Below are 144,179 nucleotides of genomic sequence, written 5' to 3' on the forward strand. Positions count from 1 at the left end.
AGGCCACTGAAGATTCTGTCTCCCAAAACAGTGCTCACAATTATCACCATGGCTGGAGACTAGGAAAAATGATTTATAGAGCACCTTTTTTATACTGTGCACTTTCTTGTATTCTTTCATTCATTCTTTCAATAACAAACATTTATGGAACACCTACTATGTGCCAGATACTGTGTTAAAGGGCTAGAGATAAAAAAAAAAAAAAAGGGCTAGAGATAAGAATCATGAGCAAAACAGACACGATCTCTCTACCCTCAAGGAGCATACAAAAGGGTTATGTAGAGCCACGTTAATCAACATAATTACACAAACACATAATTACAAATCATAACCAATGCTAAGAAGGCAATATACTGGAACCTATGCATTCTACTGGGTTGAGGAAAGTCTCCTGAGAAAGTGACAAGGAAGGTGAGATCTGAGGGATGCGCAGGCTTTAGAGAGAGGGGAGAAAGAGCAGCCCAAGAAAACAGAAGAATATCAGCAAAGACTCCAAGGAACAGAGTCTAAAAGCAGCCAGCATTAAAGAAAAAATTATCCTGATACTTGTTGAAACAGCAAGGAAGATTTTATTCAGAACTATTGCCATGAGTGTGACGGCTGGAGCAATAGGGGAGAAAGATCAGGTTCAACTCCAAATTCAAATGGACAAATGGAGATTTGTAGCCAACAAGCAGAGTCAGTGGAAGGAAAATTTCTAAAAGGACACATTGAGGATAGGGGGATTCTTGCTAATATGACTTAACAGGATTCTTGCTAAAGGTAGGCCAAGGAACCTTTACATCAAAGAAAGGGGATGAAGAACAGGATTAGATATCTTGCATGATATTATCCTAAACTGACGCAACAGAATTATTGTTAAAACTGGTCATGCAGGCCCAGCAAGGCTGGGAGGGAGGGCGAGGGCTCAGGGTAGCCTGACTAAAGTTTGTTCAAGTAGATATTTGATCTTTGTCACCAGTTGTCTGGGGCATATCTTAAAATCTACTCAGCCTGCTATAGAGAATGGACTGGAGGGGCCAGAAATGAATGCTGGAAGATCACTTAGAAGACAGCTATTGTCATGGAGAGACAGGACAATGGACAGAACCACAGTGGAGGTGATGGTAGAAGTAGACATAAAAGGATTTGAGGCATTCAGGAGGTAAAACTGACAGGACTTGGGGACAGATTGGTGGTAGAGAGAAAAAGGTATAAATAAATCTTCTGGGGTCTCATTTCATCTTCACTACAATCCTATAGTAAACACAGTATTATTCTCTCAATTTTGTGGATAAGGGATTGGAAACTCACGGTAGATGAGTGATGCTCTCAGGTCCCACAGCTAATAGGTCTGGAGGTAAAGTCACTCTCTTTCCACTATGCTTAGACTGGAGTTGGACAGCCCTTCCTAGTAGACGCTACTCCCTTTCTCGTGCCTCTGAAGCTATGCCTAATGAAAACCTCCAGCACCGTACTTCCCAACATTCCTGTTTGCCAATGCCACAGGCAAATAAATAAAATATTATCACAGAAGCTGGCTGCAGTTTGCATCAGTTGACCTCCACCAGAGAGTACAAATTGATTCTTTTGTTGAGGAAAGTGACTTCCTGGGCTTCTCTGGCAATGAAGAGTGAGGGCCCCCTGGATAGAACTGAGATGAGAAAAGTTTGGGCAACAAGGAATCAAATTGCTCTGCACTGCAAAGCTAGAGAAATTTTGGAGCAGGCCACCACTGTAGCCTCAGTGCCTAACACACAGGAACTCAACATATTTTTGTTTACACTCTGGAAGTGGGGTCCGGCAATCTCTGATTTAACAAGACTTCCAGGTTATTCTGATACACCCTCAAATCTGAGAATCTGCAATCTCTGAAAGCTTTTTATAACACTGCGCATACCATCCCCCGGTCCCCAAATCCTCAGTGAAAAGCTGCTACACACAAAAAGTCTTTACTCAATAGAGCTTTGGGCAACAAAGGACAAAGACCAGCCATCCTAGAGTTTCTGACAATGACCAGCAGCAAAGAAGGTCCAGGTCAAGAGTTGGGGCAAGGTTAGAGAAGTAGGCTGCAGCTCAAATTGACCCAAGAGCAAATATGAGACAATCCCTCAAACATGTAGTAAGCGCTCACTTTTTGCTTCCCATCCCCCCCTTCTTTTTTTGCTAATGAATGAATTTTCATTTGAAGTTATAGCTTTTCCCCTCACACTTAATCCACAGCTCCAGATAGAGCATATAACCCAGATCCAGCCAATCAAAGCAACTCCTCCCCCTGACCACAATAATTGGTTCAGGGATAAACATAAGGTCCAAGTAGAGCCCAGAGAACAGAGTGGGATTTCTCTCAGATTTCTGGAGAGAGGGAGGTGAGTATGGCTGGGTATGAAGCTGGAGCTACTGTGCTTACTGCCAACTGAGGAAGGAAGCATGTCTGAAAACAGAACCAACACAGAAGTAGAGTTGAAAGTTACAGAAAGAGAAACCTGGTCCTAGGAACATTTTTGAGAAGCCAGATCAAGTCTTCTCTGAAGACAGCCTAGTCCTAGATGCTCTCAGTGCGATGATGAGTATCTTTGCTTTGGCCAGCTTAGATGGAGTCTCTGTCCCTTACATCTGGAGGAATCCTGACTGTGACATAAGACAGTGGGTTGAATGATGTTATTTGGAGGAGACCTGGATCAACAAGTCACACAAGTCCACCTCCCCTCAAGACTATAGGCAACCGAGGTCCTGAACTGTGTGTTATTCCTTGTGGTAATGATAATAAGCAGACAAAGGTTATTTTACAAAGAAAAGGAGCATAAAAATAAGCCAAGGTGGCGGAAAGAAAATGGGATGAGAAATGCACAGATTTTGTCCAACTTGGGCCTTCTGGTCACTTTGTTCAGAGCGGACTAGACCCTGCAGGGACCCAGCAGGAGCCATGAAGCAGGAAACGAGGGCATGGTAGCTTCTAGCACCAGCCTACTCCAAAGGGCCACTTACCATGAAATTGCCTAGAAATGATGGTACGGCTGTTACTGAGTCATTATTTCCCTACAAATATTTCTCCCATTCATGAGCAACAAGGACCCATTCAACCCACTGTGTGGTGCCTCAGCTGAAAAAACAGGCCAGGAGAAGGGTGTAACTGGCTCTCATCAGATGGCAACCATAGGGCAGCTCACCTGAGCTGAGACTCTGTCTCCAGCTGTAGCACAGAAATTACTTTCTGCTTAATGTCAGGCCATGTGTAGGGAAGAAGAGGGAATAAAGGGGAAAGAGAAAGAGGACCCACCTTTGGTCCCTGTCAGCTATTCTGGTAAAGCTGCTCTGCCCAGGAGGGGGTCTGGCTCCAGACTCTGGGGAAAGAAGGACCCTGGGACAGAGGGGTGACAGAGGAGGGACAGGAAGAGAGACAGAAAGGGGAGAGGTTGGAAGAGATGGAAAGAGTTAACTTTTAATGAAATAAGTCCATTTACAAAAAAAAAAAAAAAAGTAGCTAACTGAAATCCTTTCCCATCTGTTTGCCTCTATGAAATTTATATTTGGAAATATAAACATAACATCAACTCATCATCTGGTATCCATCTCTCAATAATAGTTTAATAATTCCAAAGGTTAGAATGAAAAGGCAAATTTGAGACTCATTCAAACGGGCCAGGAGTAGTCTTCCAGAGACCTGTGACTAATCCGTGCTTTGGGAAGGAGGGGGCGAGTTAAAAATGACCCCAATCCTTGGGATCTTGGCTGGGTGATTTTGGAATTTCATGGCTTATTTCATCTACTTTCAGGAATTTGTATCTGGGCTAGACTGCTCCCCATCTGCTATCTCTTTTGCCCCTCTCTGAGCTTTGCATCCGTCATCCCGGCCCACCAACCTCAGGGGAGTGTGAGGCTAGGATGCTCCACAGATGATGAGGGAGACAGGACTCAGGGTCCTCTGGGTGCTCTCCCCATCGCCCCTAGCAGGATATTGTAGTGCGATTCCCAGGATGCTGCCCTGTGACACATTCTCCCAGGAACCTGTAGACTTGGGCTTCGGCTTTTTCACTGCTGTCCTATCTCCTGTTTGGAGATCCAGAAAACCAACATGGCCTTAGTTTCCTGGTCCTGGGGAAGGGCCACCAGGCAGCCCCGCGAATGGAAAAGAACAGTGAGTCGCACAGACCCGGGGGCTCCATCCCACTCCCTCCACCTGCGGGGTCCCTGAGACAGTTGGTGCAAAAGAAACCGTGGGATGGGAGTCAGGAGGACATCACTCTTTGACCTTAGTCAAGCTTCTCTGTTTTCCCTTTTCAGTGATCCCTTTCTTAAACTACCTACATCTCATTGACCTCCTGAGTAAAATGGAGATTACAATAACTATTTTAAAGGTTTGTGGTGAGAATTAAAAGAAATAACGCTCCTGCTGTGAAGTCAGTCGGCGCTAAACAATTAGCCGATGCTGTTAGCATCCTTGTTGTTTTAACCTCTGCACTTGCGTCGGTATCTGAAAGCTAGAAGTCCTAGTAATTACCTCTTAGACTGATCACAAGGATTATATGTGTAAAGCATGATATGGGTAGAGATCGCAAGGATTACACACGTAGAGATCACAGGGATTACACACGTAATACAGGTGAAGCACGGGGCACAGGGCCGTAGCAGGTGCGCACTCGATGCTGCGTCGCTTCCCCTTTCCTTCTCAACCTTCCCCTACCCAACCCAGGCCCGGAGTGTTCCTGCTCCCTCACGGCCAAGCTGGCCCCAATATTTAGCATCTGCCCCTGAGGGTGGTCCCCGGACACCCACACCTGCTTGCTGGCTCAGCGCACCTCCGCAAAGGACCCTCCGGTGAGCCGCCTTCCCAGGAGCGGCGGCTGCAGGAGCGGCCTCTGGGCGCTAGAGGGAGGACTCGGCCCGGGAACCAGTGCGCGCCCCGCCCCCAGCCCTCCAGGTGCCCCGCGCCCCCCGCGCCCCCCGCGCCCCCCGCGCCCCCCGCGCTCCTGGGCGCCCCGGGCCCACCCAACCGAGAGGGTCGTCCCAGAGGCTTTCGTGGAGACCGATGGTGGGAGAAACCGCGCGGCTCCTCCTGCCTCGGCTCGGCACCGGCCTACAGAGCGGTCCTTGGCCCCCAGGAGCCCCGAGGGCCGGGGAGGGCACGAGCGACGTGGGGAGCAGCAGCCGCCCTTGCCAGTCACTCCAGCGTCTACATCTAGCCCCCCAGCGTCTCAGCAAGGCCCAGGGCACAGCGGGAAGAGGTCTTATCGAGCCCCAGAGGCTCAGCCGCCCCCCCCCCCCCCACCGTGGTAGCCGAAGGGCTGGGGAGCTGGGGCCCAGAGAGGAGCAGGAGCTTGGGCGAGATCTCCCAGGCACTTGATAACGATACCTCACATCACAGAGGACCCAGGTACTTTCCTCTGGGGCCATCGTCTCTGTTGGATAGTCACACCCCCTCGGTTGTGTTGTCAGGAAGCTATGATTCCATTTTACAAATGGGGAAACGAAGGTTCAGGTAAGTGCCCCCCCCCCCACCTTTTTTTTTTAAGATTTTATTTATTTATTCATGAGAGACACATAGAGAGAGAGGCAGAGACACAGGCAGAGGGAGAAGCAGGCTCCGTGCAGGGGGCCTGATGTGGGACTCAATCCTGGGACTGCAGGATCATGTCCTGAGCCAAAGGCAGACACTCAACCGCTGAGCCATCCAGGCGTCCCAGGTAAGTGCCCTTAGCTCTCCTCTTCCCCGCCAAATTTCCTTGGCCCCTACCAAGCCCGTCCTCTCTTGCTTTCCCTTGTTTTAAAAGAGGTCCAAACTGGGGGGACCTGGGTGGCTCGGCGGTTGAGTGTCTGCCTTCAGCTCAGGTCGTGATCCCAGGGTTTCGGGATCAAGTCCCACATCGGGTTCTCCGCAGGGAGCCTGCTTCTCCCTCTGCCTGTGTCTCTGTGCCTCTCATGAATAAATGAATAAATGAATAACTAAATAACTAACTAACTAAATAAATAAATAAAATCTTTAAAAATAAAAATAGGTCTGAACTATACTCATAACTCCAGGAAGATTGCTCACAGCTCCAAGTGGTCCATAAAGCAAATTTTAAAATATTGGCGGCATCCCCCATATTCCTAACCCATCTATTGTGATGGAGACATGATGGAGCATAGTGATTTTGAAGGTACACTTTGGGGTCAGATCTGAGTAAAGATCCAATGTTTGTCCCTTATGAATTCCAGGACCATGGACTTTCCTTGTGCCTCAGCTTCTTTTTTTTTTTTTTTTTTTTTAATTTTTTATTTATTTGTGATAGTCACAGAGAGAGAGAGAAAGAGGCAGAGACACAGGCAGAGGGAGAAGCAGGCTCCATGCACCGGGAGCCCGACGTGGGACTCGATCCCGGGTCTCCAGGATCGCGCCCTGGGCCAAAGGCAGGCGCCAAACCGCTGCGCCACCCAGGGATCCCTGCCTCAGCTTCTTATCTGTAAAATGGGAATATTCACATCTATGTCCTTCTATAGGTTAAATGAGATGAATTATAAACCAATTTCACAGTGCATGGCATACAATAAAGGCTTGAGAAATATATCTGGTGTATATAATTATCATGTAGTCATGGAACTGAAATGATGTTTAAGAAACAGTTCCTTAGTTTCATGCCATTTACCTGTGAACTTAAATGGAGTTAAGTGGGGAATGTTACTTTGTTTTTGGTTTCTTTTAAGATTGTATTTATTTATTCATGAGAGACACACAGAGAGAGGCAGAGACACAGGCAGAGGGGGAGGGAGAAGTGGGCTCCCCAAGCAGACCCTGATGCGGGACTTGATCTCCAGGACCCTGGGATCAGGCCCTGAGCCAAAGGCAGACGCTCAACCACTGAGCCACCCAGATGCCCTGTGAATGTTACTTTGTGAAATAGGTTTGCATACTGGTTTGAATGGTGTTCCCTCCTTTCCAAAATTCATGTCCACCTGGAATCTCAGCATGTGAACTTGTTTGGAAACAAGGCTTTGGCTGATGTCATGAGTTAAGACAAGGTCATACTAGATTAGGGTGAGCTCTGAATCCAATAGGACTGTTATCCTTACATATCTTTATAGGAAGAGAAGAGGACACAAGACACCTGGGTTAGAGGCCATGAAGACAGAGGCAGAGCCTGGGGTGATGCAGCTACAAGCCAAGGAATGCCAAGGATAGCTAGGAGGGAAGCAAGCAATCAATCCTGCCTCACAGCTCCCTCCCCCAAGGAACTAACCTGTCAACACCTGGATTTCAGACTTCTAAGCTCTAGAATGAAAGAGAGTAAGTTTCTGTTGTTTTAAGCCATCTAGTTTGTGGTAATTTGCGGCAGCCCTAGGAAACTCATATGGTTTGTGGAGGGCGAACTCCAACAGAGCTCTAATTTTTTTTTTTACTTCTAGTCTAGCTCTTCTACTCTACTCCATCATTATCTCCCCAAACCAACAAATAAATGTGTATGGAACACCTGCCTAAGAAATTTACCTATCTGGAGAAAAATGGACACAATCTATAATCTTTACCACTTCTTATGAGGTTGTTGCCTGAAACACAGTAGGCATTTAGTAAGTATTTACTGGTGAGTTGATAAAGTAATAAATATACAAATGTTACACAAATTTAAGACATTATCATTGGAACCAAGATGGCGGCTCCCGTGGATCTGGAGTTGAACAAGGCCTTCACAGAACTTCAAGCCACAGTTATTGACACTCAACAGAAGGTGAAGCTTGCAGACATACAGATTGAACAGCTAAACAGAACGAAAAAGCGCGCACGTCTTACAGATACAGAGATTATGACTTTGGTAGATGAGACTAACATGTATGAAGGTGTAGGAAGAATGTTTATTCTTCAGTCCAAGGAGGTAATTCACAGTCAGCTGTTAGAGAAACAGAAAATAGCAGAAGAAAAAATTAAAGAACTAGAACAGAAAAAATCCTACCTGGAGCGGAGTGTGAAGGAAGCTGAGGACAACATCCGGGAGGTGCTGATGGCACGAAGGGCACAGTAGGAAATCTCCAGCCACCGAAGCTTCCTGCCCCCTCCCATTCCAGGCAAGGGCAGGTGGGGGGCCCATGTGGAGAAACTTCTCTTCTGCCCGGGTGCACTTTTTATTTGGATGATCTCATAACCCTGTGTTTTCTACTTCACCATGATACCCTTTCAGACCCCGTTCTGTATTTTTTATCCTGGCTCTGTCTGCCACCCCTGTCCAGAACACTTTTCTCCCTGGGGGTGAGTTACAAACTCCCAGGAGAGGGAGATGGGAGCCATACAGATAGGGGAGCTCTGCCCAAGCCTATGAACTAGTTATGCTCCTTAGACCAATAAAAGGCATGTGTCCCCCCCACCCCCAAAAAAAGACATTATCATGAGCCCACTTTCTACTGTGTATACCTTTGTACCAGACTCTAAATTTATTTACACATTTTCTGTATTAGACTCACAAAATTTTGGAACTCTCTCACACTGCAGCCTAATGGTCACCCCTGCCTGTTGACTACCTCCAGAGGTGATGAATTAAAAGGAAAGCAATCTGAGCACCCTTAGGACTCTGATTCCTCCCAGACAGGGATGATGTCATCTTTGCTAGGTCCTCCCACACTCACTCAAGAATGGGCAGAGGGAGCCAGGGAGTCAGGGAGAGCTGCCGGTTGCCATAAAGGAAGTAAACCACAGAGCACTGCCCTACCAGTCAGCCTGGGAGTAGAATGGGTGGTGGTGGGCTAATAGCTACAAAGGAAAGGAGGGGGAGAAGGGAGGAGCTGATTCACTAGAACAACTCTTAGGGTGACTCAGAAGCCAGCAGAAAATAGCCTGTTCTCTCACGTCCGTCTCTCTGTCGGGCAATGAGACACTTCCTCATTGCAAATATAGAGGCAGGGCAAAAGGGAGGAGGAGGAAATGGGATTTTTCAAACCTGTGGATCTATTCTAGCATCCCACACTCTGGGTTTTTAACCATTTCAGACATTTTGTTTCAAGTCAAGTCAGTATTCATGAAGCACCTATTATGTGCCTAGCCTTCATCCTGCCTTGCAGATTGTCCAGTCTCCTGAACACAGGGAGTGATGTCTTTCAGTTCTGAATTTCCTATTTCATGACTTCAAAAGCACCTTGGGCTGCTGCAGAGCACTTGAGTACAGCCTTGCTGTCCTTAAATAGGGATGACTCTCTCAGGTCTACAATCAACAGCAGGCAAACATGGGGCCTTTTTCTGGCTCTGATGCTGGTTTTATTCTCATCCAGGCCCAATCTCTGGACCAAGTCCTCCTTGTGAGAGTCAATGTGCAGGAAGCAGAATATGGCACAGGGCAGAACATGGCACAGGTTTAGAGTCATACATCCTTTTTTTTTTTTTTTAAGATTTTATTTATTCATTCATGAGAGACACAGAAAGAGGCAGAGACACAGGCAGAGGGAGAAGCAGGCTCCCTGCAGGGAGCCCAACACGGGACTCCATCCCAAGACCCCAGAATCATGACCCAAGCTGGAGGCAGATGCTCAACGACTGAGCCACCCAGGTGCCCCTAGAGTCATACACCCTTGTTGGAAGTTCTTTCTTTACCATCTACTAGCTCTGTGACCTTATTAGATTTCTTTTCTATCTTCTCATCTGTAAAATGGGCAGGATGATGTCTGTCTTACAGGTTAGATTTATCATGTAATAGTGAAGATTAAATAAGATATCATATGGAAGTACCAGGTACGGTGATGACACGTCTTTCTAGATCAGTGCTGTGCCCCTAACACTACCTTGCTTAGTAAGCATTGTTATGATTCGGGGCAATGCATTAAAAGCAATACATCATTACACATTATATTCAATTGTCCATAAGTACTTAAAATAATGCGGTTATTATTATCTTAAGCAGCTAAATCGATCTGTGAACTGGAGTGCAGTCTCTGGAAAAGGAATCCAGGACCCCTGACCTCAGATGGAGATGCGACGAGGGACGCATCCTCTTGCCTCTCTGGACAGTTTGATCCTGGGAGGGCCTGCCGCTGACAGCAAGCCCTGCATTCCTGCGTTCACGAGAAGGGACAGACCTTCCTTGGATCCTCCGCACTGCCCTTTGCTCCGGCTCCACCGCAAACGCCATTGCGCCATTGCCCCGCGGTGTAATGGGGCCAAGGACACAGAAACATCCCCTCATCGGACACGCATAGCGTGGAAAACCTTGACAGACTAACTTGCAATGATTCGACTTCTCCCCGGAAGGCAGGTCGGACTGGGTTTTGCGCTCCCGGGTGCTGCCCGGGGTCCCCGCGCCACGGGCTCCAGTGCTGGTATTTCTCTCCCAGGCGTGAAGGGGAGAGAGCAGGGGTGGGGGGATGGGGGATGGGGGATGGAGGGATGAGGAGACGGGGGATGGGGGTCGGGGGGTCGGGGGGTGGGGGGAGGCGTCGCCGGGGTGACCCCTTGGCGCCCCCGCTTCTAGCGCCGCACCAAGCGAAAGAGACAGCAGCAGAGCCACGTTACCAGGTTCTCGAACACCGGTTCTTGGGCAGACACCAAAGGGCATTTCACTTCACAACATTTCGGATGAAAGGAAACGTGAATGCGCCCGAAGCCCGCCATTCCTAGGCTTTCCGGGCCGGGACGGGCGGGGCAGGAGCCCTCGCCGCGTCGCCGCCGGGAAGTCGCGGACACCGAGCCGGGAGGGGCGCGAGGCGGGCCGGGGCCGGGGCCGGGGCCGGGGCCGGGCCGAGCCGGGGGAGGGCGCTTCCTCCCGGAAGTGACGGAGCTCGCTCCCGGCCCGGCTCTCCCCAAACAAAAGGGATCCTGCGGCCCCGGGAGGAGCCGGGAGGAGCCGGGAGGAGCCGGGAGGCCCCGCCCCCGGCCGGCGCGGATTGGGCCCGCGGCCGCAGACGCGAGGTGGCGATTGGCTCCGGCGGCTGCCAGCGCGCCCGCCTGGCGGGTGAGGGGCGGGGCCCCGGGCGGCTGTGGATGCGGACGGTGAGGCGGCGGCGGGGAGCGGAGTCCGGGGCGCCGGGGAAAGGTAGGGACAGCCGGGGCCGCGGTCTGGCGGGGGCTGGGAGGCCGGGTCCTCCAGAGAAAAGCGAGGTGGCGCCGCCCGCGTCCTCGCAGCCGCGTCCCGACCGCCGCGTGAGCCCGTCCCCTGAGGGGGCGGGGCCGTCTCCTCCGCCTCCCGGTATTCCCCGAGGAGGCGGCTCCTCAGCCTCCGAGACGGTCCTCGCAGCGACTCCTGGTCCGCCGTCAGCCGCGGCTCCGCGGGAGGCTCTTCCCTCCCGACGCCCCTCGCCGCCGGACCCCGCTTGCCCGAGCCTCAGCCTTGGGGAGGGCGCACAGGTTCCCTTTCTCTAGGCTGCCGCCCCCCCCCCCCGCCCCCACCCCCATTCTCCATCGCGGGCCGCCACACATCCCGCCCTACACTTGTCCCTGCTCGCTTGAGTGGGATCACAGGTAGTTTCACCCGTAAGATAAAATCAGTGTTTTTTCCCAAAAGGAGATGGGCGAGGCAGAAATCAAGACCCGACCTAGACCGCCAGCTCCACAGAAGCCGCGGCCTGCCCTCGCTTCACTTCTTCCCATCCCCCATTCTCGGATACTTAGGTTCCCCCAGCCCCGCCCCCACCTCCACCCCCATCCCCGCCCCCACCCCCACCCCCACCCCCAGCCCCAAGCTCCTCGGAACCTGGGTTCCCCGGGGCGGGGGAGGGGGAGTGGCGGAGGTCGAGAGCTCACCTGCTCCGCGACTGTATTTTAGAGTCTGGAGGAAGGAGGAATAGTCACTCCCCTCTCCTCCTACACCTTTCGTACCTTCCCTTCACTCTCCCAACTTTCAGGGTTTTTTTTGTTGTTGTTGTTTCTGCGTTTCATTTTTCATTTCTAATCCTATTTCTGCGCCGGGAACTTGAAAAACCATCCGTTTACGTTTCACAGATAGGTGGGTGTGTTGGATCTCTGCAGAATTGGCCTTCCGTGGGTAGAATGCAGTGTGTACTGTCTGACCGTCAGCAAATCCTAGGTTTTCAAATACAACAGTGTGGATAAGTAAAGAAAGAGCATTAGATTAGGAGTGAAGGTCTCCCAGTCTAGAGTGGGCTGGTCCGTCGCTCAGGGAGACTGCAGCTAACCTTGAAGATGGAGTTCTGCTGAAACAAAAGGCAGGGAGCGTTTGAAGCAAATTCAGGTTCAGCCGTCTAGGTTTATGATTAATCTGGTCCTGTGGCCTTTGGTTACTCTCTGGCTCCCTTTTTATGTTGGGTTTTTCTCTCCAGGGGAAACTGAAACAGACTTGATGTCGTTGATTGTTCTTACAAGGCCAGTATGGCCTACCAAAATTTAAGGGATGAAAAGTAAGAGCAAGTTTTAAATGTCAGAGATCAGGATAGATAAAAGCAAGGGCAGCTCCGGCTGTTCACTTACCTGTGCTCAGACCAAGAAGTGTCTCTGTACCTTTGTATTGTGCCCATAAAGGCTTTGTCAAGTTGACCTTCATTTCAGCAGGTGCAAAATATTGGTGATTTTGGCCTAATGTTAATAACATTGAGTCGCCAGTAATCACCTATCAGTAGCATTTCTATGTATTAAATTTTGCCATATTTTTTAACATCATTTCATTTGCTTTCAATCTGAAGCCCATCTTACTCTACTGCTATCTATAGCCAAGCTAATAGCAGTGAGATGGAAGGAGTTGGAATCACAGTGAACAGTCTTTTACCTTCGTGATTAGATTTTTCTGAAGGTAGACTTCCTGAAGTTTATTATTTTTGAATAGTTAGCTTCGAAGTTTTCAGAGCCACGCTTAGGACTCACAAATCTGTTCAGTGATTGTTTCCAGATCTCCAATAAAAAAGCACAAAGAAAAAACTGTGTGGTAGGTCTCCCCAGCAAGCACAAAACTTACTGCAATAGGAGGGTAATACATGGGCCCCCAGCAATAGAGGCAGAAAAAACAAAACAAACAAACAAAAAAAACAACTAAAAGCAGAACAGGAAATCCCCAAAAGATATATCTTATTATTATATGAGCAGAAAACAGAAAATAAACTGAGGTACGAGACTAAGGAAACCAAAGCAGTGGTGATTGCCAGAGCCTTAATGAGCAGAGAGGAAAAAGCAAATAATGCTCTTTAATTATTTCGTACAATAAGTAAGACCTGTCTGATACACGTTCGGATCTTGGAAATCTTTCCTCTGACTTTTTCAACAGCTGTTTGGTCATACTACATGAAGAAAAGCATTGAACACAGAACATTTTTATGTATATGCCTAATCTATGTCATTAAGTTATAAATTCGTGGAGAGCAAGTAGTAGTAATTTTTTATGAATCATTGTGTGTTTCCCAATGCCTGGGACATAGTTTGACTTAACAAGTGTTTGTTGAACTTAGTTTGAAGCTGTCACCTTAGGGGAGACTAGAAAGATAAATTACTAATAAGATATGGCACAACTTAGTATAAACACTCCATTTCTTTTTTGCCTTGATTTAACTGTATTTTCCCTATCTGATGTCTTAGGAAAGCATCTTAAATGACTCCAAAATATTGAGTTTCCTATAAGAAAATATCTGATGTTTTTATATATAATTTTGCTGTAATGAAATTTGAAGCGGACTTATTAATGTAATCACTGCTAGTCATTATAGGGTTTTATTTTTCTAAGAACCTGGCCCTGAGTGGCACGAGGTGAATTTAAGAGAGCACACTAGGAACTGATTGCTGGTTTTTAAGAATGGTTTCTGAGTGTTTGATTTTGACAAGTTACTGATCTATCTTGGAATTTTTTTTAAGTGGATTTTTAGTTGATTTTGTGCTTTTCTGAACTAGCACTAAATACATGAATAGAGAGGGACACAGATAGTATCAGACCCCTGAATAGAATCATTCAGACTGATTATGGCGGGCACATTGCACTCAGTCTATAATGGATTTGCGTCTTGACAGAATCAGGTTTGCAGTGCTACCGGTTAATTGGCAGAACAGGACTGGAATTCTTGGCTTTTCTGAGTGTAGCAGAACTGTGTTTCAAGGGGGTTGCCATTGGGGATCCCTGGGTGGCTCAGCAGTTTAGCACCTGCCTTTGGCCCAGGACATAATCCTGGAGTCCCAGGATCCGGTCCCACATCAGGCTCCCTGCATGGAGCCTTCTTCTCCCTCTGCCTGTATCTCTGCCTCTCTCTCTATGTCTATCATGAATAAATAAATAAAATCTTTAAAAAAAAAAGGGGGGGGGGTGTGTTGCCATTGAACTGGTGTTAGTGGCATGATATGCAAAACAGAGATTTATTTCTAGAGGAAATTTGCCCAATTTGTGGTGGTTGACCCTAGGAATGGTTTGTCAGCCTGTTCCTGAAGGCCATTTTTTCCTACTTCCTGCATGTTTGCTGTAATAACTAAAAATCACATCTTCTAAGTTTTAGTTCAAAGCATTTCAGTGAGAAAACAGCTTATTTATTTTGAGGCTATAGAGCATGGGAATTGACAGAAACTCCAAAGGCAAACCTGGGTTTGAATCCCCAGTTCTGCTGCGCTTTTACTGTGTGACCCAGGCAAGGGCAGAGTTTTCTATCTCACCATATCCCATTTTCCTTTGCTGTGACATAGAGATAATTTTTTAAGGTATACATGAACCAATGTATACATAAATCACAGAGCAATGTCCCTGGCAAGTAGGAAGCACACAGTACTGGCAGGTATTATTGCTGTCACTATTTGACTTTGCATGTGAGTTACAGAATTTGGTATTAAATATTCTTTTACTCCTTTAGCATTTTAGCTAAGGTGAAGAATCAGTACATGATTTTAGTTATTGTTTGGTTGGTCTTAAATATTTCCACATATGGCTAAGATTCCTAAGTTGAAGGAAACAAAGCTGTATATGTATGATCTCAGACATCTGATACAGGGATTTTTTTTTTTTAGGAGAGTATACATACGTGTCTGCCTCATAAAGTGTGTGTTTCTTAATTTTGTCATGCAAATTATCTTTCTTAAATGTTTTGGCCCGAGAAAGAGAAAGGCAAAGGATTCAACCATCTGGTGTCTTCCTTGACTTAGTTGCTACACTCCATACTCCGACATCTTAAGTACCTGCATTGTCAGTGTCATGTAAATGGTTTGTGGACACTGGGATGACTGTATAGGGTTATGCCTTCTGTTAGATTTAAGGATTTTCAGTGGTCATTTTGATCAAAAGTGGGTTTTGTCCTTTGAAGACAACTCCCCCAAGAGCCCCCGAAGTAAGCATTGATGGGAACAGATGAGAAGAAGCGATAGACGGGAGTTAAGAGTGAAGGTGAGGGGCGTCGAGGATAGTGTTGTGTGGGTTGAGGAAAAGAGGCATACAAGCAGGCATTGAAGTAAAGAATGCAGTAATACGGTTCCTCCCTTGCCAAGTATTTCCAAACTGTATTTCAGGTCCAAAGCCAGAGTTTCCCATCTAAATGTATCCTTTGCTGCTAAATGAAGCCTTTCTGACTTCTGGAGCCACAAAGAATGTTATCCTTAATTGTTACTGAGGTCAAGAGAAACTAGAAAAGAAAATAGGAGAGCACAGGATGATGGGGTTTACAGACAAAAAAACTTCTGACCCCCAGCCTTAAGAGCATCTGCTTGGGTCCTTGGTACAGGGGAGGCTGCTGGGGCAGGTGAGGCTGGAGAGTGCTGTGGGTCTGCCTTAGCGCAGGACAGAAGAAGGAGTAAAGCACTGAGAAGTGAGCAGGGATGAACTGTTTTAACAAGAGATAAGAACTGTAAGTTACAAAGAAGAAAAGAATGAAGGGTAAGTGACAGGTAAGTTCCAGGAAAAAGAGAGAAGCACTAGCTTTGTTTTAGGGCAGTATGCTGGCAAAGGGGGTGCCCCATCTCTCAGTTGCTGCTAACTAGTCCTTTCTGTTGGAGCATGTGGTACAGGAGTAAAGACAGAACCAATCTGGTTCTTAAGTGACTTGATCGTTGAAGACACAGAAAACCATCAGATCTAGTCCCCTGTATTGTCTCCTTCCAATTGTCTCTTATTAAGTTGGAGGCACAGAAGAAATTTTCTTAAAAGGCTCCACCCCCAAAGACTTCTCTACTTCTGAATCTTTAGCCTTCCCCACACTGACTGACTCTTAACACATTCGTTCTTGGGAGTCTGATGACTTCTCATTCAGCATGTCTCACATTAGTAACCATTTTCCCCCTAAAACCAGTTCCTTTTCTAACATCCCTGTTTCTGTTAATGACGTCATCATTCTAGTCCATCAGTCTAAAAGTTCAGCCGATCTGGGATTACTTCCCCTCTTGCTTCGTGGAACTGAACCAGTGCCAGGTTACTGTGAATTCTGCACAGTCTTCCGTATCTGTCATTTCTCTTCCATCCTGATTGTCACCATCCTCATTCACACATTTTTGCCTCATACCTACGCTGTTAAAGATTTCTGCTAACTACTCTTTCTGCTTCTAATTTCTCTTTAGTCAGATCAGCTCTCTCCTAAAGCTGTGCTTTTGTTGTGATATTCACCTGGTTAAAAGTGTTTAGTGGCTTCTCGTTTCCTAAAAGATAAAGTTCAGTCTTGTTAGCCATAATTCATGGTTTTATACTGTACATTTCTTTCGAACCAGCATCTTTAGAATACCCCCTTTGAACCACACTGCTGGCTGCTAAATTTGTTGTTGTTGTTGTTGTTTTGGGTTTTTTTTTTTTTTTTTTTAGATTTTTATTTATTTATTCATGAGGGACACACAGAGAGAGGCAGAGACACAGGCAGAGAGAGAAGCAGGCTCCCTGCAGGGAGCCTGATGTGGGACTCCATCCCAGGACCCCGGAATCATGCCCTGAGCCGAAGGCAGACGCTCAACCACTGAGCCACCCAGGCATCCCTGGGTGCTAAGTTTAATCAAGTTGAGTGACACAGAGGATTTGTCTAGGAGAGCAAAGTCTTAGAGGACAGATATGTAAACAGAAGGTGATTGGGCAGCCCTGGTGGCTCAGCGGTTTAGCGCCGCCTTCGGCCCAGAGTGTGATCCTGGAGACCTGGGATCAGTCCTGCGCATGGAGCCTGCTTCTGCCTGTGTCTATGCTTCTGTGTGTGTGTGTGTGTGTGTGTGTGTGTGTGTCTGTCTGTCTCATGAATAAATAAATAAAATCTTAAAAAAAAAAAGGTGGTAACTGCTCCAGGGTTATGAATATAGATACATACCCACTGTGCATTTAGCATAATGTAAACAATAACCATGCTATGTTTTAGAAAATCTATTTCTCAGGCATTTAGTTAAAACTGTGCCTTGATTAAAAGATGTAAAAGTTGTGTGGAAGCAAAGGCATGCTTTTTACCCAAGCCCTAAAGTCACAGAAAGCCTAATGTAGGCAGAAGGATGTCCTTTTCTCTTCCCAAGTATGGAGATAGCCATTGGCCTGAACAAATGCTGTGTGTGTCCTTAAGCTGACTTTCCCAGAAACTGGCCAGCTCTTCTCCTTCCTGGAGCAGATCAACCTGCTAAGTCAGAAGGAGTAAACTTGTTTTGATTTCTAAATTAGACATTTGAATGATAGAAACTGGCAACTCATCGGAAAAGGAAAACTCCATTATTCTTCCTGATGAAACCACATATCTGTCTGCTCCAGGGATGAGAACTGACCTGTCACTCGTTTTAATTGTTCGGTATCCTGTTAGAGTAGGTGATGAAGAGATCATCACCTTGATCTCTGTCCTGAGATCAAGCCCCACATTGGGCCCCGAAGTGGGCTCCACATGAGCATGGAGCCTGCTTAAGATTCTCTCTCTCCCTCCTCCCACAACCCCCACCACTTGTGTGCATGTGTAGGAGCACAGTGCACACACACTCTCTTAAAAAAAAAAAAAAAGAGAGAGAGAGAATTTAAAAAGTAAAACCACTATCAGTTATTATATTTGTTGTGGAGTTTTTTGCAGTTCAGGGAGGGTCAGGTTATGGGCATAGCTACAATGCAGATACTTCGACTGTTTTATGGTTCATCCTCCATACTGTACTTTCTATTTCTTCCCAGTTTGGAATCCTGATGGAGTCAATGACTTCCTTCTATGTTGACATTTGAAGGAGTTTTGTATTTCAGGCTGTTCCTAGAATTGTGGCCCATGAATCATTTTACTGGAAAGAAAATCAACCTATATATTATTTTTTTCTTTGTTGTGGCATTTTGCAACGCATGGTGGCATTATTTCAGAAAAACAAAAGTTCAAGGGAATGATGGACAGATAGATGATACAGACAGATACCTATGTCAAGGAAATCATGTTATAATTTCATTTAAACTAAATAAAGTCGTCTGATAAATATACTTAATGGTTCATACTTATGGTATTTTTCTAATGTTAAAAGACATTTTTAAATGAAAAATATTAATATGAAATCTGTTATTCATTTTCATTAACATAGATTCCTGTAGCTTAACTAATGTAGTTCTTCTGGTTTGGTCTTGTCTCAGATGAGAACACTTGAAAGGGTGTAAACAGATATCCAGGTAGACAGACCTGTTTTTAATAGCGTTGTGCTAAATGTCCTCATTTTGGGGAGTGATGTTTCAATGTTTGTTAATGGCATGATGCCACTTCCTTCTTTTCCTCAATACACATATAAATCTTTTTGGCAACAAATGAGAGAGAGAATGAGAGAAACAGACATATACAATAGTGAGAGAAAGAGTCGGACCTTCACACACAGGAAGAGGTACACCAGAGATGCATGAGTCTTAGAACAGAGCTAAACAAAACAAAAATCTGATATCCATCATGGTGTCCCAGAAAGTGGATTAGACTGGATCTTCAAAAGATATATGTTAGACCTAGTTTTACTATTTAACTGCAATCTTCAGGAATTCACTGAACAACCCTGGCCTCAGTTTTCATCTGTAAAATGAAGAGTGCTGAATTAGATTATTTCTGAGGTCCCTTCCAGCTTTGTGAATCACGTTTTAGCTGAGGTTTTTCTTTTCTTTTTTTTTTTTTTTTTTTTAAGATTGTATTTATTTATTCATGAGAGACACACACAGAGAGAGAGGCAGAGACAAGGCAGAGGGAGAAGCAGGCTCCATGCAGGGAGCCAGACGTGGGACTCGATTCTGGGTCTCCAGGATCACGCCCTGGGCTGAAGGCAGCGCTAAACCACTGAGCCACCGGGCTGCCCCCTGAGGCTTTTCTATCACACAGTTCCTAAAGCTGATAAAATAAGAAAATCAGATGTGAATATTGGTTACCAAGTAGCAGTGGGTATTAAGGAAGCTGCTGGAATTACTTAGGTTCAAATCCTCATTTCTGCCACATAATAGATCTGAGATTTTGAGCCAGTTAGCCCCTGTGCCTTACTTTTCCAGTCTGTAAGATGGGGACATGATGGTGGCTGTAGCATCTGTCATCTGAGGATGTTGTGAGGATTGAGTTAATTCATGTCAAATACTTGGAACACCGCCTGGAACACATTAATGTTTATCATTTCTGTTTTGTTTTTATTTAGCTCAATAAATGTTTATCTTTTTTGTTATTACTAGTCCTGCTTGAGTTCTTCTTAGAAAACTATGCTATACAGCTCTGAGGTCCTGGTAATTAACATTGATAGGCTCAATGATATCATTATTTATTTATTTTACTTTTTTCATTATTCATTTCTTTACTAAACATAAATCCGAAAATCTGGTATCCTAGAATCTGCTGTGAAAAGAGTATGTTTGAACAGAATACTGGAAGTATTTTAAATGTTGCCCTTAATTAGCTTCATTACAGAACTGGTTTCTTGTCGCCTACTTCAAAGTCTGTATTGACAGTATTGGGTACATAAGCATCTCGATCCCTTAGCACTGTGGCAATTTCTTTCCAAGTGCATTATTAATACATTTCAGGATCCTGAAATTTATAATCTCTGAAACTGTTTCAAAACCATTCTGTTTTATATAAAATACTATCTATCCTATGGCTCAAAAAACCAAAACTGATAGCAGTAAGACAAAGCAAGGCATTCTGAGAAATGTTAGAGCACTCTCCTGGTAAGGGAAGGCTTAGATCTAGTTGCTCTAATTGTCCTTTTTTTTTTTTTTTTTTTTTTTTTTTTTGCTGTAATAGTCTTTAAAATCAATAAATGGTTAGCATGGTGTATTCGTTTGCTAGGGTTGCCATAATGAGGTACCAACAGACCAGGTAGCTTAAACAACAAAAATTTATTTTCTCACAATCCTGGAGGCTAGAAATCAGCATGTCCGCAGGATTGGTTTCTTCTGAGGCCTCTCTTTCTGTCTCCTAGTTGACCATCTTCCCTCTGTGTCTTCACACTTTCCCTGTGGTATATTTGTGTCCCAATTTTCTCCTCTGTCAAGGATATCAGATTAGATTAGGGCCCACTCTAATAACCACATTTTAACTTAATTACCTCTTTAGAGACCCTGTCTCCAAATGCATCACATTTTGAGGTACTGGGGATCAAGACTTCAATATATGAATGGGGGCAGGTACCCAATTTAGTCGAAACACTTTTTTTTTCCAAAGAGAGAGAGTGCTCACAGGGGTGAGGGGCAGAGGGAGAGGGAGAATGTTAAGCAGGCTCCACACTCAGCAGGGCTTGATCTTACGACCCTGAGATCATAACCTGAGCTGAAATAAAGAGAGCTTAAATGAGTGAGCCACCCAGGCACCTAGTCCAGACACTTAATTATAACACATAGACACATAAGAATCCAAATAGTCTAATAATATCTTTTATTTTCAACTGAAAGATTGATTTAACATATGTAGTAAAGCTTATATTGTTTAGTATTGTAGAATTCAATAAAACATACTTGTTTTTATACCTGGTTTTAGAACATTTGTAAATAATAATAGCAAAAACAGCCCTCTTTAGTACGTGTACAAAAGATCTGCTTTCTTGGTCAGAAAATCATTTTCTGATAGTATTTTGACATGTTTTTCTTCTCTCACCTAACCATAAAGTTCCAAAAGTGGAATATGAAGTATAATTTGGAATGTTGTCACTCTCATACCCCCAAATGCATAAATAACCCTTCTGAAAAACTAGAAGTGCCAGAGGGTGGGGAAACTTTAATCTTTTTGAGATAGTCAAGGTACTGTGTCAAGGCCTTCCACCCCTAGTTAGTAGGTTGCTTTGGATGCATTTTTAAAAATAGCAGTGCAAAAAAAAAAAAAATAGCAGTGCATTTTTGTCCATATTTAGATTTAGTATTTATAAATGTGACATGTTTATTTCATTTTTTAAGTTTCACATATTCTGGGTTTTTAAGGAAGTACATTATCTAGTGGAAAGCTATCAGAAACACCCATTTTGTATGTCAGTGTTAACTCTGAATTTTAAGAATTAGTTGACCTCCTATATTTTGGCTTAGCTGATATGTATGTGAAAATCCTTATATAATTGGAGCAAATTTGCTTTGTATATTATTGCTAATATTAAAATTTTACCAGATGGCCTGAATCCCAGGCAGTTGTAGCCCAAATATAAATTTTTAAGTTTGATGTCTGAGTACATATTAAAGAAGTGATTTTTATCTGGTTTTGCAAGCATGATTTTCTGGGTAAAACAACTGATTAGTTTTTTATACTAGCCAAGTTGACTTCAAAACAAAACAAAACAAATACCAGATCTTTGTAGATTTTTTGAAGTGTTTCTGTGTCCAGAAATATCTAAAACTCATCCAAAAATGTGTTTTCCCTCTTTCATGCCCCATACTACCCACTATTTAGAAATCAAGCCTACAATTCCACATAAAGACACACACACCCAGATACTAGATAGACAAACATCCTACTTGGACTCCACCCTGCCCTGCCCTGCTGCTTACATAGCTATAGAAACGGGTGTTTCTTTTTCTACCAACCAGTCTCTCTGTGGTTAAAAAAAAAAAAAAAAAGGCAACAACGCCTGCTGTCTTGTAGAATTAATTCAGCATTCCAAGGCAAAAGCTTCCTTCCTCAAGAATGAAAAGGAACCACCAGAACCAAAATGAATGGAGTTTGGATATTATCCAGAGAAGGGGAAAAGTCAGAATAAAATGAGCAGAACCCAAGCCACAGCAACATACCTCCATGGCAAAATCAGCACTGCCATTTAGGAGGTTCAGTGGGGGGGGTGAGGGTGCCCTTCTTGATAGCCATAACCCTTATAACTGTTGGCACATAAAAGTTTGTGTAGAAGACACATGCTCCTTACTGTTGGCCCTGATTTGATAAGAAGTAGCATGTGAATAGACCTAATGGTGCGCTGGTCAAACTAATGTTTGAAATCATTTGTTGATAACCTAAAAATAAGTTTCATCCATATCCCATAAATAAGCTGATTTTTCCAGGGTATTAAAATATGTATAATTTATCTTTTTTCTTATATGTATTTATATTTATTTTTAAATTGAGAAAACTTAAAAGCTTAGTATAGCTACAGTTAGCTGTACCGCAGTGTATGATAGTATATCCAGACATCTTGTCCATGAGTGGTTTTTATTTCACATTTACAGACTGTAGCGTTCCTTAAACAGACATGTCTGCCTCTAAACTCTAAGGAAAGTTGCATCTTGGAGACATTCAGATGGAAGGAATGAGCTGAGCATCTGGTTGAAATGATCTTGTCTTTAAAAGTTACTTAATGGATGATGACAGTGACAAGCAACAGCTCATTTAGAAAACAAGTAGAGAATGAGTCTGTAGACAACAATATGGCATGCCAAAAATCTGGCAGTCATATTTCTGACAATGTGGAGTTAGCAACAGCCTTTTTCTGAATATCTTGGGCCACATCATTTATATATTGGGCAAAAATTGGAGTCAAATTTAAGAGTTGGTACCTTAAAGTGGGAGACAAAAATTATATATTTTTTTTTCAAAAATTATATTTCATCAAATAAAATGTAAAGCCTAAAATTTTTTTTTAAAAATTGCTGGATCTGATATATTACTAGAAAACCATAAACACAGAATTTGCATATAATCCAGCACTTAATATTTGGAAAAAAAAGAAAAGAAAATATAGGAGCTGGGATGAGTAATTCGCCTTAAAGACAAAGCCTAGGTGGCGACAGGTTGCTTTGTTTGTTCATTGAGAGGCAAGAGGTAGGGGATAAGTGTGAACCTTAAATTTAGCAGTTTGAAAAGTTCGGTTGTAATTGTGTGATTTTTCCATCTGAACGTATTGTGCATCAGTCATGGTGATTTAAGCAAATAGGTGTTGTCAATTCAGGGAGACAAAGCCATTTTTCTCTTCTATGACATTCTTAAGTTCGCCCTTGAAATGGCAGTGGATCTCTTAAAATGAAAAAGATTTTGAAAGCCATTACCTTCCCTAATTGTAATTGCCAAAAGGAAGTCAGATTAATGGTATTTTCCCTATATTACTCAGATTCCACTTGAAGAAGTGGCTATATTCTTTCTTGTCTGTGTCAACCCACACCTGTCAGGCCTTATCAGCTGTAATGACAGTTGATGACATTCACGGGATTTATCAAATTGTTTATAGTATGGTCACATAGACAATAAATTTCTTATTATTTTGCAGCATCGGACACTTTTCCACCATGCTGATGGCATTTTAAATATATTTGTCAATTTTCCCAAATTTTAACTGAAGAAGACCTTAAGAATTCATACTCGAGGACAAAAGTGTGACTGCCGATTATCAGTATCAGGTCAGTATCCCCATCCCCACCCCCACCTCTACCCCTACTCTCAGGAATATCACTAGCACCCTGAAACATACAGCAGTTTTACTGTCTTTCATTTATATTAAACATATTGCAATGTCTTATATATATTGAAATTGGATTCAAATATAAGGAACAGCAAAGAACTGCTGAATTTTAGTATTTCTAAAGAAGGGTTATGGGAATATGTGAAAACAGACCAATTGGTTTTTCAGTTACACAGCTGAAGCCCTTTTTTTCCCTCCTGTGTCATATGTGTATTGTATTCACTTCATGTAGACACTAAGCTGGATGAATGGGTACATATTAGCAGAATGTCCCAGATATTAAAATTTGTGTGCAGAAGTGATCTACAAATGTAGACAGTGGGACACTATAGTTGCTTTATGCCATTGACAAGGAGTGAAATTTTTTCTTGCCTGAGGCAAGAAGTGACTCTGGAGATTGTTTTCAATTTTTCTCTTTTGTGAGGATGTATAATTATCACCACAGACCCAAGACTTTGATTTAGGTACCGTCTGTTTTAGTTCTTGTATATTCATTTTATTCTTAATTCATTGGATTCCTTAATTAATTCTTGATTTTTACCCTGGAAAGCTTAGAATGGAAACAAGAAGGACTTTAGGAGATTATGTAGTCTGTCTGATTTTACCTGTGAGGAGACTCAGTGTCAGAGCAACTGGGTACTTTTTTCCTCAAGGCCCTATAGCTGCTTAGTGGCAGAGCTCACACTATAATTCTGTACTTCTCACTCCCAGTACTTCTCACTCTGTTTTGCTTTACTCACTTTGCACTGCTTCCTTAAATCCCAGTATTAGGTCTCTAAATAAGGATATTGAAGAAAAAAAGAATATGTATAAACACCATCATTATTACTTTAGTTCTTCTACGTCCAGATGATTTACTCAGTGTAGTTGGGATTCACAGGGTACTTTTACAAGTGCCCATTATTCTGCTTGCCATCATGGGAGGGAAGGGGACAAGGCAGAAAATGATAAGATTCTTCCTCTGCTTTTTAATCTCTGAGAGATTAAAACATGAAACCATCAGGGAGAGAGGGAAGGGTTTCATCTAAGCAAGCAGTGTGATTCAATGGATGATTTAAATCCCTCACTGTTGTTCACTCCAGGATGCTATCACCCCTCTTCATTTGTGTTTCTCAACCACAAAAGGGCAGCTTGAAGGTATTTCTGAGGTCATTGATCTTGGGTGTCCCCCATTTTGGTAATGCCTTTCTTAGAATTCTTTGGAAAATGAGAGAGGATAGCAGTTATTTATAATTAAAGCATTGTTCAGCTTGTATCAGGAACTTGGCAAGATGTTTCACATTTATTAACCCAATCTTTACAGCAGTTCTGTGGTTAGATATCATCATCCCCCTTTCACAGATAAGAAAACTGAGAATCGGAAAACTTGCCCCAGATCACGCAACTGAGAAGATGCAGACCTGGCATCCCTCTGAATACAAAGCTACATGCTCTTTCCAACATACCATCTCAAATTAAGTGTGGCTTTATTAGGTTTGTGGGGTTTTGTTTTTGTTTTTTTAGTTATTTCTAAAATACCCATTGTGAGATGTCTCTATAACCCTGAGGTAAGGATCACTTACTAGCGGCTAAAACTCAGTAGTTCGAAAGTTAACAGAACTGAAGTCAGATGGAACGTATTTTGCCACGTGGCAAAAGATTTGCACAGCATGTTCTGGAACATAATCTAACAACACAGCAAAGTCCGCCTTTCTGCATGCTCTCCTGCAATTAGAGGCAATAGCTCTGGAAGGAATCAATGACTCTTTTGTGTGCCTTCTAAACTTTCATGTGCTCGTAAGAGTGGGGAAGTACTAAAGGGTGTGGGAACTGGTCATGTTATAATTCACTTTAAAGAAAAGTATATGAGAGGGACAATTTGGAAGGAAAGAGTGGGAGAAGGAGGGTAGTATTTGCTCAGCTTTGGAGTGATAAAATGTATCCTACCCACTGGTCAGAAGACCTTTGGAAAATTGTGTAGCAGTCTAACTTCTGTCTAGATGTGGTTTTTGAGAAATCAGTCTTGTGAAAAGGATTGAGTTTGTGCTCTGCAGTTTGCCATTTAATATATTTCAAAAGATGCTGGGATGCCTGGGTGACTCAGTGGTTGAGCATCTGCCATCAGCTCAGGTCGTGATCCCGGGGTCCTGGGATCGAGTCCTGTATCAGGCTCCCCATGGGGAGCCTGCTTCTCCCTCTGCCTATGTCTCTGCCTCTCTCTGCATCTCTCATGAATAAATAAAATCTTTAAAAAAAAAAAAAAAACACTTTTCAAAAGATGTTAAGACTTCATGGAAATGGGAACTTGCTGAATCAGATAAATTCAATTTGCAGTAGTCCAATTAAGTTTAAACAACAGTATATTTTAAGAAATTATTTAAAAGCATATTTGTATGATGGTTGCATTGAAGTCTTATTTTACTGTATGAAATATAAATACCGTGATACGTGTTCTTTTTTTAAAACTGTCTACTTTCACAAAGAATACTTATTATGCAAAAGTAAATGGTTTATTTTATTTTATTTTTTAAAGATTTTATTTATTTATTCATGAGAGACACAGAGAGAGAGAGAGAGAGAGGGAGGCAGAGACACAGGCAGAGGGAGAAGCAGGCTCCATGCAGGGAGCCCTATGTGGGACTTGATCCCAGGTCTCCAGGATCAGGCCCTGGGCTGAAGGCGGCACTAAACCGCTGAGCCACCTGGGCTGCCCCCAAAAGTAGATGGTTTAAAAGAAAAATCTCTCCCATACTGCCACTGGACATTCTCTTTGCCCAAATTTCATTTCAGCCAACTTCCGAGGGATGCCAGAATGTTTTATTTGGTTCTCTAAAACTGGGAAGTGTTTTCATGGTCTCACAACTTTCTGGTAAAATAGTATTCATGGTAACACGATTTTACCTATGCTTCTAGTGAACAAAACTCATGACTAACTCTTTCTGAGACCTCCCAGGATGTTCATAAATATGCCTGGAGGAAAAATGATGGAAAATTGATCTTTGTGAGTGGTGATGAAATCCATAATTAAGGTGAATTTTATTTTCTCTCACTGCTCAGTTTATGATTAACATCAGAAAGCTCTTCTTTTTTCCTACTTAATTATAACCGTTGGCCTTCTGAAAGCGTTTTTTACTGTAATTGTTACTCTTTTCTTGTCTGACTCACTTTATTTTTTCTTTAGTAATATCAAACTCACTCCGTCTACTGGAGATTGTCTGATTGCTATCTGTGTTTTAGGCTTTCAGGATGAATCTGGAAAAACTCAGCAAGCCTGAACTCCTAATGCTGTTTAGTATTCTTGAAGGAGAGCTTGAAGCAAGAGACCTTGTGATAGAGGCTTTAAAGGTATGTTAAAAGAAAAAAAGAGATCATCATATGTTTTGAAAGTCTGTTTCATTGGTTGTAAATTCTTTAACTTGGGTATTTCTATAGCCCTGTTCAATTTAGAGGCCTGGGTATAACAGTGATATTTGCTCTGGCAGCTACCTATGTGGTATGCTGTTAGGGACACTGATAAAGTCTTTCTGACCCCAAAATAGTACCTTTAGTTCCCTTACCTCATGTCTGGACCTTGAACTTCATTCTTTAGCTTAGAGGCCTTAACCATTTTTTAATGCCAACTGCTTCAGAATCCAATGAGCCCTGCTTCCTTAAAAAAAAAAAAAAATGTATGTATATCCATATACTAAAATTCAGGAGATAGTATCAGGGAGATCAGGGACCCCATGAAGACCACCTCTGGATTCCCTAGATCCCAGATGAAGAATTCTTATTTTGTTTTCATATTTGGTATGTGTTAAGACAACAGGGGTGGGGAGGTAGGTATGTGATATATGGAAACTACTTTCCACTTAGTTTTTCTTTGAGCCAAACTGCTCTAAAAGGAGCATGTGGGTGGCTCAGTTGGTAGGGTGTCTGCCTTCAGCTCAGGTCATGATCCAGGGTCCTGGGATCAAGCCCAACATCGGGCTCCCTGCTCAGTGGAGCAGCTCAGGGGTGGGGATGGGGTGTCTGTTTCTCCTTCTGCCCCTCTCCCTGCTCATGTTTTCTCTCTATCTCAAAAAGATAGATAGATAGTGAAAGGGAATATAAGGGAAGGAAGAAGAAATGTGTGGGAAATATCAGAAAGGGAGACAGAACATAAAGACTCCTAACTCTCGGAAACGAACTAGGGGTGGTGGAAGGGGAGGAGGGCGGGGGGTGGGGGTGAATGGGTGACGGGCACTGAGGGGGGCACTTGATGGGATGAGCACTGGGTGTTATTCTGTATGTTGGCAAATTGAACACCAATAAAAAATAAATTTATTATAAAAAAAGATATAGATAGATAGATAGATAGATAGATAGATAAAATCAATCTTTAAAAAAAGAAAAAACCTTTTCTCTTCCTGCCCTGATATAGAGTAAGAGTATAGAGTATTCATTTAGTCATATCTGGATAGTCTTTTCTTGGATTACTCTAAAACTACAATTGTGATAAGAATATAATCTAAACCTATTATTTCTGTATGCTGTATGTAGTGACATGCTGATTTGTTTTTCAAGAATGATTGAAAAAGACTGACATTTCTGTCTAATAAATATGTCTTGATTAGTTTATCACTGAAAACTATTGTTATGTTGTTGTTTTCCCTGGTAGCTTTGTCATGTGTGATAAGTAATTTCCAGTGGTTTCATTCTCCAGGGTGCATGAGGCAATTACATTCTGATTTGGAGGGAGGGGTGGGGACAGCATCTGTCTTATTTTCTTCCTTTCCTGGCTTCTTCAGTCTTGGTTGGCATGGCTTCCCTGGGGATCACATGTTTATGGCTTTGGCACCTGCCTAGTCACATACGTTTAAGCTCATTGCCTGAGTCTTTGCCTACCACATCACCTAATTAGAACTGTATGACTTTGGTCATGTCATTCAATCTGTCTGGAGCAAAGCTTCCTTCTCTGTAATAAGAATAAATGATTAATAACTAGTATTTGTGTCACACTACAGTTTGCCAAGCATTGCAGATGCTGCAACAGTGTAGGATTCATTTTTTCCCCTTTACGTATATATTCTTTCGGTGCTTACCATGTACCCCACATCCAAGGAACAGTCAGTGGTCGCTAATACTGTGAATGGATGACTCTAATGTGCCCTCAGTGGTGTTTTTTAGTGACTCCCCTGCTGACATACATTATATATAAATATTCACTCTGGCTGGTGACTCATTTCTGCCACTTCCACAGGCCTTCCCTGTTTGTCAGCATTGGTGAATTTTCTTCCTCTCCCTGTTCATCCCGGAAACTATTCTATTTCTCATAACCCCATCCCATTGTTACCAGTAGTCCTAACCTGATTTAACCTGATTAAATGGGAGGACACCCTCCCATTTCTTATCCTATATTTATCTGCTCAATGAAGAGAAAAGAAAAAAAAGTATTGGAGGAAGTGTGAGCTCGTTCCTAATCCTCACTCCTATTGCCTGTTTTCTCACTTCTTTCTCTTGGTTTTCATCTGAGAGCCTGGCTCTCCTGTCCATAGGCGTCATCAGCTTAGAACCCGAAGAGTTCTCAGCTGCCTCGGCAAGTACTTTGTTCATGGCGATGACTCCTTTTAAAACCCAGAAAGCATTTTCCAAGAGCAATATTATTATAAATAGCAATCAGATTTTAGAAAACTACAGTGGTTTGGCAACATGTGTTAAATAGACTCAGCTAAGGATCTACCTCTGCTAGCACTGGGACTCCGGGAAGCGGTTCCCCATAAATATTACCGTTGACTTTTACAAAAACGTGTGGGCCTCAACCCCTTCACAATTGAGGTAGGAGATGGGAGGATGGCCACCTCTAATGGAAAAACCAGACCGATCTCATTTTCTCTTTGCTTTTCAGCCTTAGAAACCAAACAAACCTGTAAAGCTTTATGTGTCTATTTTGCTAATCATTATATATCCTCAGCCCCCAGCATCAGGCCTAGCATATAGACATGCAATAAATCTTTGTGGAACAGATGAAGCAATTGTGCCATTGTGATGCGTTGCATTAAAAGACTGCCATAAAATTTCAGTGTGAATGTTGTGAATTATTAAATTTTACAGCTTGTTCTTTTGTGGCTGCAACATACTGCCTTCTGGTTTTAATGTTAACAGATGCGTAGGTGCTTGTTGCATGTGTTTTCCTAAAATACATTTTTTTTCTGCATGAATCTGATTTTATTTATTTTAGGCAGCTTCTGACAAGTTGAAAGAGCAGCTTGAGAAGCAGGAACTATAATTAAGGAAGCATTTGGATGTAAGATATCATTTAGAATTGGGCACAAGTGTTGTGTTTAGTCTGCATACAACTTGGAGGTGATAAAGCTATCTTCTGAGGCTTAAGCTAGATGCAGTTTAGGTAGAAATGAATAGCTTCGCCAGAAGTGAGATGTCTTTAAACAGTCTATTGTTAGATAAAATAAGCAGCAGCTAGGGTCAAAACTGTTTCAGCCCTTTGAGAAAAGCAACTGCCATACCAGATTCTTAAAAGGAAATCTCTTTTTATTTGTAGTTTTTTTATTTGTCTTTGGGTTTCTGTAATATATAAAGATTTTATTGTTAGTATGTCTATAATTCTTGCTTAACAACAAACACCTGTTGGACTTCTCTAATATGGCAGCTTACTAATTTCTTCCATTTAGTATTCTTTCTTAATTCATGCTTAGTGGGTTAAAAAGGTTTTAATAGTTATGATTGTTTTTTCCTTATGTTAAAGTGAAAAAAGCTTATCTTTTTTTCCCTCACTTTCAAAATAGGTTTTTTTTTTCCTGGGCATAAAATCTATTCTTCAACCTTGCAACTTTGAATAAAACCATATGGGTTCACTCTTGCTGCTAGATAAATTGCAGGTCACATTGGCAAGGGTTGGGCTTTTATAGGGATATATTTATTATAAAGGTCCCAGATCCTACATATAGAGCTATAATTATAAAAGAACTTCATTCATTTTCTAAAATTTCTGCAAAGTGCCAGATTGCAACTACACCCTTCTAGAAGAACCCCCACCATAATTACTTTTCTCCCCAAAATATAAAAGCCTCCTCATTCTTCTATTGCAGCCAAGACATGTTTGGCATAGAACCAGGAAAGCCAGTATAAAATAGTGTAATATTCAGCTTTTCTATATTTAAAGTCTGATTGTTACAGAGGCCATTTATACTGTATTTGGTCCTAATTGAACTTTTATATAAAGTGATTTTCTGTTTTACAAGAGATTACGTCAGAGTAAAACATTCTTTGTGAAAGTCTTTCTCTTTGACCAGTTTATTTTCATGAATGAGAACACTATAGGAATCCCTTCCACAGTGAAAACAAATTACATTGCTCATGAACTAACTGTCCCAGGGAGGCTGGGGTGGAGTCACACAGTTCAAAAGAGAGCCTCAGCTCATTAAGTCTAAGCAGATCTAGGAGATGGCTTCCCTGTGAAGTCTGACTACTCCAGAGAAAGGTGGAGGACCCTTAGTGGCCATTTTAAAAAATAAAAAATAAATTTGATTGTTTATAAAAGTTAGATCAAATCGTTTATTTTTGAGTCATCCACATTGGGTATATTATATTTGCAAGTCTTAGATCTGATGTCATATCAGATTTTATTAAGATTTTTAGATTTATATTCATAACCTTTATTATAAAACATGTTTGAGAAAGGAATTAATCAGTGGGCATTTTGGCCATATTTTAATTTTTTTATAGTTGGAAAGGCTAATATTTTTTATTCCTGCTCTCTCTGAGTGAAGTCCATATGTGAAATCCCAGCTTTCCAAAAAAGAGGCATAACGAAAATTGCTAGGCACTCTACAAAACTATCGATTAGAATATTCAATTAAGTGCAGCTGTTAAAAGCATGGAGGTTTCAAATCAAGATTAGAGCAGTGCCATTTAATTGTGTGATCTTCAACCAGTTATTTACCTTGTAAGCTTTATCAGTAAAATGATATAATTATTGTGAGGATTAAATGAAATAGCAAATGCTATTTGAGGTGCTCAGTGCTCATTTACTCTTAGTTATTATTATTAAAACATAAGTTTTACAGCCCATCCATTTTGAATAAAAGCATATTCCATAAAGCAAGACATACTGATAATATGCTATCTTCATAAGAAAGATGAATCTTTAGATTAAATCTTTGTTGTCAATAAGGCTTATACTTTAGCTTGTTTTTCTTAGGGAATTGATGATTTTGAGTTGATCCATCCCTGCCCCCACCACCAAAAGCATGTATTTTGAGACAGCTGACAGGGGTTAAGGGTGTGCTCTGGGGCATGAAACAGATGTTATGTTATATCCCCCTTCCCACCCATAATGCAAACAGGAAATACAGGGACAAAGTGGAAGCCTTTTTAGAATTTATTTTTTTCACATTGATTTCATTGTGTATTTCTCTATTGTTTGATTTGGCATACTGTTATATTTTGTTTTTTTTTAAACAGCTTTATTGAGGTATAATTGACACACAATAAGCTGCATATACTTAATGTGTATAAATTAATGTTTTGTTAGATGTATACCTTCATGCAATATTACTACAATTAAGAAAAGGAACATATCCACCCCTCCCCCATCTTCCTCTTGCCCCTCTGTAATCCTTTTACCTAATAACCTTCCCCACTCACCCAACCCACTAATCCACTAGAGATTAGTTTGCATTTCCTAGAATTTTATATAAGTGGAATCATAAAGAAGGTACATTTTTTTTCTTGGTCTGGTATTTCATTCAAGTATGATTATCTGGAGACTCATCCATGTTGTTATTGTATTGATAGTTCATTCCTTTTATTACTGACTAGTGTTGCGTTTCCAGTTTTGAACTGCTGCAAATAAAACTACATATACAAGGCTTTGCATAGACCTACGCTTTCATTTCTTTTGGATAAATACCTAGGAATGGAATGGCTCTATTACCTGGTGGGTGTATGTTTGTTGTTATTACTTTAAGAAACTGCCAAACTTTTCCAAAGTGGTTATACTACTTTGCATTCCCACCAGCTATATATAAGTGTTCTAGTTGTTCCACATCCTTACCAACACTTGGTATGGCCAGTCTTTTTAATCTTAGCCTTTCTAATAGATGTGTAATATCTCATTGTAGTTTTAATTTGCATTTCCTTATTGACTAATGATGTTAAGCACCTTTTCATGTGCTTCTTCACCATCTGTATTGTTTTCTGATTCAAATTTTTTGACTGTTTTTAAAATTGAATTGTTTTCTCATTTTGGGGTTTTGAGGATTTTTTTTATATATCTACATGCAAGTCCTTTATTAGATCTTGATCTTGCAATTATTTTCTCCCAATTGGTGGCTTGTCATTTCATTCTCTTCACTGCATCTTTTTAAGATTTCATTCATTTATTTGAGAGAGAAAGCATGGGGAGGGGAGGTGGGGGAGAGACGACAGAGGGACAAGCAGACTCCCTAGCGAGCAGGAAGCACAATGAGGGGCTCAATCCCAGGAGTATGAGATCATCACCTGAATCAACGTCAGACACTTAACTGACTGAGCCACCCAGGTACCCCTTAACTGTATCTTGTGAAGAGTAAAAGTTTTTCATTTTGATGAAGTCTAATTTCTCAATGTTTCTTTAATGGATTTTGCTTCTTTGCCTAAACCAAGGTCAGAAAGGTTTTCTCCTGTGTTTTTTTTCTATAATTTTATAGTTTAAGTTTTACACTTAGGTCTATGATACAACTTCACTTAATTGATTTGTTATATAGTACAACGTGTGGATCCAAGTCTTTTTTTTTTCATATGGCTGTCCAATTGTTCTAGCACCATTGGTCAAAAAGACTGACCTTTCTCTGTAGAATGGCCTTGACACCTTTGTCACATCAGTTTTTCATATATTTATGGGTTTATTTCTAGACTCTTTTTTTGTTCCGTCGATCTATCTTGGTGCCAATACCACATTTTCTTTTTTTAAAGACTATTCATGAGAGACACAGAGAGAAAGGCAGAGACATAGGCAGAGAGAGAAGCAGGCTCTGTGCAGGGAGCCTGATGCGGGACTTGATCCCAGGACCCCAGGATCACTACCTGAACCAAAGGCAGATGCTCAACCACTGAGCCACCCAGGTGCCCCACATTTTCTTGATTATAATGTAACCTTATACTAAGTCTTAAAATCAGGTAGTGTTAATTTTCCAACTTGTGGTTTTTCCAAAGTTGCTTTGGTTATTCGTGCTCCTTGGCATAGCCATATGATTCTTAAAATCACCTCATCAATTTCTCTAAAAATCCTATTGGGATTTTGATTGAGATTGCATTGAGTCTATAGATCAATTTGGGGAGAATTGAAATCTAAAAATATTGTCTTTTCTAATCCACGAACATATATTTCTCTCCATTTATTTAGGTCTCTCAGCAGCACTTTATAGTTTTCAGTGTATATAGGCCTTTCCTATCTTTTGTCAGATGTATCACTAAGTATTTACTATTTTTTATATTATAAATGGCATTTTTAAATTTTTTTTAAAGATTTTATTTATTTATTCACAAGGGACACAGAGAGAGAGGCAGAAACACAGGCAGAGGGAGAAGCAGGCTCCATGCAGGAAGCCCGATGTGGGACTCAGTCCCGGGACTCCAAGATCACACCCTGGGCCAAAGGCAGGCGCTCAAACACTAAGCAACCCAGGCTTGTTTTTTAAATGTTAGTTTCTGTTTATTATTCTACAAAAATAAAATTGATTTTATATATTGATTCTTTATTCTGCAACCTTGCTAAACTAACTTAATAGTTCTAATAGCCTTTTTATAAATTCCATTGGATTTTCTACAAGTAATCATGTCTGCAAATAAAGACAGTTTATTCATTTTTTTCTGATTTAAATTTTTTAAAATTTTTCTTGCCTTATTGCAAGAATCTCCAGTACACTGTCAAAAATAATGACGGTATCTTTGTCTTGTTCCTGATCTTAGGGGAGAAACACGCAGTTTTTCGTCATTAAATATGTTGACTGTAATTTTTTAACAAATGTTCTTTATCAAGTTGAGGCAGTTTCCTTCCACTTCTAATTTGCTCAGAGTTTTTATCAGGAGGGACTATTGGATTTTGTCCTGTGGTTTTGCTGTATAAATTGAGAAGATAATTAGTGGGCAGCCCCAGTGGCCCAGCGGTTTAGCGCTGCCTTCAGCCCGAGGTGTAATCCTGGAGATCTGGGATCGAGTCCCCCATCGGGTTCCCTGCATGGAGCCTGCTTCTCCCTCTGCCTGTGTCTCTGCCTCTGTGTGTGTGTGTCTCTCATGAATAAATAAATAAAATATTTTTTTAAAAAACAAAAAAACAACTAATTATCTTTTTTTAAGATTTTATTTATTCATGACAGACACAGAGAGAGAGAGAGAGAGAGATGCAGAGGCACAGGCAGAGGGAGAGGCAGGCTCCATGCAGGAAGCCCAATGCGGAACTCAATTCCCAGGTCTCCAGGATCACGCCCTGGGCTGAAGGCGACGCTAAACTGCTGAGCCACCCGGGCTACCCAAGATAATTAGTTTTTATGTCCTAGCTTTTTGTCTGAAATACTGTTTGAAAAAGAGCTTCCTCCCTTTCTTACTGACCTTCTCTTATTTGTTTTTTTCTTATCTTTATTGATGACTGCAAATTATATAAAGAGTAATTTATAAATTATCTTCTTTGTAATATATGAAGAATTGTCTTTCAATCATCCATATATAAGTACAAGCATACCCTATTTTATTACACTTCACAGATACTGAGTTGTTGTTTTACAAATTGAAATTTTTTAGCAACCCTGCATTAAGAAAGTCTATTGGTATCATTTGTCTTTTTCTTTTTCTTTTTTTTTGTTAATGTTTTTGAATTAGAGTTTGTTTCTTTCTTCCAAATTTTTATTTAAATTCTAGTTAGTTAATATATAATGAAATGTTGGTTTCTGGAATAGAGTTTAGTGATTCATCAATTACATGTAACACCCAATGCTCATCATAACAAGTCTCCTCCTAAATACCCATCATCCATTTAACCCATTTCCCACTCACCTCCCTCCCTCAATCCTCAGTTTGTTCTCTATCATTAAGAGTCTCTTATGATTTGCCTCCCCACCTTCTTTTTTTCTTCCCTTCCCATATGCTCATGTTTTGTTTCCTAAATTCCACATATGAGTGAAATCATGTTATTTCTCTTTCTCTGACTGACTTCTTTAACTTAGCATAATATACTCTACCTCCATCCATGTCATTGCAAATGTCCCGATTTCATTCTTTTTTGATGGCTGAGTAATATTCCTGTGTGTGTGTGTGTGTGTGTGTGTGTGTGTGTGTCACATCTCTATCCATCCATCAGTCAATGGACATTTGGACTCTTTCCATAGTTTCGGTATTGTTGATAATGCTGCTATAAATATCAGAGTGCATATACCCTTCAAATCTGTATTTTTGTATTCTTTGAGTAAATACCAAGTAGTACAACTGCTGGATCATAGAGTAGTTCAATTTTAATTTTTTGAGGAATATCCATACTCTTTTCCAGAGTGGCTGCATCAAATTGCATTCCCAACAGTGTAAAAGGGTTCCCCTTTCTTTGTATCCTCACCAACATCTGTGGTTTCCTCTGTTGTTAATTTTAGCCATTCTGACAGGTGTGAGGTGGTATTTCATTGTGGTTTTGGTTTGTATTTCCTTGATGATGAGTGATGTTGAGCATCTTTTCATATGTCTGTTAGCCATCTGGATATCTTCTTTGGAAAAATGTCTGTTCTTGTCTCCTACCCATTTCTAAACTAGATTATTTGTTTTTTAGGTATTGAGTTTAATAAGTTCTTTGTAGATTTTGGATACTAACCCTTTATCAGATATATCATTTGCAGATATCTTCTCCCATTCCATAGGTTGCCTTTCAGTTTTGTTGATTGTTTCCTTCACTGTACAGAAACTTTATCTTCGTGAAGTCCCAATAGTTCATTTTTGCTTTTGTTTCCCTTGCCTCTGGCAACATTTATTGACCTTCTCTTAGATCAAATAGAGTGATGTGGAGTAGCTTTTTCAGCTTTGCTCTACTGCTTTTAAGAAACTAAAATTCTATAATTTACTTTTTTAAATTCTGCTAAAGAGAGTTCAATAATTATTTTTCCAATGGTAAAACTTAATTGTAAAAATGAGACATCTCAAAAAAAGAAACTACTTCTGCTGCTTTAATGAACTCTCTTTAAAGCAATTTTTATCCTTTGTCTCTATTAGCTTTAATAGTTTACATCTTCTTACTTTTTTAAAGATTTTATTTATTTATTTGGGAGAGAGAGAGAGACAGAATGAGTGGCAGGGAGGGGCAGAGAAAGAATCAGACTCCTGCTGAGCAGGGAACTGGATGCAGGGCTTGATCCCAGGACTCTGAGATGACAACCTGAGCAGAATGCAGAGACATTTAACCGAGTGAGCCACTCAGGTGCCCCTCTATCTTCTTTTTTGTTTTTGATAAATAATTTTATTTATTATTTTGGATAAATAATTGTTCTAAAGAGAAAAAAAACAAACTATTATATTTTTCACCTTCTGATAGAATATTACCTCTTTCCTAGAAGTAACAGAACTAATCTATCTAATTGAAGATTAAAGATTATCTTGTCATGTTAAGTGATTTAAATTGTATTTATTATGTCATATCACTGGGCAGTAAATAGATTTCAAAATATACTGTTTATTATTTCCTAGAAAGCATTTTTTTTTCATTGTTAATTTGGACCACAGGAAGAAACTTTATTTTATTTTATTTTTAAGAAACTTTATTTTAAAGGGGATTTATTTATAGGCAACATCCCTATACTTGAATGCTGTTCCAGAGAGTTATTACAGAATAAGTAGACATAGGATTACTTCTCTATTATGCTTTTGAGTTAAAAATTCAATGTTGGTTTCTTTTATTAAATATACTAATCTCAGGACTCCTATTTATTGAGGAGAGCTGCTATAGTCTAAATAGTTTTATGTAAAAATGTATTTACATAAAAATTTTCTATACGTTACTTCCAATTACCCCCTAAACAGCTCATGATAGCATAGTTATTTTGTTCTAGTTCCAATTAATTCTTTATAAAAAGCAGTCCTTGGCTAATGGCTATATGAATTAGGTAATACATACACATGGTGGACTATTATGTTGCTATTTTATATAGCTATTTTATAAAACATGATGCATATGAAGAAGTTTTAATGGCATGGTAATGTACCTACAGTGTAATGTTAAATTTGCAAAGCAGGTCATAACATTAAATAGATCCTTTAATCTTGATTATAAAAATAACATGTATGCGTGTATATATACACAGGAAAAGGATTCAAACAAATAGATTGAAATTTGTAGTTTTATTTAATTAATTAATTTTTTGAGAGAGAAACAGTGCACACACGTGTACAAGTGAGGAGGGGGCGTGGCAGAGAGAGAGAAATCTTAAGCAGGCTCCATGCCCAGCACAGAGCCAAAGGGGAGGCTCGGTTTTACAACCCTGAGATTATGACCTGAGCTGAATTCAAGAGTCAGATGATTGACTGATTGAACCATCCAGGCACCCTTGAAATTTGTAATTTTGTATTAATAGTGCTTGTCACTGGGTAACAGAATCATAAGCACATTTTAATTTTTTTCTCCAAAACTTCTGAATTATATGTAAAAACTTTAAAATCAGAAACACTTGCTTTTAAATATAATAATCTTATACAATGGCTTCTTATTCAAATTTCTGTTTGTTAACAGTCATGCCCTAAGAAGATAATTTAGTTACATATTACTCTGTAGGAAAAGATATTAGAGCTAATTAGACCTACAGTGAAATTCTTCCCTGTTTATTGTACCTGATATTGTTAATATTCTTCTTTTCCAACCCACCCTAAATAATTCAACTGTCTCTGCCTGGAAAACCAACATAAGTTCACAAGCTACGCAATAAAAAGATCATAGAGCTTAGGGGAAGAAGAAAGAAGGCTATGATAAAGATACTTCCTCTTTATCATACCAGAGTCTAAAGAGGTATCTTTCAAACATTTTTGAAATATATTCCATCATTCTGCCACAACCCAGGACACACATATACACCAATACACATATTACACATATATGTGTATTAAGTAAAACAAAAACTTCACTAAAATATATACTAATTTTATGTTTTACTATAATATTTATACCATACTATACTATTTTTTTCTTTTGTACTTTATTTTTCATTAAATGCCGATTATGATCCTACTAACCTAGTTTCATGATCCACTTTTAGAAATTTATCCTACACATGTTACTTAGACCTATGCGATAAAATTTATGTGTAAGGATATTTATTGCAATATTGGTCATAGCAGCAAAATACTGGAAACAATTTATGTGTCTGTTAGGGTTCTGGTTGAGTAAATTATGGTATGATTACACAATAGAATACTATGCAGCTATTAAAGAGAATGAGAGATAGGTCTTTATGTATAACACTCTATGAGATATAGTAAGTGAAAAAATAAGGTATGGAGCAGTGGGCATAGGGGAAAAAAAAGGAAGAAACAGTATTAAGTTGCAGCTGGTGAAGCCAGAAATACATCTCACAAAACCTCTTCTTTGTTTCCTCTTGGCTTGGTTCCTTTGAGAATGATAGGAGCTCCCAAAAAGTGTTTTGCCCTGAGAAGAGAATGAAATTGCTGAATGGGATGTACCAGTTCACTGGTGGGTACTCTGGCAGAAAAGAGCCAAAAGAAGCAGGAAAAGCTGGTCATATATATGGACTATTTCTAAATTGGGTATTTATAAAAATGAGGACTACATTCTTAAGTGATTGAGTGTCTTTGTTGCATTCAGAAAAACATTGAGCCCCAGAAAAAACAGCTGACTCTTAAGAGTGATTATCTGATATCAACTACTTGCTATACTGCGTTTTATCACATCATTGTTCATGTTAGAAATTATGGCCTTTAGGGGTTTAAGAGTGAAGATTCAAAAAAAAAAAAAACAAATTTCTCACTTAATCGACATCTTCCTGTGGTCTGTTTTTCATATGCCTTTGAGGCAAGAAAGGGGGAATTCAGCTTGTAGAACACTGCCTATTTAGAGAACACACAATACTCTAGCAGCTGGGGAGAGGCTTCCGAGATTATATAGCAGTGGGGGATTTCATTGCATTTATTCAGCCTGAAACTAAAACAAATAAAAAAGGGAAACTGCTTATTCCTGTTATTTTGACTTCCTCTTATTGTGTCTTCCTTACATGTGTGAGCCTTGTGATTTGGGATTAATCAGTTCTTATTTCTGTTTGCTCCCCTTAAAGAGAAGAGAAAGGAAGGCAGAGAGGTTGCTTGCAAAATTAAAGCCCGTGGTCTGTCATTTAGAATTTCAGTTTAGCCAGTTATAGTAATAATTGGAAAGACAGGAGGAAACCTTCTTGTATGTTTGCTGCAAATCTTTATGGCCAGGGAGCATATATCGAATGAAACAGGGAATTTTATTATGTAGAAATTTATTTCCTTAGAAAAGCAGATAAATGTATCTATTCTACCAAACTAATTACATCCATGCACAAGATTGCTCATTGAAGTATTGTTTAATGCAGTATTAGAAAACTATAAACAGCCTAAATGTCCATTAATAAGATATAACAACATCAACTGGTATATCCTTACTATGGCATATTATGTAATTGCTTTTTTTAATGAAAAAAAAGAACAAGCAATTACTGACTCATTAGAAAGATCTCTGACACACGATAAATTAAAAAGTACACATATACACATTTCTGGATATGCTTGGAGAAAATCTTAGAGGATACCCATTATACTAAGAACTCTTGAGGAGGAAAGAGAAATTGAGTTGTGTTTAGAAGGACTTTGGCTTTGTTTATGAAATTAAAACTTTTATTAGAAATATTCATTTATGATGACATTAAGATAAAAATTATATTTTAAGAAATATAGTATGAAGGGCACGTGGGTGGCTCAGTCAGTTAAGCATTTGCCTTCAGCTCAGGTCATGATCCTGGGGTCCAGGGATAGAGCCTCACATTAGGCTCTGTGCTCAGTGGGGAGCCTGCTTCTCCCTCTGCATTTGTCCTTCCCCTCTTCTCTTGCACACGCTCTCTCTCTCTCTCTCTCAAACAAATAAAATCTTTTTTTAAAAAAGAAATAAAATAAAAAAAAAAGAAATATATTATGAACTGGAACATTAAGGAGTTAAGAACAACATTTACTTCCTAACTGTCTTCATTTCTAAATAGTTTATACTCTCACATAAATCTGTATTAATTCTAAAATAGTTAAGGGGGTAGAGACAAGCCTAGCATGCCTAGGGAAAGCATAAGCTTGTTACCACCACATCCTTAATTTTCTCCCAAAAAGAGCAAAGAGTAAATTTCCCAATCTTCTTCAAATTCTGCTTTTGAACAGAAAGGTTCAATATTTAAAGGTAAAGGAATACTAAAGGTTCTTAATTTAAAGCAGATACTTTCACAGGTCATGGACGCAAATTAAATAGAGCTGACAGTGTACGTATGAGGAACTGTGTGACTAAAAGTTCAAGAAATGCTATTATCATAGCAGGAGACCTATAACCCTTCAAAGTATTTTTCCTGGCTTCAGTTTCATATCTGTAGTTCATAATATTCCATTGTTCCCTGCGTTCCCTAACTGATCCCTAACAACAAAAAAGTATTTTCTGCTTCCGAAAGCCAACCCCACCTAGTGAATGCTAAAATATGCATAACTTCAAAAAATTATTTTAATCTAATTCGTGAGCTGTCTGTTCGACAAAAGACTGAATTCACTGGTAGAAAAGAGTATGTGACTGTGTTATTAAAATCAGAAGTTTCTGTTCTTACTGACTGAAAACTTGATCCATAAAACCTTTCACATTACTGTACCAAATAAATTTTTCTAGAATTGAATCATTCTTAATGTAATTTCTTTTTCTTTGTCTGTACTAGATTAGTGATAATATGAAATTTATCAATTCATGTGATGAGCATCACAAATGATAGAAATTTTCATCTCTCTCTTTATGTCTGATATTTCTCTTTTGACTAAATGTAAGCACCATGAGGGATGGATACTTAATCTTATTCAGCACTGCATCCAGATATCTAGAACTTCTAAGTTCTTGCAGAAATATTTGTCATATGAGAGAATAAGTTCAGGCCTTTTAATCTAACTTGAATGTATTCAAGGCCCAAAATAGATTGTCACTTATTAATTCATATTTTTGAGAAGAGAGGCTTAACTGTAGTAATATAGTTTCATAACTTTTACTGTTAATATAATTCCCACTCGGTATATTATTTACATTTCACCCTGAACTAAGAAGGAACCATTTGTTCTTCAGACAGGATATCATGACTTGTGTTTATTTCCATATTTGCAGTAAAGGATACCAAATAATTGGGATATGTACCCTTGTTCACTATGCCTGTGTCTTGATCTAAAAAAAAAAAATGAAAGACCATACTTTAGTTTTCAAATGACATTTTACCTCGGTGCCCTTGCCTGTCGGACTGAGATGTGGTCATCTGTGTTCCCTAACTGATCAGTAGTGGGAGCTTTGTGAACCTTGTTGAAAATAGTATATTATCCTTTTCTAAACAGTACAGTATTGCTTGTATTTCTTTATCTATCTAGATACCTACAAAAATATTGTTGCCCAGACACTTGAGCTAAGAGCCTCCATGGGCATCTCTCTAAATTATACATAGCCTCTCTCTTATCTCTCAGATCTCTCATTTCTCCAGTGGGTTTTTGGTTTTACTTTGGGCTCCCACCACATCTTCCTCATCCCCCCTTTCTCTGGTTGCTCTCCAAACGGATCACTTTTCCCTTTGAAATATTTTATTTTCCCTTTAAAACCTTTCTTCCTTTCTTTCCTGGGACAAATGAAGGTCTTCTCCACATGAGGCCTAGAAGTCATTAAGGAAGAGAGTGCTGAGACAGATGTAGAGGATGGGTGGAGCCAGTGGTGCTGTTCCTTTGGAGATTAAAATGGTCAAGACCTCTCGGGTATCCCATCCTTGGCCTTGGTGACATTTAAAGTTTCCTAAAGGTATTGCCACCCTTTAGAGTAAAAAGGAAGTGCTCTAAGACTGATGAATCACTGATCTCTACCTCTGAAACTTAATAATACATTATAGGCTAATTAATTGAATTTAAATTTTTTTTAAATGTAAAAAAAGAAAAAAAGAGTACAACAAACCGGAATTATCCCAGTGGGATGAATAGACAGAAAATTGATGATCCCATAATTCCCTTGTTTCTTCAACAAAATAAATGTATATATTTTTCATACTGTTAAAAAACAACAAAAGGAAGTGCTCTCATATGTCCAAACAAAAGCTAATCTCTGTTCTTCCCATCCATACATATTCTAATCCATTTGCTATACTTTTATGGTGAGGATAAAGACGGGCTTGGTGAGGATTACTTGGACTTGGTAGGAGCAGGGGTTGACTTGAGTGTGCGTTTCACTGTATATTTACCCAATACTTGACTGTGGTGGTGAATATTGCCAGTTAACATTTAAGAAGTTATCATGAAACGCCCCTGATGCACTTCGAGCCCACTTTTCCCATCTCAGTCTTGGCTGCTTTACTCCACTTCCTCTTCTGTTCTCTAAAGAAGAACAATCCAAAAAATAAATAAATAAATAAAAAATAAAGAAGAACAATCCATCCCTACTTTGGGTCCCCAGTCTTCCTGTCTGGCCGCTGGTCTAACCACATTCCCTCTACACGAGTCCATGTGACAGTAGAGGTTGCCACCTTCCCAGCCTCTGACTTGTGACAAGGGCTTATTGTCGCTTATCATGGCATCACAGATACTCTGTTCTATGAGGTAGGCCCCTGCTCCTGCCTGCCCGGCCTGACTGCTTGCTTTCCCCAAGGTGTGGCTGTCAAACCCCATGAGTCCCCTGTCCCGTTTCTCCTGCTCAGGCTCTATGCTCCCGCCACCCTCCTCAGCCCCCACAAACTCCTTAGTCTCGTTTCCTCACTACATTTCTCCATGTGAACATTGCCCCCTCTTCAGCTGTGCTAATAAGGACCCTCCCCATGACCTGAGCTCTCTGAGCAGCTGGGTTCTTGCCACACTGTCTTGTAGTATCAGACTGTGTGTGTAATTTAAGAGACTCACCTTGAAAAAGGTTCTAGAGTCAAGACTCATCCCATAATCATACACCTCCCTCTGTAGAATCCCCTAACTACAGCGAAAAGACTTGTCACTGAGCTCTTTTAAACAGTTTGCACTGGGAAGTTGTTTCTGCCCAGCTGATATGGGGTGACTGAAGGAGGCTGAGCACACCTCTCTTACAGAAGCTCTTCAAGGTCACAGTTTACATAAAGGATCACATGCAGGTTACCGGCTGTGGTCTGGGTCCCTTAGGCCACACTTCAGAGACATTTTTTGGATGATAGGTCCCCCCTCGACCTCATGGCGTTTCCTGTGATTCATTAAATTATTGATAGTCCCGTTTCTCTGCCAGAACCCGCCCACTTCCAGGGCCCGCCTTTTCCTTCCTATTCCTTCTGCGTGTAAGGTCTGAGTCTTAGAAAGTCCTGATCAAATAAACTGTACTTGGTGTTCCTCTAAATATGAATGATACTGTTTAGAAAACATTTAAACAAACTGAGGCAGTTTGTTTATTTCTGCCGTTAGGCCTTGAACTTGTCTGGCAAATTTTAAGCTCCTTAAGAGCAGGAGACTACATCTTGCTTCGACAAGTCTGTATCCCCGTTTTATTGCCCACATCACTCAGCAGTTGTCCCAGCCAGCAAACAGTAAGTGGTCAATAAAAGCATTCAAAGCATGTGCCCTTGTGAATCAGCTGTGCGTCCAGGAAATTCTCCCAGACTTCTCCAGGGCTGCTTTGGGTTCTCTAACCCTGATAACATGGAGATTCTTTTTTTGTGTGTTGACATTTTTGTATATTTGATGTTAGGCCAAACATCTTGTGGTTTGTAGACATTTATAACATTCATTATTTTAAAATAAAAGAATAATACTGATTACTTATCACTTCTTTTAGAATTTATGTATTTACAATAGCTTAAACTGTTTAAAATCATAGATTCAGGAGTCAGACTAAGTGTGTTCTTCATTCTATTCTAGTGTTTTTCATACTTTTTTGACAGGGACACATAATGAAAAATAGACTATTGTGACTCAGGGGACACACAACACACACACACCCCTATATTCTTAGGTCAGAAGAAAAGGGTCTCAAAACATTACTCACAATATTTAGTGTTCTGCAATGTTTTCTGCTCTATTTCATTTTTAAGCTACTGATGGGGACTTATTAAATTGAAATTAATGCCTACAAAGTTCTGGGCAATACCTGATATGTAGTACTCATTCAGCTAACGTATTTGGTACTTATACATCATTTACAGTTCTTCCACTACTTAACTGGCTTTGTGACCTTGGGAAAGTCCCATGTTAATGTTCAATTTCTTCTATAACATGAAGACACAAGTGATGTCTACCTTTAAACTATGCTGTGAGGATTAGATGAAATGTGAAACACTGAGCACACTGCCTGGCAGGTCATAATCACTACAGTATTAGCAGCTCCTTCAATGTTTTATTGTTATTAAAATTACTTTGTTGAGGGGCATCCGGGTGGCTCAGTCAGTTAAGCATTTACCTTCCACTCATGTCATGATCCCGGGGTCCTGGGATCGCTCCTGCATCAGGAGCTTCTCCCTCTCCCTCTGCCACTCCCCCTGCTTGTGCTCTCTCTCTCCCTCTGCTGCTCCCCCTGCTTGTGCTCTCTCTCTGTGTCAAATAAATAAATAAAATCTTCTAAAAAATTTTTTTGATTACTCTAGTTCGAGCTTCCCATGTTTCTGAAACACTATATATAAAGTATATACTTCATATAACTTCATTTTCCCTTAATTCTGATTATGTATTTTTATATATATATTTTTTTTTTAATTTTTATTTATTTATGATAGTCACAGAGAGAGAGAGAGAGGCAGAGACACAGGCAGAGGGAGAAGCAGGCTCCATGCACCGGGAGCCCGACGTGGGATTCGATCCCGGGTCTCCAGGATCGCGCCCTGGGCCAAAGGCAGGCGCTAAACCGCTGCGCCACCCAGGGATCCCTATTTTTATATTTTTGAACTAGAAGTATAATTTAGGGGACCCCTGGGTGGCGCAGCGGTTTGGCGCCTGCCTTTGGCCCAGGGCGCGATCCTGGAGACCCGGGATCGAATCCCACGTCGGGCTCCCGGTGCATGGAGCCTGCTTCTCCCTCTGCCTGTGTCTCTGCCTCTCTCTCTCTCTGTGACTACCATAAATAAATAAAAATTTTAAAAAAAAAATTTAGAAGTATAATTTAGGTATAGTGAAATGTACAGACCTTAAATATTGATGCCCAGATCAATAAGTTTTGACAAGTGCACATATCCATTTGATGTACATCCTCATCAAGATGTAAACATGCCTATCACACCAAAAAGTCATCTTGTGTGTTGCCCTTCCTGGTGACCTATTCCCCTATATCCAGAGGCAACTGCTGTTATAAATTTTCTACCATAAATTATAGGTAATCATTTTTAGTTTGGGGCTGTTGTGAATAAAGCTGCTTCAGACAATTGTGTATAAGTCTTTTTGTGGATTTATGTTTTCTTTTCTTTTGGATAAATACTTAATTGAAAGAAGGCATTTTTCTAACTTTATGATTGATTTCCAGATTTATTTCCAAAGTAGTTTATACTGTTTATACTCCCACCAGCAGTATAGTGAGGGTTTTAGTTGCTCCAATCCTTTCCAACATTTGACGTTGTCAGTCTTTAATTTTAGCCTTTCGAGTGGCTTTCTAGTCTTGCCTTATTATTGTTTTCTTTCTTTCTTTTTCTTTCTTTCTTTCTTTCTTTCTTTCTTTCTTTCTTTCTTTCTTTTTTTCTCTTTCTTTCTTTCTTTCTTTCTTTCTTTCTTTCTTTTCTTTCTTTTCTTTCTTTCTTTCCTGGGACAAATGAAGGTCTTCTCCACATGAGGCCAAGAAGTCATTAAGGAAGAGAGTGCATCTCTACATCTCTTTGATCACTAATGAGTTGATTACTTTTTCTTTTTTTTTTTTTTTAAATTTTTTTTTTTTAATTTTCATTTATTTATGATAGTCACAGAGAGAGAGAGAGGCAGAGACACAGGCAGAGGGAGAAGCAGGCTCCATGCACCGGGAGCCTGATGTGGGATTCGATCCCGGGTCTCCAGGATCGCGCCCTGGGCCAAAGGCAGGCGCCAAACCGCTGCGCCACCCAGGGATCCCTGATTACTTTTTCATGTGCTTTTTGGCCACTGGTATTTTATCTTTGGGTCTGTGATCCATCCTTGTTTTTTGTGTACGGAATGAGATAAATGTCAACTCTCATTACACAATCACCTGAATGAAAGAGATTAGGATCTAATGTACCATTAAAATTATACTTTAAAATTCTTAATTTATATTCAGAGGAGCATTAACTTGTTCGGTACTTATTGGATCTCTTTGCACATTTTCTTCCCCAGCTCAAAAAATGATTTAGGTAGACCCTAGCCCAGAATGTATGTGTAATTTGTTTCAACCATATACGTAGACCCCTCCCAATAGAACAAAGACAGCAAAACTGAATATGTTTATTTTAATTTCATTGGAAGTCTTCACAAGACTTTGGAATTTGAATGCTGAAGCAGCTACATTAAGCTGTTAACCCATAGTGTTTTTTTTATTATTTTATTTAAATTTTCGTTAACAGACCGTGAACTATTGGTTTTAGGAGTAAAATTCAGTGATTCACAACTTACATGCCATATCCAATGCTCATCACAAGTGCCCTCCTTCATGCTCATCTCCCATCTTGCCCACGCCCTCCCACTTCCCTCCATCAACCCTGTTTGTTCTCTATAGTTAAGAGTCTCTTATGGTTTGTTTCCCTCTCTCCTTTTTTCCACCTTCCCATATGTTCATTTGTTTTGTGTATTAAATTCCACATCTGAGTGACATCACATGGTATTTGTCTTTCTCTGACTTATTTCCCTTAGCATAGTACTCTCTAGCTCCATCCACGTCACTGCAGATGGCAAGATTTAATTCTTTTTGATGGCTGAGTAATATTCTTGTGTGTGTGTGTGTGTGTGTGTGTGTGTGTGTGTACACACCACACCTTTATCTCTTCTGTCAGTGCCACAGGAATCCCTAAAATTTGAAGTTTTGAAATCCAGTCACGTGCCTGAGATAAAAGAGCTTGAACACAGGCAGGTTTAAGGCAGGGACTGGACAGGAGCCAGGGACACAGGAGTGGTGATTGATTGCTCTCCTGTGAGGGCTTCCTGAGTAGTGGAGGCCGTGAACTTTCAGCTGGGGGCCACAGGAGCCATTGTCATCCCACCCCTCAGTGCTCCGTAATAGAGGCCAGAGCTGCTTACACCGAGCCCCACCCTCCCGGGCCCTGCAGGTGCATCTCTACCAGGACAAGTCCACAGGCACCAGCACCACAGGCCCCTCCCCCAGAAGACCTGCACAAATACCTGCCCGGCTCTAAGGCTGCTGATCATGCAGTGCTGCAGCGCTTCAGCTCTACAGGAAATAGGATCTAGCTTCCTTTATACCCATATTCTCATTCTATCAACAAGCAGCCTACCAGCTGCAAGTATCACACTTATAGCTATTTGTCCTAAACTTACCATTTTTAGTCTTCAAAAGAATTTAGTGCACTTTAGTCAAATAAAAATAAATGGTTATCTATCTTTATGTAAATAATTGATTTTATAAACATCCGTGGCTGCAAACTGACTCCAAAAGGAATCTTTGAAGCTCATTCTACTTTAAAGTCAGTTTGCTAAATGTATAGGTTAATATTACCTTAAATGATTTTACTAAATGAATCATAGATTTTATTAACAGTGAAATAAAATATTGACCTTACTAAAAATGGTGAGTTAGGAGAGGCTGAGACATCAGGAAAGAGCTAGAAACTGAACATCTGTTCAATGCTTTGAGCATAAGTAGAAATACAGGACATAGGAAGAAGAAAGTGTATGAGAAGTGCTTTTTCCTTTGCATCATTACAGTCTGGCAAGGAGAAAAAACAGAAAACTGGGAAATGTTTAATCATAATGCAGGAGATAAATACCACTTAATGATATTACAGAAAATGTTACAGAGCAGTTCAGGATTAATCACTAAATAAATACTGTTAAACAGGTTCCCGATATGTTTTTAGTGATGTATTACTTTGGAGTTGTCTGTGGATTGGTGAGAATCTTAAATCTCCAGGAGCAGGTTTAGTCATTGGGTCTAAAATGAAGGAAAACCTAGACTTTAAACTCGGTTGTTGAAAAATTAATTCCTATTTATAGTACTTACTACGTACCAGGTACTTATAAGAACCATGTTATATTTATTACTCATTTAATTTTTACAACAAACCTATAGGTAGATTGTTACCCTCATTTTACAGATGAGAGATCTGAGGTACAGAGAAGTTAAGGGAATTGCTGAGAGTATATAGATAGAAAGTCGTAGAGCCCAGATACAATCCCAGTTCTGGTAGGCTCCAAAGCCAAAAATTATTAAAGAAAATAAATGTATAGAAAAGGCTGAATTTGAGGAAATAGCATTAATGGTTAAGTGGAAAGAAAACTGGATTTTCAATAATATGTGAGAAGTATTTTTTAAATGATGAAAATTTTCATGTCAAAGTTTGTACTATTTTCAAAAATTAAAGTTGAATTCAAATGTGGCTAAATCCTCTCTGATTAATATTGTCAAACATTGAAATTCAGTTTTCTTTGAGCAAGTAAAAGGAACTTCAGAACAGAGGGCACATTTCTTATAATGTTGTTGTCATCTTTATCCAGAATGGTGGTTGCTTTATTTCTAGTTACTCAGGTAGCTACTTATAGTTTATCAGGGACTCCAGAGTATAAATTATTTGAGGATTAGTAGATTCAACTTGTGTGTGAAAAGGACAGCTTTTAACATGCTTTTGGTGCTGCATTAAGTACAACCATCCTGGAATTGTGTTCTCTGGTCTTTCTGGTCTCTGGTATAGAGAGATATTTAGATATTTTTAAGGTACAAAATTTGTATTGCTGATTACTTTTTTTTTAATATGGTGAAAAAATTTATATTTAGATTTATAGGTGGCTGGACTCCGTTAACATGATCCTAATTTTGTTGGCAACATCCAAAACATCATTGTCAGGAGCCAGTCGAACATATGCTTTCTTCTCTCCATCAGGCCTGATCAAGGTGTTGACCTTGGCAACATCAATGTCATAGAGCTTCTTCACAGCCTGTTTGATCTGGTGTTTATTGGCCTTGACATCCACAATGAACACAAGTGTGTTGTGTCTTCTATTTTCTTCATGGCTTACTCGGTAGTCAGGGGGAACTTGATGATGGCATAGTGATCAAGCTTGTTTCTCCTGGAGGCTCTTTCGAGGATATTTGGGCTGCCTTCGGAGACGCAGGGTCTTGGGTCGTCGGAATGTAGGTGACTGACGACGTATGGATCTTTTTTTTGTGACTATGCACGCCTTTCAGCACCGCTTTCTTAGCTTTCAAAGCCTTTGCTTTGGCTTCGGCTTTGGGAGGGGCAGGGGCTTCCTTCTTTGTCTTCCTTGCCATCTTTGTGCCATCTTTCCCTGATTACTTTTTAAAGTAGCACTTCAGAATTGGCAATAAATTGCAGAGATGTATCCTAATCCCTTTGTGGTACCAGTCTGAGTCTTGAAAATAAAACGTGTACTTGAATGCAAACCCCCAGTTAAGTGGGTTTAAAATCTACACTTTTAGATTTGGAACCATTTTTCATATTGGTGATTATCATCCAAAGAATAAAGGGGTTGATTTCCTCTTTTAAGATTGGAAAAAAAAAAAAAGCACAGATAGATAGATACACACATACACATTACTGTAATAGTATACTATTTTACTATACCATATATGTTGTACTGCTTTATGTATTGTTATACTATTTATATATATTATATGTGATATTTGTAAGAGTATAAATAATATTGGGGAAGGGAGAGGAGGTGACTTGTTTCATATTTTTGAAGTTTGTGATAGCAAAGCTGAAAATGTTGGAGAGCGAGCAAAGCAGACTCTGAGGATATTATATAATTTTACTTTAAGCTTTCAGTAGTGGTGGTGTTTCATTCAGTCTGTGACAGGAAAAATGAGTAATAGATGACTACTGTGTTTTGTCTGCTGTAACAATACCCTTTATCAGTGAATCTGTCTAACCAGCCAATTATATTCCCGTTGTCTGAAATTAAAGAACATGATGTTTTCTGACAATGTAGAAATTTCTGTTCAATTAAAATATATGTTGTCGGTAAAGTGAAAATAATGAAATTGCAAGAAATTGATTGATTTTAGCTGTAGTACTGAATTCCTCCCCAAAAAAGTCAAATCCATATCATTTAAAAATTTTTATAAAATAACTGAAATACCATTAAAGTATTAAAACTCAGCCTTGACCGTAGGGACTTGGTCTCTAAATTTTACTTAAGATGTAAACAGTGGTGGCGTATCTAGTCATCCACCTTGTGGTAGCCAGCTGCCAAGACAGCCTCTACTGACATCCCACCCCCACCCCGCAGCTGATAGTCACGCCCTTGTGACCAAGAGAATACATCACAAGTGATGGTATGTCACTTCTGAGATTGTTACAGAAGACATTGGAAGGCCCATCTTAGTGGCAGTCTCTCTCTCTGCCCTCCCCCTTCTCTCGCCCTCCCCTCCCTTTCTTTCTCTCTCTCCCTCTCTCTCTCTCTCTCTTTTTCTCTCTTTCTCTCTCTTCCCGTCACTTGCTCTGTGGGAAGCCAGCATATGCAAGGAACCAAAGCCTGTGCCAACATCCCAGTAAGCTAGGAACTGGATGCACCAGCCTTCGCTGTGTCTTCAGATGACTGCAGCTTTAGCCAACAGCTCCACTGCTACCTCAGGAGACAGAGTCAGAACCACCCTGCTCAACCCCTCCCAGACTCCTGACCATCAGAAACTGTGGGAGATTTAAAAAAAAAAAAAAAAAAAAAAAGGTTTACTGTTTGCACTGTTAAATCTGAGAGTGATTTGTTATGCAGGAATGGATAACCAATACACACCTCCCCTAAAGCTCTTTTCATTCAATTCTTAACATCTATTTTTGGTTGTTGTTATTATTTGTTCTGTTAAACCTGTCATCCCTACAATCCACCCAAGGCATTAAATTGGTTGAAAAAGGGGCAGCCTGAGTGGCTCAGCAGTTTAGTGCCGCCTTCAGCCCAGGGCGTGATCCTGGGGACCTGGGATTGAATCCCATGTCGGGCTCCCTGCGTGGAGCCTGCTTCTCCCTCTGCCTGTGTTTCTGTCTCTCTCTCTCTCTCTCTCTCTCTCTGTGTGTGTGTCATGAATAAATAAATAAAATCTTTAAAAAAAATTGGTTGAAAAATACCATATTCCATCTCCCATTTTCCAATCCAGTGTTTGGTTATAATAAATACAGACTTTGAATTCACTTTTCCCATATCTGGGCCCCCTATTAGAATGTACTTAAAAGAATTGTTTTGTGACAAGGAGCTCTTTTTAGATTATTCCACAGATTCTTTTCATTTATGTGCAAAACCACCAATTTTGTATAACTTGTAATTACTATGCAAGTGATTATGGAATTACTGTGAACTACTTCAGGAGAAAACAGACAGCTTAACAACTGTTCTCAGAGAAGTCTGAGACCTCACCAAAGAAGCTCTTCATCTATTACTGGTAACTCAGTGATACTTAATAATTATACAGTTATACAGGATAATAACAGCATGGGTTTTTAAAAGGCAGGTTTTTAAGGATTAGTTAACTATACTCCAACCTGAGAGACAGCATCTCAGCAGATCTGTCACAGTCATGAATTATACTCCTAGCTCCTGCTCCCCCAATACACTTCCTCTGTGTTGCTCTGAAAGGGAGAAGGCTGTAGAAATACTCAGGTTTCCGTTTCCTTTTCTGCCACCAAAGTCAGGACCAATAATCCTTCCTTTACCATCGCTCATCAGACAGAAATGAGAATCATGAATAAAGCAAGGTGATAAGAAAGGCGGCATTTCAAAATGTTTTTCAGAGAGTCTTTTTTCCTCTTGCCTCATTTGCCTAAGCATTTTAATTTTTTTAAAGATTTTATTTATTTATTCATGAGAGACACAGAGACAGAGAGAGAGGCAGAGACACAGGCAGAGGGAGAATCAGGCTCCATGCAGGGAGCCTCACTTGGGACTCCATCCCAGGTCTCCAGGATCACGCCCTGGGCTAAAGGCGGTGCTAAACCTTGAGCCACCTGGGCTGCCCACTAAGCATTTTTCTGAACCTGGATTTGCCTTTAGGACATTAATAGCTACAAACAAGGACTTTCATTGAATCCTGGATTGTTAATCTCAAGGTTTTACACCTCAACTGAAAGAAACAGATGTTCTTGGCGAAAGGAAAATATTGATGAGTCTGTTATTTGACACTGTTCCTTTTTAAAGTGCAACTAATAACTGTTTTTTTCTGTTTTACTCTTGCCATGATTTTAAAAAAGAATTAAAATAGCCAATTCAGGAATTAGTCTATCTTTCTCCATCCTAAAATGGAATATATAGACTATTTTGAAATTTTACTGAGGATTTTCTTTTTAGTTGGGAGCTAAAAAAAATAGAAGTCTATCTTAGATTTTCAAATTCACATCCCCTTTAATTCACATGCTTACACACACACACACACGTGCATGTGCACACACTTGTAGTAAGGAAGATGGAAGATGGTTATTTTAAGATGGTAACTTGAAGGAACAAAACAGGTTGGGTCTTCATATTTCCAGTATATCGATTTTATCCAAATACCCCAAAAAAGTCATCATTCAAAATGGTTGTAATTAAGGGCCCCTGGCAGGGTCAGTCCGAGGAGCGACTGACTCTTGATCTCCAGGTCATGAGTTCAAGCCCCATGTTGGGTGTAGAAATTAGATGAAAAAAAAAATCTTAAAAAAATTTTTTTTAATGATTGTAGTTAAGCCAAAAGTAAAACCCATGGCTTCTAATGCTGCTTTGAAAACTTGCAAATTGATACCAAGACAAATTTATAGCATAAGGCAAAGTGATTCCTTGGTCTTGAACTTGGACAGTCTAATGAAGGAAGCATCATCACATTTTTAGCACTGAAAGATACTTCTGTGTTAAACCCCATGCTTGCTTTATTGTCTTGAGGGGGGTCATTTTGTTTTCACTGAATTGTGAATTTCCCTTTCTTATCAAATGTGCTCCTCTGTGGATGATGGTGGTAAGAAAACCTAGCTCCGCCCCCCCCCAAAAAAAAAGTAGAAAAGAAAAAGAAAACCTAGCTTCAGATGAAATACTTTTTAAAAAATTGATAAATGACAGTAGTTTTCATAACTAGATTTCATTTGAAAGCTTTAAATTATACAGTACTTGGTTTTTGAGGAAGTTTCTTCAATGCTGTATTAACACTTCATTTTTGTTTTCCTTGTAAAATGTCTCAGGAACCTTTTTAATGTCAGAGCAGTAAAGTGACTGTCAGTGTCTTCACCTGCATATAATATCTGATGCTCACATGAGCTACAACTTCAGGTCCCCCCAAGAAGAGCAGACCGAGTAGGGAAGCCAAAGAATAGCTTTCCACTCCCTTTCTGACCCTTGGCTCCAACTTGGCACCCAGGGCCAAAGCCCTAAAGCAGACTCCAACACCAACTGCATTCCCTGCTCACCCTCTCTCCCATCCCCAAAGCCCACCAGACCCTGATTGGGACAGAAAGGAAGACAGAGAGGAGGAGAAGGGGTGAGATTTGGCAGCAGGCAGAAGGGATCTGGTCTGCACTTCTGGTTGTACGTGCCTCCATCCTCTTGACTCACCAATAACTAAATGCATTTCTGTATTTCAAATCACAGTCGGAGAATATAACACGTTTAGCATCCGTTACTTATCCATATCCACCTTGTTACATCCCTAAATATTTAAACTCATAAAATTATCATGTTTACCATATTTTAGAAATGCAAATGCCATAATACAGAGAGATGCATTCGTAAGCAGAGGCAGGTAAGCATAGTGGCTAAGGACAAAGACTGGAGCCAGGCTGCCTGGGCTTAAATCCTAATTCTGACTACTTGTTAAATGACTAACCTGGAACAGGTTTACTTGGCCACTCTATAATAGTTTTCTCATCTGCAAATTGAAGACGATAGCACTACCTTAATCGGCTTATAAAATTTAAGTAAGATAATGTGAATATAAATGCTTATAACAATGTTTAACACATCGTTAGCTCTGCATAAGTATCTGTCCTCATTAATATTATTATACTGTGCCCCCTCTCTGATGCTGTTTCTATACTGAGCTGGCCCAAAGACCAATCAGAGTTGTAGTCAAGCAGGTTCCACTCATACTGCCACCACCATCCTTGATGTGTAACTGCTAGCAAATCCCCCTCCGCAGTAGGTTTAAAAAGCCAAATGCTTCTTGTTTCCTCTTTCCCAGGCCCAACACAGAGATACTTTCATTGAAGAACGCTATGGAAAATACAACATCAGTGATCCTCTAATGGCTCTGCAGAGAGACTTTGAAATACTGAAGGAGAAGAATGACGGTGAAAAGCAGCCGGTGTGCACAAACCCACTCTCCATTCTTAAGGTGGTAATGAAACAGTGCAAGAACATGCAGGAGCGAATGCTGTCCCAGCTGGCCGCGGCTGAGAGCAGGCACCGAAAAGTAGGTTTGGCCAGTTGACCTGTGCCACAGAAACTCCTATGAAGACTTGTCCGCTGCCAGTTTCCACAGTGATGCAATCAGGAGGTCTCCCGGGTGCCAGAAGCCCCTCATCTTACCTAGGAGCCAAGAGATCAGAAAGAAAACACAAGTTACTCAAAATGTTCGATGTAGGGAGGATGCCAGACACATCACTTAAGACGGCATTCCTTCTTGATGTGACACTCCAAAACACTTGCTCTGTTTTTTCAGCTCTTGATTATCCAGACTTTGGCAACAAACTGGAGTTTGACCAAGCTCTTAGCTGAACGGAGCGTTCCCTATTTGCCTACTTAAGTGATAAATAATGAGATTAATAGGTATTTGGGGAATGCTGCAAGAGAGAGAGAGAAAGAGAGAATTTACCTGGTTATAAACATGCAAGCCAATGGATTATTTTTATATATCTCTAGTTTTGAGATTTGTTGCATTTTACTTCTCAAAAAACCATGAACTGTCTCTAGGATTATTTACCTTAAAGCTGTTCTACCCTATTAGAAAATGTGCATGCATGTGTGTTTTTGGGTCCAGGCCTCGCAGCCCCTAGTTAGGAAGGCAAACCTGTGCTTTCCTCTACCTCACCTCATTGAAATTCTAGTGCTTGTAATTTTATTCCCTGACCTGTCATTTGCCACTCAAATTTGGCCTGTAAAAGATGTTTGGCTAGAAGCTACGTTTTCTAAACTATTGGTTTAGATTCATACCAGCAAGGGAGACATCAATGCATTTTGTAGGAAGCATTTTATTCTGCAAAATTGGCTCAGCAGTTGCAAATTGATTACTTTTATGATTACCTGCATTAGAGAGCCATCTGCTTAAAATGCACCTGACAGATTGCTTCAGCATGTGTCTTGCCCATGTTTTTTTTTACTCTTCCCAGTGTCCAAATGAAAGGCCGGGGTAGAGATTCTTAACTACCAATGCGCCTCAGATGTTCCGTGATCCCCCCCAGAAAATATACAGAATGCCAAAAGTTTACACATTTTTGTAGAATGTGAATTTTTTCCTCTGTCTTTAATTGAATTCTCAAGAGTTTCCAAGACCTGAAGAGTTTAACTTCTATTCTAGAATGAAGTAATCTAAAGACATTTATGCCCAATTTAAAATGTGTCCATAGGTCTGAGTTGCCAAAATTTGGAGGCCTTTTACGTAATCCTCTAAGGAAGGATTCCTTCTAAGGAAGGATTCACAGCAGGCTTGTTTGATAGGCAGGCCTTTCCCCTTCCTACATGAAGCAGCTGAGCTGCACTCAAGTGATGGCTGGCTGTCATGGCCATGAAAGGTGTAGTGTTGGGATGATTTGTGGCTCTTGGTGATTAGGGAGAGGAAGAAATTAAAAATCAAAATTCTGTAATACTATATTTCCATATAAGATTTTTTGAGGGCAACCCCAGTGGCTTAGCGGTTTAACACCGCCTTGTGCCCAGGGCATGATCCTGGAGACCCGGGATCGAGTCCCACATCAGGCTCCCTGCATGGAGCCTGCTTCTCCTTCTGCCTGTTGCTCTCTCTCTCTCTCTCTCTCATAAATAAATAAAAAATCTTTTTAAAAAATCAGATTATTTGAGTGTTAAATATTTTTAAACCAACTGCCAATCTATTTGTATGTGTTTTATTAAAGTAAAACATTGACTTTGTTACAAATCAAATAGTACCTAGAGGCTTATAATTAGGGTGCTTACTGCCCCAGTTTGCCTAAGAACGTCCCGGTTGATGTCGCTGGCCTTGGATCGTCATTAGGAATGCCCCCTTGACTCACAGCAGTGTTGTGGTCAGCACTGAAGATGACATGGTTACCCTGCTTACTATGAAACATAGTTCCCAAGTCCATCTCTCCCCTTTCCTTCTCCTCCATATTCAGAAACAACCACTTTTTTCCTTTGACCATTTATTCTGGTAGCTAAGCCCCATATTTCTAAATGGTATACTATTCCCCCTCCCTGCCTTATCATTCTTGATCCTTGTATTTATACTTGATACTCGATACTTACAATTCTTGACACTTACATTGCTTCCTTTTATTATAGATGCCGGTTACCTTCCACCCTTCCACCTTCCCAACACAGACACACTGCCTTTCCCTCACCCTCATTCTCCTATGTCATAGCTGGCATCCCCAAATCCTGAGCCTGCCACATTCTGTTTCGCCTTATGCCTGGGCAGGGCATGCCGAACATTTTATGTTCAGGAATTGGGTAGAGGGGACACATACCTTCTGGAAGATACAGATTTGGGGCCAGAGCCCTTAGGTTCCATATCTCCTAGGGATCCTGCAGGGCCCTGTGGCTTTCTCCCCCCCATGGCCCTGTGGCTACCACACCTCCTGCCTCTTTCCCTCTTCAGGATGTTATTAACATTTCTTGTCTGCTACGGTCTCTCTGTCTTTATAGGTTTTTAGCTTTTCATTCCATTTCTGTAACTTTAGAGAGTTCTCCAAAAGAAAAGGAGATGATCAACCACCACTAGCCAAAACTTTTTCTATTAAATTGAAAAGTTAGGGTCTGAGGTTTTTATGGTTTTTTTTAGGATTTCATTGAGTAATCTCTACACCCAACATGGGGCTCGAGCTCAACCCTGACATCAAGAGTCGCATGGTCTATTCATTGAGCCAGCCAGGGGCCCCAAGTTAGGTTTTTTTTTTTTTTTAAACTGGAAATGAAGTACACCGAGACATTTTCATTTCCATTAAATGAAAAACATTTCGTGTTTCATGTCCCAGAGACTTTTCTCCCTCCATTCGCGAAAGTTGTTAGTGAAGAGAAGGGCTGAGAAACAGTCATCAGGAGGACAGTGCTCTGCGCTTGAGGTCTGGCCCAAGGGACGTGGGAAGCAGGGGCAGAGGCGGCTGAGAAATCCCTTTCCTCTCAGCAGCTGTAGGTGGGAGTATGTGGGAAATATCCCTCTAAATGTGTACAGTATTCACCTTAATTGGGCTTAATCCTTTGGTGCCAGGATAAGTGGAATAGGGGAGGCAGGTTAATTAAAAGGTCTTGTGAAAAATCTCCACATAAAATCCCAAGTGTTGAGGCTTTTTGTGTGCAGGCTGAGCCTGAGAGTCTCCCCACATCTTAGCTAACTATATACTACATGCTATGACCAACTATGCAGGGCACAGTGATCTGAGCTTGAGGCAGGAGCTCAGCTTTCTGCTCTCCACGGTCCTGTCTTGCTTCATCACTGGCACCCACCCGCTTGTCGGAGTAAACTGCCTGCGGTGGCTACACTCATTAATTCTCGGGAAGCTTCTCAACCTCTGGAGCTCATTAGTTGCTCTCTTCTATTCACTTGCCATTTTGTGCACCCTGAAATAAAGCCTAGGTCTTACGGTTTTCTAGCATGTAGCTCACCTGTCTTTCAGCCTGCTAGACAACATGATCCTTGGTAGCCGTAACCAGGATGGATGCATTGATCTCCAGAACTATCTTAGGTGCTTAGATCGGCGCCTAGTATTTAATTGTGCCGTGTTCTATGTGGGTTTTCTTCATATTTGGATTTTTTTTCCTTTAATTCTTTAAAGGTGATCCTGGACCTTGAGGAGGAAAGGCAGAGACATGCACAGGACACAGCTGAAGGGGATGATGTCACCTACATGCTGGAGAAGGAGCGAGAGCGGCTGACCCAGCAGGTAGTTAAGGCGAAGGGGCTCAAGCACTGTTTGGCTATAATAGCATTTCTCAAAGACTGTTCTCCAGGCTGTAAATTAGTGTTGCTAAAAACAAAGGGCTTTGCAGTCCAATAAATCTGGGAATGACTGGATTAAACAAAATGAAATAGGTTTCTTTCTTTTTTTTTTTTTTCCTAAGATTCTGTTTATTCATGAGATACATAGGGACAGAGAGCCAGAGACAGAGACAGCGGGAGAAGCAGGCTCCTTGCGGGGAGCCTGCTGGGGTACTCGATCCCAGCACCCTGGGATCACACCCTGAGCCAAACAAAGGCAGATGCTCAACCCCTGAGCCACCCGGGTGCCTGGTGAAATAGGTTTCTAATTCATTAGGCCCTTTAGTATAGATAAGCACATCCTGAGTCTCAAGAACATGACAAGGTATTCTGAGTTTAGCAAATCTACAATTTTACAGTCTTTGTTTGATATAGAGCATTCACTGCAGGACTGTCATTCCATAGAACATACTGTGGGAACACCAGCTTCAAACTCTTGAGCATTTTGACTTAGGAATCCCAGTAAGAAATACTGTTTACATCACAACCCAGTATATACATTTGTGCACACACACACACACACACACACAAACACATGCCTGAAACAAAAATCTCGTGAAATCATATATCACCCTTACTGCTTACAATAGCTATTCATTTTTTTAAAACTTTGATCGTAGCTCATGAGATTGGTTTCCTCATCCATTAATGGGTCTCAGAGTTTGAAAAACACTGACTAATAGAGTTCTGTCAACCCTTTCCCTCTTGCATAGGGTTGCTGTGCCTTAAGTAGGGTGGGGAGGATAATTAAAATAGACTGCATTTATGTAAAAAGTACAATTTAAATGCATCTATTTGTTTTAAAGACCAAAAAGAAGGATTACTGAAGCTTCAGAAGTGTTGTCTTCTTACAGGGTACACTTAACAGGATGAGTACTATATCATACACCTGAAACTAACAGAACACCACATTAACTCTACTGGAGTTAAATAAGTGAATAGCTCTGTTTCCATCAGCATTTATCATGAAACCTGGTGCATAGGGCTTGCTGTTACCCATATTGGTTGCTTCGACCCTCTGACCTAAAACACAGACAATGGCCCGTATTCCTGTGGATAGAATATGAGCACTTAGACGTGCCTCCTAAACCATCAGAGAAAGATTGAACCGTAGTGTGTACATTTCTGTGGCAGGTGCTCTGATGCTTCAGGCATATTTGAACTAAGCATGTGGCGTAGGTGGCAATCCATGTGCCCGACAAGCGCTAGCCGGGATGCACTACCTGATAGGAGCTTTGCACCACATCTCTTTGCTTTCTTATCCTAATCAAGCTGTATGGTGGCCTTCTTTTCTAGTTGGAATTTGAGAAGTCCCAAGTGAAAAAGTTTGAAAAAGAGCAGAAGAAGCTGTCCAGCCAGCTGGAAGAGGAGCGCACCCGCCACAAGCAGCTGTCGTCCATGCTGGTGCTCGAGTGCAAGAAAGCCACCAGCAAGGCGGCCGAGGAGGGGCAGAAGGCGGGTGAGCTGAGCCTGAAACTGGAGAAGGAGAAGAGCCGGGTGAGCCAACTAGAGGAAGAGCTGGCAGCTGAGAGGAAACGAGGCTTGCAGACCGAGGCCCAGGTGGAGAAGCAGCTGTCTGAGTTCGACATCGAAAGAGAACAACTTAGAGCAAAACTGAACCGAGAAGAGAACCGGACCAAAACCCTGAAGGAAGAGATGGAAAGTCTGAAGAAGATAATGAAGGACCTGGAGGCTTCTCAACAGCATAGTGGCCCCACGGAGCAAGTGAGGAAACCCGTAACCGTGTCTAAAGGCACCCTGACTGAGCCTCCCGTGCTGGTGTCTGTGTTTTGCCAAACGGAAAGTTCGCAGGCAGAAAGAACCCATGGGAGCAACACAGCCAAGGTGACAGCCACCGGGCTGCCTGGTCCCACCACTCCTCCTTACTCGTATGCAAAAACCAATGGCCACTTTGAGCCAGAGACACAAACTGCCAAGGAGTCGATGATCGGTAGCAGTGTGGAGAGCCAAGTGCCTCCACGAGACAGATCTGTGGGGTTGGCCCAAGAGAAAGCTGTGGAGAATGGTGGGTGTCCTGCGGGAATTGAGACTCCCGTCCCAGCAACCGGTCACCTCCCGTCCAGTGGGGGCTCACTGTCTCCCAGCAGTACCGCCTCCTCCTCCCTCACATCCTCTCCTTGTTCCTCCCCAGTGCTGACTAAGCGCTTGCTGGGGTCCTCAGCCAGCAGCCCCAGCTACCAGTCCTCCTACCAAGTAGGGATCAACCAGCGGTTCCATGCAGCTCGGCACAAATTTCAGTCCCAGGCAGATCAGGACCAACAGGCCAGTGGTCTGCAGAGCCCCCCATCCAGGGACCTGTCTCCCACCCTCCTAGACAACTCTGCTGCCAAGCAGCTGGCCCGCAACACAGTCACTCAGGTGCTCTCCAGATTCACTAGCCAGCAGGGGTCCATCAAGCCCGTCTCCCCCAACAGCTCTCCCTTTGGCACAGACTATCGAAATCTGGCCAACGCTGCCACCCCAAGAGGTGACACCAGCCATTCCCCTACTCCAGGGAAAGTGTCCAGCCCGCTGAGCCCTTTGTCCCCAGGGATCAAGTCCCCCACCATCCCCAGAGCTGAGAGAGGAAACCCTCCACCCATCCCACCCAAAAAACCTGGCCTCACCCCTTCTCCATCCACTACCACTCCACTGACCAAAACTCATTCCCACGCCTCTTCTGTGGCCACCACAGAAGACCTAGCCGTCAGCTGCTCTTCTACTGCCATCGTAGCTAATGGCAAGGACGTGGAGATACTCCTGCCCACCAGCAGCTAGTCCCTAGCGGGAGTCTCCATGGCTGACATTCCACCAGATTTCGTCCAAGAGCTCAGAGTCCAACCGTTGAGTCAGATCATGTTATTTATTTTGATAGGAGCTGAAACCATCTGTATAGTCCATTTAGTGTATTTCGCCTTTCTTTGTATTTTTTTTAAGTAGAAAGTGAGTCATTTGGATTTGTATGCCTCACACCTTTGTACTAAAGCTAGAAGGGCACCTCAAAGATGTCTCAAGCTCAGCAGTCACTGTCTCGTGATGGAGAAAGCTAATTGAGGACAGGCAGTGATTTGCTGTCTAATTTTGGGACTAGAAATCACTCAACGCTCGTTTTGAATTATGCAGAAGTGGTTCATGCAGATTTTTATTCCAGATGAACATGTTTCAAAAGTGCCTGAAATAAGCCTGCAATACAAATATGGTCCTGCAGCAACAATACAAAATGGATCATGTAACTGCAGAAAGCGAGATCCTCCATGAATCCTGAATGTTAAAAACCAACACTGCTTTTAATCCTCTTTTACTGTTTTAATATAAGCTTTGTGTTCAGAAACAAGGCTGCGTCAGTAGGACGGGAATCCTAAAGGTAGGTGTGACCTCACCACAAAGCTGAGCTCTTAGAGCCCTCAAGAATCCCTCCTGAGCAGGAAGCAGTAGGGGTGCTGATTTTCTTGTACTTCTGAAAAATGAAGTCACTCCCCATTTCCCACATCAATTCTTGAATAGAAGGAAATCACATCTCCGTTCAAAAAATCTCTTCAGGCATCTACTGTTGTGTAAGGAACTTCTGATTCCGATTGCTGTTACTTGAATAGGAAATGGTTACTCATTCTGTATAAAAATTTTGCAACAGAATGAGATCTTTATTATGTACTCACAAAGCAATAACTTAAAATTCACTATCTTTGTAATATTATAAGTCAGAATTATACAGGTTTTACCAGATTGCCACACTTCTTGTCTGAGCTGCCAGCACTTGGTGTCTGTATCTGTGGAACCAAATTAACTTTTCCCTAAATGGAAGTATACATATATCTGTATAGATGCACACCCCTTAACGTGTTTCACATACACACACCTAAACACATGAATATTAGTGTGATTATACCTTTGGAGTTTGCAATATAGCATAAAGGTGAGTAGAAATGCACATTAGGATTACCTAACGGAGCAACTAGACGTGGCTGGGACCCCATCTGTCAGAGGAAGGGCGTGGAATTCCGAACAAAGTCAGATCTTCAGGGTCATAAAGGGCCAGAGTCAAACCAACCCCAGCGTCACAGAACTCAACTGGCTGTGTAAATGAGTGAAACCGGTCAATCGGGGGCTATAAGAGCTGGGGTGGGGGAAGCTATAGCTAACTGAAGTGCCCAAGCCCCCCTGTTCGGCTCCAGCTGCTTGTTGCCATGCAGTAGTGCCCAACCAGGGTTACCAGCTCAAGTTTTTGTGAAATCCAAATTTTCATAGAAACGTCCTCACTTTGAAGTATCAAAATAGATCCAAAAACAATTTTAAACTGCTGTTTAAACGCTTCTGCAGCTGGGTTTAGCTCACCAGCTGCCAAACTGCAACCTCTTTCATTCTAGAAACTTCTGTCATTTCCATTATTGTGAGTTTCTGAGGACAAACACCTCCACCCTTTCCAACATATAGGCTGGTACAGCTGACAGAGGCCGCAGGATATAATGACTCTCCCCATCTTCCAAGTAAGACCTTGCAACCCAGCTGAGATGAGGTGGTTCTAGGACTTTTTGTCCTCAGGGATGGCAAGGTCCTGGTATCTTCACATACATTCTCCCTGGCCAACATTACTCAGCAGCCCTGTCCTCCTGCGGTAATTTAAATCTATTTCCTCTTAATCCAGTATGAATCGATGGGAGACAGGCCAGTGATAGAAATCAATGTATAAATCACAATTGGTGTCTCCAGGGCTTACAGTTTGATTAAGGCCGATACATCAAAAATTAAAGTACTACTAATGCCCCAGGGTGTCTATCAAGTGATGAATGGGGCATCTTATAAACTTCCCAAGGCAATCATGCATTAAACCTCATTCCCTCGCACAGCCAAGTGAAGTGATAAAACAGCTAAACTTTGTAAACAGGATGGGGGCTCCAGTCTCAGAGTGTTATTACCTCTCTTGCTTTAAATGGTAATCTTAAAAGTTGCATTGTGCTCTTCCTTTGTTTTGGCATAGATCTATATAGAGAGAGATTCTATAAGGAAGTTTATTTCTTAGGAAGTGCACTGAATAATGTATTTCTTTTACAGTGTAATATGGGGGTGGGGAAATGCAAAAGAAATGTGTATTTTTGCTAGTTGCCTATCTTCTAAGATAAATAAGCACAATATTGCAATGAATCCAATAATCCAGCTAGGTATTATAGATTAGTATTTTAAGTTTGCTGTAGATCGTGTGTGTGCTAAGTAAAAGTTCCACAATCCACAGCTTGGGTCTTAACCCATGTTGTGGAAGCTAGATTGCTAGTCAGCAGATGCTAGTGGATGTGCAGCACAGACCACAGGCACTAACCAGGCATTCTCATTGTGAAGCCAAATGTACCATGCAGAAGTCTTCATCCATTTTTATAGCAGACTGCATTAAAACAAGTTAAATCATACTGTCTGGGCAAAATCTAGTCTTGTTTGTACAAAGTGAAGGATGTTGCACAACCGGGTCTGTTTTGTCAGAGGAGGAGCAGGTGGTGTAGAGGGAGCAGTCGCCTGTGGCTTCCAAAAACCAAGTGAGGTCAGTAACGCATCCATGTTAGGCTCCACAAGGAGCTGGGATATTGGTTTTCTTTAGAACCTTAGAGCTAGAGGAAGCCTTGGCAGTAATCCAACCTGCAATCCTTAAACCCTTGGGGGTTCCAGACCTGAGAATTTAAGAAAAGCTAGACTCTGTCCGCAGAAAAATGGGCATACCAAGAGGCATAATGTGGTCGAGGGCTTCAGAGGATCCAGAAACCCTGCAGCCATCCCTGATTCGTGCTCCCGACTGTAAGGATGCCTGCTCTTGGCCTGCCCTGGCATTTGACAAAATGACCAGTGTGCCCCGTGTCTCCTCATCCAGTGCTCCCGGGCTGCACCGTTAGCCAGGGCAGGCCGCAGGCGGCAGAAGCCCCTGAAGCTCCTGTGACAGCGGGGAGAGTCCCATGTGGTGAGTTGCCATCCTTCAAGCCAATGAATGAGTGTTTCAACTAACACTGGGCGTGTCTGCGTTCCTGTACCAGCCGCTCGGCAGTGCCTCGTTTTCTCAGGGTCCCTTGAGCCTGGCGTGGGGCCTCCCCTCTGCCCTCTGTGCCCAGAGCCTCCCTCCCTCCCACAGACAGCGTCTCCGCCCTCCAACTCTCTTGGATGTGGCCTCTTCTGTACAGCTAGCTGTGGAGAACATTCTTCCAGGCTTTGGTTCATTTTCTGAGTTATTTCTACTGATGTGGGTGTTGCCGAGGCGTATCCATTGGACGGGTGAGCCTGGGTCCTCCCGCTCTGCCTGTCTTCCCCAGAAGTAGCAAGGCCACCTTGTCATTAATTTATAAAGTGCTCTTCTGATGCTTGGTCCTTTAAACAGAACCTCAAATGTCTTGAAACGCTGGCTTCAAAGTAGTATCTGTTCTCAGAATCGGAAGGCCGAAGTAGCCAGTGAGCAGTGTTCCAAAGGAGTTACTTACACCTAATCGCTGTAAAACAGGTTGAGAAAACTCTGGAGATCACCCATCTGCCAGCTGTCAATGGCCAGTTCATTGGTAAAAGCAGAGGAGGGGAAAGGAGACCGAGGTAGTGGTTCTCAAACTTCGCCGTAACCTGGAAGCTTCTAAAATAAGACTCCTGAGGATTGGGCCTTGGGGCTGGCTGCTCAGGTGCTCGGCGGCTCGCATTTTGAGAAACGGTGCCTCATAGCCTTCCCTGCTCTTTCACAAGAACTTGTCCTTTGCCTCTGACCTCAGGAGATAGTTTAAACTCTTGAATCTGGTTGGCCAGACTGTCAATGATACTCCGAGCCAAGAGCACCTACTTGGGTCCAAGCACCCTGTGTACTTGAGGCCCTTGGGGCCCAGAGGTTCACACAGGGCCCTTAGTAAGTGCCACCTGGACTGAAGCCCCCAGTGCTTCCTGCTTTCCACTACCCGTGTTTCCTGGCTTCTCCTGAGGCAGCAGGTAGCCGTGCCCAGGCCCCACCCCGGGGATTCGGACTCCGTAGCCCCAGGTGGGGCTTTAGTAAATACCCAGGCTGATTCTTAGGATAGACGAGGTGTGAACCCTGCAGGACACACACTGCTCCTTCCACTCATCCTAAAAAAACCCACCCCCAGGAGTGAATTTTCAGACCCAACCAGTGCCAGGAGACCTTCATTGGATCAGAGAAGTTGGACAAAAACAGGGATGCTGGGGCAGCTCAGCCATTGTCCGAATCTTGATTTTGGCTTTGGGTCACGATCTCCGGATCTCGAGATCAAGCCCCATGTAGGGTCCCGCCCTGGGCGTGGAGCCTGCTTGAGTTTCTCACCCCTCCCACTGTCCCTTCCCCCCACCAAAAAAGTAACATCTTGTGATTCCCCTCAAGCAGCCAGATGTTTCCTAAGTTTAAGATGAGCCAGAGGGATCCCTGGGTGGCGCAGCGGTTTAGCGCCTGCCTGGCCCAGGGCACAATCCTGGAGACCCGGGATCGAATCCCACGTCGGGCTCCCGGTGCATGGAGCCTGCTTCTCCCTCTGCCTGTGTCTCTGCCTCTCTCTCTCTCTCTCTGTGACTATCATAAAAAAAAAAAAAATTAAAATAAAATAAAAAATAAGATGAGCCAGAAACCAAGGTAGCAATTATGGAAAACCAGTGTAACTGTTCCCTGCCCTCAAGATGCCCACATTCTAGTTGGGAGGAGCAGAACATTGACCCACAAAATCTCAACAGAGGCAAGTAACCAACGGAATTAGGGTTTAGATGCCACGTGCGGTTAGTGAAGGTGACCCTGGCAAGAGCACTGTGGTAGCAAGAGAGTTCTTTGTGGGCAGGAGCCTGTTAACTAGAAAAGGGGCGAAAGTCTCCTCCTCTTTCCAAAGCAGTCTCGACCTGGTAGAAAGTGTTTGCACTATGTGTCGTTGGCTTCCTTAGTCCTAGGACGCGGGCAGGGCACGTGAGTCCCCAGGAGGGCATGCAGTTTCAGGGAGACCGACCAGACACGGTGCGCTGCGCTTTCTGCAGGGCTCCGAGCTGGTGGAAGGAGCTCGCAGGGCCCAGCCCTCCGCAACGTATTCCCCAGGAACTTGTAGGGAAGACCTCGGGAAAGGCAAATAGAGAAAGGACCTTCTGGCAAAAATGCTACATTCCTCCTAAGTGTCCCCTCCTACCCCCACAATCTCCACCAGCAAGAGAGAAAGGAAGATCGAGCTTCGAAGGGAGTCACATGAATCATCCTGGGACACCTGCGAGTGACTTCCTGCTCGGAGGCCTGTGAACACAGCTGCTCTTGTGCTGCCATTAGGCCGGGCGAGCACAGGGCTCTCTCCTGGTGCCACCGTGAATGGTGACCTTGGAGAAATTACTGGGAGGCGTGGCACCAAGGTTGGCCTGCTCCCTGGGGACCCAGGCACCCACTTAATTTGACAAGAGTACAGCAGACTGACGTGGGATACCCAAGTCCCTTCAGAGATGGAGGGTTTAGGGGCGCCTGGAGGGATGTGTCAGGTAAGCGTCTGCCTTCGACTCAGGTCATGATATCAGGGTCCCGGGATGGAGGCCCTGTGTGGTGGGCCGGGTCCCCTGCTCAGGGGGGCACCTGCAGGGCACGTCTGCTTCAGGGTCCCAGGACACAACCCCACAGTGGGCTCCCTGCTCAGTGGGGCGTCTGCTTCTCCCTCTCTTGCCCCTCACCTCCCCCCACCGCATTCCTCCCTCTCTCTCTCATGAATGAATGAATGAATGAATGAAATCTTAGAAAAAGACCTGGCCTGTCCCAGATCAAGAGGACTCTGAAGGGTCATTACCTGCTTCCAAACCCCTGTGGGGCTGAGGCCAGCTCGGCCTTCCCTGCCTTTCACCTCCCTCCGTCCCTTCCTGTGCCGCCGAGGCACCCCTCGCTAAGCCGCTCGCTTCCCGGGCTCCGTCTCCGGCTCCCCTGCCCCTCTGGTCCCGGCCGGTGCAGGAGGAGCGCAGGCCCCCTCCTCTTTGGCTTGGCGCCAGGGAACCTTCCGCGGCTCCTCTAACGCCGCCCCTGGGCCCGGGAGACGCGCGCGCCGCGGCCGCGAGACTCGGGGGCACCGCCGGGGGCCGCCGCCCGCTCCCGCCTCTGCCGCAGGCCCCGGGAGCAGCGACGCCGACGGCCGCGGGCGCCCGCGTGTTAGCTCGTCCGTCCCTGCGAGGCGCGGCCCGGCTGCGGCTGAGCGCCCGGCGCGATCCCCACGCGCAGGCTCCACGGTCTGGGGAAGCGCGAGCGGAAGGGCGAGTCGCCCGCACGCGCCGAGCCCCCGAGTCCCGGCTGGCGGGAGCCTGGAGGGCCCGGGCGGCAGCTCCGGCCCCCGCGGGTCAGCGGGGGTGGGGGGTGGGGGGTGGCGCCTGCTCCGCGGCCTGCACCGCCCCCGCCGCCCCCGCCCCTCCTCTCCCCGAGGTCCGGGCTCCGACCCGGGTCCCCGCGCCGCCCGTGGTCCAAGCCGATCCTCCGCCCCCGCCCCGCCGCAGCCGCGGGAGCCCGTCCTCCGGCCCGCGACGCGGCTTCCCAGCCCGGGGAGGCGGCGGGAGAAGGCAGAGCTGCCGGTCCGGGCCGCCCGCCGCCCGCCGCTGCACCGCCCGCTCCCGCTGCCCCCGGGCCCGGGGCTCCCGCCCGACCCAAAGCGGAGCCTTCCACGGGTGTCCTGCGGGGGGCGGGGCGGGGCGGGGCGGGGCGCCGCGAACAGGCCCCTCCTCTTCCCCAGGGGTTTCCTTCCCCCGCCCCGGGGAGCGCCCCGGGCCGCACGCGAAGCTGCCCTCCGGGGCTCACGCCCGCCCGCCCCCCTCGGAGCTGCGCGGCCCCCGGCTCCCTCCCCGCCGCCTCGTGCGGGCCTCGCTCCCCCCGCACAGCTCCGCTCCCCGCACGCGCCCCCCCCCCCGCCTCCCGGGGGCTGCAAACGCGAGGCGGGACGAGTCAGCCTGGGAAACCCTCAAGCGCACCTCTCGGGCTGCTGTTTGCAGCTGCCGCGGGCCCCGCAGGCCCGGAGCCGGGCACGCGGCCGCCTACTCCCGAGCCTACTGGGAGGCCGCAGCGGGCCGAGCCTCGCGCGCAGGCTGGACCCGACACTGCCGGGACGACGAGGGGCGCAGGTGTGACCTCCCGGGCCGCGCAGGGGCGGACGCGGCAGGTGCCCCCGGGCGGGCGAGGCGGGGGAATCTGCGGGCCGGGGGCACCGGGTGTAAGGGAACCGCGGGGAGGACAGCGCAGCCGGCCTGTGCTGCCGGGGTGTGCGCGCCGCGCGGACGCAGGACCCCGGGGGGCGACAGAGGGGCTCCGAACAGGGGCCGTGCGGTCGTCGGGGGCCGGGGGCGCTGCTCCGCGAGTCGAGGGGCCTCCGCTGGCCCCGGGTCCGCACCCGACGGTGAAGCCCCGGACCCTCCCTCGGAGGGCTTGGCGCGCATCCGCATCCGGCGCGACCACGCGGAGCGGTGCCCGGCCCGCCGCGGGGACCCGGCGCAGGCGGGGTGAGGCCGGCGACCCCCGGGCGGCACGTGGGGAAGGGACGCGGGGCCCCGCGCGGGGCTGGGCCGGAAAGCCGAGGAGCTGGCGCCCCCTGGCGCTTGGGTCGCCGCGGCGGTCCGGGAGGGACGGGGACCGAGTGCGGGCTGCGGGCGCGAGCAGGGCTGCGTCCCTCCGTCCCTCCGTCCCTCCGTCCCTCCGTCCCTCCGTCCCTCGGTCCCGCGCTCAGCCGCCTCGGGAATGGGGAGGCGCAGCCGGACCAGCGAAAGGGATGAGAACAAGGGCAGCCTCCTCGCAGGACGGGGGCGGGGGCGGGGGCCCCAGTGAGCAAAGGCAGGACCTCACACTCGAGGGCGCACGCGCGAGCCCGCCACGCCGGTCGTCCGGTGCAGCTCCGGGAACAGTGAGCCGTGACTCTGTGATAAAAACAGGAGGAGCCCGTGCGACACAACTCATTCCCGGTGGAGTCAGCAATGGCCACACATGTCCCCGCCTTCAAGTAGGCAGAGATGCCCCCAGATGAAGAAGGGGATGAAGGACATTCCATGACGACCTCTGTAACGCACGGAGTTGCCCGCGGGCGTGGTGAAAAGCGGATCCGGAGAAGGAAAGAACAGGAAAGGGGATCGTCTGCCCAGGGAAAGACTCTGGACTCTTACTGGGCGAACCACTGGGATCCTGAACTGAGGCATCATGAGCAGAAACAGTTACACCATGAAGCTGATGGAGTTTAAGCTTCAAGAGCCACGGCTGACATGGCCCCTTCCCAACCCTGAAGAGGCCAAGGAATGTGTTCACGTGGCCGTATGTTTTTATAAGATTTGCAAGAGTAAGACATCTTAACTGCCATCAGTTATGACTGCTGTCTCTCTTCATTCTGACTTCTCCTACATAATACTTTCCCCCATGTCGGGTAACCTTGGAATGGTGGCCACAATCATTTTTGGAATTCCGCTAAAGGGGACTACTTCTGAGTAGAATATACCTATGTGATTTGCAGTCATTTCCATGGATACTTGAGTCTTTGCCAGCCATCCTGGTGTAGGAATGCTCCCATTCATCATTATGCTGCCTCACTTTGCATGACATGAAGGAGAAGTGCCAACAGTTCTATTGCTATTGATATATCCTATAGCACCTAGCACTAGAAGTCAAATGAGAAATGGAGGGCAACAAGGTTTGAAATGAATGGAGTCAGAAGCTGGTCTCTAAAAAATTTATCTAGTTATTGGATATGTAAAATCATAACGGGCAATTAATTTCTCATCAATGTCTAGTCAAAACAAAATTTCTCTGTCAGGAAAATATTCAATAATGCAATGTACACAATTATAAATACACCATGAATATGAAGATGTAATCAAAAAGTAGGGAGTCAAAAGACATGTTTGGATATTTTTTTTTTAAATTATAAAGAGTTCTACTTCCAACCAAGATGGAAAAAACAGGGAGTGGTTTTATTCTCCCCCCTAAAACAACTAAACACTGAGCAAAATATATTTAATAATTTTCAAGACATTGGACTTTAGGCAAAAAAAAAAAAAGGACTGAAATGGGAAATCAACCAAGTGGGTCCTATGATTGTCCCAGCAGTTAGGGGTAATGGAGTCATGGCCTGGCAATCTCCCTAAATTGAGATAAAGCTGTGAGTTGGGAAGGAAGAGTATTGGAGACAAGAGAGCTGCAATAAGAGAAATCTCTAGAGATCTTCAGAGTGCCCCTCCCCAGAATCCTCAACTGAATACTAATCAACATATGCATTCGAGAAAACCACCCAAAAGGATTAGATGGAATATTACTTAGAGCTCTTGTGGGACTAGTAGTTTTCTGTTCTCAGCAGCCAGAATGACAAATCTCACAATTCACAGAACACTGGATAGAGTACCCAAAAGGTTTTTGTTTCTATGGTGAGCCAAAATTAACCCTGGAGTAAGTGCTGCTCTTCTCCCACCTAAAAAAAAAAAAAAAAAAAAAAAATTTAAAAGAGAAGACTCAAGTGCTTGATTCAATAGCACTATACTAAAGCAAAACTCAAAAGGATCAAACTATTTCCAAAAAACTATATCCCAGAACAAAGCTTAAGGATTTGTATAGGAAAACAAAAATATGTGCACCTCAAAGTTAAAATTCAGAATATCTAACATCAGTAAAAAATTGCTAGGTGTGCAAAGAAGCAGAAAAATATGGCACGTGATTAGGAGACAAATCAATCCACTGAAAATTAGCCAAAAATGACACAATGGTAGCATTATTAGACAATGATATATTTTTTTAATTTTTTATTTATTTATGATAGTCACACAGAGAGAGAGAGGCAGAGACACAGGCAGAGGGAGAAGCAGGCTCCATGCACCGGGAGCCCAACGTGGAATTCGATCCCGGGTCTCCAGGATCACGCCCTGGGCCAAAGGCAGGCGCCAAACCGCTGCGCCACCCAGGGATCCCTAGACAATGATATTAAAACAGCTATGTCAACTGCATTCCATATGCTGAAGGAAATAAAAGAAAGAATGAGTTTGTTAAAGATAAGAAAGACATAGAAAAAGTCCAAGTAAAACGTCTAGAGATGAAAACCATGGTATTAACAATAGATTATACATTATAAAATAAATGATTGTTAAACTTGAAAAACAGCAATAAAAACCATCCACAGTGAAACATAGAACATAAAAAGATTCTCAACAATAATAAAATACCAATGAACTTTAAGACAAATTCAAGTGACCTAATATGAGTTTAATTAGAGTGCCTCAAAGAAAATATTTGAGGGATCCCTGGGTGGCGCAGGGGTTTGGCGCCTGCCTTTGGCCCAGGGCGCGATCCTGGAGACCCGGGATCGAGTCCCATATCGGGCTCCCGGTGCATGGAGCCTGCTTCTCCCTCTGCCTATGTCTCTGCCTCTCTCTCTCTCTGTGTGACTATTATAAATAAAAAATTAAAAAAAAAAAAAGAAAATATTTGAAAAAATAATGGACAAATTTTTCCAAATTGATGAAAATGATGAGCCCACAGATAGAAAAATGTCAATGTGCCTTCAGCACAAGAAACATAAAGGAAAGCTCACCAAGGAACATCATGATCAAACTTTTTAAAACTAGTGATAAAGAGAAAAACTTCAAAATAACTGTAGAAAAGAAAACCCATATTATATGTAGATGAACATGAATAAAAATAACAGCAGACTTCTCAATAGTAACAATCTAAGCCTAAAGACAGTGGACCAACAGCTTTAGAGTACTGAGGAAAAAACTGTCAACCTAGAATTCTATCCCTAGTGACAATACCTTTCAAAAGTGAAGGCAAAATAAAGACTTCTTGGACACACACAAGCCAAAAGAGTTCAACGCTGTCAGACTTGTAGTATAAGAAATAATAAAGAGTGCGTAAGGCAAAAAAAAAAAAAAAAAAAAAAAAAAAAAATCTGTATCTATACAAAGGAATGAAAAACACGAAAAATAGTACCTATGTGGGTAAATATAAAAGATTATTTTTCTTATTCTTTAAATGTCTTTAAAAATTCATTGTGGGGGTCACCTGGGTGACTCATTTGGTTGTGTCTACCTTTGGCTCAGGTCATGATCAAGGTCCTGGGATTGAGCCCTTTGGCAGGCTCCATGCTCAGCAAGGAGTCTGTTTGAGGATTTGTCTCCCCATATCCCTCTGCCCACCACCACCAACTTGTGCACTCCCACACACTCTCTCTAAAATAAATAAATAATTTTTTTTAATAAAATAAAATAGAAAAAGTAAGCACAAGAAAGGAAAGTATAAAAATCACAGCAGAAATTAGTGAAATGGAAAATAAAAACAACAGAGAAATATCAATGAAACCCAAAGCTGGTAGAGCACCTGGATGGCTCAGTGGTTGAGCATCTGCTGTTGGCTCAGGTCATGACCCTAGGGTCCTGGGATCGAGTCCTGTATCAGGTTCCCCACAGGGAGCCTGCTTCTCCCTCTGCCTGTGTCTCTGCCTCTCTCTGTGTGTCTCCCATGAATAAATAAATAAAATCTTAAAAAAAAAAAAAGAAACCCAAAGCTGGCTCTTTAAGATCAATATAATTGATAAGAGCCAGAATGATCAGAAATAAAAGAGAAAACACTCAGATGGCAAACCAAAGAAATTGACTTCCCACCAAGGAAACTATTAAGCCTACGTGGTTTTATTGGTGAATCTTACAAACATTTAAAGAAAAAGAAAATGAATTCTACAAAAACCCTTCCAGACTATTGAAGAGGTTGAAACACTACCCAACTAATTCTATAAGACCAAGAAGGAACATGACAAGAAAAGAAAGCTATAAACCAATATCCCTCATGAACAAAGATGCAAAAATCTTTTAAAAAATTATAAGAAACCAAATCTAATAATATATAAAAATACATAATGATCAACTGGAGTTATCTCAGGAATGCAAAATTGCTTTAATATTTGACAGCCAATCAACGTAGGGGCATCTGAGTGGCTCAGTGGTTGAATGTCTGCCTTTGGCTCAGGTTGTGATCTCAGAGTCCTGGGATCGAGTCCCCCATCAGGCTCCCCCCAGGGAGCCTGCTTCTCCCTCTGCCTATGTCTCTGCCTCTCTCTGTGTGTCTCTCATGAATAAATAAATAAAACCTTTAAAAAAAAACACACAGAAAACCCATCAATGTAATGTACCATATTAACAATTCAAAAGGAAAACTATATGATCATTTCCATATTTCCAGGTGATAAAATTCTGGAGACTGGAGAATTAATTCCACAATGAAAGAATTTCTCATCAACATCACTGAAGATTACTTAAAAATTTCAAAGGCTCATGAGGCCTATATTACCATACTATGTTTTCTGGAAGAGTAACTTTCATGAAGTTCACTCTCAAGGAAAAGAATATTTTGGAATGTGGCTATTGTAATTATCCATAGAATACAATGTCTAATGCCATTGGGTTCTTATAATCATGTCCCAGTGTTTGTTTTGAAAAAAATAATAAATTCAGAATTTTTGAGTGAAAAAAAAAAAAGATTCAGGAAAAGCATTTGACAAAATCCAACGTCCATTTCAGGTAAAACAAACAAGCAACAACAACAACAAAAAAAACACTCATTAAACCAGGAATACGGGATCCCTGGGTGGCGCAGTGGTTTGGCGCCTGCCTTTGGCCCAGGGCACGATCCTGGAGACCCGGGATCGAATCCCACATCGGGCTCCTGGTGCATGGAGCCTGCTTCTCCCTCTGCCTGTGTCTCTGCCTCTCTCTCTCTCTCTCTCTGTGACTATCATAAATAAATTTTAAAAATTAAAAAAAAAAAATAAACCAGGAATAGAAGGAACTTCCTCAACCTGATAGTGGACGTCAGGGAGAAATCTACAGCTTACATAAAATTTAACTGAAAGAGTAAATGCTTTCCCCTAAATTAGGAATAAGGTAGTAATACCCATGTTCTATGAACATTAAATTGGAGATACTAGCCAGTACAATAAAACAAGAAAAAGGAACAAAAGATATCCAGATTGGAAAGGGAATTGTAAAACATCCTGTATTTGTAAACCTAATGTTCTAAGTATAAAATCTAATAGATTCTATTCATTCTTTTTTTTCAATTTTAAGTAATCTGTACACCCATTATGGGGCCTAAACTTACATCCCCAAGACCAGGAATCACATGTTCTACCAACTGAGCCAGCCAGGCACCCCTAATGGATTATATTTTTTTAAAAAAGAAAATGATACTAGAACTAATAAGTGAGTTTAGCATGGTTACAGAACAGAAGATATTCTTTATACTAGCAATGGAAATAGAAATTAATAAGCAATACCACTTAAAATAGCATCAAAATGTTAAAATATTTAAGGATAAATTCAACAAAACATGTGCAAGATTTGTACTCTGAGAACTACAAAACATTGCTGAGAGAATCTGAAGAAGACCTAATAAATGGAGAGATATACTGTGTTCATCAATCAGAAGACAATATTGCTAAAGTGTTAATTCTCCCCAAAATGCTCGACAGATTCACAATGCAATCCCAATCAAAATCTCAATAGCCTTTTTTGTACAAGTAGATCATTCTAAATTTTTTTTTAATGTGAAGAGTTTACATAGTCAAAACAACTTTGAATAATAAGAGCAAAAGTGGAAAATGTCACTACCTGATTTAGAGACTTCTTATAAAGCCACAGTAATTAAGACAGTGTGGTACTGGCATGAAAATAAACAGATCAGTGGAACAGAAGACAGTCTAAAAAATAGATCCTCAAATATGCAATCAAGTGATTTTTTTTTTTTTTACAAATGTGTAAAAGCAATTCAGTGAAGCCAAGATAGTCTTTTCAACAAATGGTGCTGGAAAATTGGATATCTGTATGCAAAAACCAAACTTTGACCCATACTTCACACCATATACAAAAATGAGCTCAAGATATATATTGAACACCTAAATGTCAAACCTAAAACTACAAAACATCTAGAAGAAAACAAAAGACAATGTCTTTGTGACCTTTGGTTAGGCTAAGATTTCTTATATGATGCCAAAAGCACTATCCGTACAGAACAAACTGATAAATTGAACTTTATCAAAATGAAAAAGCTTCTGCTCTTTAAAAGACTCTTAAGAGAATGGAAAGAGGACAGCCCAGGTGGCTCAGTGGTTTAGCAAAATATGATGGTGAGTGATAATTGACTTAGTTGATAGCATGGTTAAAATTTTTTTCAATTATTTAATCGTGAATGTGATCCTATTCTGATATTTCTTTAATTTTCTCTTGTCATTATTACTAGTCAGTATTTAGAATCCATGGATACAAGTTATATTATCTTTTTTCTCAAGACTTTTGGAAGCAAAAGCCTGTAAGGAGGAACTTTTCTTCTGTAAAAATTTATTCATTTGTTTATTGAGCACTAATGTAAGTGGCTTGGAATACAGTGCTGAACAAGAAGACATGGACTTAGGCCTAGTAGGATTTACAGTTTAATAAAGGAACATAGGGCAGCCCTGGTGGCTCAGCGGTTTAGCGCCGCCTTCAGCCCAGGGCGTGATCCTGGAGACCAAGGATTGAGTCCCCGTTGGGCTCCCTGCATGGAGCCTGCTTCTCCCTCTGCCTGTATCTCTGCCTCTTTCTCTCTGTGTGTCTCTCATAAATAAATCTTTAAAAAAGAGAGAGAGAGAGAGTATGGAAATATAAGTCATTGACTAGAAAATGGATTTTCAAGTCACATGTCTAACAAAGGGCTTATACCCAAAATATACAAAGAATTCTCAAAACCCAAAAGTAAGAAAACAAGCAACCCAACAAAAAGTGTGGAAAATATTTGACTAGAAACTTCAAAAAAGAAAATATACAAGAGGCAAATAAGTAAATGAAAAAATGCTCAACATCAGTTGTCATTAGGAAGATGCAAATGAAAACCACAATGAGATAACACTACACACCTATTAGAATGGCTAAAGTTAAAGGGACTCTGCATAGTAAGTGTTGATAAGGTTATAGGGCAACTGGAACTGCTGGTGGGACCATAAATAGTACAACTACTTTGGAAAATAGTTTGGTAGTTTCCTTAGGAGTTAAACATACACCTGCCTATCATACTATGCAGTCATCCCACTCCCAACATATTAACACAAAAGAAATGAAAGTAGATGCCTATACAGAGAAAAAAAAAACAATAGGAATTTTGTGTAGTGACCAAAAATTATAATTTATCCAAATATCTATCAATAAATAAATGCATAAACTGTAGTATATCCATAAAATGAAATACTTCTCAGCAATTAAAAAGAATGATGTATCAATAAGTGCAATAACATGGAAGATATAAAAAATAATTATGTTGTACAAAAGAAGACAGGTAAAAGGGGGGGAGATGGAGAGAGAGCGAGAGCAAAAGAGAGAGAAACCAAGTGGAAACAAGGTCTCAAAGGCTCTCAAGGCAAAGGAGGAGGAGCTTTTGAAGAAGTATGAGGCTGGCTTCAGCAGTATAATAAACTATGGAAAGGTCAATCAAGGCAAATTGTGAAAATAGGCCATAAACCCCAGCAATTAGAGAGGTGTTTTGTGATGATGCTGAGAACAATTCCAAATATACTTTTGGATACCAAAACCAGATTATGGCACATTGAGAAATAAACAGAAATTACAACAATTAAGTATGGAATTCTCCTTAATGGAGAGTGAAGACTGTGTTTTCATGAAGTTTAGTGGTTAAGGAAGGACAAAGAGATTAGCTTTGAAAAAAAGTTTTTAAAAACATAGAGTTTACTTACAGACCAGGAGTACCTGGCTAAGGGACAGACACAGTATGATTCATGATATGGACAAAAATAAAAGACCTTGAACCATGTATAAAATCCAATCTAAATGGAATTAAAACTGAAGTATAACATTAAACTATAATGCTATCTGAAGAAAATGTAAGAAAATATTTTTGTGATCCTTGGATAATGAAGACTTCTCAAGTAAAACCTAAGAAGTATAAAACCACGAGGTAAAAATGGGTTAAGTTCAGACTTAATGGTGAGGGAGACCCAGAACCAGGACTAGAACCAGGAGATATCATCATCGTTTTAGATCAGAAGGACCATGCTGTTTTTACTCAACAAGGAGAAGATCTTTTCATGTATATGGATATACAGCTGGTTGAAGCCCTGTGTGGCTTTCAAAAGCCAGTATCTACTCTTGACAACTGAACCATTGTCATCACCTCTCATCCAGGTCAGATTGTCAAGCATGAGGATATCAAGTGTGTGCTAAATGAAGGCATGCCAGTTTATCGTAGACCACATGAGAAGGGTCGCCTAATCATCGAATTTAAGGTAAACTTCCCCGAGAATGGCTTTCTCTCTCCTGATAAACTTTCTTTGCTGGAAAAACTCCTACCTGAGAGGAAGGAAGTAGAAGAGACTGATGAAATGGACCAGGTAGAACTGGTGGACTTTGATCCCAATCAGGAAAGATGGCGCCATTACAATGGGGAAGGATATGAGAATGATGAACATCATCCTAGGGGTGGTGTTCAGTGTCAGATCTCTTAATGGGACCAGTGAATAACACTGCTGCTGGCATTTTATATGCAGTAGTGAATGAATGAATGACTATAATCATAGCTCACTACTTGCTATTGTTTTTGTTTTAATATTCAACTATAGTAGTGTTTTAAAAGTTAAATGAAGAATAAACTCAAATATAAAAGCTCAAAAAAACCCAAAAAACAAAAACCCAAAAAACAAAAACCATGACCTACATCAAAATTAAGGATTTCTGTTCAATTAAGAATACAATAGATAAAATTAACAGACAGTTACACTCAGAGGAGATAAATGCAACATCTAAAAATGTCATGGAGGGGCAGCCCGGGTGGCTCAGCGGTTTGGCATCTGCCTCCAGCCCAGGGTGTGATCCTGGAGACCCGGGATGGAGACCTGGGATCGAGTCCCATGTCGGGCTCCCTGCAGGGAGCCTGCTTCTCCCTCTGCCTGTGTCTCTGCCTCTCTCTCTCTCTCTCTCTCTCATGAATAAATAAAATCTTTAAAATAAATAAATAAATAAATAAATAAATAAATAAATAAATAAATAAATAAAAATAAAATTGTCATGGAGATATTAAAATACACAAAAAGCCTAATAGAAAAATGGGCAGTTCACAGACTAATTATGTACAAATTTGCTGATAAAATATACGCACATTAAAACTACAATGAGGGGCACCTGGGTAGCTTTGTAGGTTGAGCATCTGAGCATCTGACTCTTGGTCTCAGCTTAGGTCTTGATCTCAGGGTCGTGAGTTCAAGCCCTGTGTTGGGCTCCATGCTGCATGTGGAGTCTACTTTAAAAAACAACAACAAAAAAAAAAAACCCACAACACTAAAATGAAATGCAACTTTATAAGATAATATCAAAAAATTGAAAAATATCACCTATTGTCAAGAACAAGAGAAAATGGGAATTCTCATTCACCGCTTCGAAAGCATAAGCTGTGGAAGTTACAGTACATAGCTATAGTGAAAATTAAGCATCCTGAAACCCAGCAATCCTAGATAAATATGCACACTTAAAGGTCAGGTATGAAGATGTTTGGGAAGGCAGTCATTTTGATAGCATGGGTTCAAGGTACTTTGAGGTCTATCATTGAGAGAACAGATAAGTAAAATATGACAAATATTCATTATGGAATACAGTGCAATGCTTAGAAGCACTGAACTACACATATCTACACAGCAACAAGAATAGATATTTTTAACATAATAGTATGGGAAAAAATAAAAACCAAAGAGGTCTAAGATTTGTTGTATTATTGTTCTTCACAGGACTATACATCCCACCTATTGGATGAAACTTGCAATGCCATTGTTCCCAACAGGTATACTTCCTCATCCCATGGTTGGATTAGATATGACTGGTGGGGGCAAATGCCAAGGCTAAACTGAAGTTTTAAGAAGCATCACAATGTCTTCCAATTCTTTTGCTATTTTCTTTTCAAGAGAATAGCATGTCCATCAAAAAGCTCTGATCTTTTTTTTTTTTTTTTAATCTTTTAACCTGGATCCTAAAGTGAGAATATGGAGGTGGAGAACTTCAACCTCCAACCCACCATCACTATCATGTAATGTGAGCAAGAAATAAATGCTGTCATAAGCCACCAAGATTTTAGTTGTTTGTTACTTCTGCAAACCTGACTCATATAAGGTCTATATCACAGTACAACCCATAAAAATTAAAAACAAGGAATACATACCTGAACAACACATAAAGATATGTATATATCCAAGGGCATATTTCAGCCACATTAGAGCAATGCCTATAAAACAGGGGAAGGGAATAGGAGTGGGGAATGGAGTAGAGGGGGGAAAGAAACAGATAAGAGAGAGCCTTTACACAGTTTGATGGTGGTCATGTGTTAAGAACTGAGGAAGAGGAGTAACCCAACTCTGTATATGTGAGGTCCAAAAGATAGTAACAGGCTCTGGAGCTGGGAGTAACTGTTGGAGGGAGGTTGGGAATCTAGAATCCAAGTAGAGAAAATCAGCCTTGGGATCACCAGCTCATTCTGAGAAAGAGACACTAAAGAAGGCCTAGTAAAGGACTCAGTTTCCAATGTAATCTGTAGCAAAGATTTTCTACCATGTGTGAGTGAGGGGCTCAAGTGGCTTCAAGAGAGAGATATAAGAATAATAAGTTCCTTTGTCCTCAAAGAATTTATATTCTTTTTTTTAAAGATTTTATTTATTTATTTGAGAAAGAAGGAGAGAGCATGAGCAGGAGGAGGGGCAGAGGGAGAGGGAAAAACTTACTTCCCACTGAATGGGGAACCCAATGTGGGGCTCAATCCCAAGACTCCAAGATCATGATCAGCTGAAGTCAGACACTCAGCCAACTGAAGCATCAGTTGAGCCATCCCAATGCCCCAAAGAACTTGAAGCATCAGTTGAGCCATCCCAATGCCCCAAATCCTATCCATCTCCAAAGGCCTAGTGTTTCTTTCTCCCAGTAGACTAAAGGATCTTTAGGAGTCATATCATCTGGCAGGTAGAGTGCATTACATATGAAGGATATTTCAAAAAAAGTAAATATAAATGAAAGTTAAAATGTCAGACTGCAAATTATAAGTGATAAATCAATGAGTCAAATAACAAATGTGATAGAATTTCAGAAGAGGCCAAAACATTTTGAGCTGGTCAAGAAAGGAAGGGTACATGGAGCAGGACCTGGAAAGATGAATAAGATTCTGCTAATTATGTAAACACAGGAAGAACATTCCAGGATAAGGGAAGTCTGTAAGCAAGGGTGAAGAGTTAGGAAGAATTGGGGGGAAAATTTAAGTTAGACTCCTACCTCATACTGCATACCAAAAATGAATTTCAACGTATTAAAGGTTTAAATGAAAGAACATATAATTTTAGAAAAAAATTGGAAGATTGGTTTTATAATTATAGGAGTGGAGGACACCTTCCTAAGTAACACCTTGAAGCATAAACATATTTTTATGACAAGTCTTCATAAATAAATTTAAGAGGAAAAAGTAAAAGAATAGGGGAAAATTTACAACACATATGTGGCAAAGACTTGTTTTCCATAACACATAAAGAAACTTTTATAAATCAATATGAAAAGAAACTCAAGACTTCTGATTTCTGGTCTGGCATAAGAAGCCTGGAAGTTGTCACTTGGTCCTAACAAGTAAAAAGTTGAACAGATGGAAAAATCAACAAATCTCCCTAAATCCCTCAGAGAAGTGAGATCACAGGGCAAACCACTGCCCCCGAAATTGGAGAAAACAGGTGAATTTAGAGAATCACAACTTACTGGAGCAGAAACCTCTGCAGGAAACAGTGCCAGGAAAACAAAGTAGGTAAGCTTAAACTGTAATTGGCAAGTTGCCAGCCAGTGTCAGCATGGCAAGTTGCCAGCAGCCGTCAGTATGACAAGTCTGAAAATTAAAAACTCCAGGAGAAACCAGTGACGGGGGACCCCCACCCCTTTTGTGAGTTTACCTTCAGGAACATGACCTGATTCTCAGAGTGAATATTAGAGAAGGGTCCCCTCATGCTTCCAGCAGGGAGAATGGGCAAGTAATCATTTGGAAATACACCAGAGCATTTTGATCTTAACAAAGCCTTCCCTAGGGAGAAACTATTCAACCAGAGCCAAAACTATCTGTAGTTTTTCAGAGCCTAACCAAATTGGTGAAAAGAAAATAATTCTAGCCCACTCTACTCTTTCATGTGGAAGAAGGGAAATTTCCCATTTCAGCCCACTTTATCATTTCCCAACTAAGCAGAGGGGAGAAACTAGGAGAAACACTCGTAAAGTTCACAGTCCAGAGGCAAATGTTCATTAAAAGACTACAAACTAGTCACAGGACCATCACGGGCTTATTTACTGAAGTTCCCATTACCTCAAGTCCAGCTATTAAGGAAAAAAATCACAACATAATAAAAGGGCTAAAAAACAGGAGTGGATCAGTCAGTTAAGTATCTGACTTTTGATTTTGGCTCAGATTATGATCTCATGGGTCATGAGATCAAGCCCTGCATTGGGCTCTGTGCTCAATGGGAAGCCTGCTTGAACATTCTCTTCCTCTTCCTCTGCCCCTCCCCCAACTCAAGGGTGCATGCACTCTCTCTCTTTCTCTAATAGATAAATAAGGGGTGCCTGGGTAACTCAGTCAGTTAAGTGTCTCAATCATGATTTTGGCTTGGGTTGTGATCTCAGGGTTGTGGGAACATGCCCCACATTGGGCTCTACATTCAGCATGGAGTCTCCTTGTCCCTCTCCCACTGCCCCTCCCCCCACTCACTCTTTTTTTCTCAAATAAATAAATAAAAATAAAAAATGAATAAATAAATCTTTAAAATATAAATAAAAGGATAAAAAACACAGTTTGAAGAGACAAAGATTCATCAAAAACAGACTCAGGCATGGTAGAGATGTTGGCAGAGAACTTAAAACAATTATGATTAATATTAATTAATCATATTAATAATATTAATATGATTAAAGGCTCTAACAGATAAAGTAGTAGGTAGGGAATGTAAGCACCTAGGTATATAATATTCCAATTGCAGAAAATCAACAATACAGAAAACATCTTGTAAGAAGCCAGAGGGAAAAACCACCTCACTGATAGAGGAGCAAAGATAAAAATTACATTTGACTTTTCTTCAGAAACAATTCAAGCAAAAAAGAAAAAAAAAGAAAGAAGGAAGGAAAGAAACAATTCAAGCAAGAAGAAAATGAGTGAAATATTTAAAGCACTGAGAGAAAAAAAAAAACCTACCAACACAGAATTCTATACCCTGTGAAATTATCCTTCAAAAATGAAGGAGAAATAAAGACTTTCTCAGATAAACAAAAATGGAAAGAATTTGCTGCCAGAAAATTATAAAAGAAATTCTTCAGAGATGTGAAATGATATAGGTCAGAAACTCACATCCACATAAAGAAAAGAAAAATATCAGAAAAAAATAGGTGAAAGTAAAACAGAAATTTATTATTCTTATGCTTAACTGATTGAACAGACAGGCTTGTTCAAAATAATAATAGCAATAATGTATTTGAGTATGTATGCTCAAGTATATACATATGCTTATGTATGTTTAAATATAAGTGAAATGAATGACACAATGATACAAAAGACAGGAGGGAGGAATTAGGATTATTTTGTTATTATAAGATACTCATACTACCAGTGAAACCATATAGTGTTATTTGCAAGTGTACCTAGATTTGTTATAAATGTATATTGCAAACCCTAAGGTGACCATTAAAAAATGAAGTATAATTGATATGTTAAGAAAGGACAGAAAATGAAATCATATAAAATGTTCAAGTAAAGCCACAAAAGGCAGAAAAATAGTAGCAAACAAAAAAATAGGAACAAAGAACAAAGGCAACAAATAGAACACAGAAACAAATATGGTAGACAGCAATCCAATTATAGCAATAGTCACTTTAAATGTCAATGGTCTAAATACATGAATTAAAAGAGAAAGATTGTGGGGCACCTGAGTGGTTTAGTTGGTTAAGTGTCTGCCTTCAGCTCAGGATCTCACAGTCCTGGGATCAAGCCCTGCATCGGGCTCCCTGCTCAGCAGGGAGTCTACTTCTCCTTCTCTCTCTCCTTTTGCACCCTACCCCTGCCACTCACACATGCATGCACTCTCTCTCTCTCTCTCTCTCTCTCTCAAATAAATAAATAAAAGAAAAAATAAATAAAAGACAAAAGATTGTCAGAATGGATTAAAAAAGAAGACCCATCTGTATGTTGTCTACATGAAATCCATTTTAAATATAAAAACACATAGATTAAAAGTAAATAGATAAAGCTGTATCGTGCCAATGCTAATTCTAAAAAGCAGAAGTTGCTGCATTGATTTCAAAGCAGACATCAAAATAAGGAAAAAGAGGCATTATTTTTTTATAAATTTATTTTTTATTGGTGTTCAATTTGCCAACATATAGAATAATTACATAACAACAAGGGGTCAATTTTTCAAGATGACTTAGAAATCCTTAATATGTATGTGCCTAACAACACAGCATCAAACTACATGAGGGAAAAATTGATAGATCTGCAAGGAAAAATAGGTGAATCTGCTACCACAGTTGGAAATTTCAACTCTAGACTATCAGAAATAGATCCAGAAAGCAGAAAATCAGTAAAGACATAGTTGAATTCAACAGCACTATCAATCAACTGGTTATGATTGACATCTATTGACCACCTCATCAAACAACAGCAGAATATACATTCTTCTCAAGCTCATATGTAATGAGCTTGATATGTTTCCTGAGGTGGAGGAAACAAAATAAAAAACTATTGGAACTACATCAAAATAAAAAGCTTTGCACAGTGAGGGAAATAATCAACAAAACTAAAAGGCAACCTACTGAATAGGAGAAGATATTTGCAAATGACATATCCAATAAAGGATTAGTATCCAAAATTTATAAAGAACTTATAAAACTCAACTCCCAAAAAACAAATAATACAATTAAAAAATTGGCAGAAGACATGAACAAGACATTTCTCCAAAGAATTCCAGATGGCTAATAGATACATCAAAAGATGTTCATCATCATTTGCCATCAGGGCAATGGAAGTCAAAACCACAAGAGATATCACCTGTCAGAATGGGTAAGATCAACAACACAAGAAACAACAGATGTTGGTAAGGATGTTGAGGAATAGGAACACTCATGCATTGTTGGTGGGAATGCAAACTCAGGCAGCCACTACGGAAAACAGTATGGAAGTTCCTCAAAAAGTTAAAAATAGGACTGCCCTAGGACCCAGCAATCACACTATAGAGTATTTACCCCCAAAATACAAAAACACTAACTCAAAGGGATACATGCACCCTTATTTTATAGTAGCATTATATACACACACACATATATATACACACATATATATAACGGATTATTATTCAGCCATAAAAAAGAATGAAATCTTGCTATTTGCCACAACATGGATGGAGCTAGAGTATAATGCCAAGCAAATTAAGTCAGTCAGAGAAAGACAAATGCCATATGATTTCACTCATATGTAAAATTTAAGAAACAAAACAAATGAACATGGTGCAGGGGAAAGGAGAGGCAAACCAAGAAACAGACTCTCAACTATAAAGAACAAACTGATGGCTACCAGAGGGGAGGTGAGGGTGGGGGATGGGTTAAATGCGTGATGGGTATTAAGAAGGATACTTGTGATGAGCACTGGGTGTTGTATATAAGTGATGAATCACTAAATTCTACATCTGAAACTAATATTACACTGTATGTTAACCAATTTGAATTTAAATAAAAACTTAAAAAATTAAAAATAAACATAAGTGTAGATGCAAAAATACAAAAAAAAAAAAAAAGAAAAGAAAACCCAAAACAAACAAAAAAACCCCACAACTCTATGCCCACAAATTTGATAGCCTGGATGAAATGAACCAATTCCTTGAAAGACACAATCTGCCAAAACTCACACTCAAAAAATAGATGATCTAAATGGCCTTTGTTTATTAAAGAAATTGAATCAATAATTTATAACCCTCCAATACAGAAAGTACCAGGCTCTGTTGCGTTCACTGGTGAATTGTACCAAACATTTAAGGACAAAATTATATCAACTCTCTACAATCTAACTGGAAAATTCACAGATATGTGGAAATTAAACAATATACTCCTGATGAATCAATGGATCAGAGAAGAAATCAAAAGGGAAATCAAAAAATATCATGAGACAAAAGAAAGCTGAAACACAACATACCTGGGGATCCCTGGGTGGCTCAGCGGTTTAGCGCTGCTTTCAGCCCAGGGCCTGATCCTGGAGACCCAGGATGGAGTCCTGCATCAGGCTTTCTTTTTTTTTTTTTTTTTTTTTTTTTAATTTTTATTTATTTATTTATGACAGTCACAGAGAGAGAGGCAGAGACACAGGCAGAGGGAGAAGCAGGCTCCATGCACTGGGAGCCCAATGTGGGATTCGATCCTGGGTCTCCAGGATCGCGCCCTGGGCCAAAGGCAGGCGCCAAACCGCTGCGCCACCCAGGGATCCCTGCATCAGGTTTTCTGCATGCGGACTGCTACTCCCTCTGCCTGTGTCTCTGCCCCTCAGTCTCTCTGTGTCTCTCATGAATAAATAAATAAAATATTTTTAAAAAAAAGAAGGAAAGAAACACAACATACCAATATGGGATGCAGCAAAAGCAGTTCGAAGAGCAAAGCTTATCATAATAATTGCCTACATTAAGAAAAAAAGGAAGATCTCAAATAAACAACCTAACTTTATACCTGAAAGACCTAGAAGAAAAAGAATAAACTAAGCCCAAGGTTAGCAGAAATAAATGGAATAGTCATTACAAACACAACAGAAAAGATCAGCAAAACTTAGAGCTGATTTTTTAAAAGATAAAGTTGACCAATCTTTAGCTAGAGTAATGGAAAAAGAAAAAGACTAAAATAAAAATAAAAAAGGACACATTACAGGGAATACCACAGAAACGCAAGGGTTCAGAAGAGACAACCATGAACAATTATACACTAAGAAATTGGATAATGTATAAACAATGGATAAATGCTTAGAAACATACATCCTACACAGACTGAATCAGGAAGAAACAGAAAATCTGAATAGATCCATAACTGATAAGAAGGTTGAATAAATAATTAAAAATCTCTCAATAAAGAAAAGCCCAGGACCAGACAGCTTCACTGGTGAATTCAATTAAACATTTAAAGAATTGGGCAGCCCGGGTGGCTCAGTGGTTTAGCACCATCTTCATTCCAGGGTGTGATCTGGGAGACCCGGGACTGAGTCCCCTCTCCGGCTCCCTGCATGGAGCCTGCTTCTCCCTCTGCATGTGTCTCTGCCTCTGTCTCTCTGGGTCTCTCATGAACAAATAAATAAAATCTAAAAAAAAAAAAAAAACATTTAAAGAATTAATGCCAATCAATCTTTGGGGTGCCTGGGTGGCTCAGTCGGTTAAGCATCTGCCTTCCACTCAGGTCATAATCTCAGGATCCTGGAATCCAGCCCCACATCAGGCTCCCTGCTCAGCAAGGAGTCTGCTTCTCCCTCTCCTTCTGGTCCTCCCCCTGCTTGGGCTCTCTCTCTGTGTCCAAATAAAGTCTTTATAAATAATTAATACTAATCTTCAACTCTTCCACAAAAACTGGTGAGGAAAAAACACTTTCCAAACTCCTCATTTTACAAGGTTACTAATACTCTGATGAAGGAAGGAAAGAAGGAAGGAAGGAAGGAAGGAAGGAAGGAAGGAAGGAAGGAAGGAAGGCAGGCCAATATCCCTGATGAATATAGATGCAAAAATCCCCAACAACAAAATATCAGCAATCTGAATTCAACAGCATAATAAAAGGATCATACACCCGGGCACCTGCGTGGTTAATTCCGCTAAGCCTCTCTTTGCCTTTGGCTGAGGTCACGATCCCAGGGTCCTGGGTTTGAGCCCCGCATCAGCATCATCAAATGGCATCAGACTCCCTGCCTGAGTCAGTTTGTCCCTCTCCCTCTGCACCCCACCCCCCTTGTGTATGTTCTCTCGCCTTCTCAAGTAAATAAGTAAAACCTTTGGGAAAAAGAGGATCACATACCGTGATCAAGTGGGATTTATCCCTGGGTTGCAAGGATGATTCAACAGGTATGAATCAATCTCATGATTACACGGAGGATGTGGGGAGGAAGACCAGAGGTAAATGTCTTCCTCATCACATCAGATCCAGGCTGCACACCATCAGCATGACCTGCCACGGCTGATGCTGACTTTTTTTTTTTTTTTTAATTTATGATAGTCACAGTGAGAGAGAGAGAGGCAGAGACACAGGCAGAGGGAGAAGCAGGCTCCATGCAGGGAGCCCGACGTGGGACTCGATCCCGGGTCTCCAGGATCGCGCCCTGGGCCAAAGGCAGGCGCCAAACCGCTGCGCCACCCAGGGATCCCTGATGCTGACTTTGATCACCTGACTGAGGTTTGTCAGCTTGCTGCACCGTAAAATTACTCCCGACCCCTCCTCCACCCCTGCCTTTTTCTGTTCTGGGCCCTAGTCAGGAAATCCCAACCTGGAGCTCACACTTAGGGCTTAGCTACGTAAATTACCTGGAATTCCGCGTGGATTTCCGTCTCTACCGCCGCCCCTCTTGTATTTATTTACTCATGTATTTATATCAGTACAGATCTATGCATATTTATTTATACTTTGGGTTATCACCCAAAACTATTCTGTTGCTCCAACTGTGCAGCTTTGTCCACTGGAAGCACTCCCGGCGGGCTCCTGGCTGCGTTCCTCGTAAACTCGATAGGGATAGCTGTCACGCTCGTAAAGAAGAGGTCTTCGGGATCCCCGGCAAGTCTTGTGTAAAGAGGGTCTGAGACGGAAAAGTTCGAGAACTGGGGCTCTAAGGGACCCCTTACTTGACCCAACACCACCTGTGGGCGTGTGTCTGCAGGAGGGGGCTGCAGGCCGCACGCTGCCCCCACGGGGACACCCGCTGCTCCGCGCCCCGCACTCTCGGTCCGCGGGGTCTGTCCCGGCTGCGAGCCCCGCGCCCCACCAGACCACGCTCGCGCCGCCGCGCCTTTTCGGGAGAGGCCACTGCGGGGCGCGCGGCCCACGGTCACCCAGCCGCCGGCGGGGGGCGGGACGGCGGCATCCCGGCGCCCCGGCACTTCCCTCCGCGGGCCAGGCCGGCCTCACTGTCCCCCAGGCTCAGCCGGCTCGCCCCCCCCCCCCCCGGGGGGACAGGGCTGCTCCCGCGGCCGCCGGGCTCTGGGTCGTCGGAGGGGCGGGCCTCCACCTGCGGCGTCTGCCCACTGCGGCGGGACAGCTCCCGCGCCCCCCCCCCGCTCCTCCCGCGCCCCCGCTCCTCCCGCACCCCCCTCCTCCCGCACCCCCCCGTGCTCCTCCCGCACCCCCCTGCTCCTCCCGCACCCCCCTCCTCCCGCACCCCCCTCCTCCCGCACCCCCGCTCCTCCCGCACTCCCCCCGCTCCTCCCGCACCCCCCTCCTCCCGCACCCCCCCTGCTCCTCCCGCACCCCCCCTGCTCCTCCCGCACCCCCGCTCCTCCCGCACCCCGCCTGCTCCTCCCGCACCCCCCCTCCCCGCCCCGCCCCGCCCCGCAGGCCCGCAGCGCCCCGCCGCATCCCTCCCCTACGAGAGCCGCCCGGCCCGCAGCGTTAACCGGCTGCAGCTGGAGACCCGGCTCACTGATACAATAAGGTCTGTAATTGCCTCGAAAATAAGGTAATGATTTGGCAGAGGGAATGCTTTGATCTTGTCAGCCAAGACCTCCCCAAATGAAACTTCAGAGGGGCTGAAGGCCTCCAATTCGGAGTGTGAAGCCGGGGGACAGCCTGCGCGCCCCTGCGTCCCTGCCCCTGTCCCCTGCACCCGCCTCACGCTCCAGGCTTTCCAGGCTTTCCGAGGAGGGACGGAAGCACCTTTTTCCTAGACTACAGAATGATATTCGCACGTATGCCTTTGGTTATGCATAGGGAAGGGGTGGGTTCTGGGATTGATTCCTCCAGCCCTGCGGACGCCGCAGAAAGGGAGACGGAGGCGCGGGGTGGGGCAGGCCGGGACTCGGAGAACCCTGATTTGGCTCAAGCCTGATGAGGTTTCTGGTACAGCGAGGGCTGCTGATTTGGGCTCTTCAGGCAGGAAGGGGTACAGGAGGGAGGAGAACCTTGGTCTTGCCTTCTCTAAGAAGGCGCACACACAGGCACACACAGGCACACACACACACACACACACACACACACACACACACCCTCTGCGCTGTGGGTGTCCCTGCCTGGCAGAGGCCCCAACACAAAGAGGATTAGAGAGATGAGCTAATCTGGTTTGTATGCCAGACATGGCCCCAGAAAGGGATCTTGTCTACCCTGATGTTTAAGGAGGTGAAGGAGTGAAGAGTCGTCCTTGGGGGGCCTGCTGACTGGCAGTATCAAAGACTCCTTCCCACTGGAGTCCAAAGGATGCTGCTGTCCTGACTCCAGGGGGACATCTTCGGGAGCAGAGAAGCAGAGGCCTTGGAGAATTAAATGGGTTGTGCTGTGAGAAACGAGAGATAAAGCCAGAAATGGTCCCCTCGCCCCCGCCAGAGGGAACTAGATATCCATCCTTGTTTCACCAGTGAGGAAACTGAGGCCACGAGTGCAGAAGTGATCTTCAGAGCCACGGAAGCTTTGCATGGCTGAGGGGAGGGGGAGCTCTGGTTTTCTGATGTCTTCAGTCCAGTACACTCACTCTATACTGTGTCACAGGGCCGGCCAAGGCAAGTGTGGGATGTATGGGACAGAGAGCAGGAGAAAGAGAGGAACAGAGACAAACATAAACAAAGAGACACTGAGGGGGAGAGATGGGGGGCGGGGACACAGACGTGTACCCAGAGAGAGTCAGAAATCATGGAGAGTGAAAGAAAGATGAGAGGGACGGTCATATAGATTCATGGAGAGAGGAAAAGATGAAGGGAGAGAGATGAAGAAAGCTTCAGACGGAGGATAAAAGGTCAGGCAGACAGACACAGAGACAAATGAAGACAGAGATAAACATAGAAAGACAGGAATGGACACAGCATGACAGAAATACAAGCCAGAGGCAGGCCTAGAGAGACACACAGAGGACAGGGAAGCCCAAGAGGCAGAATGGACTGAGGGACACAGAGTGGGAGAGATGCAGATAGGATGGGCTTGGCAGATTTGTGTCCACTGAAAGCAAATCTCACTTCCAGAACATTCTAGGACCCAGGACAGGTGGCATGGAGAAAGAGAGTTCAATGTTTAGACTATTTGATACAGGCTGATTGGGAGAGGGTGACTGGGGGCAAAGTGGGAACCTCTCTCCTTTGGGGTTAGGCTGGTCAGTGACCACCCAGAATCCCAGCAGCACACCCACTGGCCTCACACAGAACCTGGGCCACCCGCCCAGGATGGCTGTGAGCCGGCCTACCGCCTGGCTCCAGTCTGATTACAGCCAAAGTGCTAAAAGGCTCCAGACCCCCTTGCCCCGCCCCCATGGTTCGGCCTCCCCAAGCCTCCCCAAACCTCCCCTCTTGGTTCCCGTTTCTCCCTCAGGGCCCTGTTTTCCTTTCTCCCAGTCCCCTTGGGGGAAGAATCTACTCTCCTGTTTGGCCACTAGCTGGGAGGAAGAGGGTCCCTGTCTTGGCTCTGCCCCATCGAGCCCCCTTCCCTGGTTTGGGCAGGATCCTCCTTCCCTCCAAAGCCCTCTTGGCCTGGCCTCTTTGACACACGTTCCATGCCTCGCCTGGGAGCTCATAAATACCAAGGAGAGGCCAGTCAGGCTGTGTACAAAGTATAGATTCCCTGCTCCACCCCCCTTAAAAGCCCCTGGGTTCTTCCCAAGCTCTCTCGTCTTCCCTAGACACCTGCATGGGGTGGCTGGGGAGGGAGGGATGGGGTGGGGGCATGAGGGGCCTGTGTGAACCTGGCCCCATTTCAAATAAGACTTGCCTCGGTCTGCAAAGAAACCTCAGGAAAGGCGTCTCAGGGCCCCTTGTGCAAGCAGCAGGCTCAGGAATTCCTTGACTCCCATCCAAACCTCCCCCCAGCCCCTTCTCGGCCTTTCTCTCTGCTTATTACCATCCACACCACCTCCCACCCACCAGGAAAAAGAGAAGGTCATCACCAAAGGGGCCCGGGGAAGGGGGGCCTCCTGGGGGGGGTGTCAACCTGGGTAGAGTAAGAGCTGTTTACCCACACCACCCCAGCTTCCCTTAGCTCATCTCCACTCCCATCCAAGGGCCAGTAAAAACTCCAGATCATTCAGCCCCACAGAGCTGAGAGTGAAAGTAGTCCCCATGGGGAAGCAGAGTATGAGGTTAGACATCAAGGGTGAGGGGGGGGACCCCTCTTTGGGCAGGTCCATTTGCATAGGCAGGAGGCTATGGTGCCACCTTGAGGAAGAAGGGAGACTTGGCTCTGCCGGCTGGGTGGAAGGTGTCCTTCGGGAGGCCCCAGGGACTCTAGAGGTCTCGAGGGGGAGGGGGTCTGGAATTCATCCTCAGCTCTCCCCTGATGCTGCCTGCTAAATCTGCAGTACGCAGCCCTGAAGAGCAGAGTCTAGTGTGCCACCCCTCAGGTGGCTTTATTGTGTTTGCCTGAAAACACCGGGGAGTAAGACCCTTTCTTTCCTTCTGAGTCATTTAGGATTCTCTGGCCAGTGCTGGGCATACAGCAGGTGCTCAATAAGTGCCAACCTGACTCCATGCAGCTCCCTCCAGACCAGTACTTGACTTCCCAGTCAGTAACTCCTCCCCTCGCGTGAGGAGCTGAGCTCTCCAGTAGTGTCTAGGACCTTGAGACTGGAAGTTTATTTTGAGATCTGAAGTCCAAAGTGGCAGATCCCAGAAAACCTCTTCTCTGGTTCTGTATTTGTTCTCTTGTTAAGTGGTTGAGTGGAGCTCTTGCAGTCAGCTGGCTTCTGCAGCCTGGGGTTCCTCCTGGGGAACTGGGGGCTCAGAGGGGAAGGGGTAGGGAGGGGAAGAGGAAGGAGCAGAGCCCCATCTTGGGTTGTCCACTCTAGAGCAGAGGTAGCCTGTAAGCACTGGGGAGAAGTCTTGTCCCCTCACCCACTGCCCTTGCTCTTGGAGCTGCTGATGTTTCTGGGGGCCCCCTTAGCTCAGCAACATGCTTTAGTAGTGAGCATCTATGTTGTGCCAAGACACGGTCCCACTTGACTGTGAAGACAGCTGAAGCCAAAGAAGGGGCCTCAGAAGTGAGTCTGGGGCCCATGTGGGTGAGTCCACCCACAGATTAGGGCTGATGTGATCATCTCCAGCCCACCCCACAACCTTGGGCCCATATGTAGAAATAAACACAGGGCCAGCGTCACACCCAGGCCTAAGCACACAGGGGAGTCTGGGAGAGGCTGCCAGAGCTTGCAGACCTTGTAGACTGCTGCTCAGCATCAGGGTGGGGCTGAGTTGGGAGGAGGTGAGAGTGGCTCAAGGAGAGGGTCCGGGCCAGCAAAGAGCCTGGGCCCACTCCTCCCTCACCTGCCCCTCTCAGGGACACTCAGCAGAGAGTCCGCTTCTTTTTGAGGAAATACAAGGGCAAGGGCCAGCTGGAGCCTCCCAGACTGAGTTGAAAGGAGAGCAGGGGAGAGAAGGGTCAGCAGGTTGGCAGGTAGGGATGTGGCTGCACGCTGGCCTTGCTTGGTCTTTGAACTCAATCCTCTCCGACTCCTATGCAACTCCAGGCCAGCCCGTACGCTCCATGCCTGTCCCCTACCCCGTAGGACAGTGGATCACCCTGGCACCTGGCTGAACTCCTCTCCCCCCCAGCTCCTGGGCTCCATCTGGCTGGCCCCGGGGCTAGTTTTTTGCACACCAGCCCACACCCACCACAGGGTCTCTGTGTTAGCTATTCCCTCTGCTGGGGATGCTCTTCACTAAGAATCCACCTGGCTTGTTCCCTGGCCAACTCAAGTTTCTTGCCTGAACGTGGCCTTAACGAGCCTACCTTGATCATCCTAGTTACAACGAATGCTTTTTCCCACTGTACTTACCCTTTCTAACGCAGTGTATGTTCTGCTTAAGATGTTTACCATGTATTGTCCATCTTCCCTCAAGAGAAGGTAAACTCCATGAGGGCAGAAGTGGTTTTGCTTGTTCGCTGATGTGTCCGTTGTGCTCAGCACAGTCAGGAATGTGGTAGAGAGTAAATAAATATTTGTTTCATTAATGAATACACTCAGTCCCCTGCCACAGAAAGTGAGGTAAAGGGGGGGGGGGCCCTGGGTGGCTCAGTGGCTGAGAGTCTGCCTTCAGCTCAGGTCGTGATCCTGGGGTCCTGGGATCAAGTCCTGCACCCGGCTCCCCACTGGGAGCCTGCTTCTCCCTCTGCCGAGGTCTCTGTGTATGAGACATAGGCACACAGAATGAATAAATAAATGAATTTATTTATGAATAAATAAATAAAAATCTTAAAAAAAAAGTGAGGTAAAGGAATGAGAAAGGTGGGAGAGGAGATAAAGGTCCTATGGAGCCCCCCCTCCCCCCATCTGCCTCTGGATGTCTGCAGCATCTCTGAAGCCAGCTGCGCCCTGTCCAGTCACACTCTGGCGTCTCTAACACCCCTCCTGCCCCCAAGCAAGATAGTGGTTTTGGTGTTGAGGAGGGTGGGCAGTTTCCAGCGCATTGTTTACACCAAGGCTTTATAGTTTAGATAAATCAGGGGGAGAGGCACAAAAGACACCTGGGAATGAGGGGCTGGACAGGAGAAACTGAGGCTGAGGGCCTCAGGAGGAGGTCAGGGCCATTTCCCAGGCAAATTCTCCAAGTTGTAAGGCCAGGGTTTCAAAACATTTTTTTTTCTTTTGTACATCTCAGCGAGGGCCACTCTGACCCCAAAAGTTCTGCCTGACCCCAGGCAGCTGCCTGGTGGGTGCGGGCAGGGCAGAGGAGTGTCCCCGGCAGCAGCCAGCACCCCCCACCCCCTCCTGATTTACGTCGCCCCAGGCGGTGTGCGGGGGGGGGGGGGGGGACGGAGGGCGGAAAGGCGCAGGGAGACACGGCTCCGGGGCCCCCACCCTCGCAGCGGGACCCCCACCCTGGCCTGCGGTCCGGGAGAGCCGCCCAGCTGTTTCTGATTCTCCCGTGCTCCTGGCCCGCCGCGGGTGAGGGGCCGAGATCCGCTCGGGACGGCCGTCAGGGCGGGGAGGCCTGGTCCGCCCCCCGCGCCCCCCACGCCCCCGCGCACCCCGCGCCCCCCGCTCGCGCCTCCCAGTCTCCGCGCGCGGGCCCGGGCAGGCGGGTGGGAGCCGCGTCCGAATCCCGCGGCGGCTGCGGTGGCGGGGGTCGGCGGACCCGGCAGCGGCAAGCCCCAAGCCGCAGCGGAGGGCAGCTCCCGCCGAGCCGCCGCCCCGCGACCCCGTGGGCAGTGCGGAAAGGCAGTGCAGGGGCTCCCGCCGCTCCCCGAGGCACACGTTCGACCCATTTCGCAGAAGCGCAAGGAACGAGAGGGCTCAAGGAAAACGGGCGCATCCCCGCGGCTGGGCCGCGTCACTGGGGGCCGGAGGGCCGGGGCCGGGGCCGGGGCCGGGCCGCGCGTGCACCCCCTCCCGGGCTCCCGGCCGGCACCCACGCGGGTTGCGGGTGTGGGTGAGGGCGCTAGGACCCGGCGGCGCGGCGTCGGCCGGGCCTGGGCGCCGCGGGCCCCCGAGGGCGCCCCCGCGCCCCGTGTCACCCGCCGGGCAGGTGGGGGCGCGGCGCGGGGCAGCGCGGAGCGCGGGGGGTGCCGCGGGGCGCCCGGGAGCGGCGCGGGCGGAGCCGCCCACAGGCCCGCGTGTCCCCGGCTCCGGCCCCGCCCCGCGCCGTCCAATGAGAGCCCGCGCCGGGGGCCGTCCGCACACTCTGCCCGCAGCCCGCGCCGCGCCGCCGACCCCTGACACCGCGCCCCGTGAGCCCGCCCGCCCCGCGCCTCGCGCCCCTCTCGGCGAGCCTGCGCGCCGGCCCCCGGCCTCCAGGTGCTCGGGGGCCCCGGCCGGCGGCGAGGCCGATGGCCCCCCGGGGCGCTGGGGAAGGCGCAGCCTGAGTACCCCGAGCCGGTGCCCCGTCCACGCCCCCCCCCCCCCCGGGCCGCGCGGCGGGAGTCCTCGGGGAGCTATGCTGAGGCCGGGCGGTGCGGAGGACGCCGCGCAGCTGCCCCCCCGGCGCGCCCGCGCCCGCGCCCGCGCCCCTGTGCCCTCGCCCGCGCCAGGCCCCGTGGCCCCCGACGGCGCCCGGGCTTCCTCCCGCCTCGGTCTTGCCTGCCTGCTGCTGCTGCTGCTGCTGACGCTGCCGGCCCGTGTAGACACGTCCTGGTGGTGAGCGAGGCCGTGGGGCGGGGAGGGCGAGGCGCCGGGTCAGAGGCCGGGGGCAGCCGGGGGGAATACGCCGCTCCTGGCCCCGGTGGCCCGGGAGGCCAGGCTTCGGCTCCGACGGGGCCGGGGCGACCCCAGCAGGACTGTCACTTAAGCTGCGGAGTGTGGGGGGGGCGGGCGGAGAGGTGTGCGCGGGCCGGGGAGGGGGCCTGGGCGCTTGGGGCGAGGACGCCGGTGGTCCAGGCTCCCCGGACTCCCACGGGCCGTGCGCCCTCCGTGTCAGCTCAGTCCTCCCAGGGAAAGGCTATCTTCCAAGTTTCTCTCTGGGTGGACCCCGGGAACGAATCGCCCAACTGGGGCCTTGGGTGGCGGTCCAGAGGGCCCGGGGAACGCGAAGGTCGCCCCGGGCGGGGGGGGGGGGGGGGGGGGGGAGAAAAGGGCAGCGGGCCCAGAGCGAGGAGCCTCTCGTTAGTCTACTCCACCCCGCACTGCAGTTCAGCTTCGGTGAGGCTGCAGCACCCAGCACAAGGTTTATAAGTGGAATCAAGGCACAAATATTCCATTAATTCCCACAATTAAAACAAACAGAACACTTGGGTTTGCATAATTTAGGCGTTTGTCTTCAGCCTCAGCCTGGAGGATGTTATTTCGATCCCTGATATCCTTCTCTTCTTCCTTTTTCTTCCCCAGATGACCACCCTATCTCTTCCAGCTCTCTCCCCTCCAAGAACTAGAGGCTTCTGAAGTCCCACAGTATTGAGACCCTCCCCTCAGATTTCTTGCAGGCCTTAGACTCCAGACACTGCACAAGAGGGCCGATGAGGCAAAAGGCATTAAAAACCCACTGGGTGTCTGGTCTTTCCCCAATCCTCCTGCCCCCCACCCCCCCTCCAGACCTGGATGGCATTCATCTTTTTCTCTCAGGAGAAAGAGCCGCTCTCCCTCCTCCCCCACCTTCTGTTGATGGGGGCAAAGGGGGAGGTGGACAGAGAAAGGCAGTCTTCTCATCTTTTCTCTTCATGGACCCCCCCCCCCCCCAATCAAACTGGCCTGACTGGGCTCTTGCCCCTCCCTACCCAGCAGTGCCCCTTCCTTTCCTGATTCTGCCCCTCCCCCCCACCCTCCCCACCACAGAGTGGTCTCTCCTCCCCTTGCACCCTGTGGCTTTTCTCCTCTAGACTTGGAATCTGGGCTAGAAGGGTTGAGGGGTGGCTGGCTGAGGGGGTAAGCGAGCTAGGGCTGCAGATTCCTATCATTTCAAGATGCGTTGCTCTCCATCTACAACACCCACCCCCCAGCCCCCATTTTCCTGTTTCAGAAAAATCTCTCTTTTGGATCTTTTTAATCTCTGCAGTGTTGGGGAAGGCAAGGGAGGGGGTTCTGGATGGGGGAGAAGGGAGGCTTGTATCTTACATCTGGCTTGAAACATTCTTCCTAAGGGAAAGAGAAGAGGGGATGAGGAGAAAAGCCTTTCAAAGTTCAGAGTGAGATCAAAGCCACCCTAAACTGTCAGGGGCTCATTTTGGCTGGGGATTTGTGTGTTCAGTGGCCTGATGGAGAGAGGATGAAGTGACCACTGTGCATCTTTATCCATCCCAGATGGCAGTTTGCTCTTGGGGACTCTTATTGCTTCTTACCAGTTTGGGAACCACTTGGTGTTTAGGTGAGCAAGTGTCACTCTGCTGATTTCGGCATCTTGGTAGTGCTTCTTGAAGACCCAACTAGGGTGCCTCCCGGCCCCCATTTTGCCCCCTTGGCTACTCCCACTCCTTTCCTTTCTCCCTTCTACTACTCTCACCCCACATGGTTCATATTAAATATCTTGGAAAAGCTCTGGGTAGAAGAGCTAGAGACGGGGCAAGCCCCTGATACAGAGGGAGTCAGTAGTCCCTGTGAGAGGGAGGAAAGCAGCAATGGAGCCAGGATGGGGAATGAGTGCACAGATCATTTCAATATCCTTGCATCACACCTGTCACAGCTGTAGGCTCCAGGTGCCTGCCTCAGTGGTCATCACTTCTGAGATAAAAGTGGAAAGCTGCTTTCTAAAGGCAGGTCACACGGGTCAGGTGATTATCTCTCTTTCCTTTAGGAAAAAAAAAAACAAAACAAAAACCCAGCAAGATTGATACCCTGTCCAAACCCTGGAAGAGATGCCTGTTGACTGTGTGTCCATGTTCCACTCTAGAGCAGAAGGTCACCACTATCGCCAGCTAACACTCTGATCTTCCCCACAGCCCTTCCCTTACTCTCTGGTCACTCTTTCCCTCTCCCCACCTCTCACTGGAGGAGGAAACAGATGGTCTCTTCTTATTCTGTGAAAAACAGAACAAGAAATAGGGGGCTCCTCGCATGGGCTGCCCTGTTTCATTTTGCATTCTGCAGGGAGCCGGATGTAGGGAACCCAAGAGCAGGACAGTGTCTGCAGATTCATGAAGGGAGAGGAGCAGAGCAGTATTATTAAATTAGCATTACTGTTACGGACAACAATTGCCATTTAATGAGCCTTTACTAAGCTCTGGACCCTACAGTTAAATACCTTAGGAGCATCATCTTCTTCCATCCCCAGAGTAATGCAATGAGGTAGATACTATCATTATCCCCATTTCACGCATAAAGACAATGGGGGCTAGGAGGGGAGTGGTAAAGAACTTGCCCAGGTGCACACCAGTTTTGGAGCTAGGTTGCCTCTATTCCTGGTTAAGCACTGTATGCTCTCTTGCTTGTGGGATGAACACAAGCTTGGGCTCTGGAGTCAGATGTCCTTGGTTCTCTGACTAGCCCTGATGGACAGAGCTGGGTGTGAACCTCAGTTTCTTCTGAAAAATGGAGATCTCTGTCTCGTAGGATTTTTGTTAAGGAAAACGTTTCAAGAACTGTAAAGTACCATATAAATGTTGTGGTGTAGAGAAATTTAGGGAGGGTAATAGTTTTATCCCTGCATTCAAAGCCCTGTGTGGGCTGGGCTGAATTGTGTACACCAGGGGACTGTAAGAGGGGAAATGAAAAGAGGATCCCTGGCCTCATTAAAAAGACACAAATATAAAACATCTGCAAATAGGCTGGCAAATCAACAGGAGTAAAGCTGTAATTGAAATGAAGTTTATGGCTGGCTAGGGGGGAAAAGAGAGTTGGCAGTAAATCAGAGTGGTTAGGTGTTTATTTAACAAAGTTACTAAGTATCTGCCATGTGCCAGACACTGTTCTAGGTTCTGGGGATACCAAAGTAAGCAGAACAGACAAAAATCCCTACCTTCATGGATTAGGGTGTCTGAATCACCTGGGGTTGTTGGTAAAAATGCAGATTCTGATTCCATAGGCCTGGAGTGGGGCCCAAGATCCCCAGATGATGCTGACACTGCTGTTCTAGGGACCACACTTTGAGAAGCAAGGGGCTAGAGTAGGGTATGAGTCACTCTGTCAAAGGAAGGCATGTGAATTGGTCAGAAGCAGGTGAAGAGAGCATAGCGGGGCAGGAAGCCGGGAAGGCAGTGAAAACAGAGCTGGAGTCAAGGGCATCTTGCCTCTTACCAGCCAATGAGCTGGGGGTGCCTTAAACATCTTTGTGCCCTAACAGCTGAGCTCAGTGCTTGGCACATGGTAGGCATTTTGCAGGCATGTGTTGAATTGAGAGGGGCCTCAGGCTCAGTTTTATTGGAGGCCCTCGCACCAATGGCAAGGGGCTGACCACTGGCCAGTAAGCAAGCACTCTGCTCTGCAGAATCTTAGTGGGGCACTTAATGCAGCTACTTAGTGGGGTATGGGTGGTAGTAGAGAAACCATTATTCTCCTGTCTTAGACACTGAACAGATGTTCCCACGCTCAGTGAGGATGTAACAAGAAGGACCAATGTGGGCTGCAGCAGAATGGATTTAAGTCAGACCACAGGAAGGACTTTTTGCCAGATTTTGGCCTGCCCCACTCCAGACTGTCTCATGAGGGCTGGATTACTGGTCTCCCATTCCCATCCAACCCCCCTTTTTCCAAGCCCCAGTAAAAAAAACAAACACCCATTGCTTAGACCAGTACTTGGGCTGAACTAGGGAAGCAGAACGGTGGTGAGACAGGGACCAGCTCCAATTCCAACGGTCTTGATTCTCCAAACAAAGCACCGCGGCAGTGGGTGTAACTCAGGCTGTGCGTCAGGCGGCCTTTTCCGGCCTGGCCCAGCCTGGGGTGTTTATTTTGTTTGTTCCTGGAAGCTATTGCCCTGATGGACAGTACTGCTGGGGACACTGATTCCATGGGATTTGTCAGTGGTGGGCCAGCCCTTTCCCCCTCCCCTGGGACAGATGGGCCCCATCAGCCATGAGCTCCAGAAGAGGCAAGCATCAGCCTCCTAGTGTTTGTTTGAGTTGGTGTCACCAGCGATGACCTAGTTTGTGGGTGAGGGCCGGGTGCGCAAATGTGGGCGGGGGCGGTGGGGACATGGAGCCCAGGGCAGTGCAGCTTTTCCCCTCTCCCCACTGGCTGCCTTCTGTTCTCCTCATCCACTTCTAGGCCCATTTTTGGAATTTTTCCCAAACCACAGGCTCATTCACAGCCCAAACCAAAATCTTTTCAGCCTTTAGCAGCAACTGTCCTCCTTGACCCCCACACCTGTTCAGCAAAGGGGAGAGAGGTATCCCTTTGATGTGCTAGGAGAGGAGAACAGAGAATCCCCAGCAAGCCAAGGAAGGCACTAGGTGTTGGGAGAGACAGTGAGGGAGTGAGAAGTAGATGAATGGGTCAGATCTCACTTGGTGGCCTTGTGGGGAGAAAAGATGATGATGATACAGTCCTATCTTCTCTGAAATGTTCTTCTTGAGGCTTATGGTAGAGTCCAGGGCTAAGAGCATTTGAGTGAGGAGAAAATATTGCCTTGAGAAATTTGAGATGATTCTAGCAATCCACCTAATTTTTAGTAACCCACCCCAATTAACCATTTTACAGTTGCTTGAATCAGGCAGACTAGGGATTGGAATATGTTGCTTTGGCTTCCCACAGCCAATAGCCCTCTGCCCATGCAGGTTTATCCAGGACATCAGGCCTTCTAAGTTGGGGAGGATGACTGTAAAAGAACATTCATTAATTAAGAAGGGCCCTGGGACCTGGAAATAAAGGGTATATGGAGGAGATCTGGGGGTGGGGTCTTTCTTCCCAGACCTCAGGACTGGGGGGTGAGGATTTTTTGCTACATGGGTCTGACTCGAGCTGTAAACATTCTCATAATTGCCCAGTATGTCTCTTTCCACTGGCCCCTCCTTGTCTCCATCCTCCTTTCCCCAAACCATGTCTTCATGGATCAGCCCCGTAGGACGTGCCTCTTACATGTGGGTGTAAGAGTGTTGTCTCAGACTCTTGTTTTGTTAGTTTATTTTTCTCTGAGGCTCTTAATGTTTATTAAATAAACAAGCAATGGGTTTGTGTGACATGCCCATGGCTTCTATGTATGTGACACATGCCTGGCCCGTGTTCTGAGAGTGTGTGTCACTCTGGCCTTTGGCTGGGGAGCGGGTGATGGTGAGAGACCGCTCTGCAGCTGCGTAACCATTTCTCCAGAGCTTGTGGGGAAAGCTGTACCCATTGGCCTCGGGGAATGTGGGTTGGAGGAGGGGAAGGAACCTCTCTGAGTTCTGAATGCCAAACCTCTCCCCTCCTTATCCCCTTTCATGAGGCAGGAAAAGGACCAGAACACGGGGCCATTTGACAGGGCCTTCTCTACCTTGCAGGTACATCGGGGCACTGGGGGCCCGAGTGATCTGTGACAACATCCCTGGTCTGGTGAGTCGGCAGCGGCAGCTGTGCCAGCGTTACCCAGATATCATGCGCTCAGTGGGCGAGGGTGCCCGAGAATGGATCCGAGAGTGTCAGCACCAGTTCCGCCACCACCGCTGGAACTGCACCACGCTGGACCGGGACCACACTGTCTTTGGCCGAGTCATGCTCAGAAGTAGGAGCCTCTTCCACCCTGCCCCAACTGCTTCTCTTTCTGTGCCTGGGGTGGTGAGTTAGTAGGATAGGCATGATCCTCCTCCCCTTTCCTACACATTGCCTCATAATCAGACGGTTGAGGGCAGAGCCCAGGATACAGTTGGGAACAGACCCTCAGTACCTGAGAGATGTAGGCAGGGGCCCCTCTAAACTCCAGTATTCTAGGACAGCACAAAGGTACAGGGTTTCCTAGCACTTCCATCTTTCTTCTTCCTTCTCCCTTCCCTCCCCAAGCCCAGCCTGGGTGTTTCCATCCAGTGTAAGGCTGAGGACTAGGAATGGCTGCTCTCTTCTTACTGCCACCATCACTACCCTCATCCCAACACTCCAGTAAGGCAGCAAGGGATAAACAGAAAGGTGATATGTAAATATTTGGAGAGTTGGCGGCTTGGCAAAAGCGCTAAGGGGAGCCAGACAATAAACTAGGAGAAAGGGAATAAGATGGGAATCTGGCAGTGTCTGGGGGCCAGGGGTGATGAGTCATCAATCCCCAAGAGCAGGATGGGAAGGAAGTAGGCCGGGGGAAGTAGCAGGTCTCCCCAAACAGGCTGACCCCTGGGCTGGGGTCTCCATTGTAGGGGAACTGTCCAGCAGAGCAGGCCTGAAAAGGCCTGGAATGTGGACTGAGGCAGGCTTAGCTGAGCCTGGATTGGCACTCAGTGGGAGGGGATGACTCACTGTCAAGCTTTTCAATGGATGGACCCAGAGAGTTTGGAAGAAAGCAAGAGTACAGGTCAGCCCAAGAGGTCAGATGTACAAAGAAGTGGACAGAGAGTAGTGAGGATCGAGGGGGAGAGGTCAGATACTCTGGGGAATGCTCTTGAAAAGGAAGGGTGCCTTGAATAAAGGGGGTGCAGAAGTTGCTCTATGAAAGACAAGAAGAGAGGAGGCTGCAGAGCCGGGAGTTGTGTGGGCTGAAGAAGGTGACAGACATGGGCCTCCCTTCTGAAACCTACTTCTACTTTTCTCTCTGCAGGTAGCCGGGAAGCAGCATTTGTATATGCCATCTCATCAGCGGGGGTGGTCCATGCTATCACCCGTGCCTGTAGCCAGGGTGAACTGAGTGTGTGCAGCTGTGACCCCTACACCCGTGGCCGACACCATGACCAACGTGGGGATTTTGACTGGGGTGGCTGCAGTGACAACATCCACTATGGTGTTCGCTTTGCCAAGGCCTTTGTGGACGCCAAGGAAAAGAGGCTTAAGGATGCCCGGGCCCTCATGAACTTACATAACAACCGCTGTGGTCGCACGGTCAGTACTTATGTCTATGCATGTACATTCATGTCTGCTGGGGGTGACCAGTATGTGTGATCATGGACTGAATGGGAAGGTGGAAGCACTAATGGCTTCTTCACTCCAAAGGTCTCAGCCCCTATGGGATAGGAACAGTACATACAAGGGAGCTTGGGAATGTCTAGATTCAACCAGGTGCATAATGTGTCTTCACAGAGGTGGAAAGAAGGAAAAGGTAGAGAAAAGAGGGGAAATAACTGTTTTTTTTTTAAAGGTTTTATTATTTTATTTATTCATGAGAGACCTAGAAAGACAGGCAGAGACACAGGCAGAGGGAGAAGCAGCCTCCCTTCTGAAGCCAGATGCAGGACTCGATCCTGGGAATCCGGGGTTACGACCTAAGCTGAAGGTAGACGCTCAACCGCTGAGCCACCCAGGTATCCCGAGGGGAAATAACTTTTTAAGAAGGAAAAGAACCACCTCCATAAAGACTGAGGAGGATGAGATCTTGTTCTAGTCAGTTCATTGATTTCTGAGCACCTCCTATGTGCCTAGTATGTACTGTGCTGGGTAATGACATGCCAAAGAGGTAGAAGGCATGGCACCTTGAACCCTAAAAACATGTGATAACTGGAGGATGTGACAGCATGCTGTAATTACGAACATAATCCTGTGGCTCTGAAGTTCAAACAGGCTACCATGGAAAGGAAAGCACTGTTGGTCCAGGAAGGATCCCTGAAAGAAGAGGTTCTTGAATTTGATCAGGAAGAAAGGGTGGGATCTGACAGGGGAAGAGGAAACAACCGATGGCCCCCCTGTCCAGCCTAGGCCAGGTCCGGCAGATGTCAGAGCGCTCATGGTTTCAGCCCTGGGGAGGACTGAAAAGTGCCCTGACTGGCTGCCTCTCCCTTACCTGCTTCCCCACCACCCAGGCTGTGCGGCGGTTTCTGAAGCTCGAGTGTAAGTGCCATGGCGTAAGTGGCTCCTGTACTCTACGCACCTGCTGGCGTGCGCTCTCAGACTTCCGCCGCACAGGTGACTACCTGCGGCGGCGCTATGATGGTGCTGTGCAGGTGACGGCAACCCAGGATGGTGCCAACTTCACAGCAGCCCGCCAAGGCTACCGCCGTGCCACCCGGACTGACCTTGTCTACTTTGACAACTCCCCAGATTACTGTGTCTTGGACAAGGCTGCAGGTGAGTAAGGAAAGGGACATGCATACGAGAGCCCTGCTCTTGGTGCAGGCACCCCTGGTTAATCATGATGTTAGGGGAGCAGTATTGTGGGAGGAGTCAGTCTCCTCCCTACATGAACACCTTATAATGAGATTGATGATCAATGCCTCAGGCCTCCGGTCCCAGGGCTGCCCATGCTGGGGAGAAGTCATCTGTCACTCCTTTAAATCCCCAGCATCTGAGGGTATAGTAGGTGCTATTCAGGGAATGTTTAAACGAGTCACCCATTTTCCACAGCCAACAATGAGTGGACTGAACAGGAAAAGCATGTGATGGAGCTCTAAGTCTCTGGCTCTTTATGATCTAGCTAAAAAATGAGATGCAACAGGGAGACAAAGGCAACTGCAAAAGACAGATGACTTGAGAAATCAAGAAAAGCTTATTTGAAAATGTGGAATTGAAGCTCTTTCTTGAAGTGTAGGGATGACCTGGACAGCCTACAGAGACCAGGCAGATAAGCAGAGTGGCAGGTGGGAAAGTACACAACTGTTCTGGGAACTGAGAACTCAGATTCATCTGAATGATGGTTTGGGATAGGGGAGACTGGAGATAAGAAGATGGGCTCCAGATTAGACCATTAGTGGCCTTGACAGGCTCTATCCAGTGTGCTGCCATTGAAGATTCAAAAATGGAGTAGGGGGAACACGGATAGAGGAGATCCCAGGAGGGCTAATCACTAGCAGCAACCTGTTTTTTATTCTGTTCCAGGTATTTGTAGTGGAATTCTTGGGGATGCTGGCAGTTGATATGCTATCACCCCCAAAGAGGAGAAGTTACCATCTTGGCTCTTATTTTAGTTCAGGCAGGTTAGACTAGGAACAACCTGCAGCACAAAAGAACTGTTCTTCCCCTGTTACTGTCACAGGCTCTCAGGCTCTTCTCTGTAGACTTGGCATTCAGGCCTTGGGTGAGAGAGAGCCAGAGACCTCAGTTGTCTTCAGGTCTGTTTGTTTTCACCCATCACTGTTCTTCATGAGAGTCAAGTGGCTCAGAGCAAAACTGGGCACAGAAACAGGGTGGGCTCCACCCAAGTAACACCCAAGTAGTTTGTGTCCTTTGGATGGTGCTAGGAGAAGGGTTAAAAGAGCCCTTCCAATTCTCCCAGTGACTTCCCGCCACTAGGTATGTTTTCTCCCCACGTGACAGGATTCAGAGGACTACTCTCTGAATGCCTTGAAATAATTCCGTAACATCCGAGGTGTAAGCCTATGCTGCCATCCTTAAAATGCACCTTTGGGAAGGATCTTTGGAGTTACAAGGGAGGATGGGTTCATATGTGTGTTAGTTTTTCTTAGAGACATAAAATTAAGTCTCATAAAACCCAAAGTGGAGCCTGGAATTCAAAGGGTGTAAGTCATCCCAAAAGGGAGTAGGGGGCCAGAAATTCCCTCCAAAGCAGTCCTATCCAATTGAACTTTCTGTGATGACAGAAATGTTCTATGTCTGTGCTTTCCAATACGGTAGTCACTTACTTACCCACATGGTATTATTGAGTATTTGAAATATAGCTAGTGTGACTGAGAAACTAAGTTTTAAATTGTATTTAAGTTTAGTTAATTTAAATCTGGATGACCACATGTGGTCAATGGCTATTACACTGGACAGCTCAGCTCCAGAAAGTAGAAGAGCTTTGGCTACACAAGAGAAGGACTTAAGCCCAGTCCTTGGAGTTAGGAGACTAACAGAAAGAGTACAACTAGTTAGCCTACACACCAGAGAAGTGGCTTCCTAACATTTTGGATTTAAACTCCTGTCGTTAAAAAATTCTTGGAGCGTGTACCTCCAAAATGTGGATATTTACTTATAACAGATAGATACTAATATGTACATTACAAAACATACAAAGTAGAGATTTTAAGTTTATGAGATAAAAAACAAATATAGAAGTTCTAAGTTCTAGCATTTTTCTTTGCATATCGCAGTAGAATGCACAGCCTACTGTGAGAAAATCAGTCATTCTGTTCCCCTTCCTCAATCCCCAGGTCAGTCCCTGACCCATCTCTGTGGAAGGGTTAGAGTAGGTACTTTCTAGGGTCTACCCCTTCCAAATTTCTATGATTTTATGATATGTTGGCAGGATATCTTTTGCTAAAATCAGTCAGAATGAAGTCCTGAGCATTCTCCGTTCAGGGAGAGAACATCATCCTTTCCCTTCAAGGCTTCCTAACTGTAAGGGGCAAGGCAAGGGATATTCTGTAGGAATCCCATAGGGATATGCTTCTGGGCAATAAAGCTAATCAGTTCACCTCCCTCAGTTGAACAGAGATTATAGTCATGGTATAACAATCCACTGAGTCAGATGCTACTATTATGCCTATTTTCATAGGAGAAGACTAAAGTCCAGAAAGATGAACTACCTTGGGAAATCACACAGCTAGGATGTGGCAGAGCTGGAATTTAAACTTGGACAATCTGACAATAAGGCCTATGCTTTTAATGGTCATACTGTACTACTTCCCTGAATAGTACAACTTAATAAAAGATCAACTACGGACCGAAATACTAACAAATGGTAGCTGGATCAGAGTTGTGGCAAGACTTCTTGGAAAATATAAATTATAGGCTAAGTTGTTGTTTTTTTTTGTTTTGTTTTGTTTTTTTTAACTTTTTAGTGTGGACAACTTCAAACAAAGCCCTTACCCAGCTTTAACAGGAACATTTTAAGGCCAGGTCTTGAAAGAGATATGGAGCCGTGTATTGGCAGGGGGGCTGTTGCAGGTGAACTCAATGGTCTTTGGGGAGCCTTAATGGTGGGAAGAAGCCAGGCTGGTGCAGAAGGAAGTAAGAAGATGGTTATTTTGGCTAGTTGGGCATATTTTCAGGAAAAGAGATTCTTTATGGCTTCCTCATGAGGATGTGGGTAAGGGAACCCAGAGCATAAGAGGTAACTTGGTTCTCACTCTCTCTTTTCTCCAACCCAGGTTCCCTAGGCACTGCGGGCCGAGTCTGCAGCAAGACATCTAAAGGGACAGATGGTTGTGAAATCATGTGCTGTGGCCGAGGATATGACACAACTCGAGTCACCCGTGTCACCCAGTGTGAATGCAAATTCCACTGGTGCTGTGCAGTGCGGTGCAAGGAGTGCAGAAACACTGTGGACGTCCATACTTGCAAGGCCCCCAAGAAGGCAGAGTGGCTGGACCAGACCTGAACATATTAATACCTCACTCATCCCTCTACTTCAAACCTCCTGACTCAAAAGCACAAGATCTTTGCATGCACACCTTCCTCTACCCTCAACTCTGGGCTGCTACAGTTTCTATTTAAGGACTTGGAGAATAATCCAGAAGGACTCTAGTGTCCTGACTGGTTCCTTAGCCCTAGGAAGGAGTTGATAGGGGATGTAAGAAATTGAATGGCTCCCTGACTGCCCCCTCCAGAGGTTAGAAGGGACAGTGGAAGAGGTAGGGGTCTTCGGAGTTATATAAGTTGCACTAAAGCACATGGTCAAGGCTCATTTTTCCTTTCTTTTGTACCAGCTTCCTGACACTTCTTGTGTGTGCAAGAGGAAGGGTACCTGGAGAGAGCTTCTTTGTGTTCCTACCTGACTGAGAGTAGACGGGACAGAGATGAAACCACATCTCTTCCCTGGGTCAATTTGAGCAGACTGCCTGGTACCCCAAAAGGAACTCTTAGGCTATGACCTTCTTCCATTATCAAGAGCCTGGGATTGCCAGATAAGAGTTAGCCATAGTGTACAAGGTTCCATTCACATCCTCATAGGTTTTATAAACTGCTGTATTTTGTAGGGGAAAAAGTTATATAACTATACACACATACATTTCTCTTCCAATCTCCCTCCTCTTTTCAACCTATATCAGACAGCACGTTGCTCACTCCCCTTTTGCTCACTTGCTGCCTGTTCAAACCCAGGGGCATGGAGTGGTTCTTAGCCTAACATATCATTAGAATACCCTAGAACACTCCTGAGAAAGAATAATTTAGCAAACTTGCCTAGGCCTTGGGATTTATTTCTTTTTAAGTTTCTATGAATTATTCTGGAGGTCAGCCAGGTTTGGGAAGCCCTCAGTAAAAAGGTATGGGATTCATGGGGGGTGGGAGAGGGTAACCGGCCTGATCTCAAGGGCCCCACATGAGTCATCCGTGTATACTAAGCAGGTTGGGAACTCTGGCTCGGCCAGTTTTTAGGAGAGGATCCTGGTCTTTGAAGCTAGGAATGGAAGCCAGTGGCTACAGAGGAAAGAATTGCTGGGGCTTGGGGCCAAAGTGGTAAACAGCTTTGAAAGCAGCCTTTCCCCATTTATTCAACAAATTTTTATTTACTGACTCTCCAAGTCCTGGTGATTATTATTGTTCACTCCATCTTTGGCTTAATAGGGGAATTCCTTCTATGCTACTACCCACTGCCTAATTAAGCTTGCAGTAGTGGAGTCTCCAGAGATGGTAGGCTTAGTTAGTAAGCTAGGGGAGAGGATATAGAGTCCCAAAAACTATGATGTCCTATCTTTCTGTGACTTGGACAATGGCTGTCTCTGCCTGGTGATATTTTAAAAGACCAGAGTAGCATAGAAATTTGCAGTTATGACAGACTTGGATTGAAATCACAGATGTGAGATTTACTGTTTTGGATATTTTGAGCAAGATACCCAAATTCTCTGAGCCTTTATCGTCTCATCTGTAAAACGAGGTTATAAACTTATTCCACATATTCAGTTTTAATTATGAACCCAATTCCAGCCAACAGATGCTCTTACCAAAGTCCCTAACTGGTCTAGCCCATCGTGACTTCTCTTGGAACCTTCCATTGAGAACTGTAAAGTATTGACAGCAGGCTGCAGATTAAGGGGCCCACACACGGAATTCTGAATATAGGTGCACTCCTCCTTTCCAAGTTCCTCTCCAACATCCCTTGGGGTCCTCACGTGTTTGTGGAGCAGCTTCACTCTGCACAGGCAGCAGAAGGATGGGGGAGTCAAGCTCTGGGCCATGGGGGCAGATTTATTTGGATGATAGGACTAATATTTGTGTAACCTGCTGAGACCTGTGTGGGAGAGTTTAGGGTGGTTTTTCTTTTGGTGAGGGGTTTGCTCCGGTTTCACATCTATTAACACAAAACATGAGCTAGTCAGGGCCCTTGTGGTCTGCGGTGAGGGGATTCCTGTGGAGAAATGGGACTGAGTGAGTCAGGCCAGGGGAATGTCTTCCTTGCAGAGTAGAGTCAACTGGATAACTGATGAGCCAATGGTGGGATTAGGGAGGGGGAAACAGGAGGGGAAGAGAAGAGCTTCTGACATCTTGAGCTGGGATGAGGAGGAAGAAAGCCTTGGGGTAGTGGGAAGGTGAGAGGGTCATAGTCAGTCTGAATCAAGAATAGAGCTGATGGAATTTATATAAGGGTACTGTCTGTGGGTAGAGCCTCAGGTCTTGGTCAGCCCCTGCTCTCACAAGAATGCTGGGCTTACCACATCATTGAGAGGGAGGCATTTCTGGGACTTCAACCCAGGTTCAATCTGCCTGTGTTCTGTCACCTATTCCTTTTCAGTTCCTTCCCTGTGGAAGGAGCTGACATCTCATTATTGCTCTGTGCTTCTCCTAGCCTCCAATTCTAGTTTGTAGAGGTCCAAGTTTTACAATTTCCTATAAACGATTGAGAAGAACAAGCTGTCCAGAGAGTAAGATATTTGAACAGAGGAGTGGACAGTGAGAGAAAAGAGGTCCATGTGAGTCCCACTACAGAGGCTATGTGGTCCCAAGAAGGAATGATGACCAAACAAGTAATTTTTCCTCTTATTTCTTAGCTTGCCTCTGCATTCTTTTTTTTTTTTTTTTTTTTTTTTAAATTTATGATAGTCACACAGAGAGAGAGAGAGAGGCAGAGACACAGGCAGAGGGAGAAGCAGGCTCCATGCACCGGGAGCCCGACGTGGGATTCGATCCCGGGTCTCCAGGATCATGCCCTGGGCCAAAGGCAGGCGCTAAACCGCTGCGCCACCCAGGGATCCCTTGCTTCTGCATTCTGATTGGCTTTAGACAACTGGCATCCATTCTGCAATAAACAAACTAATTTATTCGAAACAAGCAGCAAAAGGAGAGCTGCATTTGGTGCAATCAGGGCTCCATTTGGTTCTGCTGTCACCCACTCACTGCCTCTAACCCCCTCTCCTACCCCTTCTCTGGTCAATAGAGGTCTGTCCCTCTTGCAGCTGTCCCCTAGCCCCTCTCCTCTCGGACACTCCTTCGTGTCAGTCCTCATTTCTTCACACTTTTAATATTTAGTAGAATGCATTGCAGAAAGTGCTATTTGGATACAAAGTTAACTTCAAAGACATGATCTCCATCCTTTAAAAGTCTTAGACTCTTTTAGAGAAGGCACATGGCTGAAGTACCTCGGCTGCACAGCCTGTAGCCAGTTTCCATCACGTACAAGTAAGAAAGCCAGCCTTAACCTAGTCGTGCAGATAAGAGCCAATGTCTGTTATTGCTAGCCTTGAATAATAGCACAAACCTATATGCTTTCTTAGAATGATGCTGGAAAAATGAAATCAGGGACTTGGGATTATTTTTTAAAAATTAAAAACTGCCTGGCCCTGAACGTCTGTTTGTAGAAAATCTTGTAGGTCTGACTCATGACCACTCATGGCCTCATTTCTCTTCCTCCCTACTGCAGAGAGTAATTTCTTCTCCTTCTTACCTCCCGTAGTAAGAACACCAACCCCTAAGTCTTTTGCCAAATTCTCAGATCCACTCAGGACATTGGTTTCTACATGGCTTAACAGAAGAGAGATAATCAGGTTTTCTCCCTCTCAGTCTTTTCTGAGGTTTTTAAACACCCTCAGTGGTCATAGGGCAGAAGCCCAAGGGAGGACACCAGGGAGAGTATGTTTCTCATCCCTGGGAGGCCGTCAGCCTTGCTCCTGCAGCCAAATTACAGCACCAGAGAATAATGTGATGCATTCCTGGGCAGGTCCGTGGGACCCTGGGCTCCTGGGCCTTGTGGAGAGAGGTGCCAGACACAGAGCTCTCCGTAAGCAATCCTGCAGAGCCGCCCCCTGGGTGCAGAAATGAAATACGGGAAAGCTTCACATTACACGGAGACCTGTAGCTCACACCTGGTTATTGATGGCCTTGGCAGAGGCCTCTGCCCCCACTTTCCACTTAGGAAATGCTTGCTACTATGGGAGCTGGGCACCTTTGAAGCAATGTTGGAAAACAAGAAAGATGCTTCTTTTCCACTCTTTGTTCCTTCTGTGAGCCTGCACACAACGCTGAGGATATGCACACACATGAGGTGCGCTTCTGTGGACATACACTATCTTCTCCCAGGCCGCAGCAGAGTTCTAGTCCTCCTCCCTCTCCCCAACAATAAAATGAGCAACTGGATTTCGGTCAAATTCTTCAAAAATCATACCAACATCAGAGATTCAGCCATCACAAAGGAATATTAAGAAGGTCCATTATTAATACGCAAGCAGCTCTGTGGTTTGGGGACGGGTATTCCCCTGGGAGGTGGCAGGAAAAGGATGCAGAAAGGGCATAGAGAGGAGAAATCAACAGGAGACAATTGCCACCCAAGCGGAATGGCTAAAACCGTGGGACTTCTCATGGCTGGTTCATGCTGGAGGTGGTGCAATTCCTGCCCTGTGTGCTAAGACTGATGGGGCAGCCTCCTAGGACTACACGAGGTAGGATTACCAAGCCTGCTGACCACGACCTGTTATTTTTAACAAGGATAGCTTTGGGTACCCGAGATAATCTCCTCTGGAGAGAGGTACTGGAGAGGAGCAAGCAGTGGCTTTACTAAGGTAAATATGTCACAGTTGCTGCACTGAATGGAACTTTCCTAGAAGCTGTTATTCCCTTTGGGTGACTGGCAGGTTTCAGGCAATAGCCAGTGGTGTGTCAGTAATATGCCTGTCCCTGACCCAAAAGGTCAAAGGGAAAGAAGAGAGGGACAGGTTTTTTTGTTTCTTTTCTTTTTTTTTTTTTTTTTAAGATTTTAAAAAATTTATTTATTCAGGAGAGACAGAGGCAGGGACACAGGCAGAGGGAGAAGCAGGCTCCATGTAGGGAGCCCAACGCGGGACTCGATCCCAGGTCCCCAGGATCATACTCCAGGCCGAAGGCGGCACTAAACCGCTGAGCCACCCAGGCTGCTCAGAGAGGGACAGTTTTTAAGTACATGTTTTCACCTCCCATTCATGGCTTAAATTATCCCTGAGCAGCTTTGTGGGTCTTCCTCACTTAAGACATTTTAGTCATCCTAGAGTTGAAAAAAGCAAGTGAAGCTTTCTCCCCTGGGCCCCCTAACTCTGAACTACTGTGTGTTCACTTCCATTAGGCCTATGAGTCTATGGGTGGAGCAGCTAGACACAGAAGTTCTCTTTCTTTGACCCAAAGGAGCTGAAATCCAGTGACTTTACTTCACCACCACCAGCCCCTGAAAGCAAGCCTTACCAGAAAGGCTGAGTGAATAAAAAGGGAAGACCATTTATTTTTTTATTTTTTAAAGACTTTATTTATTCATTCATGAGAGACACAGAGAGACACAGGCAGAGGGAGAAGCAGGCTCCCTGTGGGGACCCGATGTGGGACATGGGGGTCACGCCCTGAACCTAAGGCATACGTTCAACCACTGAGTCACCCAAGGGCCCCAGGGAAGAACATTTAATCCACATTGTCCTACTGACAACTTTCAAGGTGGAGTTTCCCCAAGAAAAACTGTGATGTTTGTAAGAAGCATTTTCAGGTACAAAATGCTTTACCATGGACATAATTTTCACAGCCACCCTGTAAGGCAAGAGACATTCTCGCTGTACAGGTGCTGTTTAGAAAGGTTCAGTGATTTGTCCAAGGTCATGTGATACTGAGTGGCGCAGACAGAACTCAAATCCGGGGCTTCTCACTTCAAATCTTGTGTGTTCTTCTCAAAGCCTGAGAACATGCCTCTGGCTGGAAGGGTCAGAGTCCCAGCCCCTTCAGAACAGACACTGATACAAAATATTGAGGAGAGTATATGTGAGCAGAATTTACAAAAGAAACAGCCTAGGCCTTCTCTAGCCACATCAAGGAATCCCCTGTCATTTCCGCCACTATTTCCACCACCACAAAATGATCACTACACTAAGCAGTCTGTATTTAATCAACTCTGGCTCCTAGTGCTTTCTCTCTTTTTTTTTCTTCTTCTTCAGATTAACACTTAAACATTTGTTTTAATTTTATCTAGTTCTTTTAAAGTGATGCTGAGTGTGCAGAGTACAAGTAGTCCTGAGAAGCCATGATAGGAAACTGTTAAGGTTTTGGGCCTCTAAAGTATTTCTTAGAATTTCCTTTGAGATTTCACTCTTTTTTTTTTTTAAATGCTGTCAACTCCTGGACTAGGAAAGTAAGAACAGGGAATGAGAGTGCTAAAAACCCATCCTATCCCAGGCAAGATGCCTACTCAAGGCCTGGTAAAAGTCCTGGGATCTCTAGCTGAGACAAGTAATTTATCTACACCATGGCAAGGAGAATTCACCCTGCAGAGAAACCTCTACAAGATGAGGCAGACAACAGATTCTTACTTGATCAAAAACTTTTGCTGCTCTCAACCCCTCCTCCCGCCCTCATTCAAAATCTGGACTTCTGTTTAGGTCCAAGACAGTGAGACAAAGCAGCTCCAAGAGAGGACGTGTGCAAGGGGAACCCTTCCCTGTTCAACCCTGGAATGCATTCCTTCAGAAACAGCCTGAGCCTGCACATATCCAACTTATCCCACTTGCGCACCCCAACTGTGAAGGCAGAAGGGAAAACTGCAGGAACACAGTGTTCATCCATCATAGACCCGGGCCCCCACTTGAGCTAGGGGAAGGACACCTCATGAAAACAGTCTACCTATAGTCAGGATCTGTCCCAGAGCAAACCTTACTTTTTGGTCCATCGATCTTGGCTCTCACTGCTCTCCCTGCTCCCCACCCCCACTGCCTCCGCATGTGGGCTCAGAAGTCATCATCTAAAGAATTCCACTGCTCACCTCCTGCATAGCAGCACAGCCCCATGAGGCCGCACACCAGATGGAGGGGATAAAAGTACGAGGTCATGGCTTCTAGCAAAAGGCTTTTTCTTAAACTAACCCTGACTCCTGGAAAAGAGGCAGAGCAGGAGAGTGTCGGGTGAGCTGCTGACGACAGCAGCTGCATGGGTCTTGTGTAAAAAGGAAGGAAAAAGCCTTCATTAAAAATTTCCCTGCTCCTGTCTCCAGACCTATTTCTGATCCCATATCTACTTCTTGAAGGTGTCTGAGGAGAATGCAGAGGCTGCCAAGCCGAAGGGTTAAATCCTTCCCATTTGTTGGGACCTGTTCAGCGGGCTGCCACATACATGCTGAGGTGGAGGCCGAGCCCTGAACACGTGCCCTGTTCCTCCAGGCAGTTAGCTATGATGTAAAGGGAAAGGGTGTGGAAGGCGGACTAGAACTCTGGGGAAACTAAGAAGGCTGTCAGTAGGCCTCCAAAATGTTTGTGTGTAATAGACAAGGGGAAACAGGAAAATCATCATTCCTAGGATCGTTATGCTTGTTGGGTGACAAGGTACACAAGCAACAATCACAAAGGAAAAACAGTTTGAAGAATGGGCTGAGAAACAGAAGTCTCTGAATACAGCAATCGGGTGGAGGCGATTAATCAGCCTTTCCACAGGGGTGACTTCTGAGATGGAGTTTTAAAAGACAAGGTATGGACTGGTGGAGGCAAGTTAGAGAAGGCGTGCTAAAGCGAAGGAACTGGTATGCGCTGAAACGTAAGAGCAAGAATGTGCAAGCAATATATAAGGAATTTCAAGCCAGTACATATTATATACACTGGGGACGACAGAGAAATGAGAACGCTGAGATAAGGGCTGAAATAATGTGAACTAGCTGCATGAGCCTCGACTGTCACATGGTGCAGAGCCCCTGCAGGGCCGCACAACATCTTGATCTATGTCCATCAATGCAGGGGCACTGATGGGAAAGCACAGGGACGAGTCCATTTGTTATATGCACAGGGACGAAAAGAGCTTCACTGCAAACCCTAACAACTGCTAAGTGTTAACTACAACTCAATAGCATTTAAGGTTCTAGGCTAAATAAGAGATATGAAATTTTCTTTCTTTCTTTCCTTTTTTTTTTTTTTTTTTTTTAAAGATTTATTTATTCAGAGAGAGCGAAAGAGAGGCAGAGACACAGGCAGAGGGGGAAGCAGGCTCCATGCAGGGAGCCCAACGTGGGACTCAGTCCGGGGTCTCCAGGATCACACCCCGGGGCTGCAGGCGGCGCTAAACCGCTGCGCCATCGGGGCTGCCCAAGATATGAAATTTTCTATCCAGAACTGTGATGCATTAGGGAGGCTTACAGGCCCAGAAATGGCACAAATCAAACCAAACTCTTAAGAAATTACAATGTAAAAAAAAAAAAATCTAAAATTAAAAATATGTGGTTTTTTTCCCTTACTTCCCACCTTAGAATCTGACAGGCCTTGATGTCCCGTATGATATATGGGACTTTTGCAGTGAGTAGGTTCATCATGTGTGAGGCCACAGTGAATGGGAGGAGAGCAATGAAAAAGCTTTAGGGATGACAAACCAGTTCACTGATAAGGGAGAAGACAGTTCTTGTGCACTACAAGCTGCTAGATAGAGTGGCTGCCAGGAACAAGAGATAAATGCCGATATCCTAACTTCAGTTAGGTCTCTGGCTTCTTGCATTCGTCAAGGTAAAAACCGAGCTATTTACCAGGCTCCTGTCATATTTCCTTACTGAGCTTTCTTAATTTTTGAGGACAAAAATCACAAGAACAACTTGTTCTTCCACGGTACTTTCCTTGTGCTTCTTTCAGAAAGAGTAAGTTGACCCTCAAACAACACAGGTTGGAAATACATAGGTCTACTTCTATGCAGATTTGTTTTATAGACACAGTGCAGGACTGTAAGTATATATTTTATTCTTCCTGATAATTTGCTTAATAACATTTCCTTAATTATAAGTATATAATTAAGTATATAATATATAATTAATATATATTATGTAACAGTATATAATAAAGTATATAATATGTAATATATATGACATACAATATATGTGTCCAGTCAACAATAAATTTTTGGCAAGTCAAAAATCACAAGTGGATTTTCAACTGTGTTGTTCAAGGGTCAACTATATTAGAATACACACCCCTCCCCAGCACACACACATACATATATACCATTGAATAAGCCAAAAGGTGAACAGTATCCTAATTGTTTGCTTTACTGAACTGGCACAATTTGGTGCTGGGAGGCAGCCACTCACACAGTGACAGTATTTGTTGGTATCATCTTAGTTTTTTCCTCCTTCCCTAGGCAGTTTATAAAAGGTGATTTCTGAAACCCTTCACAATAGGAAAGCTCAAGGGTTTACATTCAACTGTGAATGTAACTGTGATACCATTTTGAATTCATGAAGAAGCATGTTTCAGGTTGCACTATAATTTCCCTATGTACATAAGCCCATGGAATCTGACATAAGCTGATTGCTCATACTGGTTATTTTATTTACATTTTTGAATGGAAGAGATTTTGATACTCATAAAATATCTAACTGACTTATTAGTTTTCAACTGTTCTCCCAGAGCAGATAGTATAAAATAGACATCAAGACAGAAGTCTCAACTTGTATGACTGGTTAAGCGACCAAAGAAAATTTATTGCTCAAAAGCAATTAAAAAAAATTCAGTATGGCGCTTGAGGTCAAACAACAGATATGGTTACTCTCAATGCCATTTGAAAGATAAAAGTTAAAAAAAAAAAAGTTAAGTAACTGTGTTCCTTATCTTTGTCCAAGTCCTATGGGAGAAGGTGGTAGCCAGGAGCTCAGGGGGCCTGGAATTGACTTAACTCTTTCTCTAGAGACCTAATATTGGCAGACATGGTCTAGTCTAAACGAGAACACAGGTGAATGGATGAAAGTGGGCTTCTTACAACCCAGAATGTGCCTCCTTACTAGCATGTAACAAATTAGACTTCTGAATTGGAAGATGCTATCATGCATCTAATTCACTGTTTGGAGATATGTATTCTGTTAACTGACCCAAAGAATAATAATTTCTACTTATTCCAGCATATGTAGCAAGCTCAGATGGATTGCTAGAGAACCAATGGTCACCAGTAAATTCCAAAGCCTGATCTGCAGTCTTCTGCCTCCAAGTCATTGTTCAAACTGTCTCACTTCCTTTCTTCTGCTACTACACTGGGTTAAATCAGTATACTCTTTGACCCCCTACTACAACCTCGGGCCTACTCTTCTACTCCATATACTTCCATCATTTCACTATATTTTATTGATTACATGCCTAATTAGTATAACCTCCCCAAGGATAGGTCCTATTCCTATTCTGAAATATGTATTCCAAGGTCATATACCCAGTGATCCAATTAGCACATATACTTGCTTGAGACAATAAAGAATGGAAATATTTTTTAGTTACTTAGAAAATCTTGGTGGTTCCCCTATAAAAAGGTAGAATCGTCCAGGATGCAGAATTGATCAGCAAAATTCGGCTTGGAAGAGAAGGAAAAAGAACCTTATCTCAGTGCCTATCCCAATATCCTATCTTATTATTATTATTATTTAAATATTTTATTTATTTACTCATGAGATACAGAGAGAGAGAGACAGGCAGAGGGAGAAGCAGGCTCCACGCAGGGAGCCCAACATGGGACTCGATCCCGGGTCTCCAGGATCATGCCCTGGGCTGAAGGCGGTGCTAAACCGCTGAGCCACCCGGGCTGCCCTCCTTTTATTATTTTTTAAAAATTAACTGATTTTCAGAATCAGTGACTACAGGATACAGCTTTGACATTAACAGTAGGCTCTGGGAAATTCTGAATAGCTCTTTCTTGTCTCTCCCTCATGACCACAGACCCGAGTAATTTCAGTTCTAACTCTTGCTATCCCATTCTGCTTCATAATGACATCACATTATTTCATTTTCTAAACCAGAATGCCCCATACCCCTTGTCAATCTGTCCTTATTAGGGAATGAGAGGATACAAAAGATGATGAAAATGAAGAAGTGACAGCTACTATGTGAATCTGAGGCGAGACATTTCTTACTTAAATTCTAAATTGTGGAACGCTTCATTTTTTGATAGTCTTAAACTATTCAGATAAATATAATGAATACCACTGTTTATAAAAACATGAATGGGGCCTTTGGGTGGCTCAGTAGGTTAGGTGTCTCCCTTTGGCTCAGGTCATGATCTCAGGGTCCTGGGATGGAGCCCCAAATTGGGCTCCCTGCTCAGCAGGGAGTCTGCTTCTCCTTTTTGCTCCCACCCTCTCACATGCATACATACATAAATAATCTCCAAAAAAAAAAACACAAAAAAAAAACCATGAACTTTGTCAGTTAGGTGTTAAGATAAAAGTCCTACACGTCTCATGTTTGAAAGATAATAGGGCTCCTCTTTCTATCTTCCTTGTGTGACTGAAAGGGTGCCTAACTAAACAGAGTCTTCTAAAAAGGAAAGTCTTCTCTGGGTTGAAGATGACTTTTTAGGTCACTACACCTCATGTGAGGCACGTGAAAGTAATTCCTCAGTCGCTTCCAATCAAGTGAACAAACATGCAAGGGTGAGCTAATCTATTGCTGTGGTAGTAGCTTCTGTCTTATAACTAATACATCCCTTGCCTGTCTCAAACTCCCCGCTGCCAGACTACAAGGTACCTATGGACACACACTGTATTTTATACTTCGTAAACGTGCCCAACACATATCTGTCCATTGAATAAATGAAGGAAGGAACAAGTCCATCAACAGTAACATACTAATATAATGAATTTGAATGTCAAAAATGTGGAGTATATTACAGAATAATCATTATCATACTTTGGCATGCTATAGAACAAGAGTTCACATAGTTTGAAATGCAGAGGCTCTTTAAAAACTACACTTTGAAAACAAACTAAGATAAGCCCGACTGGAGTCCTTCCAGTCAATAAGCCAATACTGAAAGAAGAATCTCTTCAGGGTCTCCAGGCCTCTGAACTGCATGTTCTTAGTGCAGCTGTTGTTGGTGTTGTTGTTTACGGCAGTCTGAACAATATAACTAAAATACACTAAGAGCAAATTAATAAGAAAAGTCTACACAGCTAGGGCTTAGTTGAATTAGAATCCCTAGGCTCCCAATAAGGGCCAAATCCAAAGGGATCAGAGTCAAATAAATAAAAAATCCAGCTGAATTTTATCAGAGGGCAAAGTTTCAACTCCGAGTACCCCAGCAACCAAGGATGAATTATGCGTAAGATTAGTAAAGTGCCTTCATCTACAACCCAGCCAGAGAACATTCTTCTATCTCACTGTGACTGCAGGAAACACAGCAATGTATTTGCCTGCCAAGAATAGTTGTAGCTATACTCTAGATGGGAGTCTAACAAACACTAAGGGATTAAAATTTAATTGTAAAGCTGCTGCTAACCTGGGAGTCAAAGCTTGAACTCTGGCTTCACAAAGAAAGTGGGACTCTGGCATCTTGAATAGATGAAAACAAGAGCTGGCACGTTCCTAACAGAGGGTGTGAGAATATGCTCCCTTCTGAATTCTTCCCCAAACTACTTCTCTCTGTATATCCTACTGGTAATTTGTAAGTGCTCAATAAGAATAGAGCCCTCTGGGACACCTGCGTGGCTCAGCAGTTGACCGTCTGCCTTTGACTCGGGGCGTGAATCGTGGGGTCCTGGGATCGTGTCCTGCAACAGGCTTCCTGCATGGAGTATGCTTGTCCCTCTGCCTGTGTCTCTGCCCGCCCCCCTCTCTTTCTCTCTCAATCTCTGTGTCTCTCATGAATAAATAAAAATCTTTAAAAAATAGAGCCCTCTCCGACACTTTGAAGAATACATATACGTTTCATTTTCAGAATGCTTGAAATTATAGGATGAGGTGAGAGGGTGAATATGTGGTCTGAATTCTCTTGAATATCAGTTCTCTTAATTTTGTTGAGCAGCATCTGAAGCCGAAATAATTTCTTTTCTTGAAGATGGCTGTTAGAGATGGACATAAGGCAATCTTAATGTCATTATAGAACTAAGATAATTTTATTTTTTCCTCAAATTCAGAAAGAATATTAATAGCTAATCTTGTATTGAGGCCTCATCAGCATTAAAGAACACACCTAAGTTTCCTACCTACTGACACAACTACTAGAAGTACATCTGCTACCTAAAACTCCCATGTTAGCCAGAAAATTCTCACAAGTTATATTTTAGACCAAAAGTTTATTTTGTTCTGTTAAACTTCCCCCGATAATCCTTCAGACTTACCCTCTGACTTTGAAAGAAGAGTGATATTAAAACATGGAGTACACATTTTGCTTTATACTAAAAGTTTGTTTTGTTTTTACCATTTCAGAGAGTCAATCAAATTCCCTGATTCATTAAAAACCAGTACCTACTGTTTCTTTGGTATCACTGTACATTTCAGACAGTTAGAAAGGCTGAAGTGCTTTATACCATTGTCTGAGTAGATGATAGAAATCAAACAGTGTTCTTTGTTCTTAAGTGGCTTACTTGCAAGAATAGGAATGAAATTAAAGTGAACCCATTTAAAAGATAGAAAAGTAAATGGGCATTCTTTATCTTAAAGCATCAGAGTTCATCAAATATCAGAGTTCATCAAATAGGCTTGTATTGTGAAGAGTGAAGAGTTTTTCAGGCAGTTTGTCTACTGATGTTTTTATTTTTCAGTAAGCATTTCTGCAACCTAAGTGTCCTATCTTCTGAAAATCCCTATCGGCTTTTCATTTAAAACTCTTCTCCAGGGGCACCTGGGTGGCTCAGTGGTTGAGCGTCTCTTTGCCTTTGGCTCAGGTCGCGATCCCGGGGTCCTGGGATGGAGTGGCACATAGGGCTCCCTGCTCAGCAGGGAGTCTGCTTCTCTCTCTCTCTCTCTACCCCTCCCCCTGCTGCTCATGCTCATTCTCTCTCTCAAATAAATAATCTCTTTAAAACATTTAAATAATAAAAATAAATAATTAAAACTCTTCTCCAAATTCATCTCCTGAAGGAAGACTTCCCTAGCAAAACTACTTTACTATCACCACTCCATCTTTCTACATCCCTTCATCATTACCATATTTAGTTTGAAATGTATTCTTTTGTACTTGTTATGGCCTGAGTTGTCACGTGACATATTACTGAAACCAAGAATCTGTATCATGACTAATGGGCTATCTATTGTGTGATTTAGAGCAAATCACTAACTTGAATGTTTTAAACTTCTCTATCTAAAACACTGGAAAACCACAATCTGTCTTCCAATGGCTCAGGTAAGAATAAATGAGAGTCTAAGTATACACTCTTAAGAACAAAGATAATAACTAACAAATCTAAATGACCCATGGTTTAGAATCGTTAATATATTAAGTAGTCATACAAATTTAGTTCTCTGGAGCATTAGAAATTTAATTGGTGGGAGAAGGAGCAAAGTTCGACTCAAGAGAGAAGCCAATAAAAACTATTCCTCAAGATTATAAATTTATTCTGTATCCCATTATTCTCTCCATTTAGAGAACTTTGCTGGGTCTGCAAAAAACAAAGATGTTTTCTAAAAGACAAATCAGTAGATTTCCTAATGTGAATTCTAGTATCACTTGTGTAATGGGTTTGGAGTGAGCAACTGACATCAATATCTAAGCACTGCTCTTCTGAAAACTGTTATGCAGTCCATTTGCCTCAAGTGCTAATGATTAAGCAATCAATATATCAGTAGCAGTCAGTGACAGGATGTCCTAAACTTTGGCACTGAGACGTTTACTTTGAGGGGGAAAGGATGATTAAATATACTGCCAAATAAATTCAGGAGAGCTTTTGTGAACTTCAGATTTGACAGGTACATGTTAATAGGGAAAGAGGGTGCTTTCCACAAACTTCAAAACTGAACCAGACCCTGGGGAAGGGGTATAAACATATGCTAAAAAAAGTACATTGTCTTAACTTTTGTTCTTTATTCCCCTCCTCTTTGAAAAGAAGAGTCTAGTAATCGGAAAATAGGGATAAAGAAGAACATCAGCAATTTCACAAACTTTTCAGTCTGGTTCTTTTTTGAAGGAGAACAATGAGAAAGAGGCATAGAGAAATGCCCTTGGTGGGAGGAGAGAACATCTTTTCTCTTGCTAGAAATATCCCAATTAAGAAAATCAAAATTGGAATATGGTAGACTGCCCACAGAAAGATTTCAGTGGTACTTGACGGGATGAGCACTGGGTGTTATTCTGTATGTTGGCAAATTGAACACCAATAAAAAATAAATTTATTATTAAAAAAATAAATAGACAATTTCAAAAAAAAAAAAAGATTTCAGTGGTACTAACAAAGGAACATTGGTATGTATGTAAACATTTAGTTTTTTGACCTGTCACACAATGGGCTCTTTTTATTATCATTATAATCTCTGGAAAATACCTTGGATATACTACTGTGGAAATAACATGGTTACAGAACAATATTTTATGGGAATATAAGCTTGGTTACAATTCAAAATGTTTTTAAAACTATGTCAGTTCTTAGGAACTAAAGAAGCCTCACAGCTTGGAAAAGTAATCCATTTTCAAACAAAGTGAAGAAACTTGTTCTACTTGTTGGTTGAATTTCTGAATGTGGCCTACATATTTAATAAAGAGGGATACAACTATCATAGGTTTTTAGTATGAATGAAATCAGATGGAGAATATAAAAAATTACTTTCACCTATGAACAGATTTCATGTCACTGGTTATGACAGTGGAAAATTAGGAACCTTTAGAAATAATGTATTTTTTTCTATTGGCATATATCAATATAGAGTTATAATTATCAACTCCCCTAGGTATGAAGATGATCTTTGCCCTGGAAAAAAATAATGAGAATAGTGTACAAACCAAAAAGTTTTTTATCACTATTCAGTAAAACACATGTGGCATTTATTTCTGCTTATTATTTTTTAAAATGTAATTTGGGGAGAAAAATGTTAATTATTTTTGGGAAGGGGCTGAAGAAATCCCAGTGAGACATTCCGTAGAAAGGTCTTTTGTTAGTATAACATCTGACCTTCTATATCTTTGGAAATCATACAACTTGGCTAATGTAGTCCTTAAAGAATTAATCAAGCAGATTGTTAGGCCCTAGTTACAGTGGAGCCAGCCAATTATGAGTTGCTCAGAAATTCATCACTGGCATGTCCAACCACATTTTCCCACATAAAGATTAGTAAAAATATGTGGAAACAGGGCCATTCCCACCTCAGCACAACTACAATATGTGTTCAGTGAAAAAGATTTCAACAAAGTTTTGCTTTAGTGAAACAAACTATTTATTTGGGAATCTTTCTGATTCCTGTCTTTACCCATTAACACCTTTTTCTGCCGAGTTGCTAAGGCTATCTATCCTATTTCAATTAAAACCCAACTAGTGATTTTTTATATTCAAACACACTTCTGAGTTCAAAATACTAAAGTCACATGCCACAAGCCTGAATTCATCAGTAAGTTACTAAAATCCCTAAAGACCATCTGTAGTCTTCACTGCTGTGATAACGCCCTCCCAAGGCTTACTAACAAGAAAGCTTTTCTTGCAGGACAGAAATGAAAGGGGCCAGGCTAAATGAAGATTGGTTCTCTAAGGAGAGGGCAGTGCAGCTCTTAAATAAAGAAGCTCCTTTCAGATAAGCAGAATCAGATTCCAGTTCATTTGGTTTGCTGGCTACCCTTACTTTGAACTCTCATATTTAACCCAGCAGGCTTCAAAGCAGGTGAGAAAATGACCTACCACTTAAAAGCAATTTTTCCTTTTTCAGGAATTCTGGCCTTGGAGTATCAGCTCTGATATCAGCACATTCCACATCTCCAGGGATTTATGCATTTTTTTTTTTTATTGCTCTATGTTGAATGTCAGACTTGGTTTTCATCTCAGCCAGCAGAAAAAAAATCAAGAAAAAAGTCCTAACTTGCTGAAACTAAAGCCTTATTCCACATAGCTTCATATCATACAAAAGATGAAGCATTAAAAAAACCACTAGCCGTTCTAGTTTGTACCCTCCCATTTATCTCAATCTGATATACAGTCAGGATTATTAAAAATCATTAATCCCTAGACCTGACTTCACAAAAAAGCAATTTTGGGCAGCCCGGGTGGCTCAGCCATTTAGCGCCGCCTGTGGCGGGGGGCCAGATCCCAGAGATCCGGGATCGAGTCCCACGTCGGGCTCCCTGCATGGAGCCTGCTTCTCCCCCTGCCTGTGTCTCTGCCTCTCTCTCTCTCTGTCTCTCATGAATAAATAAATAAAATCTTAAAAAAAAAAAAAAAAGCAATTTTGTAACATATTTTAACAAATTCAAATTAAATTTACTCTAGCATATGAGCCAATACAAAAGAATATTAGATGAGGAAGAAACCATGATAACAATGGAAAGGATTTAGGAAATTTTATTGAATTGCTTTGGCTTACAAAATAGAATGATTTCCACTATATTTGGCTATCAAATATCTGACCTAATTGAAAATCCTAACATAGGCAGTTTGCAATTTATCAATACTTTCTGTTCTACAAAGCGGTTTGCCAGCACTCAGAATCTGAAACATTTCTCCACTCTTATTAGTACAAATACACATATTATTTGTGATAATATTACCAGCAATATTATTTAAATGATACCCAACCACCATTTATATTGTAATTTCTATGGGAAAATACATTTTGAGTTTACTATCAGGACACAGCTCCTCCCAAAGTGAAGGGGGTAGGATTTCTCAACACAGCTGCACTTTGGTGATAATGATGACAATGACAGGTGGCGACAACAGTAACACTTCCCTAGTTTCTACTATGGGCAGACATGGTTCTTAACACTTGTCATACCTTAAACTCATTTAGCCCTCACAAAGGCCTATGAGGTAGTACTATTCATTTTACAGTGAGGGGGAGAAATGGTTAAGTAACTTACCTGAAGTTGTGCAGCCAGTAAGTGTCAGGGCTGGAACTCAAAGCAAAGCAGTGTGGCTCCAGAGCCTATGCTCATTACCATTCTGCAATGCTGCCCCTTCTCTAACTTAAAAAGGTGGCACTATCTAGACAGTCTAAATTCCTCATATTGCATAGAGGAGAGCAGGGCTTCTCAAGTTTTAAATCCACAATATAGGATCACCTGGAGGTCTTGTTCAAATGCAGAATCAGGAAGTTTGGAGTGGTGCCTCAGGTTCTGCCTTTCTAACAAGCTCCTGGGTACTGGTGAAGTTCCTACTGCATAGACCATTAAGTGGAGGAAAAAGGAGAATTTGAGCCCCCAGTTCCCTAGTTGGCTGGCTGGCTGGCAGCCATTTATATGTTGTGTTTGTAAACTGGAGATGGCCTGGATGTAACCATTTTCCATAATTTCTTCAATGGAACCTGCCCTTGGTACTGCTGCATGCTAAATATTGGTCTTCAGGTACCTTGAGTAAATAGTTTGCTTTTAGGAATGAAAAATGTATGTGTAAAGGCCACTGGATACAATGTAGCTATAAAAGTTTGCTGTGAGACACATTTTTCACTCTATACCATCAACTTATACAAATATCAAAGGATGGTAAATAAATGCCTATTTATTGTTCATTAACTAGAATCACAGGAAATTAATAACTTTTGGTCTGAAAAAAAGCTTCCACTTAAAATGTATAATTGTTCACTCTCAGACTCTGCTAGAGGAGTGCTAAGGTGCTTGTGCTATGTAATCTTAAAGGCTCTCTGGTGCATCAGCCATGTCTCAGGTAAAGGCAGACACCATATACTAACATCAATGGATAGAGTTGACAGTGAAAACACTGCATTAATTTTAGTCAGAACCTCATGAAAGTATACCACTAACAATCGCTACATATCGATTCCAGATTCTAAATCTCTCTCCTCACTCAATTTTTCCTCTTTCCCGATGCCCTGAGAGAATCCTAAGGACCATCTCTCCCACTGCTTGCCTGCAATCTCAAATACACAACTGCATATATTTTTCCAGTTGTTAGATGGACAGGATTCCCCTTCCAGTCAATTTTTTTCCATGTCAGATTATACAGTTAGGTCATTTCAGTTTGAGATGCAATCACTCTCTGGTCAGCACCACTCTGAACAAAAGGGTATGATCACTACACTTCCCTTTTACACTAAAACAGAATAGTCAGTTTCCAACCTAAATATCTATACTCCCTGAGCAACACTGGAAAATCATTCTTGAAGACTGACCCAGAATCAAGTGCAGTCTCAGACTCCTAGGCCTACAGCCAGTGGCAACTTAACACATTATCCAGTTGACCTTCAGGGAAAAAGGGAAACCAGTGCTTTTACTCCTAGTGCCAGAAGAAAACCAACTAATCTTTAAGGCACAAAATAAACTGTTCTTAAGGCAGAAAAAGAAATTTTGAGGAATAGGGAGTTAGAATGGAGGCATATAGAAAAATTGTAGAAATTACAAAGGGCTAGTGTTTCTATGGTTCTCAGTGCTTTTTAATTTGAGACAGATGAATTAGCATTTTCCTTTTGGGCCTGAACTATTATTACCTGGTAAAAACGCAAAGATGTACAAGAAAGACACATTTGTTAAAGGCTTGGTGACTTGAAGGGACTTATCTTTGATCATTTTACTTTGAGCCAGTGTCAGTAATTACTAAGTTTATGTAGAAGAGAAAATAAAAATAATAATAATAATAATAAATTAAAAAAAAAGAAAAGAAAATAATCATGGGATATTTTCTTTAACATCAGTCCTCAAGTACCTTTTGGACCTAGCTCAGGAAATGGGGAAGTAGTTCAAATTAAAGGATAAAAATAAAAATAAAGGTCTACACATGGTTCTATACCCAAGGTTGGGGAAGGGCAATTAAGAACATGCAGATACAATAGGGAGAAGCTTTGAGTGAAACAGCACATTCTGTACCCAGGGCAAATGTTCCATCTGTCCCATCTTACCTAGTTATTCTCCATCAGCAAACCTTACAATTAATGATTTCACTTAAATGAAAAAAATCAAAATAGGGAATTATCTCCAAAATAGGGAATTTTTTTAAATGCCAAAAAGAAAGCATTTAAAAGAACTGGATTATTCCTTAGCTAGTAACAATTGCTATTTTTACCACCAAAAGTGATCTACAAAGACCAACTTTATCATGTTATATATACTGTTGTATTCTTTAAACTTTTAAGCAACAAAAATATAGCTCAAGTCACCAAAAACTTATGTTTGACATATTTATGGCAGCAACTTTACAAATCAATTCCTGTAATTCACCATAACAAACATCTTCCACTGATCAACTGGTTTAGCACAAATAGATCAGAGATGGTTTCTTGTGTGTTTTACAAATACTCTATACAAGTCCTTGAGATCATACTTACAGCTTTAGCAAAAACACCCATGATTTCAGGAAACTGGTGTGTGAGAAGAGCTATCATTGCTGTAGAAGAACACAGTCCTGCTGTGAAATGGATGAAGAAAGGAAGCTCCTTCTTTGGGTAAACAGAAACATGATGAAAGGCTGCAAGGGAGAAAAGGTAGAAATGTATTTTATTTAAGAATATAGCAAAAGCCAGTTTTAATGTGTTCAAACAAAGTTTAAAACTAAAAAGGAAAATAGTTGCTTTAAAAAAGAACAAGGCATCTCTGGCTAAGCAAGGTAGAAGAAAGTCATCCATTAAATTTATTCCAGCATCAACAGTGTATCAACAGAGCCAGATAACTGCTGGGGACTGGGAATAGGATGGCATCGTGGGAAAGAACATTAATTGTAAAGTCATGCTGAGGTGGTTTTGAAAAAGAGCTTTGTCACTGATAAGCTGTGTGATCCTGAATAAGCTGCTAAACCCTCTCATAGTTGCTATGGAGTTGTTATGATGAACACTGTAAGTCCTTAAATGTGAATTGTTATAATTCTTGTTCTTTGGGAGCTCAGAGACAAGTATAGTGATCGAGAGACAGATGTATGGTTGCAGACTTCCCAGAACCATAATTTCATCCAGTTTTAATAAACGTTCTATGTGTGGCATTTCATAAAGCACCGTAAAAATTGAACTAGAACACCAAAGCGCTAGGATTGGGAACATAAGTAAAGTCCCTTGTCTTATCCTATTCACACATTAACTCAGGTATTATTTTTCTAATGATTGGATATTTCATTACTAATAGTATTCAAGTATTTATATCTTATTTGAAATTTGATTAAAAACACCTGAATAGCAATGCTGAGATGAACCTATTATCATGCTTGGCCCACAGTAGGTGCTCAATAAATGTCTGTTAAACTGAGAGCTACTCTGGGACTTCATTAGTCCAGGAAGTTGACTACTCAGGGCTGACACAAACCCAGGAATTCCTGATGTAATATCCTGCATAAGTAAAGGATGACTAATTCAGTGCTGAATCAAGGTCAGCTATAAATTTTACTCTTTTCAACATAATGATTCACAGAGAAGATTACACCTAAGTTTCCTTTGGTAGCCATATTTTTTATACCTTATACTACACTCAAAAAGTATATGCCAAAAATGGAACTTATATTAAAAATCTAGAAAATTTCCAGGGTTGAGTCACATTTAAAGTAAAAGCACATTGAATCTTAATTTTTTTTTTTTTAAAGAAATTTAGAAACATTAGAAGCTATGGCTTGGATTGCTTTCTGTAGATTCATTTGTCAGTCAATGTTTGGCTAATACATCAGTATAATGGATGACTAGTACAGAAACACTCCCTTGGAAGTAAAGTTCAAATTTCATCACTGGCTTGTAGAGAAAAATTTATCAGGAGGCATAAAAGACAACTAAATAGCTATGTGAACTAAGGGAATAGTTCAAGTCTGAACTTATGAGGTTCATAAGCAAATTCCAGAATGTTGTAAGTCCTATCAAGGTTGAAGGAGAATTGAAAACAAAAACATTAAGTACTCCTGGGTTTTAGAACTCCACATTATTAAAAATTTGTTCATTCTACATTGTCAGATACAGACAAATGCTCTCAGAACAAACAATATAATCAAACAAAATCCCAGCATATTCCTCCTCTCCTACCTCCTGGAATTTGCAAATGTGGAAGTACCCTGGAAATAATAAAGGCCTGTCAAAAAAGCAAACTCTCTGTTCTTGTAGCCTGTGACTCTGGCAATACATGATAATAACCCTGATTTTATTCATACCACTATGTAAAATTGGCCTTATATCAGGCAACTTTTGCAGTAATTTGGGGGGGAGGAGGCATTATTTTAGGCTAAATGTATTAACCTAATATAATATACCCTTGCATATTGATGTTCCATAATTATTCATTACTTTGTCTTAAATACCCTTGTTTCTGTTAAAATGGAAAAACAACAAGAACTATGACCAGCACCATCCTAGAAAAGAAAATTAAATTTCTTTCACTAATGACCTTTTAAATGCCAGAGTCAATGGATTCTTCATAGTAATCACCTTCCTTGATATCAGATACTCCTCCTCACTTGGAAATTTTTTGCTCCTTTTAGTTCCTAGCCTATCTAGTTCTGGTTCTTGTCCTGTCTCTCTGACCACTCCTTCACTGAATCTTCCGAACTCCTTATCAGCCACCCATTCCTTCGACATTTTTGTTCTCCTGTGATTCCACTCTCAGTTTATTTCTCACTCTGCACAATCTCTCTTTAGTGATCTCATCCATACCTAGAAAAATGAGGGCTCCCAAGTTGGTTTGGTGATAAAGAGATGTAGAGAGAAAGAGATGTTGGAACCCCTGGCAATTATGTTTACACAACCTGAACCTGTCCCTAGGCCATGACTAACTGGACCAGGAATGAACAACTGGATAAATCAGATTCTCCCAGAAGTTTTATTTTTTTATTTTTTTAAAAAGATTTTTAATTTATTCATTTGAGAGAGACAGACAGAGAAAGAGCACAAGCAGGGGGAGAGGCAGATGGAGAGGGAGAAGCAGACTCCCTGCTGAGCTGGAGCCTGACATAGCGCTCCATCCCAGGACCTGGAGATCATGACCTGAGCTGAAGGCAGACACTTAACCATCTGAGCCACTCAGGCACCCTCCCAGAAGTTTCAGCAGCAGCGCTGAAATATTATTCATGCTATACTATTTGCTTGAACTGATAACATGTAAACTAGAGCAATGTAGGAGGCATCAAGTTTGGCTACATCACTGTCTAAGAAGGAAAAGCCAAACAACAAAGAGAAAGATATAAAAGTGAAGCAGACACACTGAGAGAAGCAGAAATGAGAGTTCATACAGAGAGGAGATGACATTGCGGAAGGAGAAAAAGTGAGAACAGGAGAATGGAAAAAGGCAGCCAGAGATAGAGATATACAGATAAGTGACTCCTGGAAATCCTGATAGCCTTCTAATTTCTGGTTCTAGTCCCTTCTGAAGTCCAACTGTAATTGCTGCCTTTGGATTCTTCGAGATAATCCTAGTCTTCTAACAAACTCCCTTTCAATTTAAAACAGCTATTCCTTGTACCCAAAGAATACCTACAACAATCACTATTTATATAATATATACATTTAATCTGCATCTTAAGCCCATATATTATTTAGAGATGTATGAAATGTGCTATGTGCTAAAATATATATGTGCTAAATAGATTATGTAATAAAGTATTTTTTATTACACACACATATGCACACAAAGTGAGTGTGTTACATATGCAACATACTCAAAGCCTGAACTTATTTACTTCCCCAACTCCTGTTCCCAAACCTCCTCCTCCTGCTGTATGATGGATTCACCATTTCTCAAGTTAATCAAGTAAGATTTGGAATCATCCCTGACCTTAGAGATATAGGCACTCCCCATTCCAGCTTCCTTATAATCTATTGTAGACATGCAGCACTTAACACATTATCAGTCTTTCTATTTTATTTTTATTTTTTTTTATTATTGGAGTTCAATTTGCCAACATTTAGCATAATACCCAGTGCCTATCCCTCCAAGTGCCCATCACCCAGTCACCTCAACACACACCCCCCACCTCCCCTTCCACTACCCCTTGTTCGTTTCCCAGAGTTAGGTGTCTCTCATGTTTTGTCACCCTCACTGATATTTTCACTCATTTTCTCTCCCTTCCCTTTATTCCCTTTCGCTAATTTTTATATTCCCCAAATGAATGAGATCATATAATGTTTGTCCTTTTTCGATTGTCAGTCTTTCTATTAACTCGTGAGCAGTTTGGGAGTTTGGAGTAGGATAAGGAGAAAAGGGAATGATATTTAATATTTTTGTTGGGTACTAACAATGCATTTGGCACGTTTATGGCACTAAGGAGGGCACTTGATGTAATAAGTGGTGGGTATTATATGCAACTAATGAATCACTAAATTCTACCTCTGAAACTGAAAAAAAAGAATACATTAATACATTTGACTAATTAAAATATTTATTGAATTCAATTTTCATGGTGAACATTACAGAGATACATGAGGGATGATAAAGAGAATGCTGGCCTTCAAGTTTACAATCTAGAAGGGAGGTTAAGAAGTACACAAAGTGCTTTGAGAGTTCAAAGGAAAACAGATAATTTTTTTCAGAAGATGGAAGAAAATAAAAGACCCTGGGAGAAAAATAACAGCATACTTAACTTCTATAATCTCTCCTAAAATTTCATCTGTTTGAACTTTTCAGCTAACTACACTTGGTGGTTGTAAAACTGCAACTTTTCTTCTTAGACTTGAGTTCTAATGGCCCTAGAACTGTAAAAATTGTGGCACAGGTTTATATCACATAAGAAAACATGGTCCTAATGTTTATAATCTTCAGCATGCTTTCTAAATGGTTAAATCATAAAAAGAAAAGTTACACAGAAATTTACCAGTTCACAGAGAAGAGTAAATGGATAAGGCAGCTGACACAGAGTACAGACCATTCTTTTGAGAAGTTTGACTTCTGAAAGCAAGGACTCAATGGGACTCTCAGAGATCAAAACACTACATACTTCTGGTTCTCCCCCTAAGTCCACAACGCTCCTTTTAGAACTGGAAACTTTAGTCCCTCCAATTTCATTCTTTGTAAAGACTGTTTTGGCTATTCTGAGTCTTTTACCTTTCCATATGAATTTTGGGATCGGCTTGTCAAGTTTTGCAAAATCCCTCCTGGGATTTCGATAGGGATTGTATTGAATCTGAAGGGATTGTATTGATCAGTTTGGAGAAAATTGCCATATAAATAATATTGGGTCTTCCAATCAATAAACATGGAATGTCTCCTCATTTACTTAGATTTTCTTTAATTTCTCCCAGCAAATTAAGTAGTTTTTAATATATAAGCCACGTATTTCTTTTGTTAAATTATTCCTAAATTGGTTGCTCTTTTCGATGCTACTGTGATTAGAAATGTTTTCTAAATTTCATTTTTGGACTGATTCTTCACTGCTAGTATATACACTTGCAACTGAGTTTTATATGCTGATATCATATCCTGCAACCTTGCTGAACTTGTTTATTAGATCTAATAGTATTTTTTGAATTTCTTAAGATTTCCTATATTATGATGTCATCTGTGAATAAAGACAGTTTTTCTTCTTCCTTTCCAACATGAATGCCTTTTTTATCCTGGCTTGACTGCACTAAGATCTCTAGTACAACACTGAAGAGAAGTGGGGAGAGCAGATATCCTTGCCTTATTCTTTATCTTAGGGAGAAAGTATTCAGTGTTTAAATCATAAAATCATTATTAAGTATGCTGTTAGCTATGGGGTTTTAGTAGATGCTCTTTATCAGGTTAAGGAAATTCTCTTTTATTCCTACTTTGTTCAAAATTTTTACCATGAATGGGTGTTGGATTTTTGGCAGCTGCTTTTTCTGCATCCATTGTCATTTACTCTCTTAACACGATGCAATGCCTTTTCAAAAGTTAAACCACTTGCGTTTGTGAGGTAAGTCCCACTTGCTCATGGAGCATAATCCTTTTTATATGTATTTGGATTCAGTTAGCTAGTATTTTGTTGAACATGTTTGTATCTCTCTCTCTCTCTCTCTGTGTGACTATCATAAATAAATTTTAAAAAAATTAAAAAAAATAAATAAAAAAGGGATCCCTGGGTGGCGCAGCGGTTTGGCGCCTGCCTTTGGCCCAGGGCGCGACCCTGGAGACCTGGGATCGAATCCCACGTCGGGCTCCCGGTGCATTGGAGCCTGCTTCTCCCTCTGCCTATGTCTCTGCCTCTCTCTCTCTCTCTCTCGGTGTGTGTGACTATCATAAATAAATTAAAAAAAATTAAAAAAAAATGAACATGTTTGTGTCTATAGTCATGAGGGATATCATTCTATAGTTTTCTTGTAATGCCTTTGGTTTCGGTATCAGGATAATACTGGTCTCACAGAATAAGCTGAGAAGTGTTCATTTCTTTTTTGAAAATAATTTGTGAAGGATTGGTATTATTTCTTCTTCAAATGTTTGTAAGATGACTGCTCTTTTTAATGTCTTCAATTTTTGTGTTCTCATTGTATCTCACACAGCATTTTATCCCAAAAATGTAAGGAAATGAATGGAATTATACAACTACATCCAAGAAATGACTAAAATAGTATTTTAAACAGTATCCTGAATTTCAACCAAAGGCACTTTTACTATGAGAAAATACTATGAAGCACCATCTTACTTTTAAGTTTAGGAAAACTAGAATATTTACTTACTAGGTAATAGCTCTCTATCAGCAGTCTCTGTGCAGCTCGGATAAGGGTAAAATAGATGGCCTTTTTCTAGTGGATATGGAATCATTCGAAAAGCTGAGGGAAAAAAATACATACGTTGACATTCCATTCAGACTGACTTTTATCCCATACTGTAGATCAAAGCTACTTTGGAGACATATTTTTATAAAATTTTCACATAGCATTTATTAATTTTCTTAGAGATACCTTTCAGAGGAAAGAAACAAAGTAAGCAAAAGAAGGAATAAGGGGAAGAGTAAGATTTATTTAGAAAATAGTGAATGGTCTGGCTGAAATAAAACTAAAGGGAGTAGTGGGTAATAAGGCTGGCTGGGTCCTTCTTGCCTCCGTCTCCTCACTATAAACACAACAAACTTGACTCTGTGGGTATGTATTCCTTTTCTTCCAGGAATCTTTATAAAATTGCAACATGTATCACTGTTGTGACCATAATTCCTGACAACCTACAAGATTTCCCAATGGCTCCTAACTTTACCTGTTAGGTATCACCAAATTTTCTATGAGCAGAATTTAATTTAGATCAGAGGCCACCAAAGCATTGCCCACCAAAGCATTGCACTTTGGCCAGACCTAGACCACTATTTATATATGTATTTTTAAAGATTTTATTTTATTTGTTCATGAGAGACACACACACACACACACAGAGAGACAGAGAGAGAGAGTGAGGCAGAGACACAGGCAGAGGGAGAAGCAGGCTCCTTGCAAGGAGCCCAATGTGGAACTCAATCCCAGGATCCTGGGATCATGCCCCGAGCCAAAGGCAGATACTCAACCATTGAGTCACCCAGACATCCCATATATTTATAAGTAAAATTTTATTAGAATACAGATATTAAAACCATTTCTTCATTATATTATGTAAGGCTACTTTCATGCTATAAGAGTCGGGTAGCTATAACAGAGACTATGGCTGCAAAGGCTAAATACCGGGGATCCCTGGGTGGCGCAGCGGTTTGGCGCCTGCCTTTGGCCTAGGGCGCGATCCTGGAGACCCGGGATCGAATCCCACATCGGGCTCCCGGTGCATGGAGCCTGCTTCTCCCTCTGCCTGTGTCTCTGCCTCTCTCTCTCTGTGTGTGTGTGACTATCATAAATAGTTAAAAAAAAAAAAAAAAAAGAAAATTAAAAAAAAAAAAAAGAAACCACACTGTTAAAAAATAAATAAATAAATAAATAAATAAATAAATAAATAAATACATACATACATACATACATACCATTTGGCTCTTTACAGAAAAAGTTTACCTATCTAGATTATCATCAGCTCTTGCAAAAAAAATTTTTTTTTTTAAATTTGAGTGAGCAAGTGAGAGAGAGAGAAAGTATGAGTAGGGGTAGAGGGAGAAGCAGACTCCTTGCTGAGCAGGGAGCCCAACACAGCTTGATATGGGACATGATCCCAGGACTCTGGGATCATGACCTGAGCTGAAGGCAGCAGCTTAACTGACTGAGCCACCCAGGCACCCCTCTTGCAGACTTCTTAAAGAAGGAATCTTTATTACCTACTCAACTAGCTAAGTATTCACCAAAATTGTGATAAGTTTTTTGTTTTTCCTTTAATGCTTAGCTCTATAAACTTTTGTCAAAATATGAACTTTGGGGCAGCCCAGGTGGCCCAGTGGATTAGCGCCGCCTTCGGCCCAGGGCCTGATCCTGGAGACCCGGAATTGAGTCTTGCGTCGAGCTCCTGCACAAAACTTGCTTCTGCCTCTGCCTGTGTCTCTGCCTCTCTCTCTTTCTGTGTCTCTCACGGATAAATAAATAAAATCTTAAAAAAATATATGAACTTTTCTGCCACAGTAAAAAGTAGGGATTTGCCCAAAGTCACAGAGTAAATCAGTGGTAACACTAGGAAATCATTCATAAAAAGATTATTTACAAAATACAGAGTAAGTCACATATTTGTTGAAGACCTCCTATGTGCCAGGCAGAACCGTAGGCACTGAAGACACATAAAGGCAATGAGATAGAGGACTTGCCTTTGAGGAGCTTATAGACTACTAGAGAAAAAGCAAAAGGAAGTTTAATTACCCAAAGACATTCTACTCCTAGTGTTAGCAGTCCCAATTTCATTAACCTGCATATTGTCAGTGACAAGCACACTGTCTGACCTCTAGCAAGTGGTTAATGCAGAGGTTCCCAAATTCTCTTGTTTCAAGGCTTCATGCCTCAAATTTTTTATGATGCCCCTAGGCTGAAAGAAATACCTAACGATTTTTTTTTTTTTTTTTTTTTTTTTACAATCCTGAGGTCTTTTATTTTCTTTACAGTTATCATGCCATGAATTCATAGGGAATGGGTTCCAGCAGTTCAGGCTCCTTTCCATTGGTTCTCACAAAGTGTGCTTCTTTGAGTGGGGCAGGCTGGCGCTTCAGTTGGACCCAAGTACCTTTCTCTTTGGCTTCCTTTTTTTTCTGATCATTTTCCTTCACATGCTTCAGGAAGCTATCTCGGCTCTTTGAGTGTTTAATATGCTCAATGCGGACATTAATTCTCTCGGCAAGGATCTTGCCCTTAACTTGTTTGTTTACAACAATGCCAACAGCATGCTGAGTAACACTGTAGACTCTTCCAGTTTTGCCATGGTAACATTTGTGGGGCATTCCTTTTTGAACAGTGCCCATTCCCTTGATGTCCACAATATCATCTTTCTTATAGATTTGCATGTATGTGGCCAAAGGAACAACTCCATGTTTTCTAAAAGGCCTAGAGAACATATAGCGGGTACCTCTCCTCTTTCCCTTTGTGTTGGTCATTTTGGCGAATTACTGGAAGATGGTGGTTCCCAAATACCTAACAATTCTATTTAAGTAGTGGGTCCAAACAACTTTAAAGGCTTATGTCCTAACAACTTAGCATGGATTTGAAAAAACAAAAACAAAACATATAAATTAAAGGGAAAAATAATTATTTCATGTTTTTAAAGATTTTATTTTCTCAAGTAATCTTATATCCAATGTAGGGCTTGAACCCACAACCCCAAGATCAAGAGTCGCACACTTTGCTGATCAAGCCAGCCAGGTACCGCTAATTATTTCATTTTTAAACAACCACCTTTTCTAACTAATGGGATGTATGTACCTGTTGGGTTATACATAACTTCTCAAACCTTGGAATTTGACACGACCATCCTCATTTCCTGCTCCACACTGATTTTTGTTTTTCGGTGGTACTTCTTTTAATCATAGCAACTGGGGGATCCCTGGGTGGCTCAGCGGTTTAGTGCCTGCCTTTGGTCCAAGGCATGATCCTTGAGTCCCAGAATAGAGTCCCACGTTGGGCTCCCTGCTTCTCCTTCTGCCTGTGTCTCCGCCTCTCTCTCTCTTTCTCTGTCACTCATGAATAAATAAATAAAAATCTTAAAAAAAAAAATCATAGCAACTAAGAAAAATCCAGCTTTGTAAAGTTATGACATCAAAAGAAATAGAAAATGGAGAGCCACCTAAGTGAAACCTTGAACTGTTCAGAACAGTTTTTTTTTTTATTTATTTTTATTTTTTATTTTTTATTTATTTATGATAGTCACAGAGAGAGAAAGAGAGAGAGGCAGAGACACAGGCAGAGGGAGAAGCAGGCTCCATGCACCGGGAGCCCGACGTGGGATTCGATCCCGGGTCTCCAGGATCGCGCCCTGGGCCAAAGGCAGGCGCCAAACCGCTGCGCCACCCAGGGATCCCAGAACTAACAGTTTGAATGATGCCTGACTGACATGAGTATTGCTGTGTTTCCACTGAAATTTTTAAATATCCCTTGGCACTCTTGTGAATTTGCTACAATGCCCCAAGGTGCCTCAGTATTAGGAACTGAGGGGGTTAAACCAATTCTAGTTAATGTGTATTGAATTTATTCTTGAATTTTTATTGACAGCAGAAGTGTACTTTCCAAGATAATCATAAAAATTCAACTGACAAAATATTTTGATTAAGCTTTTTCATTTTCTAAGTGATTTTAAGAAGTGACAAATAAGAGATCTGTTATTGTTGAATAACAATATAGTTCTCCAAAGAAGATATACAAATGACCAATTAGTGCATAAAAAAATGTTCAACAACACTGATTATCAGGAAAATGCAAATCAAAACCACAATGAGATACCACTTCATATCCATTAGTATGGCTATTATTTAAAAAAAAGAGAGAAACAAATGTTGCCAAGGATATAGAGAAAGTGAAACCCTTGTGCATTGTTGGTAGAATATAAAATGGTACAGCTGCCATAGAAAATACTGACAGTTCCTCATAAAATTAAATGCAGAATTATATAATTTACTGGTTCCACTTCTAGGTATATACCCAAAAGAAATGAAAGCAGGAACTTGAACAAATACTTGTAATACCCATGTTTATAGCAGGATTATTCATAATAGCCAAAAAGGTGGAAATAGCCCAAATGTTCATTGACAGATGAATGTATAAACAAAGTATATTACATACAATGGGATATTATTCAACCCTAAAAAGGAATGATTTTCTGACACATGCTACAACATTAAGAGAAGACTGATTTAATGAGATAAATACTATATGATACCTACACTAGCCAAACTCATACAGAAGATAGAATGGTTACCAGGGGCTGGAGAGAGGGGAAGCATGGGGAGTCATTGGCTAATGGATATAGAATTTCAGTTTGGGATGATGAAAAAGTTCTAGGGATAGATGATGGTGACGGTGGCACAACAATGTGAATGTACATACTACCACTGAACTGTAAATTTTAAAACTGTTAAAACAGTTTTAAACAGGAGGGCCTGGCTGACTCAGTTGGCAGAGTGTGAGACTTGATCTCGGGTTCTGAGTTTGAGCCCCACAGTGGGTGTGGAAATTACTTAAAAATAAAATCTTTTAAAAGTAATAAAAAAATTTTTAAAATTAAATGGTTAAAAAAATTAAATGGTTAAAATAGTAACTTTTATGTTATGTGTATATTACCACAATAAAAAATATATTTTAAAAAAAAGAACAAGAGTTGATATTAGTTGTGAGGAAAATAGTTTCATGATGTATATATCTGAAAAAAAACCAAAAGTCCAATTTAAAAAATATTAAAATAACTCAACCACATTAAAAAGCTTATAAATTAAGGGATGTAAGTTTCATTTCCTGTCCTTACAAACATGTCATTTAAATGAATACATGGCAAAATACTGTAATAGTTTCTCATTTTGCTTTTCCTAAATGTAGCATCAATAAGTACATGAAGTATTTCTCCTACCAATAAACCAAATAAACACCTCTGAGTTCACTTTGAAAAAAATCTGAACAACAATACTTCGGGACACTCAGACAATCTCATTTAGAAAGGCTGCCTGGGAATGCAATAACAGTCCAAGACATTAGTGGTACATTTGGAAAAGAATACTTACTGCCTTCCCATGTACACTGTAACAGGTTAAGAGCACCTTCTATTCTCTTCCAGTGCTGAAGATGGAAGAAAGCATAGGCGATTGCTTCACTATCCCCTCGTTTCAGAATGTGTTCTGGAGGTAAAATTAGACTTTTCATCTCTAGTAAATACTAGAAAGATAACACACACAAAGACACACCACAAGAAAATGAAAAATTATGTTAAGCTCAAACATTCACAAAAATGTAGATACGAATTTTATAAAATCAGTTTGATTTAAAAAAACAAACATTAAGCTAGTTGAGATGACAAAAGGGTCACACTGATAATGTGTATAAAATGCTTATATGCAAATTCCAAAGATCAGAATATTCCTAAAGGCAAAAATAAGGTGCTAAATAGTTTATGTATAACTCTGCTAAATACAAAATGGAAACTCAGCTGAGGAAATAATGTGAGAGTAAATATTATTTTTCCAAAAGAGAATTAAGTATAAAGATCTAAAATACAATTTTGGAACATTTGTGGTGACTTTCTTTTTCCTTATTCCCATTTTACAGGTGGAGGAACTCAATTGTGAATAAGTTCAATTAGACTAATATTTACTGAGTGCAAAGCACTATGCTTGTTAGGAAATGCCAGATTCTCTGGAGCTTCCTAACATAATGAGAAAGATTTCTTTTTTTTTTTTTTAAAGATTTTATTTTATTATTTGAGAGAGAATGCACAAGCAGGGGGTAGGAGCAGGAGAAGCAGGTTCTCTGCTGAACAGGGAGCCTGATGCAGGATCTCAGGACCCTGAGATCATGATCTGAGCAGAAAGAAGATGCTTACCTGACAGCCGCCCAAGTGCCCCGAGAAAGGCAGATTTCTTAAGTTACTAATTATAACAAGACTATGTTGAGTGCTTTATTAGAGGTATAAACAGTGTATATAAGAATTTGGATAGGGTAGCCCCGGTGGCGCAGCAGTTTAGCACAGCCTGCAGCCCAGGGCATGATCCTGGAGTCCTGGGATCGAGTTCCGCGTCGGGTTCCCTGCATGGAACCTGCTTCTTCTTCTGCCTGTGTCTCTGCTTCTCTCTCTCTCTCTGTATCTCTCATGAGTAAATAAAATAAAATCTTTAAAAAAAAAATAATTTGGATAAAAGATATAAATTTTTAAACTTTTTTATAACAGCTTTATTGAGATATAATTCATACTTTACAATTTACCCATTTAAAGTATACAACCAAATAAATGTATATAACTCAATGGTTTTTATTTTTTTATTTTTATTTTTTTAATGGTTTATACAACCATCACCACAGTCAATTTTAGAACATTTTCATCACTGCAAAAAGAATCTCCATCCTCGTTAGTCATTACCCTCTAATTCCCATTCCCCCTAAGCAACCACTAATGTACTTTGCATTTCTACAGATTTGCCTGTTCTGGTTATTTCATGCAAAAAGAATCACATAAATTTTTAAAAATCATATAATATATGGTCTATTATAACTGGTTTCTTTCACTCAGCATAGTGTTTGAAGGTATGTCCATATTATATCATATACGAGTACCTCATTCCTCTTTGTGGCTGAATAATATTTCATTATATGGATATACCACATTTGTTTATCCATTTATTATTGGATGAACAATTGATTGTTTTCACTTTTGGCTATTGTGAATAATGCTGCGATAAAGATTCATGTACTTTTAATGTGAACATATGTTTTCATCTCTCTTGGGTATAGATCCAGGAATAGAAGTGCTGGGTCATATGGTAACTATACATTTAGGAGGTATTACTTATGATATAGGAGCTGAAAATAAACCACTTGATGGAATTTGGGATTTGAATTGATCCATAAAGATGCATAAAATGTGGATGAACAGATTGGACAGTTGGGTGGGGACACAGAGGGCTGTTGTATGCCAACTTGAACAAGGCTAAGAAAGCATTGCACAATACACATTCAAGGAATTAGTGAGTGTGCCTGTTAAAGAAGTTATAGCCTAGGACACCTGGGTGGCTCAGTGGTTGAACATCTGCCTTTGCCTGCCTTTGGCTCAGGGCATGATCCTGGATCCAGGGATCGAGTCTCACATTGGGCTCCCTGCATGGAGCCTGCTTCTCCCTCTGCCTGTGTTTCTGCCTCTCTTTCTGTGTCTCTTATGAATAAATAAATGTAATATTTTTAAAAAAAAGAAGTTCTAGCCTATCAATTCTTATTCACATACGAAATTAAATAATATCTTAAATTCTTGAATACTTGCCTTAATATTATAATCCATAACAAAAGCAGTACAGTCAAATGTACTAATTACATAAAGAAAGATGCAGAATTCACCACTTGTACATCATCTTTACTATTAAAGTGGTAACTTAAAACTTTTCAGAAAATATTTAGTTAGCTAAATATTTCCTCCAAAGACTAAGACCAGAGTACATTTTCCCTACTTGACTGGTTTGAAACAACCTGTTTGGTTCTACATAATTTGATACCAAAGTATGTATCCTGAGGTCCAAACCACATTAACTTAAGCTGTAAAATATAGAAAGAGAGACTCCTGAGAAGTGTCGTAAATGATATATTCTCACACTTCCAAATTCTGAGTTCCTCAGGTTGTGACACAAACTAAGGAAATAAATAACATACATTGGAGCTTAAATTTGTGAAACACTTTGTCAAACTGCTACAAGCAGGAAGAAACAAAAAAGTGTAGTGGTTTCAAAATTGAGCCTCTGGTTATTAATCAATATATATGTGTGTACTGTATGAATATATCTAAAATAATATTTTCTTTTTTTTATGAAATGTGCCTTTCCAACACTCACTGAGCTTAATGCCTATTTTTAATTGCTCTTACTCCTATGCCTCAATAAAGCTGGGGAGAAAAAAGAATAGTTACTCTTAATCTTGATGTCTCTGGCTCTCTCCTCAAAGTGTAAGAATGCAGTTTGCTCATCAATTTATTTTAGCAGATGTCACAAGCTATGAGATTATTTACTAATCCAGTTTGGGGACTTAACATTTCCCATTCAGTTTCTTAAAGGAATGCAGCAGAGGTTGTGTCCTGGTCAAGCAAAGCCCATTTGCTGCCTGGTTGGGTTCTCTCCCCTTAGTGCCTTGGGCCTATATTCAGGAGGGTAATATTCTTTCTAATCCTCTCTAATCCTTGCCCATTTTTTTAAAACACAGTAAAAGATCACTCGCACCAGGCAGCTGTGGGAAAATGGACTCAAATAGCTGACCTCTGACATGACTCCTTATGTTCTTAGCAAGTGCACTAAGAGCTTCTTCAGTAGGAAGCAAAAAATAAAAAATAAAAATAAAAATTAATTTTAAAAATGCAGCCATCACAATGGAATCTCCATCATGAATTATCTCATTTTTACAAGAAAATTGTTTTAATCCATAAACCAAGCTCTTTCTATTAAAATTCTGTTTCACTTTACAGGTAGAGGAGACAAAGTATCCCAAATTATCTTCAATGAGTTTTAGAACCCTGAAGCTTTAATCTAAACCTATCTTGGTAGTCACTTAGCAAACAATCAGCAAAATATATTCAGTTAACAGTTATTCAGCAAAACTTAGAGAAAATATCAGCTTACTAGGTCAAGAAAATACTCTTTTGAACATCAAGTATATATTTTCACTTTTTAATGATCTACGTGACAATTTATATACTAATCAAACAAATAGCATGCTTACTAGAAATTGATACTTCAGGCATTTATATTTTAAAATCTTTGCTATTTAATCATTAAAAAAATCTTCCTTATGTTATGTTATTTTTCATTATGTCTTACTTATAAGCAAATGTCCTTTTCAATTTGACCTTAAAACAAAGCAATTCTTATTTTTCAGTTTCTAATAAAACACTGAAATAAAGTTTCACCCTCAAAATACAAGGGAAAAATTTCAGTTTAAAGAAAGTATCTTTAAAATGGTTAATTATAGAATGGTTAATTTTTTTTTTTTAAGATTTTATTTATTTATTCATGAGAGACACAGAGAGAGAGAGAGGCAGAGACACAGGCAGAGGGAGAAGCAGACTCCACACAGGGAGCCTGATGTGGGACTCGATCCAGGGACTCCAGGATCATGCTCTGGGCCAAAGGCAGGCGCTAAACCACTGCGCCACCCAGGGATCCCTATAGGATGGTTTATAACTTATTTTATCTCCTTCACAAACTGCTACTCGTAATTTCTGCTACCCACCATGAGCTGTAAGTTACTACACAATAGAAACCACATCCTTCACGTTCTACTATAGCACCTGGCACACTACATCCTTCTCATTCTACTATAGCACCTGGCATTTAAACACTTACTGACCTGATCTGATATATATAGCTAAAATGTCTTCAAATTCTTATTTATTTATTTAAAGATTTTATTTATTTATTCATGAGAGACACAGAGAGGCAGAGACAT

General features: G+C 42.7%; 4 protein-coding genes and 1 pseudogene across 17 annotated transcripts in view; 3 read left to right on the forward strand and 2 right to left on the reverse strand.

Annotated features, from left to right (window-relative positions):
* Nucleotides 1-5,092: 5,092 nt before the first annotated feature.
* On the forward strand, nucleotides 5,093-8,480 carry LOC140600850 (prefoldin subunit 1 pseudogene; annotated as a pseudogene).
* Nucleotides 8,481-9,937: 1,457 nt separating this feature from the next.
* Nucleotides 9,938-64,465, forward strand: CTTNBP2NL (CTTNBP2 N-terminal like). Of its 4 annotated transcripts, none has more exons than XM_072768997.1 (6): nucleotides 9,938-10,187; nucleotides 23,438-23,567; nucleotides 26,846-26,953; nucleotides 55,080-55,310; nucleotides 58,864-58,971; nucleotides 60,363-64,465. In XM_072768997.1, the coding sequence occupies exons 3-6, from the start codon at nucleotides 26,855-26,857 to the stop codon at nucleotides 61,842-61,844; spliced, it is 1,920 nt and encodes a 639-aa protein (XP_072625098.1). In that variant the 5' UTR covers nucleotides 9,938-10,187; nucleotides 23,438-23,567; nucleotides 26,846-26,854; the 3' UTR covers nucleotides 61,845-64,465. The 4 variants fall into 4 exon arrangements, with proteins under 4 accessions (XP_072625098.1, XP_072625097.1, XP_072625100.1 ...); XM_072768996.1 differs by lacking the exon at nucleotides 9,938-10,187 and adding an exon at nucleotides 10,813-10,964; XM_072768999.1 differs by lacking the exon at nucleotides 9,938-10,187 and adding an exon at nucleotides 10,813-10,964 and having other exon boundaries at nucleotides 26,854-26,953.
* Nucleotides 64,466-96,116: 31,651 nt separating this feature from the next.
* On the forward strand, nucleotides 96,117-112,098 carry WNT2B (Wnt family member 2B). The gene is made up of 5 exons (XM_072769038.1): nucleotides 96,117-96,318; nucleotides 102,024-102,244; nucleotides 103,262-103,539; nucleotides 104,454-104,718; nucleotides 107,679-112,098. Exons 1-5 carry the CDS (start codon nucleotides 96,119-96,121, stop codon nucleotides 107,906-107,908), a joined length of 1,194 nt encoding a protein of 397 aa, XP_072625139.1. The 5' UTR covers nucleotides 96,117-96,118; the 3' UTR covers nucleotides 107,909-112,098.
* ST7L (suppression of tumorigenicity 7 like) overlaps nucleotides 108,215-144,179 on the reverse strand; it is an 88,312-nt gene continuing 52,347 nt past the window's right edge. For 7 of the 11 annotated variants that reach the window (XM_072769028.1, XM_072769024.1, XM_072769037.1 and 4 more), the window contains 4 exons: nucleotides 139,772-139,922; nucleotides 134,364-134,456; nucleotides 128,100-128,239; nucleotides 108,215-109,662 (listed from right to left, as the gene is read on the reverse strand). In XM_072769028.1, the coding sequence (XP_072625129.1) occupies nucleotides 109,558-109,662; nucleotides 128,100-128,239; nucleotides 134,364-134,456; nucleotides 139,772-139,922 (489 nt within the window). In that variant the 3' untranslated portion in view covers nucleotides 108,215-109,557. Of the gene's footprint in view, nucleotides 113,706-113,817; nucleotides 120,749-125,148; nucleotides 128,240-134,363; nucleotides 134,457-139,771; nucleotides 139,923-139,977; nucleotides 140,874-144,179 lie in introns of those variants that run through there. The other 4 variants (XM_072769026.1, XM_072769025.1, XM_072769034.1 and 1 more) reach the window with 4 other exon arrangements.
* Nucleotides 135,575-137,683, reverse strand: LOC140600858 (large ribosomal subunit protein eL21-like). Its single transcript, XM_072769042.1, has one exon. It carries the CDS (start codon nucleotides 137,159-137,161, stop codon nucleotides 136,679-136,681), a length of 483 nt encoding a protein of 160 aa, XP_072625143.1. The 5' UTR covers nucleotides 137,162-137,683; the 3' UTR covers nucleotides 135,575-136,678.

This window comes from Canis lupus, chromosome 12 (assembly GCF_048164855.1).
Source record: "Canis lupus baileyi chromosome 12, mCanLup2.hap1, whole genome shotgun sequence".
Classification (NCBI taxonomy): Eukaryota; Metazoa; Chordata; class Mammalia; order Carnivora; family Canidae; genus Canis; species Canis lupus.

What these genes read in the sequence shown, in the direction of transcription:
- CTTNBP2NL (XM_072768997.1), top strand. Translation starts at nt 26,855, where the DNA reads ATGAATCTGGAAAAACTCAGCAAGCCTGAACTCCTAATGCTGTTTAGT. An exon ending in CTGAGAGCAGGCACCGAAAA is followed by an intron (nt 55,311 to 58,863) that starts GTAGGTTTGGCC and finishes AATTCTTTAAAG; the next exon opens with GTGATCCTGGACCTTGAGGA. An exon ending in GAGAGCGGCTGACCCAGCAG is followed by an intron (nt 58,972 to 60,362) that starts GTAGTTAAGGCG and finishes CTTCTTTTCTAG; the next exon opens with TTGGAATTTGAGAAGTCCCA.
- WNT2B (XM_072769038.1), top strand. Translation starts at nt 96,119, where the DNA reads ATGCTGAGGCCGGGCGGTGCGGAGGACGCCGCGCAGCTGCCCCCCCGG. An exon ending in TGGCCGAGTCATGCTCAGAA is followed by an intron (nt 102,245 to 103,261) that starts GTAGGAGCCTCT and finishes TTCTCTCTGCAG; the next exon opens with GTAGCCGGGAAGCAGCATTT. An exon ending in TGTCTTGGACAAGGCTGCAG is followed by an intron (nt 104,719 to 107,678) that starts GTGAGTAAGGAA and finishes TCTCCAACCCAG; the next exon opens with GTTCCCTAGGCACTGCGGGC.
- LOC140600858 (XM_072769042.1), bottom strand. Translation starts at nt 137,161, where the DNA reads ATGACCAACACAAAGGGAAAGAGGAGAGGTACCCGCTATATGTTCTCT.